Genomic DNA, 118,567 nt, shown 5'->3' with positions numbered 1-118,567 from the left:
TTTAATTATTATAGAAAACTACTGTTTTATTTAGTAAAAAAAAAAAAAATCTGACAAGCTTGGAAGAAAAATGAACTGGTTTTGTGGCAGACGGCTACACATAGAAATCTTGTGTGACAGCAGCAGGACTGACTCTGGTTGACTCCCCTGAAGAAAGGACTCTATAGAATGAGTGTATTTGCAGAGAATCTGTGAATAGAGGGATGGACATCTGCTGAGTAAATCCTCTGTTGTCAGGCTATAGAGTTTTTAAAACACGAGGCAAATTTCACCTGATTTCCTGAAAGGTGAAAAATATTGAGATCCTCTAACTTCTGTTGCCTAAAGCACAGTGGCATTCAGTAATTCCCTATTAGGCGTGGGATGGTCCATTTTAAAACTCACAGCCACAGTATGAGCACTACTAGAAAAAACTGCTTCTCTATTAAATTCAAATGCTGATACCACAATGCTCTCTAAGTTTTTTTCTTCTGACTCTGGTTGGCATGTAAATGACATAATTTGCTCTATTAGTTGCAGGATTAGAAGGCAATTTGAAAGTCCTTTAGCTGATGTTTCAATTAATATATTTTCCAAGTGCACTTATTTCATGCTCTAGAATTTAATGTTCATGCCATTATAGTTGTTATTATACAGACCACACTAAATCAGGTCCAGGTTGTGTGTGGTGCTGGATGGTGTTAGTGGTGTGTTTGGTGAGCACTCTTTGCTGTCACCTAATGATGCCACAGGTATTGTGATGCCACATCTACTGCTGAGATGTTCACACCGTGGCGTATCTGACACAGCCTGAGACTATACCCTTGGCAGCGGGAGAAGGTGGCCCTGAGCAGTAAAGCACTTAGGAGTAAATGCCTGAATAAATCCCTTCCTCCTGCTTTTTCTTTCTCCTGCAGTAATCTCTTTTGAAGAGAAGTAATGGGTCTGATTCTGTCCTCCCACAGGTTTTTTACTTTGTATCCTTTCAGAAGTGTCATCTCATGTGAAGGAGAAGTGTGTGGTGTGTGCTCTTTTCCGGTGCCTGACAGCCCTGGTCACACTGACAATAAACTACAACAAATACTATATTTTCCCTAAGCTTTACTTATCACATATTTTAACTACTGATCAAAGAATTTACCTGTTCTAGGCTTAGTGTAGTTTCTGGTTTTGTTTTTGCTTTTATTTTCCCAGGAGAACATCAGATTCTTCTCCTGATTTCTTCAGCTTCTTTTTCAAAATGTTCAAAAATTAGGGCTGAACCTTGCAAGGTGCTGCATGTGCATTGGAAAATACCTGACCCAGTGTTATCTGTGGTCTTTGAGCATGGGAACACCTCTGGCTGCAGCATCAGCGGTGGAGGGGGAGAGCTGCCTCCAGCAACTGGTACAAGAGCCAGGTACTTCTCAAATGGTGATAAAACTGTCAAAAGAAACAAGGCTTGCCTGGGCTTCGGGAAGCTTGTTCTTGGCTCTCCGCGTGCATGGACTGTCATTCCTCATCCCATATCCATGGCGTGAGTAGCCCAGAGCATAGCCAGAGTGCTGTGGGAGTCAGTTCCAGATGGGTTTGTGCAGCCTATTACATGGTGTACACTCATTTTCACTGTCTCTCTGTGCTTGGAAAGAGAGCAGCATTCCTGGCTCTTTTTCCTAGTTTCACAGCCGTATATTCATACATATTTTTACCCTGGCTGGTGTGATCACAAAGGAAATAGTGCAGTAGTCCCTCAAATTGAAGGAAAAGAGCAAATCAAAGCACATCAGTCACCTGAGCCAGAGTCCCAGCTACCAGAGGGTTGGGAAAAATGCCATGCATGTGATTTTGCTGCATGTTAAAATAAAGGGAAGGGAAACAAAAAAATATATCACCATGTCCTTTAAAAATCTGTACCTACAGAGTTGAAGCAACCACAAGTGATGCTGTACAGATGGTTTTACTCTTGCCAGGGAGAAGTGCAGTGAGGCCAGAGTCTTTTAATCTGTCATATATATAACTCAAGATTTACAGTTAGAATCAGACTTGAAAATGTAAATGGCTTTTCAATTGCAGAGTCTGATCCGTCACAAAGGCTTTCATTCAAAGCTTTGTCTGGGTAGAACAACAGCTGTTCTGCCTGTGGTTTTTCTTGTTTTATTTTATTTTTAGAATTTTGTCATATGTAAGATGCCACAAGATAGACACAGACTGGGAGACCTCGTGGTGATGTCTGAAATAAATAAAGTGCTCTCCTTCTACACAGAGAGAGTTAATTCAGCTAGTGAAGAGTCCTGACCAGGACTTTTGACCACCCTCCCACTCCTAACATGGCTAATCTGGATAAAATGGTATGCAGAGATCCAATCTGCCTTTGAAATTAGTTTTTTTCCATGAAATCACCAGCTGGTGACTGATGAGAGTCCCCAGCTTTTGCATCTTAAAGTTAAAAACTGGGGAAAATCAGTGGTTGGTCATTTAAAAATGCTACCTTCAAAGCAAATTCAAGGGTATTTGGAATTGAAGTGTCTCTGGTGTTCAAATTCAACAACTGTCTGTTTATAAAAACTAAGGTACCTCCTTTTTGTATCCTCTTTTTCAGCATGTGTACATTTCTGCACCTTTTGTTCATTAAAGTTTGTTTATCAAAGATCCATGTTTGACTTCATAAAGTGCACCTGTTCAAATGTCAATACCAATGAGAATTTAGTATAGAAACAGGAGCTGCGAGTCCAAATACTGCTGTGGACGTATTTTCCAGACAGTGTTTTGTTGCTTGGAGACCTACTGTATGTTCTTGCTTTTGTTCTCTCTTCCAAAGTTGAGTTTCGTATTTCTAATACAGACGGAAAACTAGAAAATATTCTGTGTTTCAAAACTTGTGTAGGAGGAAAAGGACATGTAGGAAAAACCAACCAACCACCAAAACAAAAGCCTCGACCCAGCTCCCAGAAGACCTGGAGTCACCAGGAATTTTTGTTTGTGCTGGGAAAGTATTACATGACTTCAGGCACCAACTGAATGATATGCCTCTCTTGCAAGGCAGGGATGTGTTCTCTTCACAGCCAAGAATGGGAATTACGAGAACTATGACATTGCCCAGTTGTATGTTTCTGAGAAGAGACCTCCTCTGTGGTTGATCTTACTAGAAACCACAATGAGGACATCAGTGTTCATTATCGTCCTCAATCATTCTCCATATTTTTCTCTTCTACTCCCTGAGCTGTCCCTTTCTCTTTTCCTCTGTTTCCCTTCTGTCATCAGCTCTTCTCTCTTTACCTTTTCTCTTTCTTATCTCCTACAGTTTCTTTGAAACACAGCAGGAAACACGGTTGCCCCAGCCTGTCAGAAGATGGACCAGTGACGAGGCTGTGCCTGTAGTTAAGTTTGCTTCTACAAGTAGATAGCATGAAGCTGTCTGTTCAGATATCAGTTTGTGCTGTTATCACAGGCAATAATCCAGGAACATTATTTGCCTGCTACAGTGAGATACTGCAATGCCAAGGATGCTTTGTCTGATTTCCACTTCCAGGCTTTTATTTTGACATAAAAAACCAAAATGGACAAAAATACATTGTTGCCATTCAGAAAAATAATTCATCATCCGTTTGATATGAGTGCGGGTAATAGAGATGGAATTAAAGAAATGTCATCTTTGCAATATGCCCAGACTTTTGAATGAGAGGGATTCCTGAACAAAATTCTTCCAAAGTCATATTTCAGACTTGCAGCTTCTATCAGCTGGACCTCTTGCAGGGCTGGCAGGAGCATGACTGCAAATACAGGGAGTTTGGAAGCAATCCTTAGAGCCTGGAATCACACTGATGCCTGAGCTGTGCATTTGTGCCTTGGCAGGACAGATAGAAAAAGTAGAAGTCACATGCTAATCTCTGAATTGGAGATTTTAATCTCTTGAAGATCAAGAACCTAAGTATAACCTGAACTTAGATTCTGCTCTGGTGCAAACCCAGAATAAGTGTGCTTAAGCTCAGATATACAGAGTGATTTTTCAAATGCCTTATAAAATGTGTTACTGCCTTATAAAAAGCCAAGCACTTGTAACCTACTCTAATTTAGTGGGAAACCACTCTTTATACCCATTTTGTTGCTCTCTTTCCTCTTGCAACACTAACAAAAAAGAGTATGGAAACTTCCACCATTCAGCAAGATGCCCAGAGTGTCCTCAGATAATCCCTTGTGGGCCTGGGCGGTGGGATCAGAGCCAGGCTCTGTCATCAGGGCTCCCCAGCTGGTCAGAGGGATGTGTTTGTTCCCAACCATCCCTTACTGTGTCTCAAGATGAATGGCTCCACACTGACCACTACAATTACTTGACACTCCCAGGAGAGATGCTATTTAAGCTAAAGGACAGCACTGGAAACAGAACAAATGTGTCTAAATGGGACATAATTGCATTCACACTGGTTATTAAAAGAAGATTCCTAATAAAGTTTTTGAAGAGCAGCCAAAATGATTTAAGGAACAAAGCAACCCCTAATTATTTTTGAAGTGTAAGCTGGTATGTTTTCAGGAAGATTTGTTGAAGTTGAGCTGCAGAGGAGTCAAAGGTCTCAGCAGTCCTTAACCTTCTTGTTTCTGATCAAGGGGGTCTCCTGGTAATTTAGTGTCAGGTGTTAACTGTTACCCACACAGGACATTGCTCTACTCTGCTGCTGTTCCTCTGCTGTGATCACACTGAGCTCTGCTCTACAAAACAGCAGCAGAAATGTCTGCCTTCCGTATGCAGGGTGATGGGGGAAGGACACCATTCTGTTTAATTCAGCACTGAAAAGCTCACTCCCCTCCTTGAGGTGTATAAAAAATAATTTGCTCTATGCCAATTTTGGTTTCACTGGAAAAAGTCACTTCTAAAAATCACCTCCCCAATAAACAAAAATCTCCAAAACAAGACATCAAAATGAATCATATTCTTGAAAATCTCCTTTTTCTTCCAGTCACAAAATGGGGCTGGCAATACTAACATGCCTCTGGGAAGTTCTCTGGGTAAGAAAATCCTCATGGCATGCAAGATCTTCTCCAAAAAGAGCATTATTTGCCTAGTAATTTGCTTTTATTGTTTTGGTCTAAAAAAAACCCAAAACATCTCCACACAAACTTTGTAGCAGTACACTGAGTTTATTTTGAAAAAGAAATCAAAGAATGTTTTTTTCATCTCTGAGCCAGATGGGAAGAAAAAACAAACGTATTCCACCATATGAAAGAAAACAGATGAGAACTTTCAAAAAAGTTTTTAGCCAGTTTTTGGTTTTTTTTTTTTTTCACTAGACAGCATGAAAAAAATGAGGTGGAGATGGTGAATGAACAAATAGGCTCTGGTTTTAGGAAGGCCTGGTTTCTGGGGAGCAAGGGTTTTGTCTGTAAAGCAGTGTATCATCGCATTTATAGATGCCAAGGCTATCTCTGAGTGTAGGTAACACTGGGAACTTCCTCCTCCTGCTCCTGCCCAAGCCCTGGAGAGATCGGAGTGTCCCAGCTGGGGGAGTGCCAGGCATGGGCAGCTGTCCCACTGCTCGACTCTCACGTGTGAGCCCTGACACCTGCACAGGGCAGCACAGAGACCGCTCCAGGGACAGCCAGGTGGTCATGGAGGAACCTACATCTCTGGGGTGCACAGACACCAGCAGAAGTGAGGGAGGAAAAAAAAAGTCAGTCTGGAGGCTGGGGCTGGAGACTTTTTGTTCCCTTTGGATGCTACAGATGTGTGAGCTGCTGTGCTCTTAGGCAAGGGGGCTGCACTGGGGAAAAGTGGTTGTGTTTTCTCACGTGAGAGTGGACTCGGCCACCTTTCCCCTACTCCCTGCAGAGCAGTTTCTTCCCACAGGCAGTGGCTGCTCTCTGACCAGCTCCTCGCCTTGCCAGTGATCAGACACCAGTTCCTGCTACTTGCTAAAAGCAGAGTAGCTACTGCCAGGAACAGAAAATTAAAAGAGGAGGTCAGCCATCTGAGAGAGAGAGGAATAGCAAGACCAGATTGGCCATTATAAACAGACAATTTAAGCCATCATAATGGCTAATGTGAGGACTGATGATACTCAATTCAGGCTGTCCTTCACTGGGGGGCCCATCTGAGGTGCTTGGTGTGCTAGGACAGTAAGCAGCAAAGGGCTTCAGCCCTTCTTAAAGGTCTTGTTCAGATCAGACCTTTGAACCCATGTTCCTAGCCCCTATGTGCTGCAAGAACAAGGCACTAAAATTGCAATTATGGGATAAGATAGCCCCGGTCAGGCTTAGAACTAGGATGGTGTAAGTGAAAAGCAAAGCTTTAATGGAAAAAAACTTCATCAGTTTGATTTTTAATACATACGAATGTTCTGGCTCCACATCTCTCTGATCTCCACATCCCTCTTTGTTACACACACATGCACAAAGTGAACAACATTCATCTCCATGTCTCCGCTTAGTGATTCCTTTATTAGAACATTTGCAAGTATTAATTATAGACAACAAAGGAAATGAGAGTTGAGATTTATGAGCTCTAATCAGCTGAAGGCATTTCCAAATAAATTAATGAAACGAGTCAGAAATGACATTAAGAAATCCAGAACTGAATGTAAATCACAGTGACTTTGTACCTTCTCTGCCTTTCCCTCTTTTTCTTCCAACAGTCCCAGTGCTTGCCAGGGTATACGGACTTGAATTTAATTTTATGTAAAACAAGAAGGGTGATGGCAATGTGTGCTCAGTATTACAAGTTACAATACTCATGCATAAGAAGGAAAGCCAAAACTCAAGCTGGGACAAAATAATTTGCTATCACTTAAAACTTTCCATACAACCCACATTATTACTCAAAGCATACAGAAAGATTTGACGGGGATGTTTTCCCATTAAAGAGTGGCAGGTCTGATTTTCATGACAACATCTTGGCCCATTCTGGTGACCTGCTTGCATTCCTACCAATCTGTCCTTTCTGTGACAGGTTCCTGAGCTGTCTTAACACTCTCTTGTCCTAACACTCAGTGATTTCAATCCTTGTTGCCATTGGACACCTCTGTTTCCTTCCTGCAGGAATACTAGGTCAAAAGGCTGGTCTGTCTCAGCACGCCTGGCTGCTCAGGCCATATTTTAAGGATGACTGGGCACGTCAGGCACGCAACTGCAGCATCCCTCTTCATCCAGTTTTGTATAACAGCTGCAGTGTGTGGTTCAAGTGTGTGAACAGAAGGTATGAGCCCAGTCACATTTCATTTCTCAGTGTCCTCAGCTTGTCATTCCTCTGACTGTAGGACACTAGATAACTCTTGGATAATCTGATCTCATGTATTTACCATCACTGCTGGTGCTGAAGGAAGAGAAGGATGAAATCTGGGCAAGGAAGCAATACAGCTTGAGCCTAAACAGAGGTTTCTCATTCACTTCTTTTGGTGACAGAAGTCTGTGGCATCAATAAAAAGCATGAAGAACGCAATTTTATGTGGCAGATGCTCAAAACTTATAAATAAGCCAACATTCAAAACAAAGGTAGCAGTGCTTCCACTTCAGTGTGGCTCTGCAAGGCTCCACTCACCAGGGTCTGTGAGGCTCTCTGGGCATGCAAAATACTAGTTTTGTACCTCATTATCCAAAAATAGCAGTTTAACATTATCTCCACAGACATTGTGTAAATATAAACACTACAGCATGTGTTTACAAGGCAACTCCTTGGTACAGCATGACAGTGCATGGCAGAATCAAGTTGTATTCAAAACCTTATGAAAAAGCCAAAAGAAAAGTCTTATGAAATCCAGACTGTCTGAAGACAATCCCTGCCTCCATGATGGTGACACATGGTTTCTGCAGCTGCAATACACAGACCTTTCACTTTTAATTAAGCAGATGCAATTTTCAGGTTGTTCCTGTCTCATATCTAATTTGTACCCACAAGGCAGATTCCCAAATGTAACATTTTGTGTATTTTGAAAGAAAATTATAATTGAAATTTAAAACACTGGAGGGAGTTTGAGATGTAGAGAAAAAAACGCCTTTAACTGGTTGATCTTAGGAGCAATATTTGAAAATCTTAAGCACAAAATCTTGTCTCTTTCCAACAGAGCTGGAATATTTCAACAAATTTATCTGCATTCAGCCAAGGTAAATGGCAAGTCATGAGGCAATGGAAAAACAGTTCTCCTTCCCAAGAAGCAAAAACAACTTCCTTCATTGTAGAGCATGTGGCGATGAAAAGAGTACAAAAACTGGAAACAAATACCAAGATTTCTGCTAATGAATTAACCCGCTAATTTTTAAAATTCCTGATAAGCAACACTGCTGCCTAGACAACGGCTCATGGGACTGTGGAGGAAACTGGCTGGGTAATGATATCATCTCTTTCTGCTTTGCAGCATATTTTATTTTCTACTTTGTTTGGGAGAGAAGTACTGGTCCAAGAAAACAGAGAGATTGATTTTCAAAGCAGTTTGGAGAAGTGCAAGTTTATTAGACTTTTCTGAGTACGGCATGTTTTTCTCACCAAATCTTGAAATCTGTCTTAAACATATTTCAGTGTGTGCAGCTTCTTTGTTTCTCTTTTCATAAAGTCTCTCACCTGGGCTTGACCTGCAGTATGTGTGGCACCTTTTCGGGTGGATTTCCTTACGAGAAGGGGGAAGGAATGAAAACATTTCAAAATCATTCCTTAAAATTGGAGATTTACTTCCATTTCTCAGGCATTTTCTCCTGAGTGGAAGGAATGTAGGATGGCAGGATAGCAGGCAGGCAAGCAGGCAGGCTGGAAAGAAGGAAGGCAGGCAAGCCGAAAAGGACAGAAGGAAGGAAGGAAGGAAGGAAGGAAGGACGGAAGGAAGGAAGGAAGGAAGGAAAGAAGGAAGGAAGGAAGGAAGGAAGGAAGGAAGGAAGGAAGGAAGGAAGGAAGGAAGGAAGGAAGGAAGGGAAGGAAAAGCTTTTATTAAAATTGTCTTTCCATAGTATCCCAACGAAACACTGGCTGTGATCAGAGCTATAATGAGTATCTAGTCCTTAGTCAACTTAATTGTTACACATGCAGACTAGACTGCATACAGTAAGGAAAACACTATCTAAAATCTGCTTTAAAAGTTATTTAACCAGAACAAATCATCTGGGAAAGTAAAAATATTTCTAACTGGAAAAATATTTCTCTATAGCTGAGCTAGGCCTCACAGCAAACCTTAATGAATTATTAGTACCTTTATTGTTTTCTTTGGCCCCTGTGCACTATATTTGTAAAAAAAGTCAGTAAAAAAGAGAACAATTGTAAAAAGCAAATATTTTGTACAAAAATACAAAGTTTTAAAAGCTCTTAAAAGTATATTCCATATTATTGATAAGAGTTGGACTATATATATATATATTTATATAAAATCTATATATTTGTGTATCTGTATAATTTTCCTACATTTGGGATTTTAGCAAATGAAGCAACTGTTCACACAGTTGCTTTATATGTTTTTCTATATGAGTGACCAACAGTCTTACTCAGATTGATAGAATGTCTTTTCTCAGAAGACACAAGTTGCTTATGGATGTGGTTACTGGCTGGGAAGAAAATCTAAAACAGAATTAGTCCAACACTATTTCCTGATGCTGTGGGTCAAAAGGCCTTAAATAATTACAGGATGCTGGAGAAGAGTTACTGCTGAATTCCTTGATGCTTTTAAATCAGTTTTCAGTGCTTGCTTTTTTCTTTTTTCATATTTTTTTTTCGATTTTGGAAGTCAGTGTTGCTCTCTCCCAGGATTTTCTTCTTCTTCATGTAAGTTTCCTTAATATGAAGGTATCTGTAAAGTCACAGCCTATTATACTCCAAGTATTTGCCCTACAGTATGAGAAAAAAAAAGAAAAACAAAGAGAAAAAAATCCTGTAAAAAGCCTGTGAAGATTAAACAAATTTCCAAAAAGAAAACTTACAGAGATCAAGGTATGTTAAAAATCTGAGCAGACTCATATTCAGATCCTGTAGGTCCTGGAGGATAAATATTTGTAAACCTTGAAGTTTTCTTAAAATAACAAATGTATGTAGGAAAACCAAGGTAAATTATATTGTTACTTACACACGGTCCTTCAATCTGGACCTCCAAACAGAGTTATACACACAAAGCTTGTTCAGCAGTTTGTTTTGTCTTAGGGGGCTATGGATGGGATGTAATTTTGGCTCTAGCTGACATTTATGTCTGCCTTCACTGAAATTCAGCTGACAAGCTTCCAACTGGAGCAGCCAGGCACCCTTGGCAAAGCAATGTTTAAACAGGTTGTATGGAGGAGATAACGTTTCAGGCAGAGCCCCACCATGAACACAAACAGCAGCTTTGACCACGTTCTGTGATGATGGGGCAGGGCTCTATGCAGCCATGGGAACCACCTGCCCTCTGCTCCTGCAGAAATGCCTGTGTCAACAGAAAGATGCCCTGTGGCAAACACCTGGCTGACTGCTGGGCCACATGGGCACTTTATGAGTCCTTCACTCCAGCTGCAACAGAGGAGATGCTTATGGCCTGTGGACCCAGCTTCTCAGTCCCATGGGACATCTCCTGGCAGCAATGGGAATTTTAAGATCTCCTTAGCAGTCACCAAGTGCCTCCTATTGCACAAACTTTCAAAACAGAGTCTTTTTGGTTTCTGAAGGCTGGTGCCTGAGCCACCCTAAGGCCACCTTTACTTTGTTGTGTGGCCACTGAGCCTATAAAAACAGCTTCCAGTGTGGGTAGGATCTGGAGCATGTGCCAAATCATGCCCAAAATTTTAGGCATGTGTAAGGCCTACAGGAGATGGTCAAGATGCTGAGCATGCCATGGCTATAGCCAGTTTTGAGGCTGCTTTTTCCAAGTGCAATAAATCCAGCACTTGCATCTGGATCTGACTAGAAGTGCTTCACATGTGATTCCCCCTCTTCCTCAACAAGGCACTGCTGTAGCATTTAGCCAAGATCTCACCTCTAGCTGTAGCACATTTACTATGGGCAAGATGAAATAATCCGACCAAGGGCCTTGCTTACCTTTGTCCATGTCTTTTTCACATATGAAATTGTTAATATCTTCACAGTAGAAGTCATTCCAGAGCCCAGCATAGATCAACCCGGCGCAATCTTCCCCTGGCCCGTGCCCATGATTCCAGTTATCAGGCTGCCCGATTTTCCAGTTTCTTTCCACCAAAAAGCAAGAGATATGATTGCACAACACAGCACACATGGCAGGTTTTCACCACAAGAAATTAACAAAAACATCATGAGATCTGTTCTGAACGGGAAATTCACATTGAAACAAACAATACATGACTCTTGCTGAAAATGGAAAACAGATGTATTACAGAGAAGGGAATCTATTTGGCCTCAGGCTGCCAAGACTCAGAGACCTAAATTTAGACCAATGAACTTTATTTTAGTTTCTGACTGTACATCCACACACAGTGGGAGTGCTCCATGCTCCATGTGGATTGCTCCAAGCCTGCAAAACCTGCACACTGCATTCCTGGTGGCAGATGGGACTGAGAAGAGCCCATGGGCTCAAAGGTACTGCCAAGATGGCAACAGCCTGCCCTTGCTCACTGCAAAGGCACTCAGCCCTCTGACTGTACAAAGGTGGGCATCTTGGGAGGAACAGCAAAGATGCACGTGTTTTAGGGACATAGGCTCAGATGGGAAGGGAATTCTACTGACTTACAAGGAATGCACAGAGTATATTTACAGGCATCTTTTGAGAACATTAGCTTTGATGGCGAAATTGAATGCAGCAAGTAAGAAATCTTACAGCAAGTGTTTCCTCATCCTGTTTTTGTTTAACGAGTGAGAAATGCTTCCAAACTCAGGACTTAAAAGCTCAGTTTTCCTGAAGAAACAGGTTGTTGAGGGGAGCTTGTGATTGCTGGCTGACACAGTCCATGCTCAGCTAAAAAACATGCCTGCCTGACACAGAGTGTCCAACCAGGCACCTGGGAGGACACACAGCTTTCCAGAAGTAATGAAATGCTCCAAAAATCTGTAACTAACAGCTCTGAGGTTACAACAGAGCACCTAAAACCACAGTGTAGTGGAAATCTACTAAAAGCAGTGGCTGAAGTGGGAATCCATCACAGTGCTGCCATAAAGAGGAAGAAAGATGAAAACGGGAAAGGAGGAAAAGAGGAAAATATCACGGCTCATTTGAAATGAATCTGACTTTTTCCATGTTTTTCATCTAAATGAACACCAATGAGATCACAGCTAATCATTTCATAACATCTGACTGACTGTGTAGCCTGTTTTTCTAAAGCACAGCATGCTCAGATCTATAAACTCTTTAGTCTACTCCTCAGTATTAAAAATTTGGGTGGTTGCAATCTGTTCCATTTAGAACAAATTAGGTGTAGCCCTAGGATTCCTGGAGAGCTGCCAATTCAGTTTTCAGCTGGCCAAAGCATAGACGCCCTCATTTCATGCATTTTCCTTATGTTTAATGCTTTCCACTTGGATTTGGGCTCTATCTAAAGACTGGTCATTTTTTATCAGAACGAGTACTCTATTTATAGCCAGTTGTAATGCAAATAAGGAAAATTCAAACCAAAACAGTAAAACTGTCTGTGCTTTCCATCTCAACTTCGTAATAAAAGTCAGGAGCAAACGTTTTGGCAAGAAACACTGCGCTGCGTAGTTATGTGATTCTTTCATTCAACATTCAGTTTTCTTCCTGGCAAGGAAAGGAATCCTTGTGCATGGAGTAGGGAGAGAGAGAAAAAGCCCAGCACCCCCAGTAACAAATTAAATTATTGGCATCTACAACCATCTGGATCCATTGGATAGTTTCAAGATGGTGCTTTTAGAAGTGTTAGCAAGAGTGGTAGCACTGCTTTTTGTTTACGTACGTGTAAACCGGTAAGGATCCATCCAGCCATCTCCATTCATTTTCCTTCTCTGAATCTGTTAGTCCAATCCAGAAGCTGCCTTTCCCAAAAATCTGCCTTTTTATCCATTGCTGTGAAAGAAAGATCTTAGTCCGTAACAAGGATGACAGTCTTTGGAGCCAATAAACTACACTGGTTTCATAAGCCTCTTGTTACCAGAATAAAGAGGGCCAGAGAAATTTTTCTAAGCTGAAGGTATGTTTCAGGAGTTGGCCTTGGGATGCGTTGCCCAGACTAGAATCCCTTGAAGTGTTTGCAATGAGGTAGAGAGAGCTAGGCATGAAAATCAGGTTGACATGAAGTCACAGCTAATGTCTTATAGATACAAATCGAAAAAAACCCAAATAGTAAGCAGTTGTATCTTGACATCCCCACTGCCATGTTGAATAGTATTAAAAATAAAGTTAGATTTATAGTCAGATTAAAAATACTTTTGGGTCACACTAGTCCTGGGCTGCATGTGTCAAATCAGATAATTTAAAATTAAATTATATTCACTGCTGTAAAAGATACTGATAATATACAAGGCATAATGGATTCCATCTTTAAAGGTTCAAAACTCCTACAATTCTTAGCAGCTTTTCTGACTGCTCTGTCCTCACCACCTTCAGCATCAGCTCTGCTCACACTGCCCTTCTGCAGATGGAGAAGCTGCTGATCAGGCAGAGGGTGGACAAAATTCTGAGTCAATCAGTGTGTTTACTTCTACTATATGAAGTCATGATGCTCTCAGCTTCCCACTATCTTGTGGTTTCTACATGTTAAACAACTTCAAACTCCCTCCTTGAAAACCAGAAAGAGAAGGCAATTACCTGCTCCTCTTTGTTGTTGATGATAACCAATTGCGATTCTTTCTCTTCACAGAATAACTTTGCCTCTTCAAAAATTTCTCTTTCAACTGAAAAGTAGTAGCACTTTTCTGTATAGTTCTTCCAATGGGGAGAACAACCTGTGGTGTGAATTTTTGGTGTTAAGCCCATTCTTGGTAACTCAGCAGAGCAGTAATAGGGTCAGTAATAAATGGAGGAACCCATACCCATCTACAGCATGCAGTATGTTCATGGCTTACCATTAGCCTCGGGTACGGATGTAGGTTCACTCTGTAGTGCCATTGGCATCCCTGGACCTGGTGGCCCTGGCGGGCCAGGTGGGCCCTTTGGACCGGGCAGCCCAGGGACTCCAGGTAGTCCAGTTAGTCCTCGTGGTCCTGGTAACCCTGGCTGTCCCACAGTTCCTTGCAGGCCTTGAAGTCCTGGTGGGCCTTGAGGTCCTGGTGGACCATCCTTGCCTGGAGGCCCTGGTGGCCCTGGGTCTCCACTTGGTCCAGGCAGACCCGTCTTGCCAGGAGAACCTCTCTGACCTTTGGAGCCAGGCGATCCTCTTGAACCTTTCCCTCCTTTTTCTCCTGGTGGCCCGGCTGGCCCAGGTGGGCCCTTCTCACCTGCAGGTCCCGGGGGTCCAGGCTCTCCTTTCTCTCCTTTCTGTCCTTTTAGGCCAGTGGGGCCAAGAGGACCTTGAGGGCCTCTGTCACCTTTAGGTCCCCTTGGACCAGGAGGGCCTGAAACAATGTAAGCATGCAAAGTGGGGATATGCACAGAAAACAAAACAAAAAGCCCACATGGGGTGGGATTGTTCAATACATCTCAGACCAACACCACTGGATATTTAACAACACAGAAACTGGGTTAACAGCTGTTTTCACCAGTGCTTGTAACAGTGCAGCTGCTTTCCAGGCCCTATATACTGTTGTTCATTCCTTGACCTCCACAAAATACAGGATACAGAAAATACTCTGATCCACCCAGCCATGTGAACTGGACAGTGGCACTGTGCCCCAGGTGACCAGCCAAGGTGCCAGTCCCTAAAAGACTCTGTGCACTAGTCTATACTAGTTTATGCACTAGTCCTGTGTGTTGGTGGTCCTGTTTCCTCACTCTGCCACGCTCCCTTCTCCTTCTAGTCTCACCTCTCTGCTCTTAGACCCAGCACTTTTTCTCCTGATCCTCTTTGTTGGTCTTTCAATAATGGGGGGTCAAAAAGAGACAAAATGATGGATAGTGAGCAACAGGCCAACTGTGGGAAAGGCCAGAAATTGCAAATTGGCCAGCTCTAACAAGACAGGGAACAATAACCCATGACAGGAAATGGCAATACTGTGACAGCAATAAACAACAAAACAATTTGGGATTCTGTTCATGGATGAGCAAAACCCTCGTCAATACCTTCCCACCCCCGGCACCAATGTACATAATTCAAACTCCTCCAGAGATAGACTTCCAAGCTGGAATCATTTAGGCCTGGTTGAAATGAGAACAGTTAAGGTTATGGACATATAATCTTGGCTTTAATGCAGCCTTAGTTTATTTGGAGCAATGGATTTATATTTGTGATTGGAGTTTTAGACGGGTTCACATCAGATTGAAAATATGAGTGTTCTTTTCATTTGGGATAATATTTGGCTGTGAGAAACCTCCTAAACCTGATGCTATTTATTTCTGGAGAAAATGAAATATCTCAGGATTAAAAACTAAGCAAAGTAGGATGTTTTCTGGCAGACTAACAACTGGCTTAAAGTGAAATAGCAACTTGGTTTTCAGTAAGGGTGGACCTTTCTGGGAATAGTCCAACATATATTTTTTAGCCATTTCCTCCTTACTGGGGATTGGTTTCTTGAGGTTCCACACCTTCACTCGCTTATTTTAGAAAACTAAATCAAAAGCAGATCCTGTCAGTCAGTCAGACAGAATAAAATTTTGCTAAGTCAGAACCTTCTTTCATAACATCCCCATTTTAGCTATGTAAAAAAGGCATAGAAAAATTAGTAAGGAAAATTCAAGCTACATGTACATTTCCAAAGTTTAGGATTAGATAATGGAAAACCCCAGGACTCTGGACCAGCATGCACTAACTTCCACAGAACTAAAGAACTAATGCAAGCAGGAATTCAGCACACACACATCATTAGGGAAGCTGCATACCTTGTAGGATAGTGAAGTTCTTGATGAGCTGGCCATGTTTGGAATCCACCAGCTTCATTTCTTCCATGATTACTGACAAATTGGCAACTTCAACATCTAACCTTGACCTTATCAAATCCTGTTGCACCTTGAGAGATGTAGAGTCTATGCGAATATTGGCTAGCGTGCTGTTCATAAAAATCAGCTCATCTGAGTGTTTACTTAAGGTGTCTGTACAAGTTGTCCTGACCTCATTGAGATTGCTTGTCAGCGTCCGTAGGTGATGAGCAGTGTAGCTGATGTTGCTGATGATATTGACTATATCAGTTTCAAAGACCTGGAATCTTTCTTCTAGATGGCTGAATTTGGCAGCAGTTCTGTTTTCATATCCTTTATGCTGTTCCTGGAGATCCTTTAGACTTTGTTCGTTGGCTTGGGCAACTGTGGTGATGTTCTCCATCTGCCCACTGAAGGAGCTGAGCTGATTGTTCATGTCTTCAAGTGTGTCATTGTTGGCTTTTGCCATTGCTGAGTTGTTGGCAGCCAAAGACTGTAAATTTTGTACTTTCTCCTTTAGCCAGTCGGTGTCCTTCCGGGCCTGAAGGACAACCTGCTGCAGATTTTGAAAGTCACTCTTGATTCTCGATATAGCCAAGCTTGTGTCTTCCATTGACTTTTGTAGGACACTGATAAGATTTCTTTGCTGTATTTGAGTCAGGTTTAAGTTGTTCAGGTTCATGATGACCACATTGTGAGAATGCACTTGGCTTTGCAGATTTGTTTGTATATTACTTGTGTCTTGTTGAAGATCATTGATATAGCCAGTATATGCTTGAAGAGTCTTATTGACACTGACGATCATGAAAGAGTTACTATCTAAGGCACTTTTCATTTGGTTCTGTCTATCATCTAATATATTTCCAGACTCTTGCAGCTTCTCCAGTGTATCTTTGTTTCTGGTAGTTTTCTCTGCAATGTCATGAAGCTGCTGACGAAGAGCCAGAATGTCAGATCTGAAGCTGGACAGTTCAGTGTTAGTATTCAAGGCTTTTTGTCCAGCCTGGTCATCTGTTGTACAGGAAAAAAAACAAACCAGAAAGGCTTTAGGGTTTTTTTTAAAACACAGTATAAACCAGCACAGAGTATTTTAAGAACAGTCAGGTTGTCAAACTGTTCAACAGAATTTCTATGCTATCTTTTCCAGAAAAGAGAAACCACTGAGCAAAGTTCTACCTCTAAACAGAGAAAAAAAAAGCAGAGAGGAATTGATGAAGACCTTGTGTCTTGATGAAGAGAACAAAACGGTGATTCTGTCATCACAAATGGGAAAAACCACAGTTAGAGCATATGCAGTCAAGTAACACTGTGTTCTGAATGAAAACTGAATGGGAAACAGAATTCAAAACATTAAACAGGTATCAGCAAGTGTAGATTTTAAAGTTACAACTGGATTTTGCTGAAAGCTCAGAAGTTTTTTTTATCTGTTCATGTTTTCTTCCTTCTTTTCACTGCAGGTACAATACCTTCATTGTGATTTAGTACATGTAACTCCAATTTTTTAAATCTTGGGTTTAGTTTTACGTAAGTTTTAAAACAATCTGAGTTAGAGACAAAAGCTTTGCCAGCAGGCTACTTCAGATATATCAGGATAAGATATATTTCTGGTTTTCTCTCTAATACATTACTATTGCTTTTAATGACATTTATTTTTCCATTATTGTTTCCTCATGTTCTGAGTTTGAGGAAGACAAAACCTTTAATCTTTGAGAAACATCTCTGCTTGTGCTTACATTGCCCTATGGAATACTTCTGGAAGCTTGTCTGAGTATGATAAAGCATTTGAGATTGCACAGCCTATCATCCAGGACAGAGAAGGCAAGGAAATAAGCAGTCAACACTTGCTTTCAGGGAAGACTCCCTTGCTTGACCTCAATCACTTCACTAGCCTGCTCACAGTCCATTTATTTTTGTCCTCATCTAAGTGTAGCTATATTTATGAATTACACAGTCTGAAGTCCATAATTTCAGATTATGCTAAGAGAGAGCAGTATGGTTTTTATAAATTACAGTGAATACAGCTGTGTATGGAGCTTTGTTTGGCGTGATTGAATGAGTCACGATGGCAAATGTCAAATGATGGCTTGTGAGACTTCAGCCTGAAGTGTTTATGGAGTCTTTTGTGGACGGACATCTTCCTGAGCACAGTTCCTCTCCCTGCTGCTTGTCTCACTCCCAGATCTTCTCAGCTCTGACTCTATGTTTACCTCTTGGCTATAGCTCAAATTCTACTGTGTTCCTCACACAGCTCTGACAACTGCCAGGTCCACATACAGCTAATCCCTGAAGGCCTGTCTTCCATTCACCACACGCCGTTATCCTTCTGGCCCTACAGCTGTTCTCTTACCTTTGTGTCCCCTACTCAAACTGCCCCAGAACTTTCCTAACTGCCTCCATGGCAAAGCCACTTAAATGGGAACTGATGATCCTGAGCATCTCGCTGAGCATCCATCCAGCAAGTGTGTAAAAATGTGTGGTCATGAATGAAGCAAAGGTGCTCCAAGTTGTGAAAATTTAATCAGCTTGATATAATAACCCACATAGAAGCCAAGTGTAACACTTCTGTAGATGTGCCAGTAAGAGAACATCACACTGAATTACCCCATGTCTTTGAACTAAATGCAATGTGCAAATACTTTGGAAGCCAGCTTCTTTTTGGGGGAAAAAAGTTGTAAAAATTTATAATCAAGCTGTAAGCACGTAAGTTTTCCTAGAAACGCACGTCTCAATATATGGTTTATGAAACTAGACAAAATTTATTTCAAGAATCACATGCATGTATGTGTATATTAATACTTCTACAATAAAAACTGTATGTCTGTGGCCAGGAAGAAAGGTAAAAATGTACACTTAGAGAGTAGAATCGTTATCCATGATTTTTTTTTACATCTTCCTGCAAATTGAAAACTTTGATAGCACTTGGGAAATCCAAACACATAACAATCTTATGTCCTGTATTCCCTTACGTCCTGTATTCCCTGAGATGACCAAGAAACATTTTGTGGAAGTAATCCACTCCCCTCAGACATAAGAATTTTGAATAGCTGATTATTTGTGTACCTTGTAAAATGGCCTTCAGTTTTGAATCTTAATTGCTAAAACACCATCAAGATGACTGGGTGACAGATTCTCATTTTATGTAGAATCCCTTGTGCTGTGGAACAGCTTCTGCTATGTTTTCTATCTCTACTTCAGAGAAGGTTCTCTCCTGAGGACAACATTTAAGTGTCTGTTTATTTAAGTAGAAATGCTTTCAGAGTGAGTTCAGTGGAAATTGTAAATTTTGAAGTATTCTTAAAATGCTCTCCTAAGTAGAGCTGATCTGAACTCATTTTAAGGACTTTACCAAGTATTTGAGAAACTGGAATGGAAGTGCTGTATCTTGTCATGGGCAGATATTTTTCAGACACATTTCCTGCCTCCATCTGCCAGGAGAACACCCCAGATCCATAACACAAAGGGGCTTTGCTTGTGTGTAGATTACCTAATTTCTTCAGATCACTCTCCACTTCTGTGAGCTTTTCTGTGTATCTTCTGTGGGACGTTTCCAGGCCACCTGTCACATTGTCCATTTTTTCTACAACTAGGGGAAAGAGAACAGTATGTTATGGAAAGAAGAAAAGGGAAATGATTTTAAAAGTCTAGTAAACACTAAAGCATACAAAACCTCACACCACTACCATCAAACAGTAAAAAAAGAAAACACCTTAAAATTGCCTTGCTTGTCATTACACTCTGCTGCTGCTCTGTGAAATGTTGGAAGGATGAGCTCCTACCTGCTGGTGGACCCAGAACTCTTCCACTTCTTCAGTCTGCCAGCAGTCCCTAGACATTTTCTTTTGCCCATGAGCAATCTCTCTCCTGAATGAGGAAATCCCTCTTTGTGGGTTTTCCTCATGAACAAAGTCCTTTTCTTTTAACAGTATTTCCACGCTTCAAGCACAGTGCTGTGGCAAAGGCAACCTGATTGTTAAAGGCTCAGACATGTGAAAAGAAGACTTCCTTTAATTTTGTTATGAGCCATTTCTCCTTAAAAAGAACTTCTTTTTCTTGTGCCTTTTCATCATTAAAAGTTGCCACCTGGATAGCAAACTTAGGACTGAGATAGTGAGATAGTAACTACTAAACGTTTTGGGGGGTTTAAACATATTGATAATGGTACAGATCACTCAAAACAGTCTTGAAACGATTCTGAAAGGATGGTCATTCAGGAAGCGCAGATTTATGACTGATCTGCAATTTATTTTTAATGCCTGAGTACTTGTCGCTGAGACATTCAATTATATGATGAAATTAATATGGGAATGGAAAAAGCAGAGCAACAAATAAACAGCCCGGGGTGGCTTCCAGTGGCAAAAATGTGAAATGCTTGCAAGGTTAGAGGTGAAAGCCTACAGCTTTCACACCAAACCTTGTCTAATAGCCTTTTGTCTTCAAGCCACAACCAGGGGTAGAAATTGCTTCTCATCATGAGATTATTTAGTCCTTTTGCTACACTGGGAGCAGAATGGGTCTGTAACAACCCTGGGAGAGGCTACATGATTTATTGAGCCAGCTCCCTCTTTCAAACAGTAGAAATAGCGTTTCCCATGTTTTGCAACATGTTTTGTAAACCTGTGTGGGGTAGGGGGTTCCACTCTTTCTGTCTGTGAAATGATCTGCAGCTTGGAAAGAGTCTCATAGAAGTTGTTGCTACGTAAAGATTTGGGTTTTCACAAGAAGTGAAATTTAAGGATCTTTTGTGGCTCATAAGCAACCACATGAATCCCAGACCTTTACAGTGTAGTCCATCAGGTGCTTCTTCTTTATTAACTTTTACCTTTGTTTTTCTGATTCTGGGTACCACAGTTACACAGAAGGCTTTTACTGCTTCCCAAAAACCAACAGGAGAAAAAACAGACCAAGACTATCTGATGCAATGGCACTAAGGTGAATGAAGTTATAACTGGAGAAAAGTCTCAGGGTCTTCAGAGAGACCAGACATCCTTTGGTGAATTACCTGCCTGCTCCATTCTAGGCTGCTAAAAAGGCAGTAAAACAGAGACTTTACTGTGTGTGCAAAGTCAGAGTGTGGCTTTCTGTAGTTGAGATGATGACAGATCGCTTGCTAAACACCAGACCCAGGCTACAATAATGGCTTTGTTTTTTCAGAGGGACAGTTGCTCAATACCTTCTGCTTTAGAAAGAATTCTTCTCCCCATTATAGCACTAATTTTTCTCTGGTTCTTCTGCCCATTAAAGTTGTCAAAAGGCTGTATGCCATTTTTCCTAAATAAAACCAGAGTTGATTCTCTGTTTGTCCTACCCAGCTGTATTCCAGGCTGGAGCCCCAATCAGCAAAGGTCCTTCAGCTACTTCTGACACTCCGCTGATGCATGTATACACCAATGTATCACATGCAGTGAGCGTGAGGACCATACTTGGCTTTTCCTTCTGGCTCTTGGCAGCTCCTTGTTCAGTCTGTGGTGTTCTCCTTTGGCTACAGATAGTCAGTGTGAAGGGCATGGCTCACTCTGGGCATTTAGAGGGACCTGATGAAATCATCTGCATTTAAAAAAGCAGGCCTAATTCAAGTGTTTCTGCTGAACCTGTGCCTTGACTAGCAATGTCACATCACCTACGGCTCTTGTTAATTCAGATTTAGTGTAATACTCAACTGTTTTCCCCAGTTATGCAACACACTTGGAGTCAGCAAATAAATATATATTATCAGTAATTAAATGAAAAACGTAATTTCTTCTTTTTGCTGTCCAAATGAATACCAGTTTGTACTTCAGATCTGAAGTCTGTAAAACTCAGATTTTATACTATCACATAACAAGTATGTTTTCATACACTGAAAATGTATGAATGAAATCTAACACTGGAAACTTGGGTTAAAATATCACCCTGAAGAGTCCAAAGCAAATGAAAACAGTAGTAATCCTATCAATAAGTAGTTGTCTGGCAGTTAGATGAGACTGAACAGTAGTAATTATACAACAGCATATGGTATTTTCATTGCTCAAAGTGAAAAAAAACCCAAACCACCCAACTCCAGCATCAGAAACAGAAGAGGTCTCTGCAAACGTGACTGCAGTGTTAGCTCAAGGCCTAAGCTGCCATCCCATAGATACAAACCAATGCATGTATTTGCTTTATACGGGGGTGGGATCTTAGCCTCCATGGTCAAACAAATCATGGGTCTGGGGAACTTGATCCCCTGCCCAAACTCCTTCCCAAAGCAAGTTGTAGCTTATTTGCTTTTCTTGCTACTGCCCTGCAAGTGGAAAGGATGAACTTGGGAGAGAATGAGTAGAGAGAGGCCAATGTTGGGTTTTGCTGCTCTTGATGTCAAAATAGGTCGTATGGACCGATGTCCTGTTACTGGGAATGCCTTTCCTTCCCTGATAGCAGCTCCCACCACCATCTCTGGATGGAGCCTTCAGTGGTAGGTGAGCACGTGGAACACTCTCAGAAGTGAAAGTCAGCATCTAGTGAGTGCCCCAGGCTCGAATAGCCACTTTCCACCTTCTCCAGAAAAAGGCAAAGCAGGCAGAGCATCTGTACTATCCCTCACAAACGGCCACTCTGCTGCTCCCAACAATCTGCCTGCTCTTAAAAAGGCAAAGTTGAGTATGTCCTAAACTTGTTTTTGGTTAGCTTCACCTTAATTCACAGCTTGGTCTCTCTGCATTGTCATCTCAATTTCTGACAAGGTCACAGTGGAAAATGTGGTGAAGATCCTCTAAAGGAAGCCAAAATTTCAAGAAGTTGCTGACCAGAACAGTGAGGACTGTCTGCATCTAAGCCACTACGACAAAATGTGCCATCTCACCAGGATGTGCTGGCCCCAGGTAATGGCAGGCAAACTATGTCTGGGAGACAGATAAAAGAAGTAGATTAAAGTCATGGTGGGCATCACTCAAGAAACTTAAAAACAAGGACTAGAGAATAAAAACTACCAGAAATTCAAGCTGCAAGCACTCCCTTACTGGAACAGGAAGATCATTCATCTTCAGTAGACTAATCTGAGACTGGTTGGTGCCAGAAAAATTATAACTTTGTATTTTTCATTTAGTTTAATAAAGTATGTGCAAAAAATTACAGATTTCTTTATTAATGTTTTAAACAATAATTTGTCTTTTGAAAGCAGAAGAATAGTAAACCTGCCTTGTTATTCCTTCATGTTTTGTTTCCTTGTTATTCATTCATGTTTTGGTTTCAGGTTTCTCCAACATATTATGTAATTTTTACCACTAGTTTGCAGGTTTGTTCTGTGTTGACTTTGCCTCCCATTGAGTTACTTTTTTGCTTGCCATATTTAATCCAGTGATTAGTAGTTTTAATGTTTTAAATCACAAAGGATATCTAAATGCAGTGTAGGAAATGAAAGTTTTAAAAGTAGTTTTGGGCTTTATAAACATTAAGTGTGGAGGCAAATTTAATGGAAACTTAGCTAGGAGACTAAAAGAATCCCTGATGCCAGCAGAATTCCTTCTTTCAGTGTAATATTGCAGTAAAATAGACAAGCCAAACTCTGATGTAGAGAGGAGAGTTCAAGAACTCTATCCTTTTAGTCTGAGTTTTGTTCCTTCTATAAGGCCTAATTTCTTCTTAACAATCAAAAATATTGCAGTAATTCATTTGAATGTATACAGTCAGCTGGGGTTTTACCTATCTTATGTTTTACCTGCAAATTAGCACGTAGGCACCGTGAAGACAAAGCCCTTAAACTGCAGGTACAAAGTGCAAAATTAATGCCTGACATATGACCATTTGTTCCTTGGTGTTACAGAAGGAATACCTTGAATTCAACAAGACCAACAAGACTTTTGTCTCTTTGCCTCTTTCCCTTAGCATTCAAATGTTGCAGTCACCAAGATGGTGAGCAGTGGAGCAGTGGTCACCAAAATGTCTTAGGGTCTGTGAGCAAGATATGCATTATCCACCTTCCTACAATCCTTTTAACATTTATTTGTGGAAGAGAGATTATTTTGTCCTTCCCCTGGATAGCTGTGATTTGGTACTGCTAAGACAGAAAGACTCATCCCTGGTGAGTGACTGCTCATTCACAGAAAGTTTAGAAATGAGTGAAGCAAAGATTGAGCATCAAGAAGAGAGCAAAGCCTGGGGAAAAGATGGTGCTAGGGGCCCCCATGGAGAAAGAAGCTTGAAAACTAGATTGAAATGAGGAAGACAAACTCCTTCTCCCAAAGTCTTGGACAGTTTCCTTATTGCTACTGCTTCCTCCACACATGCAATCATTTGCCAAAGCAAAATAAAGAGCAGTAGTCCCTCCAACTTGATACGCTGATTCTGATGCTGAGTGAGGTCTGACTCTTCTGGTAAGCCCCAGAACTGACAGTCTTATTTAAAACTCTTGAGGGAAATTCTGCTAAATCCCAGTCATTTAGTGGCTGAGTTAAGTCTGGAAAGATCCCATTCTCATCTGATGTAAGCAGATCTCTGCAGCTTTATGTCTACAAAAGGCCTCCACTAATCCATATGACCAAATGATCTATTTATAGATCAAGAACAAATTTTTGAATCCTGGAAGATTTTTTGTCCCTCAAAACCTGACTTCCAGAGACCAGTTACTTCAGGAGATGTATTCACAAAGATTTACTGCATTTTTTTACATTTGATGTTAATTTGCCACATTCTGTCTGCTTTATCATGAAACAGGATTATCTAAGTCTCTCTATCTGTTCCTCACATCGTCTCTTCTCTCTGGGTAAATCTTCCATCTAAACCAAATAGTTTTAATTCTCTCCCACTCAAAACTGTGCCAAATCCTCTTAAATAATTATTTATCCTTTCTATTTCTACAATTTCCTTTTCTTTCCCTGGCAAAGGACCAGAGGTGATGTCAGCTCTGCAATGAGTGCAGCTGTTGGCGGCACAGGACGCACTGCATGCTAATCACATGAATATTTACCCAGCTCCTTGGAGGGGTTTTGAAGCTACTCTCAGAGCCATACTCAGACAGGTAGTTTAGAGTTAGTTTGGTTTTCTCTGCAGCAAGCTGTGATGTCCTGTCATAATGCTCACAATGATGTTGTTCACTTTCTTTCTCTTACCAGAAATCCACACCTTATTTATTTAACTTATTATAGCTGCACAATAAGCAGGTATTTACATAAGAGCATTTCTAAAAATGCCTAAGTGGCTACATTTAATTAGTGATAAGAATTTATGGGAATTTTAAGCCATGTTTCCCAATGTGCCCAACCAATGACTTGCATAAATGAAATTCTCTCTCCATTACTGGGTTGCTTAACTACCAGAATCTTTGAAATTACTGTTAAAAACATCTAAGTGTCTTTGTTCATCACAATTATTTTGGATAGGCAATACATTGGGACATCCTGGTTAAATTTTTCTTCTTCCAGATATTTAAAATTAATATTGATACTACAGTTTGTTCCCGTGCTAAGTATTCTATTAGTAAGATATTCCTGTCTGCTGCACATGTTACACAGCTTTGAGTCTTCCAGTACTCCTTCTTGGTGGAGGAATGATCATTTTGTTTTAACTTTTCTTTCAAATGTCTAATGTAGTTTCAAAATTTCATAGTAATTTGAAAGTGAAATTCTAAGGTTGCAGTTTGTTGTTATGTATGTACAAAAAGCCAACATTGCCCAAGTACTGATATTTAGGCTAAAATATGACAAATTGCCTGGCTAGCTAGTAAGCAACAATACGCTTGGATGCTTGTCTGAAAGTGAAATGCTGGTCTCAATGCATACATACCTTTGTATCCCAGAATGGCTACTGTGATTGTTAACAGGGCACATAAAATATATAGTAAGATGATGGAGAACTTCAGTGCCCAGTTATTTTTACACTTGGTACATTGGCTCCCCTCCTGAATACCTGCAAAAGAAGATTTAAAGTAATTTAAAACAATGGCAAAGAACACATTGCTGGGTTTAGCTCCCCATTTCCTTTCCTCTGTTTTCTAAAGAGCAAATTATTTATGTAAGCAGATGATGTTTACATATGGGGTGCCTATTTGCCTAAGCTGCCAGGACAAACTTCAAGGTGGTTAAAACATCAGCTCAGTGAAACAATCACTTTGGGATTTTAGCATGTGTAAGAGAAGTAGGTTCTGCTTCACTGGAAAACCTCTGGCTTTCCTGAGAGATGGCTATTTTCTGATTGTGCTAACAAGACTATGGTGAGCTTTGGAAATAAAACCTTTATTAGCATCTCCTCTGTCAGGCATCACACTGCAGAAGCTCTTTCTTAGCATTTGGTATCTCTGTGGGGGCAATAGGACACAATAAATGCTCTGGCAGAAGGAAAACACAGAAATAAAATAGCACTGTGTAAACCTGGTAGGAGTACTAGTTCTGCTTTGTAGCAATTACCGCAGATAGTTACCATGCAAACACTTTCTTTCCATAATGAGAGAGACTTTTTGCATATTTTTGGGGGATGTTGGAGAACACTATTTCCACAGAAAAGAAGGGGTGCTTTACTGATAGAGCCATTGGTACATCCACAGAAAAAATGCTGGTGAATTTCTCTTTGTGGACAAGCTTGAGAAAAAGGGCCTCAAGCTGATGAGTGAAAACAGAGCTTTACTATTTTATATTTGAGCGTTTTTGCAGAATGGCTTGCTATCTTTGAGTCTATTAGGGAAGCAATTTTTCCTCTTTTGTGCTCCTTGGGAACAACTCAAGAGCATTGGAAGCATTGATTATTAATCAGAAGCACAAGTGTGTAAAAACCTGAAAACTGGGCCAATGTACTGGAACAAATGGGTGGGATTTGTCCGCCTTTCCAAGGTGCGTTAAGCAGGCCGGGATTAATGTAATTTTCTGTGTCTGTCAGAAAATGCATTTCTTTGATATTTCACTCTATTTGTGTACTATTAGGGGAGTCCCACAGGAAAGCTTTAAGATCTAATAAATTCTATGTACCAGATTACTTAACTAATCAAAACTTGCTCTGTAGCTTTTTATGAGCAACTTATATTTCCCCCAAGGCCTAATGCACAGATGATTTTACTTTTCCAAACTCATGACCTTCTGCAGAGTGGTTTTTTATTTCTCATTTTTTTAAGAGAAAAGCACGGGCCACTTCCCCTGGGTTAATGGAGAGTGGGTGACCAACATAATGAGTTAAGTCAACTGCATTTCTCTCTCCAGTGACATTTTCCAACGACTTCCTTTAAACCTAAGGTACTTGAAGGAGGAAGGATTACCATATTGGAGCAACTCAGGAAGAGGATTTATACATAGTTTATTTGACAAGGCATTTTCTTCAATTCCCTCTGCACATATACTTGCTGTGGCTAAGGCAGAAATGCGTCTTTTGCAGGTCTTTTCCACATCACATCATCACACATTTTTCCTAAACTCTTCAGGTATGACATCACATTCTGTTGCCATGTGATGAAAGTGATGTCACAGATCTGGGTTCCTCGGGGTTTAGGCATAAGACCAGTTGGGAACATCTGGTTCTTTTTTCAGGAACATTATGGGAAAATGAGACAAAGGCTTGTAAGCATAAACTCAAGAACAGAAATTCCAGAGGGTAAAGGCTTCTCTCCTGCCTGTGAGCTGGGAAGGGAGGGAGCTGGCGCAGAGACAGGCAGTTGCACAACCTATTTATTGGTGACTTGGATTTGGAAGGGTGGTAACTCCTGCACCACAAAAGAAAAGGTGAAGGGTCCATAATTCAGTAGTCAGGTTTGCTTATGGATCCTGATACGTGGGCTGACTTGCTTTCTTTGCAAGTGTCAAGGAGTTTGATGGTGAGGGAGCTCGAATTGCTGAAAAAGCAGGAAAGGGAAAGTGCAGTTTCTAAAGGTTTGCAATAGGTATTCAGAGACTGACATTATTTCACAGTGGGAACTTGGTGTTGTCTGGACCACCATTTTTCTGGTCTTTGCTGGTACTAATGAGCTCACTGAGCCCCTGTGTCCTAAATACGAGGTTCCTTCCCCGAAGGGTTTAAAATTCAGATTCCAATTTGGTTGTCTTTGAAAGTCCCACATATCCAAAAACAAGCTGGGGGGCGGGAAGGGCAAATCTCACATCACATTCACTTTCTAAATCGGCAGATAACAGAAAGCTTGATCCTCCTTATTTTAAAGTTAATTGAGGCAGGCCTAGATCCCTATCTGGGAAGAATGATGGACTGCAGACATACAAAACACAGAGAAAGGCAGAAGTAAAAACAAAGCCTTTGGCAGCAATTGCACTAAGTTAAGTTTCACTTGATAACTGTCTCATATTAAGATTACTCATTTTATGACATGACCTGCTTTCTGTCACTGTACTCTGGCTTCCTGGGTAGTGTAACGAGCTGAAACTTCACCGATGTCACTGGACGTACTACAGTTCAGCATCAAGCATCATGTATGTTCCAGTGCTTCATAGGGATCTAGTTTCACTTGTCTCAGCCCTCTCTACCTCTGGTTCAATAAAACAGCACTTCAGCTTTTCGGAACTTTTAGTTTCAGTGTATTTCAAACTGACATCAGAGCAGCACCCCAACAAAAGCCAGACCTTTCCATCCTGTAACAGTCCAGCACGGTTGGTATCAATAACACAGGCACATTATACTAAAACCATCATACAGGCTGGAGTGATTCCATTAACTGAGCTGGCCTGCAACTGTGTATTGCATTCCTTGCTGGGGCTTTCTGCCTGTCAGCCTAAAACTACATCTGATTGCCAATGAACCCCTGCTACCCTCATCTAACATGACCTGTGTCCAGGACTGGAGTGAAAAGCCAGGGAGCTCTAACAGGCTCCCTTGTTTTCTTTCACCTAGGATGCAGTAAAGTCTTTCAGAGCAATTAAATTTGCTCTTTATTGCAAATATGTAGTGCTTAAGTCTGCTGCTAGTAACACCTGATTTTGTAGTTTACTAAACATATAAAAACTACTACAAAATACCAAAGATATAGGTACCCCTTGAAGAAAAAATGTGGAAGCCTCAGTCTGATGTCCGAGCAGTTAAATAATACCAGGTTATATGCAAAGGCAAAAGGCAGGAATGCAACCCTCTCCACACAGGGACAAACTACAGCATAATCAGGGCTCCCCAACCTCCCCAGCACACACCCTGACTTCAACTTGCCACGTTGTTCTTCCCCACTACCTCACTTAAGGATCATGGCCAAAAAAGATTGTTCTGATACAGAAGATGCATTTAGTCCATGTTGTGAGGACACATTTTTATTGAAAGATTGTTCTGAAAAGATGTGACAGCCAAAACATTAAGCAACAACAAATGGAAGACAATTAAAAATGCTTGCTGTGATACACAAAACTCAGCAGGTTGGCATAAAATCATGAAGGTTTACCACAAAAGCTGAGAGTTGAGGCTAGCCTGAGCCCAGGCTCAGGCTTTAAATTTAAATTTAATTTATCCACTAGACTGCTTTCTGTCATGGCTTTCACAAAATGCAGGGTTCTTCCAGGAGATGTATCACATCTCATCTAGAAAGCTGCAGACTAAATGGACAGGGAAAGACTCTACACACCCAATATCATTGACAGAACAAATGTAAAGCCTCCAAAAGGCCATTCTCAGCTGAAGTCAGCTCTTCTCCATTTGTTAGTGATGCTCCTAGTGCAGCACACTCCTCTCTGTGTCCTGTACATGTGTTTTCAGTGTTGGTCTGCTCCCAGACATTTGTCACTGACTTCCAAACTCAGGGAGCCAGGGTGACTTCCGCATGACGTGCATTGCTCACTGCCGATTTGATCAATGTTTAATAATTATCAGATGGGACACAATGTGCCTCATTTCACTGGACACATGCTTTTTTCCATTCCTTTCCCTGACTTATTTTAATAAGAGCCCTGGTTTTTCTGCCTCACTGTTGGGAAGACATCTGGCCAAACAGACAGCAGCTTAGTACAAAGAGATCCTGCTGGCTCACATGCTTTGGGGACCCCCTTCTCTGCAAACCAAAATGGTCACAAAAAAATATGCAAGTGAGACATCCCCCTGTTACCAGGCTTTGTAGTATTTGTTTTTATAGCATTGCATTCCAGTGACTGAAGTCTTTGTTCTCATGCAGGGGGTATACATCTGCAGATTCCTTTTGGGCTCCGAGAAGAGGTTTTGCTGAACGAAGAGCTGGGCTTTTGGGTTTTTGTTTGTTTGGGGGATTTTTGTTGTTGTTGTTGTTTTGTTCCATGGTTTTAATGGGAGAAAAAAAATCTTTGCTCTTTGTAACCCCCTTACAAAATGCCTGACTCCTCAACTGTATTATGCTTCAGGAGCACATCTTTGAACACTGGAAAATGACATGCACACACATTTTTTTTCCTGAGTATTTCTTTTGGAAGTATTTGCCTCTGTGTTCTTTTCTTGGCTCTGGCTGCAGGATCATAGGTGGCCTCATAATATTTCTGCTAGCAAATCAATTTTGACAAAGATGCAACGTTTCCTTCATAATCCTGACAAGAAATGTACTGATAAGATAAAGAAATGCAGTTCAGGAAACGAAAATACATTAGTTTGGAGGGGTTTTCCCCAGGATAATTCACTGAAGAGAGATAACACCCCTTGAATTTCAGAAGGAAGACTGCAAGCCTAGTTTGCAGCCTTCAAATGATTGTTTTCTCAAAGCTAATGTTTTCAAAACAGCAGTAGACCTAATACCTATATTCAAATGCTATATAATACCTAATACCTATACCTGAGCAAACTATATACATCTAATTCAAGCCTCCTGCCCTGGAAGGTGCCCCTGTCCATGGCAGGGAGGCAGAAACTAGATGATCTTTGAGTTCCCTTCCAACACGAACCATTCTGTGATTCAATGTGTAACTAGGAGTCAAATACTGAGAGATAATTAACCATGCAGAGTTGCAACAAGCTCCCAGTGGTGTCTATCTCACTAGCAAAAGTAGGTGATCCCACAAGGAATCAATCTCTAGGTTTAAATTTCTAAATGCTTTGAAAAACCTGTCTCTAAGTGCTTAAATTCAGGCACCCAAGTGTAAAATGGTAGGTGTTTAGTAATATGCATGATTAGAAATTATGGAAGTAAGTTTGTCTCATAGGAGAGAGAGGATTTTAAAATTCAAGCATGTGTGTGTTTTCATATATACATACACAGAAACACACATTTGTGTTCAAATATATGGAAAAATATGTGTGTGTATGTTTTTTACAGAGAAGCTTTGGTAATGACAAAACCCCAGCATATTATATTAGCACAGTCTAAGAAAAAGCAGGCAACAGCATCTTTGACAACAATAACTTTGTATAGGTTTGCGATTACTGGATCCAGCCAGCCACAAAATCCACAGTGAGATTTTTGTCTTCTCCTTTGTATTGTGTCACAGGTTATTAACCTACCTCTCATGAAAACAATTCCCATGATCCTTCATGAATGGTTTTGTTGCAGCGGGCAAAACTGATGATTTGATGGTTCCATATGCTGGCCTACTTCAGAAAGCAATTGCTCTTTATAATGGTCACAAATGGCAAAAATTGAGAGTGGTTCATGCCTTTTTAAATTATTGTTTTGAGATAAAACTGATGTCTTCTAGTTTAGAGTCTATTCTCACACCGTTAAAGCTACAATTTGAACCACACGTAAATAGACGCCCTATGCATTTCCTATCTAATGTGTAAAGGTCCACACCTCCTCCCATTCCACAGTCTTTGCAAGCCCTGTCTCCACAGTGGCAATGGTCCTGCTCAGCCAAATAGCGCAGTGCTGGCTTGTGGGCAGGTGGATTGCAACAGCCTGCTTAACTTAATGATCAGATTTTTACAATGCCACTGGAAAAAATATTTAGCGCAAACATGCTGTCATTTGTTCTGGAATTTGCTAGTTTTGCTTCTGGTTTTGTAATCAAATAGGGATAAATACCAGCTATGCTTGCTTTGAAAAAGTTTCTGGTTATTTATTAGGAAGCAATTAAAGCAGCTAAACTTGAAATCTAAGCAGTGGGTATGTACTTGCCTAACTTGTGCCAGTTTTCCTATGCCAGGTGGAAAATCATGAAGCATGGCAGCAACACACAGGCTGAAACAGCCACTCTATATTTCAAGTAAACACTGCAAGACACAGAGCTTCTTTCTTCAAAAATTAATAAATAAATGGACCCAACTCAAACCACTCCATCTTCACAGGTTTCTATAGTGTTCAGCATAATCTGATTGCCCTACTACACAGCTGGCAGCTTGTGCAAATAACCTCTGGAAAGAAGAAAACACCTCAAAAGCCCAATCTGAGAATTTGTGCCTCACGATGCTGCACAACCCCTACCAGGGCCAGTGGTCCCAGTTCCTGTGATTTTATCCTGAACTTCACATTCAAGATTTCTAATTCAACCTGGTGCCCTTTTCTTTCCAAGTGCAAGGTTGGGGCAATCCTTGGTATCAATACAGGCTGGGGCATGAACAGATCAAGAGCACCTGTGCCAAGAAGGACTTGGGAGTGCTGGTGTACAAAAAGCTGGACATGGGCTGGCAATGTGCTCTTGCAGCCCAGAAAGCCGAACACATCCTGGGCTGCATCAAAAGCAGCGCGGCCAGCAGTGGAGGGAGGCAATTCTGCCCCTCTGTTCTGCTCTGGAGAGACCCCACCTGTGTACAGGTCTGGGGTCCCCAGCACAGGAAAGACATGGACCTGTTAGAGTGGATCCAGATGAGGGACATGAAGAAGATCAGAGGGGCTGGAACACCTCTCCTATGATGACAGGCTGAGAGAGTTGGGACTGTTCAACCTGGAGAAGAGAAGGCTTCAAAGGAACTTTACTGTGGCCTTTCAGTACTTGAAGGGGGCTGGTATGAAGAATGGAGACAAACTTTTTAGCAGGGCCTCTTGTGATAGGACAAGAGGAAATGGTCTTAAACCAAAAGAGGGTAGGTTCAGATTAGATATAAGAATGAAGATTTTTACAATTAGTGTGGTGAAATACTGGAACAGGTTGCTCAGAGAGGTGGTAGATGTCCCATCCCTGGAAACATTCAAGGCCAGGGTGAACAGGGCTCCGAGCAAACGGATCTTGATGAAGATGTCCCTGCTCATTGAAGAGCAATAGGACTAGATGACTAACTTTAAAGGTTCCTTCAAACCCAAGCTGTTCTATGATTCTTGCAGCTATGTAATTATGTGGGACTTTCAGCTTGCATTCTAGGAGAACAGCAGATTCCTAGACTCCTAAAAAATAGAAGTGGTGAGGAGTTGTTCCTTAAGGCTTAAGAAAATAGAGACTCCACCATTTACAGGACTTTCATAATCCCACCTCTACAGAGCAAGTCTCAACACTGAGGGGGCAATGCTGGGGCTGGGGCTGGCACGGCTCACCCTGTCCCTCATCCCCTGAAGTGGAAGGGGTGCACTTTGTCCCAAAAGCCCAGGGTATTTCAGTAAACATGAGGGGTTTCCTTCTCTGGGACACCTTGGGAAAACCCAGGCCTTGATGATCTGCACACTGCAGCCTGAAGCTCTGCACACAGGGACCGTCAAGCAAATTCTCCTCCACACACCAGACTGAGTCTGTTGGAGGCAGCGGCCACTTCCCATAAATCAGAATCCCACATCTGACATAATAAAGAGCCTCAGAGGGCCAACACTATTATCTCTGGAAAGCTTTCAGCCTAAGAAATACTTTATTCTATGTAATGTACACAAACCCTTTCATTAAATGAGGGGAGAACCCTCATCATCATCTCTCACTTATTTATATAACCCAGCCAGCATTTTCTCTCTGGCTTTGTTCTTCTTTGCAGCAGTCCAGAGAATCACAATGAATTGTCAGAAATCCTAATTATACACTTCAACAACCACCACCATTTAATTATATACTATTACCAAACAATGTCCTACTGTGATTAAACACTAAATATTTTAATTGAAAGGATACAAAAAGCCCAACCACAACACAGGCTAATCTGAACTGTATGTTAGGCAAATATTATGAACAGAGCTGAAGAACCAGTATGGTAAATTTTATGAAAAATCACGGATTTGCAACAGCTTAAAGTCCAGCCATAACAATGTGGTAAGAATATCACACCAGCGGAGGGTCCAGCATCCCATAGGCTATTAGAATTAAAGACAAACTCAAACCAGAACAAACCTCGGGAAGTGCTGGTGCTTTTAAATAACTGTCTGGAATAAGAGAGATGCATCTGTCCTCAGTTACTGAAAATCAAGCAAGGGATCACTCAGTGCATGTCTCTGCAACTCAACCCAAAAATCTAATTAGGCTGTTCAAAAGATGAGAGAAAAACTAGAACAGTTAAAAGAAGATAGAAATTACGTATGAATTAAAGACCTGTTCAATGACAGGTAAAACAGCCATGATACATGACAGCAAAGCACCTCTCTCAAACTCTGTCTCAATAAAGAAGAATTTAGACTGACTTGCAAGAAGAAATATAGCCAGATCTATTGGGAGATCAAAGCCAGATCTTTCGTTTGGGAAACAGCTTCTTTAGACAACCTGAAGATATTCCGTTCAATGATTTAAGCAAAACCAGAGGTAACAAAGCTTTAGCACAGTCATAGAAGGGATCTGTCCTTGAGAATTGTGCCAGATGGCAAAGTAATGCCATTTTTGTCAAAGTCCAGGCCTTCCATTCTGAAATAAATATGCTTCATAATGAAACATAGATCCTAATTAAGATTCTATAATTTGATGACTAATGTACATGATTTTTAATCTTAATTCAATTTACATTCAACTGAAAGGATGAAAAAAGGTAACATACCTAAAGTGTACATTTTCCGTAACATTCTCTAATTTTGTAACACAGTGTTTAGATGTTAGTGACCCTAGTAATGGTGTTAACTGGTAGGCAGAAGAAGTGGTTAACTCCATACTTGCGGCTTTTGAGATACATTTCTTGAAGAGGGCAACATGATCTCCTCCAGGGCTGTGAGTGTGGTAGGTGCCAATAGCCACGGCAGTGACACCTGTGCTGCAGGGCCACTCACCAAGGACATGACAAAGTCATCCAGAGCCCAGGTGCAAAAACGATGCTCTTCACAGGAAGCTTTCACTGTTGTTTTACCAGTTTCTGCAACTTTTACCATTAAGGGCAATGCTAAAAACATTGGACCACTGTTTATAGGACAAGAAACAATGGAAACTCCAGCTATGCACAACAAATCAACATTTCTGTATCCACTGATGTTGTCAGAAATGCTATTCCGGTTAACTACAGAGATTAAATTTTTTATGTGCCTTCACAAGTTAAATGGAAATATTTGGCAGCCATCTGTTCCATGTAAGTTTCTGTGCACACATGCACCCCTGACATGGCTGAGGCAGGTCATTCATTCAGGAGCAATGTAAAACACCATGTGTCACAGCAAAGTGTGCTTTTAAACTCTTGTAGCTCATACAAATCTAAACCAATTTTCACTCAGTAGTTAGAAGCACAATCAGCATGCCCTTCTCACCAGGATTTTTCATCTCATCTACTACCTAGTGGAGCAGAACAAAATAGAGTTTCAACCATATTTGATAACATAAAAACTGTATGTACCTTTTTTTGTTAGGGAAAAATACAGAGATATTTTTATGAGGTTTTCAGAAGGAAAAAATTGCCTGCTGACTATGAAAAAGTATACCCAACTTCATGCAGAAAATCAAACCTAGAGATGTATCTGGAACTACAAGTTTTGTTACATGTTCCAGGTGGAATGCTGCAATAAATCCTGGCATTAAAAGAATTGAAAAAAATTCATCAAGATTTGACACCTCAAATTAATGTATAGACCTTTATACACCCTTTTCTGGATTTAGTGGTAATGCTCCTGTTTCCTTCGTTATGAACCACTCTAATATAAAAATTACCCTTTCTCCAACTGAAAAGTCTCTCTGAGGATATTATTTGGAATTTAAAAGACTAATGTGCATAAAAAAAGAAGAGGTGAAAGTGTTTCTATCCATGCTGGGTACTTAGCAGGTACATAGATCTCTTATTTAGAAGGTGACCCTCTTATTTAGAAGGTGACCCCAAAAATGGAGAGGACCACAAGGAAGAATGCAGTAGGACCTCAAAAAAAAGTGAGTTCAGAAAACAATAGGTATAAAGAAGCCTGCTCTACTCTTTCAGTTATGCAAATTTCCACTTCTGATTAGTCTTTTCCCTGTGATATCAACAATGCTTGGCTGAGATACCAATACTGAACTGAGAAGAAAGGATCCCCATAGGCACTGCACTGAACATAGCTCATGGTCACAAATCCACTGGCTGTAAATTCATTCCTAATCTCCTGAGGCTACATGTTCAGCTACAGGAGAGAAATTATGTCTAGGTATAAATGCTGCTCCTCTGGAAGTGTGCTGCCTTACTCCCCTCAGTTGAATTGAGACTTGGCATTAAATCACCTCCACAGGAGAGGAGCTGTCAGGCCCTGGATTTATTTTTCACCTCACCGGCCTTCTAAAACCACTTTCTAAAGGTAGAGCTTTTTCCACAGAAATATTGCAGGCTTGGTGGCAGACAAAATAAATCCTGTTTCTATCCTCCAACCTAACCAACCTCCCCCTCTGCCTCCTTTTCCAGAATCTTACATTTTCAAAGTGGAAGTTTTCCTCTGTGAAGCTGGATCTGTAGGTTAAGGAAGGATTGCGACCCAATGCAGCTCCCATCTTTCAGTCTTCTCTGTTCTCCCCTTTTCCCCCCTCTCCTGTCTCCTTGTGTCCTGTAGCATCTCAGACTCCTGAGATCTCCCTAACCCTGGCTCATTCACATCTCACTAGCATCCAATTTCCTGCATAAAAGGAAGACTTAGGATGAATTCATCAGTCAACCAGAACATTTTTTTCAAACACTTGTGTCAATGTGTAATGACTGTGCAGTGTAAGGAGCAAACAGCCCTGATAAATGGATTTTTTCCACTTCATACCATCACAATTTCTGGGATTTTTCCTTGCTTAATATTCACCCTTACCGAGAGAGGAAATTTTTGTTCCGTAAATTACTACAAGAAGTTTCCTGTACAGAGGTCAGAGTGTGGTTGGTGAATGTAATTTGTGTTTTCCCTCCTAAGAAAACAATAAGCAAATTTGCACTATCTTGACAAATGCTGGGAAACGATGAATTAAATCTGCTTGTTACTAGTGAGGAGAAGCCATGCAAAAGGACATCCAGGGCACCACCGTTGCAAAGATAAGGAATTAGCCAATAATTAGACAACAAACATATTACCTGCCTACATAGCACCTACCCCGCTGCCTTCTTTATGTCAACGCAATCACTGTGTTAAGTAGGTGAAAACTCTACTGCAATCATGAAAATACAGAAGCTGACAAATCCATTAAACATGAAAACATTTACTACACTTTCAACAGAAACAACAACAACAATAGTAATAATACCTGCAAAAATAATTATTTTCTGAAACATATATTCCTTGCTATAATCCTTTTCTTGATAGCTTATGAAATCTTGGAAAACCAAGTCTTTGAAAAATACTTTTTAATGGAGCTTGGGAGTTTCAGCCTCTCTGTCTTCAGAGCAGTACAAGGGCAAGGCAGCTGCCGTGAGGTCAGGGATCCCACATCTGAGAACTGAGATCCCACATCTGCAAATGGAGGACTAAAAATCTCAGAATCATTTTGGTTGGAAAAGACCTACAAGTTCATTGAGTCCAGCCTTTGACCCATCTCCACTTTGTCAACTATACCACGGCACTGAGTGCCACATATAGGTGTTTCTTGAAGACTTCCAGGGATGGTGACTCCACCACCTCCCTTGGCAGTCCATTCCAATACTTGACAACCCTTTCAGTGAAGAAATTCCTCCTGATGTCCAGTCTGAACCTCCCCTGGCAGGGGACATAGCTTGAGGCCATGTTGTCTTGTCCAGTCACTGGTTGCCTGGGAGAAGAGGCAAACCCCCAGCTGGCTACACCCTCCTTTCAGGTGGTTACAGAGAGTGGTAAGGTCACCCTTGAGCCTGCTTTTCTCCAGGCTAAACAACTCCAGCTCCCTCAGCCATGCCTCATAGGACTTACAAGTCTTTTAAGTCTGATTTAAAGTCTGACTTAGGTCAAGACTTAAGTACGACTTACTAGTCTTTAGTCTGGTAAGACTCAAATCTTACCATGCATTTCAAGCTCATTGCTACAAGCTTTATCAGGGGATTGAGGCTGACAGTGAAAGGCTTAAACAGAACAAAATAATTTTCTTAACCAGAAGACTAAATAAAAAACGTAGAACTTTTCACTATAAAATCTATGTGCTTTAAGGGAGAGAAAATCCCAGGGCATTTTAATTAAGAGGCAGAAAGCATAATACAAATCTATAGTTACAAGTGGGAATTTGTAAATTTTAATTCAGACAAAAAATTGTAAAGGAGACCTTGTGGGTTTTTTTCCCCCCTAGTTGACACATAAATATGTTATTAAAAGTTCCTGTGAAAGGTACAACCCTATGCAATAAAAACCCCAAAAATTAGCTTGTGCTTCAGTGATAGCAATTCCAAAGTAACTGAAAATTTGGAGGACAGCTATTCAGGGAAGAGGGAAGAAGGAAACTAAATGAACTCAAAACAGTCAAGATGTCTAAACTCATTCTGAAAAATTATTCTGCCTGAAGTTAATGCCAAAGACTTTTGGACTGCAAACCTACATGTCTGCTTTAGAACTTTCTCACTGGTTTCCAATGTTCTTCTACACTTGTAACTTTATCACTCTTTTAACTTTTATAAGAATGTTGAAATTCTTAAACAATGGCTGTAATAATCAGTCTCCTTGTTTCAATATGATATACCACAAAAAATACAAGGAAAATGGTCCCTTTCTGTAAAAGGTGGAAAGAACTTAGAAAGCTAATAGAATTGACTGTATTTGTGTCAAACCTGAATTTGCCTTTTCATTCTTGTTTTTTTGCCGAACACTAAGATTTATTGCTCCTTGAAGAAAAGAAAAAAAATACTGAAACAAATGTGGGGTCAATATTTGACTTCAGGGTCAATATATCTTGCCTTTTCACTCTCAAAGAGGTCAATATCTGCTGTTATTTATGCCATACTCTGCAGCTGCTCTTTTGAACTCCAGCAGAGAAATACATCACACCCTTGACCCACAGCCTTTCCAGCTAAGTGTGGAGACACTGTAATTTATTTCTTCAAAGCAAGTGTCAAATGTTTTTAGCACTAAACTGCACTAAACACTCTTGTTCCTTATCACAATTTCAGTTACACAAGTGCAACCTCTCTCTCTGGCTTCCACAGACTTACATGCAATTTACATCAGTGCAGGTGTCTCACTCAGCCAGGGAGATGGAAAATGTTTTTTATTCCATGTCAAGCTAAAAGCATAAAACAGAAGAGCAGGTGAAGCTGCCACACTGGCAGCTCAGTGGAAACTTTATATTAAAAAAATTAACACACAGCACTGTAACCTGCTTAAGGAAAATCCAATAAAATACAAAATAACTCTTCCTTGTGTCTTTGGAATCCACAGGCACTTAGTCCCTGCAGTGCTCTAACGTTTATAACTAATAGGCTGAAAAATAATTTTCACGTATTAAGAGTAAAAATATTTTCTAAAAATCCTGTTTCTCGGCAATTTTATTTGACTGAGTACATTTATTTCTTGGCTAGTTCCTTGTATGGTAAGTTTCAGTCCAGTACAAATTTTTTCCATGGCTGAACTACATCCTCCTGAAAAGTAGTGCTGGAAATGTTGAAAACCATAAACTATAGCTAAAGGCACACATCACAAATAGGATCATGAAAAGCAGAGTTCTCAGTGTGAGCAGAACCTTCTTTTTCAATGTGTAGTTTGTTTGTTAAGCACACTTCATACCTCCTCATACTCTGAATCTTACTCCAGCCTCCAAAAGGAAGAAATGTTTGAACACATAAGCTGTAGCCTTTTCATGTAAGGGACTGAGTTTTCACTGCTTTTCATGTTCTTCTTGTTCCATGCTTCTTTCCACAAGAAAAGATGGCATCTTGTTTGCTCATTTGAACACTGCACCACTCTATTTAAATAGCTTAGACAAGACTTTCTTTAACACTGTGAAAACTAAGAGTTTAAAAAATATTTTTAAGGAGAATTAAGGTATTCAGTTTTTTCATATCCTACTATATGAATACTATTTTTTACTGGTGAGATAAATATCTGTAAATTTGTAGATGAACTGTGTTGCACAGTTTTGCACATGACCCTAAAATAGATTAAACTGCTTGATAAATGTCCTGGTAGTTCTTGTGCCAAAAGATGAGAGAGGATATGCCCAGCAAAAAGTGTTACACCCCTGTAGAAATTGGGAAGCATAATTTGTTATGCAGGTTCTTCTTTTTTCCACTTCTTGTTTTGCTGAGTGCTTTGTCAAAGAAATTTAAATCCACTTACAGAAATTTCCTCTAAGTGTTCTGCCAAGGTGCATGAGCAAACTCAGGTCAAAATTTTACTGTACATGGACAGAAGCCAGAGGACAGAAGAGCACTTAATTTTTAATCATTATTTCATTAGTTAGTAAACTGCTTAGCTGCTCCATAGTATTTTGGATTGTCTGAAAATGGCATACAGCTTTGTGTGAAATCCTTCTTTGGCCTCTCTCAGCCGCAGACACAAACCTTATAGGTTTCCCAAGGGAACACAAAACTTAGTGCATAACTAAACATAATGATGAGTTCAGGGCAGCCATTTAAGCAAGCTGAGTCACAGGATAAACTGGGACCACATACAAGAAAGTGAATATCAGGGTATCCAAGAGTATGGTGGAAACAAAATCACAAACCCTGTGTGCTGTGTGGGGAGAGCAGTGGCTCCAAAAAACGTAACGAGTGAGATGACAATGAAGGCTACCAAAGCATTCCCACCATGATGTTAGGGACAAAAAGGCAGAGCCAGCTTCTTGGCTTGCTGCAGTGAGCTGGCAGCTGGTCCAGCCTTGAGCACTGTAGCACTGATGAGAACTCAGCTCAACACAGGGACTAGAAAAGCCCAACTCGATGCTGTGGCTTCCAGCCTTCTTATGCTGGAGACAGTACTTGGAGGCTGGACAACCTTGGACCAGCTCTACAGCTCAGGGCCAGGCCAGTCATTCAAAGATCAAGAGAAAAGGTCTCCTGGAGCTGGTGACCAAGAGTAGCTCCTGATGGAGTCAGGAGTTTTGAGGGCCACTGGCTCCAAGGTAGCACATACAGGAGCGAGCTGCTATTGAGCTAATGACCCTAATGTCCCTAGTGGGGAGGCTGCAAGTCACACCAGGTGTTTCCACCACTATGAGTCTTACCAGGAGTCCGGGGTTTACAGTGACAGGCTTAAATTGAGCCAAATGCTTTTCATACTTGGAAGAAAACAGTAATTAAAAGAAAGCCAGAAGACTTGGCCGCAAACTCGGGTGCTTTAATGGAGCACTGTCACTAAAGGGCACTTTTATGAAGAGGTAGGAGTAACATACACTCCTGGCTACAAGTTGGAGGTAGAGACTCTTCTTGGAAAAAAAGCAAAAATTGAAGCAGTGGGGGTGATTACAAGTGGAACAAATTACCATCACAGGGGATTCCCTGTACTTTAATGCCTTTAGATCAAGCCCGACTCCTCATTTAAAAGATATGCTTTAGCCAAAAACAAAGTCATTGGACTTTGTACAGGAATAACTAGATAGAATTGCACAGCCTATCACACACAAGAGGTCAGAGCAGTTAAGTGCTTTGGCTCTAATCCCTACATGTGGAAATACATGTGTCTCTGCTCTGGCCTGCTGCACAGAAAATATATGTCTCATGGGGAAGTTCACAGTGATGACAAGATGCCTCACTACCCCTAGGGGGATGTGTCTTTCAGATCCAGCTGAGCTCAGAACTAAAACAGGGAGTGGGCAGATAACCCTCCCAGATGTTTCATGGCACTGGATGGAGACAGCAGATGATAAGGTTCAGTGTGTGCTGGAACACAAGAGGGTTTGGTTTTTTTCTTTTACAGCAGGTAATAAGTCTGTTCAAGAAACAAAATAAAGTGAATCCAAAGGAATAAAGGCTGGAGGTTAATTAAAAGCCTACTTCTATTAATACAGGGGGAGAAACTGCTCAGGGATAGTTCATTATGTTGAATCATGGCCCTCTAATACTGCCAGAAATTGCTAAGAGCTTTGGTGAGTTATCTTTGACCCGGTTTGTTAAACAAAACTGCTGTGTTGTTGCTTTTCCCAAGAGTGGGGACAGATATCCACCTTGGGAGGCAACAACCAAGTCAAGTATATGTCTCTTATGTAGGGATGAAAGGTCACATTTCTCATCTTGACCCCCTTTTTTTTTTTTTTTTTAAAGCTGGTTCTTCCAGTCTGCAGGACTTTCTTCAGAGCTGTCAGCCAAATTCTGGAGGAAAACTCTTTTTGCCAAAGTGCAACTTTTTCCTTGAAAAGTATAGCGAGTATGGAAAAGTACGAGGGAAGAACAATATTTCGGTCAATTAATACAGCTTGGGAAAACATAATCATACTAAATTTTTACTATTTTTACTAGTATGATTTACTATTTAAATCAATGAAAATTTGCTGGTAATGCTAGTGACTACTAAAAAAATCACAATATGGAAAGTAAGGATTTAGGATCAAGATATGAAACAGAAGCATTATCTAGAAAACCTAAAAGGGCTAATTTGGACAGGCTCGTAGAAGCTGTTTACTGAAGTACTACTTAAGATAAAGTTCACTTGACATTCACAGAAAACTTCTGAGATCCAGCTGGTCCCTGCAGTCCCTATCCTGAGCATCGTTTCTGTTGTATTTGCACCCTTACTTCTATAAATAAATTAAATACTGCATTTTGGGACAATTCAGCTGCAACCAAAAAAGGATAATGAATTATATAATAAATCAAACACTGGAAGACTGCTAGAAGTACTGGACAGCCATGCATGAAAGCTTAAGCATTAAAACCAGCTTTCTTGCAAACTTTCCTTTATCCAAATCTGCTGGGAAGGTTCCTGGAATTTGCAAGAGAACAGAGACAGAAATGGTGGGTTTTTGTCAGCTTTTCATGGCATAACGGGTAATCAACACATCAGCCTTTTACAGCCAAGAAAGCTGCCTCCCTCTGAGCTGTAACTTGAATCATTCCCCGTGTTAGTCACAGCTGGGGGCGGCTTGTGCTCTGCTTCCAGCCACTTCCAGACTGCTGCGCTGGGGGAAGTGGTAAGGGCGCTTTTGGGAATCTGCAGCGTGGCAGGGACCCCGTCATGGAAGGGGGACAGTCACTGCAGAGAACGTGTGGCCACCTTTACTTCAGGGCACTGCTTGAGGGATGTTCACACTCACGCTCAGTTTTTCTGCAGCCTGTAGGTGTGTTACTCTTTTAGCACCTTTTTCCAGCAGGCAGCAAACTGTGGAAGGCTGAGCACCCAGATATCCTATATTATCCAGTCTGACACTTATTAACCACTTATGCCACTGTAATACCGAGGGTGCTTCTTAAATGAACACTGTTGCATTTCAACAAGGATGCTTAATGTGTTGCAAAAAGGAAGACTGAGGGCCTGTGTCTTCTTAATTCATCTGAACAGTGCCTGGCAATCTTACAAAGTGAAAAAAACCCCATTGCCTCAAATTTTCATTAAGGCTCAGTGTTTAGATTCAGTGTCAGTTCTCATTGACTCATCCCATCTTCAACATAAGTTGCAGACTAATCTGTTTTACTTTCTTACACCAGTGAGGCCAAATTACCTTTGTACCTGCTCTGTTGGAGCCTCACAGAGTTAATGTCATCACACAGATAAAACTCAGCCCAAAATCTGGTGTGCTGACTGATGTCCGTTCCCTGGTTTTCCACCCTTTATCAAAAGAAAGAGAACAGCCCATCCTTCAGCTTTGTGTGAAAACTAGCAAAGACACAAGTTCCAAAATTTATATTTACTTAGCTTGAGACTCTATTGAATGTACATTTATTTTAACAGATTGAATTTTCTTAGCAGCTATTACAGACTGGAACTCAGCTCTAAAAGATTATTACCATGAATTAAGACAATTTTCTCTAGTGGAAATCCACCTCATAAATCAGGTCTGGTATTCATATGGCAGCACAGATGCACGAACTCAACTTGCAGCTGTAGGCACTCAGAAAGCAGCAGAATTTGTCCCTAAATCTGCAATTGTTTGATGAAAAAATGAACATATTTTGACTTTCAAGTGAACAGATCATTGGAAGATGTTTTCTAATACAGAATTTCAGGATATCTAGTATAAAACACCACTGCTCATGAAAACGAGCAGACAGTGGAAACTAAAGGGTTTTCCTAGTTCTGCCTGCATTGCAATTTTTCAAATATATGTTCTTCTGCCTCCAACATGCTGGTCAGCAGGACAAGCATTTCTTCAGTATTGACACACCATTCGGCTCTACATCGAATATGGAAAAGGGTTGGTTTTGTCCCACAGGAATGTAAAGCACTTCCAGGTCCAGGGGAGTTACTAAATAAACAGCCTACATTTCAAAATTACCTGGGAATTCCTGCTGAAATTGGGGCCATTCATCAAAGAGACAGTTTAACATTAAATACCTGGGTAGAAGGTTAACTGAAGTCGCTCATGGTTCACTCTTCTGAAATCTGGTCTATTATTACTATATAGTCAAGGTCCCTGTTTTGAAGACTCTAGACTAATCCCACTTATTTACTTATTTTTGTCATTCAAAAAGTGGCTGAGATCTTGATTTTGACTTACCAGACAGAATGAGACCAAAAGCTCTAAAAAAAGAAGCTTGTCCAAAATTTATATTTGGGATGAACATAGAACTCACAAGAAAAAAATTCTGTGATTCAGTGACCACAGAAAACAGAAGATTTTTCCCTGTAATTATGACATTTTTTCCCAACAGAAAATTCTTTATTCACAATAATTTTTCCTCAGATTTAAATTTTTAGCATAATCCAATTTTCAGCCCTAAAATATGCCACATAGGCCATTCTGTTAAGCTAGATGGTGAAATTTTTACTGTACTATTTTGTATTTACAGCTTTGCTCTCAAATACAGACTGCCAGTCATGCTGTCCACCTTAAATAGCACAGAAACAAAATTTGACTCCCATCAGGTAGTAGTTTGAAATATATGGTCCCTCCAGTGCAGAGATACACTGAGCAGAGTCCTAATTGCAGGTTTTCCACAGAATTTGCTGCTTTCCTGAGCAAGTTTTTTTATTTCTGAACCAAATTTTCAACTCTTATATCAATGTGAATCCAGGATAATTTCAGTGTAGTAACTCTAGATCTAAATGGGTACAAGTGAAAACAGAACAGCACTAGAATATAATACTGCAATTAAAATGTTACTTGTTGAAACAGATTGTAGAAGCCATGTCCAAAATCTTTGGTTTAGTTGCTTTAATATATTTTGTGGGATATTCAAAAGCACTTCAAAAAAGGGGTCATCAATTCAGAACAAGAACTGTATTAAAAATCAGCTTGTATCTTCACAGGACCCAATATCCCAATCTTTCTGTAGCCCTTCCTGGTTCCCTGTCAGGGCAGTGCTTCCAGGAACACCCTCAAAAACTCTGAAAACATGCAATATAAAGCCTGGGCTGTGGGGAATAATATCATTAGGAGAAATTGATGCAAAATAGAGTCATTTTGCAAATTTACCATGCTCAATTGGGATATCTCCTGTACATAAAATTCCTGCTTTATGAAAGTGGTATATGAGGAAAATCTAAAAGCTCATTTAACAGTTTCAGGAAGTGATCTGCATTCAGACCATCTCATAATTAATACTACATCATTTACCCAAGTCAGGTTGAAGAATAATGTGATTATGGCTCACATGCCTCCATCCTGACTTAGCTTCCCTGCTACTCCGGTCCCAGGCCTCTCTTCTAATTCAGCTAGTCAGCTTGGTAGATACCAGACACTTATGAACCAGACTGGGCTAAATTAGCCCTTTGAAACCAATTTGAATTTTAGCCAGATGAGGTAAAAACTGTGTGACTTGTGTTGTGCAATAACTCACTACTCAGTTATCTCCAGTCTTCTCCACACTTTCCTATCTCCCCCCTCACAAACACCCTGAGAACTTTGCAGGTCTCTGATGCTTTACCTGCCGTGCCTATCACACTCTGAAGTTCCCGTGCATGAACATGTACACAGCTAGATATTACACAGTTCCTGTTGGTATCCCACCTCCTCAGCAATTCCAGCTGTCCCTGTGAAAGCTTGTGGGATGTGAGGTTAAAATTTGGAGAAAGCCTTCCTTTAGGCACCTACAACAAACTGTTAATTTTCCATGATGTTTCAAAGGGGTGCATATCAACGATTCATTCCTTGCTGGTTTACAAATACATCTCAGATTAGTAACTCAGGCTGAAGCTGTCATTTAGTCATACAGGTTCTTTCTTTAGAAGTTTCTACAGTTAGCTTTCACCACACTTTTACTACTGAACTTTTGGACCCTAGGTTGGCCACCCCTAGACTCAGTGATTAAAATCCCTTTGCCACTGGATTCCTTACATGTTTTTCTGACCTCTTCCAGAGGAGCTCCAAGGCAGCTGCTACTTCTGTTTCCCCCAAGTGACTCCCTCATATTTCCTGCATCCATCTGCTATGCCCTGCTGCCCCATCTCCACAACACACACATGGGTCTGTCAGTAACTCCAGATGTCCTGTGGAGTCATCCTCCTCTAATGTCTTCTCACACCCTGGCCTTCCCCTCCCTCTTTTCACTTGCAAAACTTCTGATGCACAAGGGAATCTCTCCATCTCTCAACAGCCAAGCAGCACCTGGTCCTTGTGCAAAGAGCCCCAAACCTGCTCCATCACATTCTTCTCCCTCTGACTCCCCTGCAGAAGTCCCTGGTGGCCCCAAGATTCAGTGGCACATGAGTCTGCCACCTGGTTGCCTTCTGGGTCAGTTCACTGTCCTTAACCTGGAAGCAATTCTGGACAGGGACTGTACTGAGTAAGTTACTGTTTGAATGGTGTGACCTAAAGTGTATTATAAATGACTTGGGGAGTACAGTACTTATAGCCGCTTCGTCTGAAGTCTGGCACTGAGGGCTTTTGAAACACTCCAAAACAAAGTTTGCTAAAAACCCACCCCTCTAAACTTCCTCCTCTCTCAATCCCTGAAAAAGCAGGAGATACAGTTAATCCACTCATTTTCATGGCAATACCGGTTCAACAAAGGCTCAGAGGAGTATCTGCCTTCCCCACATAGCATCGTGTCATGTAAGGAGGCTGTGACAGAAACAGATGTTCACTGTATATCAAAAGGAGGTTACCACCATGCTGATACACTTGTTATCTGAAGGCTGCAGTTGTCAGAAGTTTTGTACAGACTGCAAGCCCACCTGGCTATTGAATGAGGACACATCAAAGAGGCACCAAACCAGAAACAGCCTGACTTGAAACCCGTATTCAGCACCACATTTGTGCAAATGGCAATATAATCTCCAAAAAGGTGCATGAGGATATGGAGAATATGTTTGTTCAGCATAAAATATCTGGCAATTGTGGTGGGTTCACCAGTCTGTGGGTCATGGCTGAAAACCCCACCAGAGGATACAAACTTTGGAAAATACAGAGGAGTCAGAACTACAAAGCAGCTCAATTGTGAGGTAATTGGTTTTGCTCATCAAGTACTGTCTTCTTTTAAAATATTGCCAACTAAATATAAAAGGCAAGAGCCCAGTCACGTAGGAGGGATAGGTGACTGTGTTTCAGCAAGCAGGGAAGGCAGTGTGGGTAACCACCAGAGCCTGACAGTAGGAAACCCTGTAACTGAGGAGAGAGTAAATGAGGAGAGAGTAAATGCAATAGCTAAGTCTGTAAGCAAAATTAGAGACGTGGTATAACTGTGTCTGGTGATGGTACTGGAATAGTTTATGCTGTTTCTGCATCCACTCATTGAGCAACTGAAATGCAAAAATGAATTGGACAGTACAGATGAAAGATGGATGATAAAAAAATTTCTTTAAAATGAGGGGTTAAAGAAAACATAATTTTACTGAGTTTATCAAAGATGAGGCTAAGCTGACTTACTCATTTTGTTTTGTTCATAAATGAACCCCCTTCTGACAATACATGGCTTTCAAATAGACAAAGACATGATAAAAGCCAATGTGGTAGACAGTGAAGTTAAACTTCTGGAAAGTATTCCAAGTAGACACAAGCTGATAATTCTTATAAGAGATGATGATTAACAATAGGAAACAGCAAAAAAGACAAACGGGATTTTCTGCTGCATGAAATGTTAAAATTAAGGCTGGGTGTCTTAATAAAATATGCCTTAGCTACAGGAAAAAAAAATATGGGCATTGTTCAGCAATTCTTCTCTCTTGTATTTTGTAAAAGGTCAGGCTTCATGATCATAATGGTGCCCTTTAATTGTAAAGTTATGAGCCTATGCATTTTTAAAGCATTCTACGCTCTTGAAAACCATTAATTGCACCAAACTATATGACTATAAAAAGGAGTTTTGATGGACAGGCTGAAGAGGGTATCTCACAACAGCCAGTAACCAGCTGCCTGTGCTTATGGAAACCAATTGAACGGCAAGGAGCAAACATGTAGCTGCCCCATGGATAATTGTCTGAGTACACAGAGGCTGCCCGAGCCATGCTGGGATCTTCCTCGGGTAGAAGATCAGAAAGGAAAATATTACTAATATGTCATGCTTATTCCCTTAATGCATTTGAAGAGATGTTTATCTGTTTATCAGTTTTCCTGTTGCACCAGGAAAGTCACCCCAGTCACCTCTTTCCTGCTTCTAGTACCTGTGCTTCACCTGGGACTTGTGTTTGGGAAGCCAGGTGTGTCAGGCCAGTCACATACAAACTGTGCCCGAAGACCTGCCTCTTTCCACCCTCAGACAAGGGGTGAGCTCCCACACAGGCATGTGCACCACCAGGGTGCACCTTCAGCTAGGGAGCTCATGTCACAGGAGGAACAAGTGCATTTCTGTTGGGAAACCTGGGACACAGCAGAAACTGAAGAGGCACCAGACACATATGGCAACTGATGAGCCCCAGTATGCTTTGGTGATTTCATTTCTCTCCCTCTCTGGCCCCTCAAGGAAGGGTGGGGAGAAACCTTTCTTCTTCTTTTGCTGTTTCAGGAAAAAAACAGGTATTGTGAGGCATAAGGGTGAGCCATTTAAGAGGAAACTCCAAAACAACATACAGAAAAACTGCTTTTAAAAAAAAATCCATCCATCCCCACAACCATTCCAACATGTTTCAAAGAAGTCACTGTGGATTAATGATGTCTGCAACCACTTTTCTTACTAAATAGTTCACTCTCTCCTTGAACACTGAAACAGCTTTCATCTCACCTTTCAGCTTGCTGTGAACTCTTGTAATTAAGGAAAGAATATTGACATGGTCTTTGGCTTTTTAAATAATGCCAAGAGATGCAGTTTCTTTATATCACTCCACTTGTGCACTATTAGCAAAACTCCAAACGTCCCTGAGAAGGAATGGATAACCTGACTGGGGAGACTGACAGATTTCCTTTGATGCCTCTCAAATGCACCATCCTACTGCTCGTGCATCACTGCTGATAACGTGAAACACAGGGCTGGGAGCCCCAAGTTAACACTGAGCCTGTCCCTGCACTCCCAGCACCACAGCATTACTGCACCTGTCCCACTGATTATGGGCACATCAGCTTAGCACCTTCATTTTGTGTCCTCCTGTCTGGTATGATGAAATACATCCTTCAACACTTAGGCACACTTTAAATTTAAAAAAAAAAAAAAAAAAAAAAAGGACTTATCCATATGCAAGTTTTGAGGAAGCTTTTAGAAAGGCACTGGCAAAATGTAAAACAGATTTTGAAATTATACAACATTCCTAATCCTGAAAAGTGAGGTGTCACTTTTGTCTTCAGATTTAAACTCAGAGAAGGCTTTGCCTACAGTTATCCCACTAGCTCTGACAAGAACTGGTTTAAAACAGCATTACCTTCATTAGATACAATTGAGTTCCTCCTCTGAATAAAAAAAAAAAAAGGTTTAACGATCTTCAAATATCAGGCTTTCTGTGGACCATAAGCCAAAATCTACTTGACTTTCCCCCTCAGCCTCCCTGTCTTGAAAAGCAAACTTCACATCTGCTTGTTATCAGTAGTTATCTCACAGCATGCCTCTGAATCATTTAGAAAACTCAAAGCACATGTTTATTCCTGCTGAGGAACCAGTCATTATGATGCTATTTACAGGCCCTTGGTGACCCATGCTCACTACATGGTGTACAAAACTGCCAAAGATTTTTTCTCAGGGGTTCTCACTGCTGCTAGGTTTAATTACTTACCATCAGCTTTCAGCCAGGAGGCTGCACTCCCTCCTTTCAAGCTGCATTGAGGCATGCTTGTGTGAGGACATGTGGGAAAGCTAAGATAAATCAATTAGACATATGAAGCATGTCGCATGTGACTTAAAGCACGTTAAATCCTCATGTGGTTACTCTTATTCAGAAGAATAAAAAGGCTTTCGCTTTCCTGTGCAGACAACTTCAAAGCTGCACCACTTTACAATTGTAGTGTGTTGTTAAAAGCAATGAGGGGCTAGGAAAAGATGCCAACAGTCTTGGGCAAATGTATTTAAATCTGAAAATGAAAACACTGATTGCTCAGTAATGTGGAAGGGTGATATGTCCTTCTGAGACCAAATGTGCTTCTCCCAAGACATTGTGCATGCAAACCCCTCCAGAGCCTTTCTGCTTAGACAGCCAGGAAAACCTTACATTTGTCTTAGCACAAGGATGAATAATTGTGTCACTACAAGATACTCAAAATGAGCCTACTTTTTTTGTGGGACATGAAGGTTCATGCAAGTCTGCGCTTCCCCTGACTGTACAGAGTCAGCAGTTTTGCTCAATATTTTCAATATTCAAGAAAACCATTTAAAGGTTTGATCCCACTGCTAGTGTCTAGTTTGCAAGTGCTCCTTACTAAATCAAAGGGAAAATTCACAACATCAAACTCAGACCTTTGGCACTCCGGAACAAAAGGCTAAGAATATTGGTTCCTCCTTGTGCAAAGTGCAGAAATCTCTTCATACAATTCTTCTTAACCCTCTTGAAAATCTGTGCAGGGCTATCCCCACATGTCATTTTTCATGATTTTGAATCAAAACAGAGCCCTATGTTTTTTGCTTTTCATTGAGTAATTTCAGCAGTGAGCCATATTTTTTTTTTTTGCCCAGAAGTGTTTCAACAAGTTAAAAAAGTTCTTTCTAAAGCCTTAGCAGCATTTCAAGAAACAGGAGAATCCCAAAACCACCTCCTCATCTCATTTTGCTAGAGAATCTTTTGAAAAGGTAACAATATCAGACAGGGATGTTTCACCTTTCACTGCTTTCAGAGAATGTCTTCTTCACAGAGAAGTGACCTACAATGCCAAGCTCCAAGTGTTATATGTGAGAACCCATCTGAGGCTACTTGCTGTAGCATATCTGTGTGATGTACCATGTACAGACAGAGCCATCTACTATAAATTCTGTGCAGAAGTTGTGAGGTGTCTGTCATCTTCTTAATTAAAATAAACCCAAAAACAATACTAAAAAAACCCAACCCCAAACAAAAATACTTCAGCAGACCAAGAACAGCTGAATGTCTCCAGTATTTCCATTCCTGCATGTGGGTTAAGTATCTGCAGCTGACAACTTCAACCACACGTTCTGCAGGCTGCCTTGTTCCTCGCTGTTGGGGGGATGTTTATATACCCACTCACATGTGTTGTGTTCTTTAATAACATAATACACAGAACTGGGAAAATTTAAAGAGAAAGCACTTGGCTACACCTAGGTCCAAACCAAAGCTATGTCTAACATAACTATGCCTCAATTCCTTGTGTTCCTGTCACCAAACTAGCATAAAATTTGACTACACTTACAATTTCTGACTTTATCTTGAGAAAACCATGGAAACTTGGGGTTGGATAAAAAAAAAAAAAAGCTTCAACTGCAGTGCAATGTGACACTGCAAAAAAAAAAAATCTAGAGGCAGTAAGTGTATACAAAATATCTATTCTGTCCTGTAAATAGATATTAAAAGCTTAGTTAACATTCCACAGTGGTTTGACAGAATAGACTTTGAAGAAATCAAATTAGAAACGAAAAATACGTATGCCATTTATTTTGCACATGCTAGTGCCATAGGTACGGTTCAGTAAGTGTGAGGAGCCTGCTACATTACTCACAGGCAAAACGTGTATTTCAAATCTGCCTTCATTTAAGCAGTGCAGTTCAGTTTCCTCTATTTCTCCAGTTTCTGGCTCACATTTGGACTCTTTTTGCTGAAGCATAGCTTGAGTTGGGATTCAACTCCAGATGTGTACATCACTGATACACAGGAGGGAAAGACAGTGATGCACTGGAAAGGCTTGTTTCTGCTGCTGTTAAAGGCTGCCATTCTCTTCTCATGCAAGAAGCTCATGATTTTGAGGGGACACTAACCTCCTGGTTAGGTCCCCACACAGTATTTGCTTTGCTGAAGGCTTTAGAACCTTTTGTTCAGGCCCAAGTCCTGGCATAGTTAGCCAAAGCTTTCCACTTCCATTCCATCTTTCTTCAAGATGTAATTACTGCAATGCACTCTGGCTTGGAGCTACCCTTGAAGATCAGTCAGAGGCAACAGCTGCCACACACTGTGGCTTCCCACTTGCTAGGAATTGCTCACCACAGGCGACATGTCACAACAACTCTTTCAACACACTGTACAGATTTGCATTTCTCATGTTCGAAGTTGCATTCATCAAGATTAGCAGAGACATGGGGAAGCTGGCACCGCTGTGCTGGCTTGCTTGGGCTGGAAAACCAAGGGCTTGGCTCACACAAAGATTAGGCACTTTTGGGTCTAGGGTATTTCCAAGCCTTTTAAAGATGGATCTCACTGCTTTTGTCTTGTCCTTTGCTGGTTCTTTACTCCAGGATCATCTTGGTGTCGCCTCCAGCACTGACTTCATCAGCAGGCTCCTCTGGTGCCCCTCTGCCTTCCCCCGTGTCCCTTGCAGCATCCCTGCCACACAAGGATGAAATACAAGCTAATGCCCCTGCAGAGCTGGCTATCTGTGCTGTGCTCTGCTTGCTGCTGTGTCTCGTTGGACTGGGCAGGAGCCAGCAATCTGTAACTCAGCCTGTGTGTACGGCGCTCACCTTGGGAAATTGGGATACGACTCAGAGGAGGCACGGGGCTGAGCAGTGTTTCAGGTATTCAGTTACCCCCTCAAAAGGTGGGATGTGGTTATCTGTAAGGTTTTGTGCCAGAACCAGAGAGCCAAACCTGAGCCACAGCTTCTCAGGGCTGTACTCTAACCTCTAGTTCACCTAACTGCAGGTCCTAATAGTAAACACCACAATGGAAAGTCTGGTATAGCTACGCAGGGATAGGGTCATTCAGACTACAAACCAACCTCTTTTGCATAAGAATGCAACCATAACTGTTTGAATTTAGCTAGCCCTTGTTTTGCTCTGGATGCAGCCTGTTTATACTGCTTAATTGTAGTCATTCCTGTGGCTTTGTTTGTTTGTTTACAACAGTACTCCAAAGTTTGGGAAAATGTTGCAAAAGTTTTAAATAGCAAACATGGCAGTCATTCTTTAACCTAATGTTTATCGTTTATAGGAGGGCTTCAACATGCATTATAATATTGCAAAACCCCAGCATGTCTTTGCATAGTTTGTCAGTATAAATCTGGGGACAATTTATGCAGTGCTGAGAAACAGCTACTTTTGGTACAGCTGTAAATTTTTGCAGACACACAAGATAAATCACCTACTCAAAGATGATGGAAACACTACCAAGAGTTTCAAACAAGTTCACAATTAATTAATATCTACCATCATCAAAAACCTGTAAAAGCAATTCTGAAAAAAAAAAAAAAAAAAGGATGTGGTACCACCCTCCTGTTGTCCCCACATAGTATTTGCATCAGTGAAGGATTTACAGCAGCATTGCTTAGTTCCTCCTTTTTCCCCGACGCAAATGGGTTTTCTGAAGATTTCCCGAGCTAAGTCATATGCTGTATTTCTCATGCTTTAGTATATATATTCCAAAAGTGTCCCTTTTCCCAGGATTTGTCAGTCTTACCAATACATCAAGCTAAAGAAACTCAACCTTCTCGTAGTCTGGTTGGAGCAAGACCTGTTCACCTGAAGAAGCAAAGATCTGGCATCTAATTTAGCAAGAATCAATGGGACAGTTTAGGAACAGGGAGTTTGAGGAGCCCTATGATAGTTAGGACCTCCAGTCCAGCAGAATTTGAAGAGGGTATTTTGCTTCTACATTCACTAGGTACATACACCTGAAAATTTTGCTTCTAATGCATGGCCTTAAAACCTACAATTCTCGTACCATGAGACTGGAACAGTTCTTGAAGTGGGACATCTTTCTTCTATCAGCAGGTAAGTGCTCTGAGACATACCAAACCACATAACCTCCTTGTGGATTGTTTCAGGTGAGATGCTCTCTCCATACCCTTTGATCTCCTCTGGCCTAAATTCTATATTGACACTGTGCAGACAGCTTTTTGCTGTGACACTGATCTGTTAATGTGATATTAACTTATTGTGCACAGTATATTTTCTACAAGGCATGAACATTTAATTCATCTGTTCTCTGTTGCTTGAACCTGGAATTTTAACTCAGAATTGCACAGGGTTTTGCCTTGCCTCCTTTTGCCCTTTATTTTGTGGAACCTCAGTGTGTTGAGATCTGCAACTTCATGTTCTCCCTCAGTATCGACGATTTCACTGGCTTGTGGTGAAATATCCATCTTACACTTTCTTTCCTCTCTGTTCACATCTGGAGCGAGGCATGATGTCATCAGTATAGTATGTCATCTGTCTCATCTCCCCTGGTAAAAATGAGAAAATTTGCTTGATTTTCAAGCATTCATTCAAGAGTCTGAATGCAACATGAAGCTGCTCGGAGTGTCCTACCCACTCTGGCTGGTCTGATTAACCTGCACCATCACACAGCTCTCTGGGAGGATTTTAACAGCCATTGCCTTGTTCTCAGAAATAAAATAACTCAACTCATTCACAAATTCTTATTCCTCTCTGCCCTTCCCCTAGCCTCAAATCCCATTTCTGTTCCTTTAAAGGTGAATTATTTTTTTGTTTCCCTTTCATTCCAGCAGAAAGATGGCCTCTTTTCTGTTTCAATGGGACCCAGGCCTTCCTGCCGCAGCTGCTCCCTCCTGGCCAGCGGCCGACTGCCTCATCCGAGCTCAATCTTAATGTAGTTTATTTTTCTCTGTCTTAGTTGTTTCATTCTTTGCCTTTTCTTCGGGTTGGACCTCACTTAATCAATCTCAGTCTTAGCCCTTTTGCCTTTCAATTCAGCCTTTTTTGCTCTGCTGGGTTTGGGGTAAAGGAAACAAGGCTTCCTTAGAGTGATTTGCTTACTCTCTTTTTTCCTGATTTCCTTACCCTTCTCTTCCTCTGCCAGGGAGGTCAGAAGAGCTCTGACCTTGGGTAACAGTGCAAACTGGAACATTTGTGATTGCAAGAGAAACAATTCTTTAATTAATTAAACAATCCAGAAGTTGCAGAAGGAAGCCAGCAGGGCTCTCCTGCCTGCTGGGACCTGCTACACCATGTCTTGTGCTGCCTTCCAGGCTGAAGTACACGCTCACGGAATGAAGTCATGACTCTGATACATCCCTCCTTGTCAGTCAGCAGCAGTACAAGTCAAGCATCTTTATTTATGTTTGGTTTTACCTCTTAAAAAAATTAAAATTACCCCTTAAAACTCAAGTTGTGTTGTTGTGAACCCTTACTTTGCTTCATGTGGCTTTTGTTCATACAGCTGAAGAGTCACAAAGTTGATGAACTTGAAATATCCGAAGAATTCTGTAAGAAGTCATTATATGAAATCTTAACTGGAAAGAAGTAGTCCGTATGTTTGCTCCTACGGATGGCAGTAGGGCACGTACCATTGAGTCCTACGGAAACAGAATGCAGCCCTACAGTTTCCAACTGAAGTGTTTTGTAACTGTCTTGGCCTGAATGGGGTCTGAAAATTTATCCTATGCATAAAAGAAAGAAACTCTCTTTAGGAGGCTTTTTCATGTGTTTAACAGATGTTCACAGAGATTGAGCCACGCTTTCTAGGAGGGTTGGGGCTGCTGAACCACGTAAATGATATGGGAAAACACAGGACAGTGTCAAAACACCATTTGCTTTTAAGGTGGAGGGTTATCTCACCAGCTCTCAAGCATCTAAGACAACTTTTTCAGCAACGCCAGCTGACATAAAATTTAGGGCTGACCATTCTGATATAAAAACATAGTGACTGGAAATCATGAATAATCCATGAAGAAATCCATGTCCTTAACTCATAATCACATTTCTTTAGATCCTCAAGTTTGCCATGTGGTGTTCAGTAGTCTCCTTTTATGAGTAGCCACACTTCATCATGCCATCTGCAGAAGAAAATAACTGCATTTAACAGAAGCCTCTATTTAGAGCTGCAGGGGGAACTAATTAAAGGTAACTGAAACCACAGCTGCTAAAATAATTATATGGCATCTAAACTATTTTGGAAAGCCCTCATTGTTTCTCAGTGTGACAAAGCAGAGTAAGATGGGAAACCTACCATCACCTTAAAAAACATATTTGTGGTAAATGATGTACCTAGAACTCCATAGGATACTCCCTAACTCAGGCATGTGTAGCATCCATGCATGTTTTATGTATACACAAACACACACACACATTGTATATAAATTGACCTTTTTTTGTGCTCTTACTAGCTGCATATAGTCTTCAAGACTTAGGAGAAAGAGGTACTGGCGTTATAAAACTGCACTAAAGAGATGCCCACATTACTTTGCAAAGAAAAGCATTTTATAATCACACACAGAACGGATTTTTTGGAATTAAATACACTGGACATGATTCAACCAGTCTTCAGCGAAAAAAATTTCCTTCAACCATTTTCATGTAAGAAAAAAAAGACTTGAACTTCATATATATATATCTATAAAGAATGACAGTACTGAAGCTTGGAAAAAGAGTTTCAGATGAGGTTTGAATTATTCCAAACTCAGAGCTCAGTGGGGAGCTCAGATTTTACATTTGCACAGGGGTGCAGCTGTCAAAAAGAAGTAAAATCAATTGACAAAAAGCACCAGCAAACTAATCTGCTTGTGTCATTTGGAACTTATTCATAAGAAGTTCTTTAAAATTAAGAAGAGGACAGATGTGCATTTGAACTCCCTTCTACTTTAATTTGTTTCTGTCCAAATGATGTTCATCATCATGGTGTTTCAGCCTCTTTTTAAACTGATTAAAACAAGCCAGTCTGCAAAAGGCAGGCGTTATCACAGAGTGACTCAAAGCTGGACCTGGCTTTAATTTTACAAGCCCATTCTTCTAACACCCTTTCCAATGTTTATTACAGATCATACTAAATGTTTTGGAGCAACAGTGTTTCCCCAAAAAAGCCATGACAAAGTGCAAGAGTGCAGAGCACTCCCCTGATGGTGCACACACTCTCTAGCACTCCTAAAACCCAGCTCCTTTGGTCTTTCTAGAACAAAATCCCCATATCCATCTCCAGTTGTTGACTTGTACTTCAGTTTTGAGGAAAGAGATGGTCTACCATAAAGTTACTACAAAGTTTATCAACAATAAGCTCAGTTTGCTGATAGTCCTGCTCTTCTAAGCCCAGCCAACATGCAAATGAAGCATTCAGCTTCACAAAAGTGAAGTATTAGTAGTCTGTTATTAAAAAACCCCCAACAAAGTAATGATATCCTCGGTGACATCTTAGTGCAAATACTACTTGGAAATAAGCATGAATACCAGACATTAAATAATTTCCATACCTTGGAAACAACGTCCCCCTGGAGATGCAGAAAAGGAGATGAGGCCATCTTCTTTGGCAGGATATCAATTGACAGGGCAACAGCCACATTTACCATTTTAAACAGTATTTGGTCAGCGAACATTTATTTCTAAAAGACCAAAGTACAAATCTCCAACTCAGACATTACTTTTGTCATCGTATGTGGATGTGAAAGACGGAAATCTATTAAAAACATAGGCAGACTCCGAATGATTTAAAAAAAATTGCTTCCAAAAAATACTAGGCACTAAATAGATTCCAGGGATAATATATAACAAGATATTCCAGAGCATCCAACAAATGGTTATGTCTTGAGTGAACTAGAAAAAGCCCCTAATGAACAATGACAGGCAAATGGTGAAGAAATATGCAAAGAATGAAGCTGATTTTTTTGCCATAACAGACATTGCATAGGCCAGTGGGTAAACCCTCAGAAGGCCTGACTGAAAGCATTCCCTCCTTCAAGCCTGCTGAAGGAAGGGGATTGAACTTAGGAACATGCTCAGCATGAAAGCAGGAATTTCAGTTAGTCAGGGGCTGCAGTGACTCTTAAGTGCCTTAAGAAACGTTACATGGCTTAAGGAAAGATTGAGACCCAGGTGTGACAATTTTCACAAAGTCATTTGCCTCATTAATTTTTTCATAAAATGTTTAATTTAATTTTTCCCATTGCCCTCTTGTACCTCACCAGTTTTCCTTCACATGCTGAAGGAAAAACAGCCCAGGAGCCAGGATGTTGTCCTGGGATGGACAATGTCCTTTCATTGGCTTTTACTGGGGCTCAGAGCAAGTCATGCAGGCACAGGCTACTACGGGCACTATACTATCTAAAGATGCAGATGCAAACCCCCTGTGACTTTAGGAAGTGCCTTAGCAACTAAACCTTGTTGAAATCAAAGAGGGACTAAAGGGCAAACAAAAACCACCACCCCGTGACTTTGAAAGAAAGCATGAATTAAAACCCCAAAATTTCTTCAGGGTCCTGTAGTCAAATAGTCTGTCAGAGCAAAATGTATTCTGTACATTTTCTTTATTTTTCCCCAAAGTTCTCTCTTGTTGCTACTCTAATGGACCCTGTGTGAAAGCAGGAAGCACACAGGCCTAAAAGAGGTATATTGAAACTATGGATAGACTGCATGAGGCTGCTCTCAATTACAGCTGAGCTGGAAGGAGCACAAATGAAAACCAGACTGACAGTCTGGCTATTTTATATCTCAATGAGACCTGAAAATTTAGATAGTTTCAAGAATATCACATATGAAGTTTGATCAATAAACGGCTCAGAGACTGAACGGTCTCACTTGTAGTCATCTTCATTTTGACCTGATTGAAAACATCCTTCTCTGTCTTGGATGGTATGTGGGTCACATCAGTGGAAGGATATTAAGTTCACCCTGCTGGTGCCCTTTCACATCTGATGTGTTAAGAATGACCCTGACATGCCAGAAGTGTTGACTGACAGTCTCTTTCACACAGATGCTGGAGAGATTATGTAAATCATGGTGTTTATGAGCTGCTACACAAGACCCGAGCCAAGTTTGGTAGAAACCACCCCTACATTTTGCTGGCTCATGAGCCCACCCAGAGTAGCTGAAAACCTCAGACAGTGGTTCCTTCCTTATGGAATGAGAAAATGCCACACTGAATTGAGAAACTAAGATTGACTTGGACTTCTGTGCCAAGATCTTTATGTTTATTTCAATTGCTTTTTTAATGGAACAGCAGATAGTTTCCATTTTCCTTGAGGCCTTTTGCAAACAGAAGAAAGGGTCTGAAGAGTGAGTTACAGCCTGTGCCAGCAGCGAAGATTAAGGCTGTCAAGATACTATGATAAAAATTATGTTATTTTACACTAGGATTTGGGATTGAAAGTAATAAAAGAAGGCCCTTACAAAGAAACTTGGATGCTATCCTCATTTTCCTTGCTACACACTGTTCATAGCTGCCCCTCTTTGTACTACGATAATGATCAGAATAGAGAAGCTTTTGGGTTTAGTTTGGAAATCAAGCAAATATCGAAAAAATACCAAGACGATGCAGTTGAATGCATTCTCTAAGTTGCTAAATGTGGAGAAAAAATTCCAGTAAGCTGATAGCACTGAAATGAATGCATACCACTTGTGCTGAGGTAAGGACTGGCACCACTCAGAAAATGTCTGGCAGAGGACACACGTTTATTGTACAAAATATCCAATCACTCAGCTCTGCGCTCTCTCCATCTCATCTCATCTCATCTCATCTCATCTCATCTCATCTCATCTCATCTCATCTCATCTCATCTCATCCATCTTTTCTTGTATTTTAGCTAGAGCCACACCAATGCTGATCAGTGTAAAGTCTCACTTCAAGTGATAGAGTGATAGCAAACAGTCCTATTTATGTGTCACTACGTGAGACATGGAAATATCTGGGCATTCTCCATGCTACATTGGCCATGCCCACAGGCTAATGGACAAACAAACTGAGGCACTGAAACAGACTCTGGCCTCAACCAAACTCAAACCCTCTGAATTACAGTAGGCAAGAATGATGCTTCTAAACGTTTATCTACATGACAAAACAATATCTGAAGTCTTTAGAAAATTGTCTACAAACAAAAAGATATTTTCCTGTTGAATATCAAACCATGAGGCTGGGATCCTGCATGTGTGGGCAAATGATTAAAACAATCAAAAGAACAGAACAATTTAATTATGCAGTCAATCATACAGCTGTTTGAGTAACCAATGCATTCAGAGCGAAATATTTCTGTATAAGGAGTAAAAATATTGCCAGTATTTCTGAGTAAAGAATCTTTAACAACTAACTTAACCTGTAAATCAATTCCATTAAAAGAGTGACTTGGATAAGTTTGGAAGTCAAAGAAAGTAAAAGACGCACGCAGAAGTTTGGCATTTAAGCAGACTCATAAATGGAAGACACGTGGCCTTAGATGAAAACAAACTCCCTTAATGTGCTGGTTTTCTGAAGAGAAAATAGCTGCAAATATTTGAGATGTTTTCAGGACAGGCTGCTATGGTTAGGGTCTTCATTTTTGCAAAGTAAAAAAAAAGCAAGATGTCTATAAACACAGCATTATGCAGATAAAGCAGATTTAGGAGTGAAAATTCCTCTTGCTATTGAAACTATTAGTGTCTTGCACACCAAGGAGAACATAATCTCAAAAAAGCATAAACTCCCTGCAATGGAAAAGGCATAAAAGAGCTGGCAGGATGTTCCAGGCTTATTTGCCCCCCTGGGCTCCACACCCCACACCCTCACCCATGGGCCAGAAGCACCAATAAGCCAAACCCTGGGCCCCTCATGATGGCATCACCTCACACCCAGCCTGCACTGATGGCTTCCGGGCTGGCAACTCCCAGCCCCTGCTCTGTAGCCATGGGCTTGCTGGAGGGCACAGAATCCGTCCATACTTCCTGCACGTGTGCTGAGCCTCACGGGCACAAGGAAGATGGGTCTCACCCAGCCAGATGAGAAATAGGACTAGAGAATCTTGAGAACTTGGCCCTTCCCAGCTTAAATAAGAGGGCTAATAAAGAAAGCAACAGTGACTCTAATGTACGGTAATAATTAAAACATATCTGAATGGTGGCAAACGAAAAGGGTTGTTGAAGATTAAAGAAGAAGTAAAATTATAATTGTAAGTAGCTGAGCTTCCGCTTCGTACAAAAACAAGAGAGACGCTATGAGGGATGCCATATTGCACTTGGCTCCTGTCCTAAAACAATTCCACATTATAAATATTTGACACAGCACTTAAGACTATTGCCTCCACAGGATTTAATGCAGTATAATGTAACACATCTGTTAGCTACCCACATGGCATGAAAAGAGCGAATGGGGAAAATAGGAACAAAAAGTTCAAAAACATATTGTATACTATTACTTCTGTGTTGGTGTTGATCATGCTGCATTCATTACCTATTGAACTAGGATGACAAAAAATGTTTCACAACACCTGAACAGCATGATCTTGTCCACTGTTTTTTTGATCTGTGAGACTACATCAACCCTGTTCCTGCCTTTACTTTCTGTACTCCTGGTAAGTACCATGAGAAGTCATGTCTTGCATGGATACTGCATCTAATGTGAAAAATTAGAGTACCTGTATGAAAGTGCAGCAGCATAAGACACGTAAGGTCAAGTAACTTGGGGAAATGCACCTGCTTTTATATCTTCAATTTAAGTATTAAAAATCTATTGTCATCAGTTTACATTAGCTGAAAAATTGTAAATTGAAGAGATAAGTGTTAGCCAAGTTAATAAACTTTTTTGTCAACCACATTGCAGCTAAGTGACACTTTCTTGCTCTACTTTCAAGAGTTGCAAGATTGCCATACTTTGACAGTTATCTCCTGTGTGAGTTCCTCTGCTCAGCATCCTTCCTTCTTACATCCTACCCTTCTTAAGGGTATCTTCCTCAGGAGAAACTCACAGAGTATCCTTCTTAAATTGTAAGTCCTGTAGTCAAAGAAAAATGTTAAAAGCCACAGGTCATATTAACAAGTAAACAAACTAATGTGCAGAGAACACATAAGGGTTGACACACACTTTCATCACCGCAGGTCTGTCAGTCTGCTGATAACAAACTCCACATCAGCTTTTTGTTCTCCTTATAGCAGCTTAGATTGGTTTTGGAGTGACCACTCACTGGAACAGATTGCCTAGAAAGGTTATGGAGTCTCCCTGACTGGAGATATTCAAAAATCATCTGGATGGTTTCCTGTGCCATGTGCTCTAGGATGACCCTGCTTGAGCAAGGAGGTTGGACCAGATGTGGTCCTTTCCAACCCTACCCATTCTGTGATTCTGTGAAAAGAAAGCTACACTGAAAAAGTAATTACAGAACAAACCTTTGGTTTTCTCGTGGTTCCACAATAAAAGTGCCAATCTCTGCTCTGTTCCCAAACTTAACAGTTAAAAAACAAAACAAAACAACAAAGTAAACAAAACAAAACAAAGCAAGCAAATGAAAAACCCAATAAACCAAAAATCCCCCCAAAGAAATTCTTACTGTGGGACAGAGTCTAAAATCTTTCCAGGAGATGGAGTCTGTCTTCATTCACGTTTTACTTTCATCAAAGCATTTTCATGTGGTGGTAGACCCAACCAGGATTTTCAAAGCTGCAGACCAGCTTAGATGCCCTTCGTGCATTTGAAAAGGTCAGTGATGAGCTCCAGAGAGACCATGCACAACCTGGGCACTGCTTTATGTGCCTGTGCTCCAGCACTACCTGCTTGGGGGAGCCAGAAAGCAGGAGGTGGCCAGGAGACACAGCTCAGCCAGGAGCTACAACTGGGCCAGGCTCCCAGATGCCACCAACACTGACTGACCTCTTTCTGAGGGTTCTGAGAACTCCTAATGGGTGCACTTCGGTAAGCTCAGTATCTCTGTGACCATCTTTCCCCACGTCTGAACCACAACATTTTGTTTTCTCTGAAAGCTGCTGCTGAAGCAAACATTAGGATTTTTTGGGAAATTGCTTTAGCATTTGTCAGAATATCAAAATGAGTAAATCATTTAGCAGAGAAAAACAGATCTAGGCACAGTTTTGCATACCATTATCTTGACTCCTCTACTGTATAACTTTTTATAACTACGCCTCATCTGGGAAAAGTCACAAATCTGTTGTTTGTGGGAAGCTAGATAATTAGACACTCTAAATGACAACTTACAAACTATAGCTAAAAGCTAACCAGACTGGTAAACAGGAAGTGAAAGACTGACTTTTGCTTCTTTACCCAGAGATTAACACAGATGAAATAAATGCTTAATTCAGCCCTTCTCTAGCAGCAGTTCATGAACCAGGGGAGGTTTGTGAAACCACACAGCTTGCTTGTGGAGCCATGTTAAAGCGTAACATTTCCCAGTTTTGTTTGCCTGCAATAGTCATCCCTCCCGAAACTTGGTATGTACTGGTTCATTCATCCACAGCCTGGAGATCCATAGGTTTCAGTCAGGTCTAATGACCAGAAATGTAGCCAGTTTTTCATAAACAATTTCCCACTCAAAAGCACAAGAGCCTGACTAGGCAGCCCCTTGAGCCAACAGCACACCTAAAAGAGCTAAGAAATCAATGTAACAGCATCCTGAATAAAGTATTAAGTTTTTTCCACTGGTAAATATTTACATTTTCCCTAACAAATAACCCATGCATATGTACTTGGTTATGGATGAATTTCTGATTTCACAAACACTGTGGGCAAACTCTGTGGTCAGAGGTTGCTAGGAGCATAAATGTGTATAGCTGTTCATCATCATGTCCTCCTGCCTCTGTAGAGGACATAATTAAGAGTATATCATTCACCTCTTTTGTTTGAATTATGGATGGACCTGGCTGAGAGCACCAGGAATGAACTCAAAACTTGGGTCATGAATGTGAATGATTGGAAGGATCTCAGCTAGTATATTTGATCTCCTGAGCTTGGAGGACAATTAGAGCAAAACTGAACAGCTGAAGTTTTTCTTTAATTAGTCTCCAGTCTGCAGTGTATGGAGGTTCAGAGCTTAAATAAATTCTTACATAACTCAAGGTCCTCTTTTCTTTTTCCATCAATATTACTATTTCCATTGAAAAATATTTAGGTTTTAGAAAGGAGGGAAATGTGATAGCCATTTATTGCCCCCACACCACTAAGAAATTCCATGCTTTTATGTGCAGGAAGCATTGTGTTGATGTTGGCTTCCCCATGAGTTAAAAATCTTGTTTAAATGTTGCAGAATCTAAATGCTCTTTGAGGTTTTTCTGTGTTGTTTTATGGAAAGGCTTCTGCCTGATTATTTACAGATGCTGTCTCTGAGAAAGCCAAAAATAGTTCTTTACTAATTCAAAATTTAAACTAGCATTTCTATTATTTTACTGTGTAACCAAGGAACTCTGCTCTGGGGTCCTCCTCTTCAAAGAGGAGAACGAGCCCTTCAGCTCGCTCTTGGCATCACAAGCAGTGACATTCCCCTTCAGCCAACAGCAGTGCCAGGCCTTGGCAGACTACAGGATCCTCTCCAGCAGAAGTGCAGCCTCCAAAGCATTTTGCAGCACAGACTCCCTAGGTTACATGACCATGAGGGACTCGCATTGTTTCCAAAGTTACTTCTCCCACAGTAGCACAGGGTGTTTAAAGCAATTTTAAGAATTACGACAGCCCTTCAAGCCATGCTGCTTTTCCATGGCCACCTTGGCTGAGCATCAGGAAGGGATTTTTTTCAACAGTTCATGAAGTGCTAAGATGTATCTTGAGCTTAACAATCAAGAAATGTCACTAAGACAGCTCAGCAAGTAAGCATTTTGTCAGATGAAACACTCCTTCAAAGTTTCTCTTCACTTCTCCAAGGCTAAGGAGAGTCGTGAACACCAATGAATAAGGGGAGTACCCTTGTTAAATAGAAGCTAAGGAGCTCAGATCTCATCCTTGCCAGTCTAAAGACAGATTTTACTCTTTACTCTCTCAGCAACCAGGGCCAGAAGAGTTGCACTTCCCTTGCTGCCTGAAACTATGGCTTTTCAATCCTAAATCCTGTATACACCTGGTTGGTGGGTGGATTCACTGATCTGGAGACCACGTGCTGGACTACTCCCATCCTATGGATATGGCAGTCCCAGCAATCCTGGAAAGGGACTGGGGGTCAGCACAAGCTAGCAATATGAGAGAGAGAGGTGGGTTACCAGACATTACTTCTGCCTCACCCAGAGCATGGTTCAAAATAGCCTTCCTGACCCACGTGAACTCCTCAGCTTCTCCAAATCCCTGAATCATGAGATGCGAAAGTGATGTACTAAAAACTCAGCATTGCAGTAAACAAGAAGATATGTTACTGTTTTCATTATGAAAGGTTCTGCATAAAATATTGTTGATAAAACATTTGCAAATGTAATTTTCTGCCTTTCAGCAGGTACTCATACCAGCTGAAAGCTGCTCCTAACTCCGTTTGCACAAACACTTGCCTACTACAATGTGGCTTTGAAACAAAACAGGAGCTGTTTGTGAACAACTACTTGTCTCAACCCACAAGTAAAGTACCACACAGATACAGGACAAATCTGTGGGGTTACATGGTAGATTTGTCTTCTAACAGACTGGCCTTCAATCTGGATATCTCTCAAACACAGGGCTTGGGAGGCTTGTGTTTATTCCCCCATTCCCCATTTAACTTCTTATCTGAAAATAGCATAATGGATTTTCTGAAAACAACAGCAAACACCCCTTGGGGGATTTCTTTACAGACTTCTCTAGCTGGTATAGCATTTGTAGTTGTTCTGCAGTTTCACTCAAAAAAAAAAAAAAAAGGCAAAAGAAGACTCGGCTGCACTTACTCCCTCCAGCTGAAAATTTCCTTCATCTCAGAGAGACGCAGCTACCAGAGATGACTGGAGAACTTGGTACGATGACAAATAAATTAGGTTCTTATTTACATGCAACAAAGCACTATCATTTACTTTGAACGGCAGAAACCTCTTGACCACAATTAGCATTTTAAGGTGTTAACTTTTTACAAACTATAGATTTCTCCCAGATCTGAAACCACTCGAGAACCAAGATTCCATAGTCAAATTTGATCTAAAATTGAGTTCTCATCTTTCTTTCTTGAAACACATTGGAGCTTGCATTCCTACTGGTTCTGGCTGGATGCAACTCATCTCTAGCACTGATGCAACTGGCATCTGCTCCTCCTAAATGTGGAATTCTTCCACAGGGAAGACCTGTATGATATGTTTAGTTATGCCAAGTTTCTTAGCCATAGCACAAGCTGGCCACATAGTTACTTGTCTTATCCTTTATACCTACATTTGGAAAGACAATGTACATGACAGATAATTTGCACTGTGAATTGGGTTTGCATGGCCTCGCTACTTTTTATCCAATAATTTTACATGCTCTAGAAATGTCTATACATTTTCCTAACAGTGCCATTTCCTACTATTACTGCAATTTAAGAATCTCCCACAGCAACACTAAACTTTTAGTTCTGGCACTTACCTCCTCAGTTATAAATCACTTGTTCAATGTGTTTTGCATTTTCTTTCCATGCTGGGATCATGGATCTGAGATACAGTCAGGTAAATTACCTGGGTGCCCCCCACCAGCCTTGCTTTGTCTCCAGCTCCCTTGCTTTCTCCTGATGACTGTGGTCTGCTGTTCTCAGAGGCAAAGAACCAACCACACAATCTGTAAATTGTGTTTTCTCCTCCTTACTTTTTCAGATGGAGATTATGTGAATTTTCCAGCACAACACAGGCACTTGCACTACAGCTGGAAGACCACCAGGACTTTCTTCCTGTCCTGTGTCAGAGCATAAATTAATTGCTAGTTGCTCTACCTGTTCCTCAGAAACACTGATCTGCCATGAACACAAGCAAATTTCTTGCCTTGGTTTCAGTCTCATCTCCTCTACCAAAAGGATGATGACGCACATTTCCCTTGTTGAAAAGATCAGTGATGACTGAGAAATGACCAGCAAATTCCTACTGTTGTTAAGGAAAAGATTTTCATAAAAACTCTTCATCTCTCCTCACCTTGTTGATGAATATACAGCTTATCCATGACATGATACACAAGAAACCAACATAATTGTGCTGAAGACAGTGTGATTTCTCTTTTTCTAATAAAAAAGAAGAGTGACTAGCAAAATTTTTCTTTGGCTTCAGATGTCTTTAATAAGTTAAATGGATGTACAAGATGTAACTGAGCATCTTCCTCTGCAAGTATGCGTGGTGAGGATGACATTTTCTGAAATATGGTTGGGTAAAGAAAATCACTTTTGAAATCCGGTTCTGACAGAAAAATTGCAGGATAATGACCTCTGATGAAACAATAATAACAATAATAGTAACAATAATCAGTATATTTCCCTAATCCTACCAGTATTATTTTCATCATCCTTGCATTCAGTACTGTGCCTGTCGGCCTTAATTCCCACAACATTTCACTGCGTTGGAACACATGAGGTATAAACTAAAGTCCACAGCTATTTCTTGCTTATTGTCCTGGTTTGGGATGGGGTAGAGTTAATTTTCTTCATAGTAGCTGATATGGGGCTATGGTTTAGATTTGTGCTGGAGACAGTGTTGATAACACAGGGACGTTTTCATTATTGCTGAACAGTGCTTATGCAGAGTCAAGGCCTCTTCTGCTCCTCACACCACCCCACCAGTGAGTAGGCTGGGGGTGCACCAGGAGCTGGGAGGGGACACAACCAGGAGAGCTGACCCCAGCTGACCACTGGAATATGCCATAACATATGGCATCATGCTCAGCATATAGAGCTGGGGGAAGACGGGGGCATTTAGAGTGATTGCGTTTGTCTTCCCAAGTCACCGTTACATGTGATGGAGGCCAGCTTTTCTGGACATGGTTGAACACCTGCCTGACCAGGGGAAATAAGTGATCTCCCAGATATTTCACAGAATATTCTGAGTTGGAAGGATTTTCTCTCCCTGCCTTTCAACTCACACATTTATAGGTTTCCAGGTGCTAAGAGGAAATCCGTCCAAAATTAAGTACTTGAGCACAGTTACCTTGGCAAGACTCGCACCTAGCTAGAGCCTAAAACTGATCCCTTATTAGAGCACCTCAGTGGACTGAATTTATTAGCAATCTGAGCCTGAGTGCAAGCCACACACTAGATGCAAGTCAGTCAGAAAATGGGCTTGGTAGGGTTGGGGATTACCCAGCCTGCCTTGGACTCTGCTGCAGAAATGGAGCATTTCTACCCTGGATGCTGATGGTATTGTTTACTGTGTGTTCATGTGTCCCTGCACTGCACCACAGTCACACAAGCAGACTTGTGAGTGCAGTGTCAGCCACCTGCACGATGAGGGGTTCCTGCTGGGGTCTGCTTATAGTGGTTTGTCTGGCTCCTATTGTTCTGTTACACAGGCTCAGAGGATTCCCCAGGACTTCACATCCATTCCTGTGACAAAGCAGAAGCACCACCCTGAAATATTTTCTGTCTTCTCTTATTTTGGGCATGTGCTCACTACAAACTACAAAAATCTCCTGTTCTTCTGTGCCCGACCACATTTTATTTGTCTTTAGTCAGCTTCTGTATAACCTCAGCATTTCTCTCTCATACCTGGAGAACGTTAAGCCAGAATTAATGACACATGGCTAACAGGCATCATGGCTAATATGTCATCAAGGTTATATCTCCCAAAGCAGCAGTCTCTGCTGAGCATCATCCCTTGCCTTCGTGACTCTGCTGTACTCTCCATGTAGTTTACTAATTCAGATTATGTGTAACATCTTTTGTTATTTAACACTAATAGGATTCAGTTGAACAATGCTTAATTACATCCAGGTCTCCTTCAATGCATGGCTTGTTTCCACTGTCAGTGATTTAATAAGCACTGAGACATACCATAAAATGGAGAATGAGTAATGCACACAGAGGTGATTATTATGCTGTGGTGCTCATGATAATAGCTGGAACAGATCACTGGATTAATGAAGCTATATGGACTTTGGGATAGCCCCTGCAAAACATTTTCAAGAACCCAGAGTTTCTCAGTGCCCAGGTTAACATACCCATCCAGGTTGCTTTATCCTTCTTTCCAAATGACTGTTTCCTTTACACCATTTACTGCATCCTGAGGAAGATTATTTAATCTCATCATGGATTTATCCTCATGAAAACTGGGGAAGACTGAAAGAAGTCTGCAGCTCACAGCCATTCTTAAGTAATAGTTAATGGTGGATCCAGGACATCAAATTCTCTTTTATCAATACCTACTTAGTTTGGTTAGCCATGACAGAAGTCATAAACAGGCATAAAAAGCATGATACCTTTTAGACTGGTGAGATGGATCAAGTGAAAATTCCCCAGTTTGACTGAGCTGGGGTCAAATGTGGGGGGCAGCCGCAAAAGCATGGCTTCAAGGCCCCTGCTGTTGAACCCAGGCATGGGAGGTGGTCAGTCTGCTGCCCACCCTGTCACCATGTTGTCCTGAGCAGAAGACGGTGGACCATAAGTCATGATGCTGGATGTATACACTGTGCAAGTCTCTGAAGTGCTATGACCACCCCAAAAATGCTCTGGATAGAAAAGGAAACGGTACATGCCACCCACGCAAACCCGTGAGGTGTCAACAAGGGTTTAATTTACACAGAATTGGCCCATGGGCTACATAACTCAGTATCACCCCCCTGCATGCACAGCCAAGGACAGCTTCGCTTCATTAGTGCTCAGCAGTGAGCACACCCCAAACTCTACAAACCTTCCTCACAATTCAATCCCTGATCCCCTTGGTGATTCCCTAGCTCCTCTAAGTCATCCAAAAGGCTTTGGAGAGGAACACAGCAGGTCAGCCAGACTCCTTCCATACTTTACCAGGAAACACATCCTGTTTACATTACATGTTTTGGGAGCTGGGGCGCACAACACCTCATCCAGAACACTGCAGCTCATCGACGATTTGCAGCCAATTCCTGGACCATTCTGTAATGTGCCCAAGGAGCCCTCGATAATGAAAGTGAATGCAGTCAGCAGCCACCTGAAAACACCCAGCAGGTGTTTTTATGTATTAACCTGCTGAATAACTGTATAAAAAATCCTGCATCATACAGAAGCATGAACTGTCCAGTGTGCTTTCTTACACCCCTCCACATCACATTCAACCTACCTCAGACAAAAAAAAACCCAACCCAAACTAGGCAGAGCTGATGGACTCAGCTGCCTGAATAATCCAAGGGAAAAGCTTCATCAGATTCAGTGGGCACCCTGCCTTTCTCCACAGTGACAGGACAAAGATTTAATTGCTTATCACGGATTTCTGTCAGAAAGATCCGAGAAGATCTCACTTGCTCCTTCAGTTTGCTTACTTCTGCTGAAAACAGTCTAATTACATGAGACTTGGTAAACATCCTACAGTAATAAAAAAATGGCCCGTGCCATCATTTCAGATAACAAACAGAATAAGTTAAATATCAGAAAACATGCTAACTTTACAGTTATTTTTCATCAAAAATATGTTTTCAGCAGATTCCATCTTCCTTGCCTTCAGAGTGTTTCAGGAAGAAACAGTATCCCTCTGTTCTGGACAGGTCACACTCCTGTTTTGTCATAGCTGTGAGCACTGGTTCCACCCCTGGAATTTATACAACCTGAACTGGTTTGTTTATATTTGCTTATAAGGAGCCAGGTTAACGCTCACAAATGCTGATGTGGAAGCACAGTGATACCACAGAAGCCTCAAACTTGCTTAACTCTTGCCACAGACATGTTGAAATAGCTGTAATACCTTCCATGATGCTGCTGCAGCAAGGAGTCTGTCAACAAGTCCTTTTTCAGCACAGAACACTCCAAGCAAATACAGCCCTGATCTGTGTGGGACACTGAACAGTTTTACAGCCACAACCACATCACTTGATGCTAAACCTCTGCTGCACTGAGCAGAAGAAATGGGAGTGTCACATCCCTCCCCGTCCTCCATCTCTGCGTCCTATTCTGCAAGTTTTAGAGAGGTTTTTGTTCTCTAAAGCATAATTTGGATGCATCTAGAAACCATAATTTGAGCTCTACTACATATTCTCTTGGTGATTTCTTAAAATGTATTCATTAAATTCACATTGTATTCTGATACTCAAAGTGGAAAAAAAAAAGTAACTGGAAATCTGTTAGTAAAATGTCCCTGTGTTAGTTCCAGATTAGGATGTTTAAATGAGATAAAGAAGATCGACACATAAAGACCCTCCTTGGTCTGTACCAAAAGACCTAGAGGTGTTAAGATGAAACAACTCAAACAAGTAAAAAAAAGTGTTTATGAATTTGCTTGGAGCACAGTTCAACCTCATGTTTACTAGCTGGTTACAAACAGGGCTAGAAGCCCTTGCCTGTTTTCAGTAATTTTTGTGGAAGGCAATATAGATGAAAATATGCTTTTATATGACAGCTAAGAGATGAACTAATTTATTTATTGCTCATAAAGACTTGAGGACTTAGTAACCCAGTAGGGAGGGCTCTCCTGGAATCATGGATGCTCCTAAAATGGTACTACTGTCTATGATTTTTACACTTTGAATCTTAAGCCTAGAAGCCAACAGATGTGTGAATTCCTGCTGTCACATCCTTCCCTTGGCTTGCAGGTTATTACCCACTCTTTGCTCATCTCACCTGCTGAGACCACAAGATCTTGCACGATTCTTAGTATGAATTTTTTGTTGATGAATTTCAGATGCTATGAAATAAGCATCATGAGTAACAGCAACAGCCCATCATTTAGACACTGGAAAGGGAACAGCTGTTCACTGCAAGCATGAAACATTTTAGTCAGATCTTCTCAGATTTTCAGATACTAAATACAGAATTTCTGGAGGGGCAGTCTGCAATGTATTTTTGAGCAGGGTACTGCTGATGAAACCACAGTGAAGAATGTGACAAATTTTTTTTGGAAATTAAACCCGATGGAAGTTTTTACTAGAATAATGTGTCTATGGAAGAAGGCAGTTCCATTTGAAAGATTTAATATTTACAAACACTTTCAGATTTTTCTTTAAGGGAAACTAAAATAAGCTGTGGATAATATTTAGATCATGGACAAAGCATAATGAACAAGCATCAAAACATTCTGCAAAACTGAAAAATTGCACTACTCAATTGAAATTTGTTTACTTTGAGGCAACAAAAAGGAAACACTGGGCAGTATTCCTAAATAAACCACTGCGATACCCCATGCATTTCCAGCTTGGAAGCCCAGCCTCCTAGTGAAAAATGAGACAAATTTATCTAATCTGTTCATCCCATGAAATAAAGAAGCAAGATTTTAAATCACACCAGAATAAAGTAGAATAGCTCAGTCACTCAGGAATTCTGAAGCTGCTCTTCAGCTGAAGACCTCAAAATAAAGCTGTATAAGCTTTTCCAAGATGATCATTTCTACAACAGTCCCTTGGAGGGGGAAGGTGGGTGGAAATCACACGGTGCCTTTATTCAGACCAACAAAACAAAAACTTGAAATGCCAGCGTTTTTTTCTGGGACAAAAGAGTCAAAAGTTTTTGACGAGCTCTACTATTAGAGCAATACATCAGCATTGCACTAATTCTGAAGAGAGGTATTTCCATATGAAAACAAACTTACATACTTGGAATGCAACACCAAATACAGCCCTGTGCAATGCAGCCCTATTTGCAGTATGTAATCCCACATACGAAATCTAAATGAAAGAAGCATTTGATGCTTTGAAACTTCCATATCACAAATAGATGGGCCATGAATCATGGTGAAAACAGACAGAAAAAATACCTTCTCTCCCCAGTCTTTCACTTAATTCCTGAATTCATTGCTAAAAGTGATTACCAACCAGTCAGCCTCACCTCCACGGCTGGTAAGGTCATGGAACTGGTAATCCTGGAAGTTATGTTGAAACATATGGAAGAGAGGGAGGTGATTAGAGACAACCAGCATGTCTTCACCAGGGGCAAATCATGCCTGAGTAATCCAGTGGCCTTCTATGATGGAATGACTGCATCAGTGGTCCCTCACCAGAGGGAAGGGATGCCATCCAGAGGGACCTGGACAAAGTCTAAGGAGTGGACCTACATGAACTTCATGAAGTTCAGTAAGATCAAGTGCAAGGTCCTGCATGTAGGTCTGGGCAATCCCCAGTATCAGACTGGGAGGTGAATGGGTATGAGAGAAGCCCTGCAGAGAAGGATTTGGGGATACCAGTGCATGAAAAATTGGGTATGAGCCAGCATGAACCACACCCTGGGCTGCATCAAAGAAACATGGCCAGCAGGTTGAGGGGGGATCATTCTCCCAACTACTCCTCTCTCGTGAAACCCCATCTGGAATACTGTTCATACAGTTCTGTATGTCCACCCAGTTTCCACAGTACAAAAAGACATGGAGCAGGTCCAGAGTAGGGCTAAAAAAGTGGTCAGAGGACTGGAGCACCTCTCCTATGAAGACAGGCTGAGAGAGCTGGAGTTGGTCAGCCTGGAAAAAAGACTCCAAGGACACCTTATAGAAGCATTCCAATACCTACAGAGGGCTTATAATAAGGACAGAGAGAGGCGTTTTAGCAGGGCCTATAGTGATAGGACAAGGGAAAACAGTTTTAAACTGACAGAGGGTAGATTTAGATTGGACACCAGGGAGAAATTTTTTATGATGAGGGTGGTGAGACACTGGGACAAGTTTCTCAGAGAAGTTGTAGATTTCTCATTATGGGACATGGTAAAAGTTAGGTTGGATGGGGCTTTGAGCAATCTGATCTAGTGAAAGATGTCCCTGCCCAGGGCATTGGAGTTGAATTAGATGACCTTTAATGTACCTTCCAACCCAAACCAATCTTTGATTCCGTGTTTCCGTGATTTTAGACATGCAAAAAGGAACCCAAGCACTGAGAGAGTGAGGACCCAGTGAGGTTTTCACTACTTGGATGTTTTGTGCCATCATGGCTGCAGATTTAGCTTTTGGGTGCAAACTTCCTTCAAACCTTCAATTACTGTCCATTTAAAGCTTTCCTCCTGTATTTGATTGGTCAGTCAAGAAGAATATCTGATTTTCTCAGCTTTACAGGGAGCCACAGGACTGTTTTAGTCAGGCTTTGGAAAAACAAGATTCAAGCATGTAATGAACAAAGATGAGGGTTACTGCACAGATGACAGGAATAATGCACATCAACATCTGGGTGAGGCAGGTGGTATGTAAGAAGGAAGAACATGACGGTTTATTATTTAAATGTGAAAATTGCATTTTGAGAAAGTATTTTCAAAGTAGTAGCTAATCTGAAGTGAAGACCTCTGAATCTGCTTGCTTTCTCTAGAATGTCATAAATATATGTGTTTTGTTTACAGATAGACTGAGAGCATACAGACCCTCCAAAACAAGACCTGAGCTGCCTGATGGGTCTCTGATGAAGACATCAGCCTATATGCCTGTATTTGTGAAGCCCTGATGTGAAGAAAAGGAAAAACACAAATCTCCTAGGAGAAGCTGTGGTAAACTAAAATAATTTATCAGCAGTTGCCTCTGAAAAGCTTACGCATTTACAAGCACAATTTTCCCATTTGTTACAGTACTCTCTACCACACTTCACTGATCCCAAGTTATGCTGGAATGGCTTGATTGTAAAAAACCTGTGGTGTTTATGAGAAGAACTTGGTAGAGGATTCACCATTTTAGTTGCATGTTATGAATAGAGGCTGTTGAGGACCCCAGTTTGTAGGCATGCATGAACATGGATGTGTATTCCCACAGGTATGGTGCGGCAATGGCATCCACAGAGCAGTGGGCATGAGGGGCTCTCTGCTACATAGGCAGCAAGATGAGCAGTTTACATGGAATCTTCTTTGCCCCTTCTCACCAACCACTTGCAGTTCTTTCTCTGGGGTCCTGAATTTAGGCCAAAACAAATGGGGAGAAAAAAAGTAATCCACATTTTGGGATGGGGGATGAGGGAGATAAAATTTCCCTAGACATTTTTTCTTTTCATTGGCAGGCACTGACATTGCTCACAGGTTTGGTATGTCAGACATGGTCCCAGCAGAGACCGCCCAGCACAGAGGCTGCAGGTGAGGCAGCTTTTTCAGCCAGGGCAGTTACCACTACAAACATGTTTCTCTTTTGCAATCTGTTTGGTACTTGCTTCTCCTCATCTCACCAGACACAGACAACATTATAAAACAAACAAACAAACAAAATAATATTATTAATATATTTTCCCAACCCAGTGATTTATTGTGACCAAAGGCCAGTGACAAAGATCCTACTTGGCCAGTCCTGTCTTTGTAGTTTCTTTAACTGCAGTATCACTAGAGGAAAGTACATCACACTTCCTATGTTCTTGACTTCTTACATAATAGAGGAAAACAAGCTCAGGCTCAAAATAACCCAAGAACCCCATACCAAGGAAAAAAAAACCCAACAGAAAAATTAACATTCCACATGTTTCAAGAATGTAAACAATGTCATCACACAGACATGCAGAAAACTGGTGTTACTCAAACCAGGCGCTGCCAATTCTCCATCTAATGAGTTGTTGAATCCTGAGACAAGCAGAAACCGCTCGTGAGAGCTTAGTGAACAACAGCATTTGTTTTCCCTTCTGATTTCTCCTTATTAAAAGCTACAGGGAAATCACTGGGCTAGAAAGACTACCTCAATTACTCTTAATTGCTGTCCATTCTGATTAGCCCAGGCCACGGTGAACCCGCAACAACCAGCACAGGATACAAAGCAGGTGCTCTGTCTGTTCCCAGTCCCTCCCTCAGCCTGCAGTGGAAATGCCATTGAAGGAATGGGTATGAGCTCACCATCTACAGAGGCTGCTGATACCCATGACCGCATTTTGTGTTAAAAGAAAGGCTTGGCCTTCCTATTTTGGTCAACTGTCCTTTTTTTTTTGTGTGTGTCTGTGTTTTGGGCAGTGTTCCAAGTAATCTCATGAATGAAGCCCCACCTTGCAGAGCAAGAGGGGTGCTTCTGCTTGGACGAGAAGGTGAACATGGCTGTGGCAGCTCATCTACGGAGCAGGGACATGTGTATGGCCCAGTGGGCCAGATACATAAAGCAGCAAGAAACCCTTTTCCAGAATCAAGAGGGGGACAGAAGACTGCCTCAAGGGAGCTGAGTGAACATTGAAACTTTTTTGAACAAAACAGAGGAAGTAAGATATTGCTTATTCCTGGTTCTTGCTGTTGCTCCTTTGGCATACATCTGCGAGACATTTGGGGCATAACGACAAGTAACTAACAGTGTTCCTTGACACATAAAAATAGTTGGAAAACAGAGGTGCAAGGTGGTAAACTCTGAGTTTTTAGTCTGCTTCTTACAAGGTTTCCCCATTAAAAGATAAGAAAATGTGAGAAACATACATACTGAGATAATATATATTAGCCAATATAGAGGAGATGGATATGGTTTCAGAACATAAATTATCATATATTAAGTTTAACTATTAGCTGTTTTATCACCCAGTCATCTAGGACCACATTCAACATCTCTATTATTCACTAAAAATTAGTAATACAGCAATGAGGATGTTGGAATGTCCATCCCAAATCAGCTTGCAGTAAAGACCAACTTACTAATTAAGAAAAAGGAAACAGAGCCCCTTAAAACTATCAATTAGTGAGGAGACCAAGTACTGAACAAAATGGTTTTTTTATAAATCCCATAACAACCTGATGCAAAACTACATGGCAGGACTAACTTTACTACTGCAAAACTTTAAAACCTTCACAGTGAGATGCAATAATTCTCTGATGCTATCCAGGTGTTAACAAACTCTTGCTTATGTTCCTCTGACAAGTGTTAAAGGACTACATGGCACATGCAGCTACAGAGGAATCTATTCTTGCTCACTGAGATCCTGGCTCTAATTCACCAAATACAATGAAAATGAATGAGGGATCTTACTGTGATTTAAAGCAACATACTTATTTAGGCCTTTCAGCTGGCTGCACAAGTATTGTTCAACTCTCTAGCTTCTAACAGTGGGATGACACAAACCTACCCAAATCATTTCACAATTCAACACTGTCAGGGACAACACTGCTTTAATCAGCGGAGCTGTAGCTATTTGGAACAGAATTGTCAGTGACCTAAGAATGTAACTCCTGAGAGATAGTCACAAAATTCTCCACTCTCTTCAGACTTCTAAAAGACATTTAAAATTATTATGAGAAAATTAAGTTAGAGATAGCTTCCATGAATTTCAAAAAGAGCCTGAAGCAAGAAATCCCAGAAAAAACCCCACAATGTTTTGCCTACTGTACTACAGCTGAAATGCATAATCAGAATTTTAAGGCCTGGGAAATCAGAATGGATAATCCCAAATCCTCGTAACAAACCATAAGATTAAGAGAATAATGGTCTGCTGTGGGTATCTCATCTACACCAGGCAGAGCTGCAGACAAACTACAGATCATCCTCCTCCCAGCTCTGTCTTTTACCTAAGCTTTCCCCATGACACTGTTCAAATACTTCAAATAAGCCACTTTCACTTAAATGTCTAATTTACTGGAAATCTGCTGGCAACATCCTATGAGGTGTCTGAAAAACAAGCAAAGTAATCTGCAAAACTTTAAAACGAACACAGTTTTAAATGGGGATGTTTGCTGACTGCTTTTTCCTCTCTCTTAGGAGTGGCCAGCTCTGGCAGCAAAATGCTTTAAAAAACATACAGCCCGTGCTAGAAAAAGATCAAAAGCGGATCAGATGTCAGTGCCAGCTCATGTCAGTCTTGCAAGAAAGAGGAAAAAACAAAGTGAGCAGATGAGTTTTTCTTGCCATGCATCACTCTGTGCCTCCCATCTGCACGCAAGGGCTCCTGGGCACAGTGGAGCATCTCTGCCAGGGGACCTGGACCCACAGTGCAAGTGGGATCGTGCTGTCCAGCACTACCCCACCCCTCTCCCCAAAAGAACTCATCAGCCTTTATTCTGGCAGCACCAGGCTTTTCCCACCTGTGCTCCTCCTCATTGGGCTGGCAGTCCTGGAGAAGGCAAAGAAGCCTGGGTGCTGGTTTGAGGTGACATCGAACAGTGACAGGGTTCAGGGTGAGGGCAGCCCACCTCACAGGCAGGCAGTGGATGCACACGCAGGGCCTGGCTGTCTCTGGGAGTGGGAGGCGAAACACCTTGGATTTGTGAGCAGTGGAGGGTCATGGCACAGCTCTCCTTCCCTGCCCTCACTACACTATGTCCCATTTTATCTACTTGCATTTGCAAGACTATGCAGACTGTGCTGGGCTAAAAATGTGCAGATAATGCTCTATTTTTTTTAAAAACATGAAGCCTTTTAAACATTGTGGAAGTGGACATGAAAGAAGAGTCCCCACCCAAGAGTCTTAAATGCCATACCCATTTTCAATGGGGTTTTCCTAAAGGGCTGTGTTGGGACCCATACAAAAAGCAGTGAGTTGAGTTTATAGCTTTGTATATCCCTTCTAGACAGGCACACAACGGCAGCTGACCGGGGAGCATCCCCTTCACGCTCGCCCACTGCCTCTCTGTTCTGTTCTCCGATGCCTGGGGGTGAAGGTGGTGAGCACCCACTGATTTCGGGGCAGGATTAACCCGAAAATCAGCCAGCCCTCCGCCAGGATTTCGGAGGCTCGCTGTGCTGACGTGAGGCGAGCGGCAGCAGTCCATGCCCTGCTGACTCAGCTGGCCAGGCTGGTTGGTGGGCGAGATTGGGTTACATGGCAGAAATCATAACAAAGGCAGGAAACAGATCAGCACTCCCTGGGTTTAACCCTCTCTGGGGACCCTGCCGGTTTCCAGACTGCAGATGGTTTTAACCCTCTCCTGAAACATGCCTGTGTGGCATGCTCTGCTCTGGTGAAGTCAAGCCTGGTACATAAAAAAGAAAGCAAATCAAGCCAGCAGAGGAATGGCCCCAACAGGCACCAGTCAAGAGAGGTCCAAAGGGACACGGCTTTTTATGAATGGGCACAGAAATATGAACCCTGCTGAGCAGCAGTCAAATAAGAGTAACCAGACTGCAACGACTGAGTCCCTTGGCTGAGTTTTGGGATGACCCCCTCGCCGTTGTTCCCTGCCAGCTCTGTGTGGCTTTGCCTCCCCACAGCAGCAGGGCGTGTGTGCCACCCTGAGCCTGGCTCTCCTGTTTTTGCTCTCAGCGCTGGGCTTCCAGCATGGGACAAGAGGAAAACCCCATCTGACTTCATGCAGCTTTAGTAACTCCAGTGCCAAAAAACCAGTTGTGCCCTCAACTGCTAAGTTTTGGTGGCTGAGTTGATGCAATGTGTCCATCAGAGAGAGGATGTCTTTCATAAAACCAGTCAACTCTGCAGGACTGTACTTTGTTTAAAAAAGCTCAAAGGAAATTATATGAACACATTACTGATTCTCTCAAGTACTGATTTGATTTCAGGTGGTGTTTTTCCACTTCGTGCCAGGATGCTTTAGGAACAAGTCCTACCTGTGATGTGAAGTGTTGCTCAGCGTGGGGGAGCAGGGGAACAAGATATACGATCTCCAAACTGAAGGTCTTTGGAGAAAAAGGACATTTCTCATGAGATCATAATGAGCCCAGCACTACCTTTGGTCCCCTCTGGGAACTCTGATGTTCTGGAAACAGCAATCTTGAATGGTCACCTGGAGGCTACGAATCCTTTTCATATACAAATCTGATAGCAAAAGGACAGAAAAGTGCCTGCCAAAACCCCCTTGCTGGGAATTTGCCTGAGTGAAGGTTGCAGGACTAAGGTGATATCATGGCTTCCTTCCAGCGGGATGGCAAAGGGGGTAATAGTTCTATTACATGTCCTCCTGCAAAGCTCCCATAACTGGTGGAATATGGAAGAGCTTCTTAATTTAGTTTCCCCTGTATTAAAAGCTTATGAAAACTATTAAAAAAAAAAAAAAAAAAAAAGACATAGGAGTAGAGTGTTATAAAAACCTAAACAAACCTCAAAACGCCCACCCTGGAAATGTCTCCCATTCACAGCTTCACCAAGTATTTTCTTTCAACTTACCACAAGTCTTCCCAGAAGAACAACTGAAAAGACATTAGACATTATTTATTTTTAAAATATTGTTTTAGAAACCTCCCAGAAGGGAGGAAAATAAAATAAATTATTGTAGTGCCACATCAGCACAATCACCAGGCTCAAAATGAAGAAGGCTACAGTGATCTAAGTATTCCTTTGACGTAAGATGCTCTTTAATTTCATAGTCAGCTGTTCTGCTTCCTTTTACAAAGACACTTCCACCTAATGTCTTCTAAGTCACCTTGAACACCCACTGGACATATACATATTCTTGGTAGCTCTTTTGCTTATTTTCCGGGTTTGTTTTGGTAATCTGGTTTCATGCATGGGAAAGTTCATTCTCTGTAGTAAATGAAAGGCTTTCATAAGGGGTCTTCTTTCCATTGAAGACATGATTAGAGGCCAAATTCTATTCAAACCAAGTGTAATAAAAAGGGCTTGTTGTGAAGAACACAGCTCTATTTCTTTTTATTAAAGCACAGAACTACTCACAGTAACCTTTTGCAAGACAACTGAGAATAAAAACAGCTTCACCATGCTGTATTTCACACAGCAGCTTGCCAAGAATACGAGTTTCTCAGAGGTCAGAGCTGCAGCAGATGTGGCTGTTGCTGCAGAGGTGGGCCCCAGCCAGCACCCTCTCGTCCTGTGGGTCAGCATGCATGGTGGTAACATGCTGGGCAAAGGGGTTCAAACTCACGCTGTGTCTTCATCTGCTCCTGGCCCAGAGTCAAGGCCTGTTGAAGCAAGAGGCGAGCTGTGAAGTTTACAGGGTTTATGGGGTGCCAATTGCCCTCTGACAAGGGCAGGCATTTCCTGCAGCTACCAAATTTCCCTTCTGTATCCTCTCGGTGGGCTCAGTACTGAGATGAGCTTTTTACCTTCTGGTGGACTACTTCGGAGCTAACCCAAGTGGGCAGGGGAAATAATGGACAGACTTACAGCTAAACATGAAAAGGACAGAGCCACCTCTGCCTTGCTCCCATTACCTCTTAAAAAGCAAAAGCAGACCATGACACCACAAACCAGCATCTCCACAGAGCCTGCAGTTTTTTGAACCTTGATGAACTTGAGCTGTGAACACCACACAAAGCACAGAGATCTTTCACAGATGTGGCTTCATGTGCTGCTTTGGACCTTGCAGAAAGGATGGTTCTGATCTGAGACCAGCAGAGATGGAGCAAAGGAAGGTTGAATGACAGGTCTCTGAAAAATGATCTTTGGTTCTCTTTGATGAGGCAAGAGAAAGCCAATGAAGACATGTTTACTCCTTCTTCCTCTTCCAGTATTTCAGCTGATCCACACCCTCACACATACCAAACTCATTACTTTGAGCCCCCCAAATTTTCTCCTAATTTTAGCTAACCTTGATTAACTATTTAAACAGGTATCAGTATTAAAATTGTCAATATTCTGGGAAGTTTTTTCAGCTCCTTTGTAATGAGCAGAAGAGCGTGGTGCTGGTTTGTTTGCCTCCCCTTAAAACCAAGATATGCTGCTGCTTTCTGCAAGGCACTTGGAGTAAAGAAATTTTGTGTAACACTGAAATCTGCATATGGTCATTTTTATAAATTTGCAGAAGAGGTTAAACATGTAGTATCATTAAACAAGAAGAAACCTGCTTTCTTAAGGAGGCAAGTTATTTTTTTGAGGCAGCCAGAAGACTTGTGACTGGGGCCTTGGAATACAGTGAGCACAAGAACCACCTCTCAGATTTTTGGCTTTCCAGAGCTAGGAAACAATGTTTGGAGCACAAATTTCCAGATGGAATCAACATGCAATGTAGTCCCACAGATCTGTTTTTGAAGTTGTGCTGTTAGGTAGTCCTATACACTAAGCCAAATCCAGTTGGGAGGTATTCCCACAAAGCACATAGGTTTAAACATAAACATCTGTGCATATAAGCAGGGATGTGTAGTAACTTCTGGGGACAAGTGAATTTAGCTGTGCACAGATGCTGTGCTGAAACCTGGACAGTGTGTGTTTGGATTAATCTGGCTTCAGACTGTGCAAAGTCTTAATTAAGGACAAGATTTCTCCCAGTCCAAACTTGAGACTTACAGGTCAGATTTAAAATGAAATCACCAATTATGTGAGGCATTATACACCAGATTTCCACCTGAAGCAATTAACTTCTAGAGACAAAGGAAGAAGGAAGAAAAATATCCTTTGGCTCTATGTATTATTATTTCTTGTAACCAGACTGTCCTCTGTCATATGATAAAGCAGAAATATATGTAAGGAATCTTTCAGTCAACAGTTGTCACTACATACACAGATGGTCTGAAATCATACCTTAACTCACAAACAAAACATAAAAGGCAAGGTTTTCTTCTGCATTGAGTACTACCAAATATAGGGTATATGGACCATAACAAGCCTGGCAAGTAAAAGCTTCCATATCCATTCCTGGACTAATTCAAAATATAAAATTTGGTAGAATTTTTCATCTTCCATCTGAAAATCAGTAAGCATTTTCCAAATATTTAAAATTTCAGGTTTTGAAAAATATGCAGTGAAGCCCTGTTAAGCAGACCCTTGTGCCCAGATGTCCTTAAAGGAAAATAATTCTGGTCTGCATCTTTGTGGCATTATGAAACCAGAGAAGACACAAAGTTTTGCTACGCTAGGCCTGAATGTCTGCACACCACTTTAAATACAAAATCTCCTTACAAGCCTCAGCTGGGCTGAAGAGAAGTGGATCCTTGGGTCTCGCACTCCATCTACTACAGAAACTTCAGCTGCCTCCATTAAGAGTCACAAGCCGAATCACAAAAACACATTCACGTTTTATTTATTTAAGGCATCAATCTCTCTCTCTGGCTGAGTGGGTGGATTTTCCAGATGCTTTCCTGACTGAGCTGAAAAGTATCTGCAGGACACAAACCTCTCCATACACCCATTGCGCAACTCCTGTCCGTGCCGGCTCCGGGCGCTGAGCAAGGCTCCTTCCCGCGCACGCCTCTCTCCCGACCTCTCTCTGCTTTCCAGAGTCTCAGCCCACTCACTTAAACCAGGCTGGAACGGGACAAGTGGAAATTTCTTGGCTCTTGGCTGCTTCACCTAAGGTTTACCCATATACAAAAGACTAATTGAGACTGGGTAAAATTTTAATCCAGGCTTTATTTTGGCTAATATTTTGTAGAGCAGCACGGTGGAGTTTGAATTGATTTTGACTTGGCAAAGCAACACACTGTTTCCTTGTTAGTGTTTGTAACAGGACAAATCAGCCTAAAACACTTACCCCATTCTTCATTTGTGCTATCCCTTACACCGTTCTCTCTCACAGGCTTCTTTAGCCTTTTATAGGCTTTCCCCAGCTTTTTAATGGGACATAATACAGAGATCTGGAACTGACAATATTATCTATGTAGTAACTCAAAATGATCAGCATGGTGATGCTCTTGCTCAGCATGGAAGTCTTTTCCTTGCTATTGCCATTTTAAGGACAGGTGTCTTTAAAGAGGCAGTTGCCTCAGATCCCTAAAGGTAGCTCATATGACTCCTACCCTAAGTCCTATATTCAGATTTCATATGGAAGTCAATCTTCAGACAGAAAATTTTCTCTCTGAAAATTATCAAGAAATGAGTCAAGTACAACAATATGATGATGTTGCACTCAGAATGTTATTTTGCCAAGACACTGGCCAGGCTCAGGGCTGCTGAGTGTGATGGTGGAGGACAGCAGAGACATTTAGGTCTGGTCCAGGGGTCTAGGGGGTCTAGGTCCAGGTCCCACATTCAGGTCTGGGTGAAACTTATGTTTCACATCATCCTTGCAGTGGCTTCCCCTGGGAGCATGGGAAACCAGGCACCAACCACACATGGAGCTACAGTATGGGTTGAGGAAATGCCTAAGAAATAAAAAGAATCCAGAATATCAAAGTAAGCAGCACATGACAGGTATGTGTTTAAATTTGTGTGTGTTGTTAGGTTCATCCAACAAAACACTCAAGGGAATACGGCCCCCCCCTTTCTCATGGTAAGACCAATGTCCCTGTGTTGCTTTCTGATGGGAAATCATTATGAAGAAGGTACAGAAAAACCAAAGATCAATTGGACACATTGAGCACTTGCAAGCATAGAGTTAACAGCATGCAGTAAAGAGCATAGTATAGTAGCAGCTGGCGACAAATGCAGACTGGTATTTGGAATAAAGCTTAAGAGGAGCTCAGGAGTAATGCTGGTGCATTCTACAATCCCATGGCAGTGCTGGGAGAGTCCACTAATGGGTATTTTCAACTATTTTTTCCTTCCATCTCATGATGTCTTCATATCTGAAGTTTTCATTTTTTTCCCCTGTGTTTTGCCACAGTTTTCCTGTGTTACTCCTTTGCACGAAAACATACTGATACCAAGTGCTGAAAACACAGTGCTCAGTTTTTTTCCAAGACAGTAATTTCACAGGTAATTTTGCTATGAAGTTGAAGAGCCCACAGTGCAGCTTAGGTGTTCTGGCAGCAAGCTGATGTTACCAAACATCATTATTTGTCTAGCTAGTTTACAGGGAAATAAAAACAAAATCCCCAGGTGTCGCTTGCAGTGTAGCCAATGTTTTTCATTCCATTCGTAAATACAACGTACTGTTCAGCCCACACACCTATTTTATAGCTCTAATGAAAAAGACAGAGCAAAATTCACACATCAGGGTGACCACACTGCCTTTCAATTCACCCCTGTAAAAGACAGATTGATCAAACAGGTATTGCTCCAAGCATGTGACTGCAATATATGAAGAAGCATGTCAAGAATTTTAATTGTACTAAATAGGAAAAAACCCATAACTAAGAGAAAATAGATTGCCTCCATAACAACACACAGCTGGAATGACTTTAGTCCCCACGGCACTGCTAAGAGGCCTCTTTACGGGCTTGGATTAGAAGTGCCTTTAAGCCAGGCACAGCAGGACAGGTTGGAGAGGGGCAGCCTCAAACCCACAGACCTGAATGTCTCAGCTCCTAAGTTAGCACAGGACACACAGACCCGATAACTTTTTGGATCTTGCTGTTACTGCCTGACACTGATGGATCTCTCAGGGTCCACCAACTATTCTCCATCTTTATGAAGATAGGCAGTTTCAAATTTGTTGTTTGTATATTCCATTTATCCCACATGACATTACATTGCAAAAGGCCAAAGGTACTGACAGAGAAGGGACATGCTGATGGCACAGGGGCACCTTGACAGGCCCTGAGCACGTTCCTCTGCAATGGCAATACTGCACACATGTCAGCATTCTTTATTTATTTATTCAGACTTCAGTTCCCTGCCAACTGCTCCAGTACTGGGAGCACATACTGGAAAAGAAAAGAAAGACAAAGGAACTGTACATAGGTGGTCCCTCCCCATGCAGCCCCTGATTCTGGGATTGAAGCCCCGACACAAACTCAGGACCTCTGAGGGTGCTGGATTCTCTCAGCTGCTCAGGGCTCACCCCAGGAGAGGGCAGGCTCGGCTCCCTTCCACTGTACTGGCCATGGCAATTAGAAGGGTCACTCCAAATGGAATTTCTTGGCCTAAAATGAACAGCCACACAGGCACCACCATTCAGCGGGGATTTCATACCCCAGGACGCATGCAGGCAAAATCCTCATCTGTCACACATGGCCAGATCAGTGAACTGGAAGCAACGTGCCTGACTTTGCTCTGGCTCTGTGATTATGAGTGACTTTTTATTGAGCCATATGATTACACACTGCAGGCATACATGTGAAAGAACGCCCAGGGAGGTATGTGGTTGTGGCACCTGAAATCCCTCACTGGTCATTTACAAACCATAAAGAAAAGTTGACAAATTCCTAAAGCTTAGAATTTTTTTTTTTCCAAAGCGGCTTAAGGTTTGTGTATATCTATAGCACACCTGGCTGATGCCAGACATTTTTTTGGTGCTTCCTATTAGAGTTGTGAACAATAGCCTGGATTTATCCAGAGACAAGGACTAAAATTATTCTGTCTGTGCAGTGTTAATGAATAAATGCTACTCTTGAACTATCGCAAAATTCTGAGCCATGACTTTTCATCATATCTGAACAATTATTCATAGGCACAAAATCCCCTGTACTTTTTAAAAAAACCCTTTTCTGAAAAAGCTTTGTATCTTAAAGTTTTCATTTTTGCTGTAACCTATTCACATGGCTTTTATCAGTTGTACACTCCTGAAACTCCCTAAGTTGTATTTTATCGAAGGTGAAGTAATTATATATAGCTTCTTACTGTATAAAAGGCTATGAACAGTGCATGGTGAGAAAACAGTTAAATGGATCTAGTTCAGCTGCTCCCAAGCCACTCATCAGGGAAAAAAATTTTACAAATGCGTTTTTAAACCATTTTTTTTCCCCCTCATCTTTTTTTAGTGCATGGCAGGATGATTCATCCATTCCTGGTCCAGAAATTCCTAGACTTGATTCTTACACCTGGAATCATGCTTAGGAGCTAGATTGTTGTAACTGCACGGAAGGGGTATCCTGACCCAGTCATATCTTATATACCCTACAAAAGATACCTAAAGAAGTACCTGCCTTCATTGAGGGGGGCCCCTGCTAATTTTTATCCCTCTTTCCGCTTCAGCTCTTGACCTCAGGGGTGTGGAGAAGGCTGGAGGAACAGTGCCTTGGTGTGCACTGGACCTCCCTGGGGACACGGGAGACTGTCTCCTACCAACAGCTCAGCAGGGAAGAGGGGAGGTGAAGGTGAGGAGTATCCTGACTCACTGTCTAGAGCATGGAGGGGACCAAGATGGGTGTTTCTAAGGAGAAAAGGCTCACAGTCTGCAATTCTGGCTGTGTTTGCCAAGGGCAAAGGGTAATTATCTTACACAAGCTGTTTAGTCTTCCACTTATCTACAGTGTACTGGTCCTGTCTTCTGATACCTTGGGAAGCTTCTCTTCATCAGCAGGACTTTCAGCTCATTTCTTTGAAGTCTGTTTTCTAAAATACCACAAGTGTGCTTCGCAACAGTTCAAAGACCATCTCCTCTGCATTCAGCAATTCCATATTTACTGTAGCTTCGAATTATGCAATCAGTAATTTCATGGTGAAATTTCTACTTAAAAGACTCTATTTATTAAAGTGCAGATCTTAAGTTCTTAAACATTAACATAAAGAAACAAAATGCGCAATGAATTCTACATCTATTACCTCAGAATGCCATGAGTTAGGAAGATCAGATCTTCTACCTTGGAGTCCATTTGTTACCTTCAATTCCCTTGCCTGTGGAGATACCTGGAGCCTGAATCTCAGAAGAAAGAGTCAAATCCTGCCAGAAAGAGATCTCATCCTTCTGTCTACCATCTAGAAACTAGTCTGAGCTCTCATGCCTGAGATTTAGCATCCCCAAAGTGTATCATATTGGAAAGGAAGTTTTGCCCTTTCCTCATTCATTCTTTCCCAAAGTGAGTTGTGCATGGGGTGGTGCAAACCAGCGACATTGATTGATGAAAGAGTTAACACTGATGGCAATCTGGTAGAGGAAAACCAGTGGAGAGGCTTAGCTTGCCATCTGGAGCAGATAACTTTAAAACAGCCTGAGAAATGGGGCTGAAGATGAAGTAACTGGGAAAAGAAACACGCTTCCTCACTTTTTCAGTGCAGCAATCTGGAGGCACTGCAGCTGAGCAACTTCTGGCAGCATCCCTGCACATCTGTAGCATCCATTGAAAAGAAGTAAACAGCATCAGTGAGCTGGAAAAACTGTTTTCCTCATTCTCACTGACCCCTTGCAGCAGATCTGTCCCAAGCTCAAAGGAGAAAAAATCTGATGTGTATTTTCCTAGGAGTTGTCATTGTTCTTTAATATGTTAGTGTCTTATGCTTAGTATGTTTGGCTTAATATGACCGGTTAATGTTCTATTGACTAAAAAATACAGCAGCTTGACAAATTTCCAGAAATTAACTTATTTGAAAAGGAAGGACAGAATGATTCAGAAAAAGGGGAAGTGGTGTAAGACAGTGCATATTCAGTCCTCTTTTCAAAAACTTCTTCCCCAAAATGAGAATCGTTGGAGAATGTCTCTCTCCCTCCCTCCTTCTGCTGATCTCTTCCTTCCTTGAACCAAACTACAGGCTCCAGCAACAAAGCAGCTAATAATAAACTCCTCAGCTGAACTCTAGGAAAGCAGCTTGGTCAAGGTTTTGCCTGCCAAATGCTGACCAACACATGTTCCCAGCTGCCAGCAGTGACTGACTGCTAGCCACAATTTTTACAAACCAGTTATACTTTAGCCTTCTGCCCCTCAGAGCACATTGTGCTCCAAACAAGACCTCCAAGTGATGGAGTCAAAGGTACTTGACTCATGGTCCTCCATGTCTCATGTCCATGGAGCATACAGGGACTTCTCCAGTCACAATATATTAACACAACTGCTCTTGCACTATGACTCCTGAAACAAAAACCCCACTGCTGTTTTTATCCCATCCCACACCAGCAGGCTGTACAGGAGCAGCACTGGCATTTCTACAGTGCCAGCCAGCAGGACTTCTTTCAAAACGACCTTTTATCAAGGTTTGTGTAATAAAACTTGGCTCTTGCCTTGGGATTCCTCCCTGCCTTCTTTTACCATCAAGAACACAGGGCCAAGAGGGAACACCAACTGAGACAGCACATGTAACATTTCCTACTGGTCAGGCAGGAGCTTGATCTACTCAGATGCATTTTGGCCCAAAGAGCCAAGAGTGCTTCACTTGAAATGCTGACCCAGCTGTCCACTGAGTTTGGAGTCTTTAAAAGACGTGCATGTCACCTTTCTGTCTGGAGGAGCCCAGTGCCAGGTGAGGAAGCTGCCAGCACTGCTGAAGGCACAAGGCTCCCGCTCCCTCCAGAGGCCTCTCAGAGGCTGCCTGGAAATGCAGCAGAGACTACAGAGGTGGAAATACACTGAGTCAGGTTTTCTGAAGAAGGGGAAATAAACCCTTTAGGGGACACAAAAGCATGAGCATCTGCAGTCAAACAGCATGTATGCTGGTGCAGGGATGTATGAAAACCAGGTCAGCTGAGATCCTCCCTGAGCTCCATGATGCTGGGAAAGATGAGGAGAGTATGGGAGGAAGTTTGGGCTCCAAAATAGTGTGGACAAAGAAGGCTGCTTGGATTGGGACACTATTGAATTACAGCTCTCACCAGTGCCAATGCTATGGCTTCATTCATGATCCTATTCTCCCTTTAGTCAAGCAAGGCTCTTCATCTGTACTGCAGATATTTGGGATACCTCCCTGACCACAGAAATGCTTTCCTGAGGCATAAGGCAGTTATGGTTGGTTCCTAAGGGTGGAACGACCCTGACTCCTCCTCTTGCGGTGAAATCTCCTCCTACCATTTCCCGGCTGCCAGTCCTCTCTTCCCTCCATGCTGCCCCGCCAAGCCCAACAGCACAAGCATTTCTGGAAATGGTCTTGCATTTCTAAGGGTGGAAATAACTCACCTTGGCAGCATCACAATACCCATGAGAAAGAAATTAATGAGAGCAAGTTAGTATGCAAAAATCCCATCATGTCACAACAGCGCACTTACTATTGGGATAGTAAGGATAATGGAGTACCCACTGCTCGGTAAAATTCTCTGCAGTTCACTGCAAGAGAGTGCTGACCAGGGATAGCCAGGTAGAGGATAACACAAAGGGAACCTATTTTTATAGCTGTTAATGAATACCAATATTTTTTACTCATTTGGAGGTGACAGAAATGAACAGATAGCATTTCTTCCTATTTCTCAAGATTTGTTTTGCTTTTTTGCTATTCCAGGGCTTAATCCAGAACAACAACAACAACAACAACAGCAAAAGTAGGAAAAAACCCTGTGTGCAGCCTTATGGAGGACTTTCCAAGCCACAGATGCTGGCTCTGTGGTTGGCTGATCTATCCAAAATAAAGCTCAGCAGCAGGGAGCAGTGGAGTAGTTCAGGGGGTAGAAAAGGTCATGCGAATGTGATCCCCACCTCCCAAACTCCTCATCTTACGCTGCCTCCCCCTGCTACTTTTGGGATGGAAGGAATTTTTGACTTATTTTTCATTTTTATTTTCAGCCTGCCTTTCCTATCCACTTGCCAGCTGGGGTCACTGAAAGTGACTCTTGTTGCAGCCACTTTCCCAGGACAGAAAAAATGAGGTGAACCATTATTCTGATGACTTATAGGTGAAAAGGCACCAGCAGCTTTGATGATGAGCCCCTTTGGCTCCAACATCGAGCTGGCACTGTGGGAGCTCAGAGGCCACCATGTCACCTTCCCCTTGCCATGGGGACAGGCATTCCCCTGCCCTGGGTGAAATTGTTGACTGCAGAGACTGAAACGTTTTCAGAAAAAAATCACAAGAGCCTTGAAAATAGGGGCCTCGAAGGCTGCTGACCCCTGTGCACAGATGTGTGGCACTGCCCACCTCACAGGAGAAGACCATTTTGGGTGAACAAACATAAAAAAAAAAGAGGAAAGTGGAAAAAGGGAGGAAAGTGGAAAAAGGGAGGAAAGTGGAAAAAGGAAAGAAAGTGACCAACCTAATTTTAATAATTTTTGACATTAGAATGCATTCATACCGTATCCTTTTCCTTTTCCTTTGAGAGAAGTGCACAGCCTATGTCCTGGCTCAGCTGACAGTACAGTTTCTGCAAGTCTACAGGAGATCCCATGAAACCACTCTGGGGAACACCTACAAACCCTGCTGCACATCTGTCTGGGGGCTGAAGCAATGCCCAGCTGGGAAGAGGACATGTAAGAGGCATGGCCCATTTTTTATTACAGCCTGCACATTCATTTCTCTTCAAGTGTGGGCTTCAATTTCATAATGAAAGAACTATTTTGGAAGCCTTATGTTTGCCAAGAAAATAAACCAAGTCTAAACATCACACCTTCCTCTGGGAGGACATTGAATGTGGATGATGGGACTGTACCTGTATGTTTTGATGCTGCCAGCAAGAAGGTTTTTCATGGCAAGTGTTTGACTTACCCTAAGCACTATGCAAAAGCAAGCTGAAGACTGCTAGCACTTACCAAACCTCTTGTAGCCGAAGGACTGCACCTCCTCCTCCTCTGCAAAGTCGTCTGGAGAAAGAAACACACAGCAGCAGATTATTACTACTACCACTGGAAAAAAAATGGGAAGAAGTTTTTACAGGTGCATGTTCATGAATTCGTGTAAGTTTAATTGATTTGTTAGGCATGCTACTGCTCTTCCCCTGTGCTGCTCCTATCCCACCTCTGTCTCCAAGTGCAGAAGGCAGTTCAGAGCCTTTCCCCCGAACAGAATCCCCCGCAGAACTCTGGATTACAAACTGTGCAGATTTATCACCTGGCAGCCATCCTGAGGCCTGCTTGGCCAGCTAAGTACAGACCAGGGCTGATATGTCCCTCATCACAATGACAGCCACAACTGTCACCAATGTGCCACTTGGTCAGGCTTGTCTGGACCACAGTAGTCAGAGGGGATGGCTGTCCGTCCATCCATCCATCCATCCATCCATCCATCCATCCATCCATCCATCCATCCATCCACCACCTCCCATGCAGCTTGGCCTGAAAATGTCAGATCCGATAAAAAATGGGAAACAGAACTGATAAACTCAAACAGATAAGAAAAATAAAAACCAAGATGGTGAAGACTGTGAAGGCTCTAGAGGAGTGGCTGAGGTCACTTGGTTTGTTTCAGCCTGGAGGAGAGGGGAGGGGAGACCTCAGGATAGTCTACAACTTCCTTGTGAGAGGAAGTAGAGAGGCAAACATGGATCTCTTCTCTCTGGTGAGCAGTGACAGGACTTGAGGGAATGGAAGTTGTGTAAGGGGAGGTTTAGGTTGGCTATTAGGAAAATATCAGGCTCCCCAGGGAAGTGGTCACAGCACCAACCCTGCCTCAGTTCAAGAAGCATTAGGACAATGCTCTCAAATACATGGTGTGATTCTTGGGGCTGGCCTGTGCAGGGACAGGAGCTGTACTTGATGATCCTTGAGTGTCCCTTCCAACTCAGCATATTCTATCATTTGATGATTCCCTCATGCCTTTTGTTCTCATCTTTACAGTTAGCAAGTAGTAATATGCTAATAATCACAAGTTTATTTTGTCAGAAGCTGAATTTCTCTCCACTTCCTTCTGGCAGCAAAGGAAAAGGCTGGCATCAGCAAAAGAAATACACCCATGACTACTTTAGAAAAAAGGATATGTTTGTGTTCATGTGTTCAGCCTCCTTCCACCAAGACAACCCCTCATTCTGCTGAGTCAGGAAAGGCAAAAGCCCTGCCTCATCACCAGCACCAGCCTCTGCATCAACTGCTGGGAAGGCAGCACAGCCCAGGCTGTTCTTCTCCAAGTTCTGTATTTCCCAGAGGAAACATTTAATGACTGGTGGAGGAGAAGCAAGCTCAAAGCAGATAAACACGTGTGATGGAGTAAGAAGTCTGTGTTTAGTTAGACCTTTTTTGCCCACAGACTTACTGCATGATTGGGCTGCTCTGCATCACAAAACTGGGCTAACTGGTGCCACAGCTAACTTGGGCCAGCACAGAGCCTTGGGGGGATGAATTCAAAGGTAAAGATACAGTCTCCATCCAGGCTCAACAAAGCCTAAATGATTTGAGTGCATGTCTCCAGCAGGAAATCTGTCTTGTTCCTCCTTGTGACCTTCGAGGTGCCACGAACAGAAGTCTGGAGGAGACTTTGCCTGAAGCAGCAGCAGAGTCCATGAAATGCATAATTTTGCAGAACATCACCCTTTACTGAGGCAGAACTGTTGATTAAACAGCTAAAAACACTAGGTAAGACATTTTGCTTACTGCCAGCAGTGCTCCTGTCCGTATCTTTAGCTAGACCCCCAATTCAGATGTGCATTTAAGAAGTGGAAGAGCCAGTGGATGTTCCTTAGGCAAATAAACACATCCTGATTTTGAAAGCAGAAAGAAGCCTTTAAAAAAAACAACCAAACAAACCCTCGCAATTGTCCTGAATGCTATCTGAAGACAAGGCCCCCCAACTAAACAAGACAAATACCAATAAACCATAAACAGTCAACAACCAACTTCTCATCCCAACAGTGAGCTACTTAGGAAAAATCTTCCCTTCTTGCACAAAAGATAAAATGCTGCACAAAATAAGATAACAGCTCCAGAGCCCTTAGCTTCCTGCCCTCTCCTGCTATCAGGCTGCAACACAATTGCCTCCTTTGTTTCTCAGGAGTGTAACCTGGCTTATCCCATCCGTATCTGATGTATACAGACAGGCCACCTTTAAATCCTGCAGCTTCATCCCACACCATATCTCCAAGACCTTCCTCCCAGGCTGACAGCCCCTTCCCTAGTTGTCTTGTTTTTCACACTTAGACCAACAGCATTGGCTTTTACAACTTTAATCACATTTGTGTTTCTTTGGCCTTTTCTGTATTTGCAACATATTTTACATATTTCGATACACACATGTACTTTTAAATATATATATGCTTTTCAATATTTGTGATGCTGCATGGTATTCATGCCAGGGATTTTTTTTTTCCTTAAGCTTTGAATACTTATTCATTAGTTATTCAATATAATTATATTATATATAATTCTATATACTAATTATTCTTTATTCAATAAATATTCATTCACCTCCTACTTTTGAAGAGCACTCATAGTATTTGAAACAAGTGGAAATGAGCAAGGACAGCTATATCAAGTGGTGACCCATCTCCCCGCTCACAAAAATCTCAAACATCACATTAAATGTTTTTCAGTCTCTGTGAGCTGATCTTGCAAGGGGCAGTCAATGCAATTTTAAGGGAAGTCTATGAAAATTATTTAACAGGCAAAGCTCAGTGTTCTTTCAGTCACAACTGCAACTTTGCTGAGATCATGTGCAAATACAATATTTTACAATATTAATTGTAATGTTAGAAGTTTAAGGAAAATAAAGATGGAAGAAATTAATAAAGTAAGCTTAGACTAAATATTCAGAAATTACCAAATTCAGAAATTTCCAAATTCAGAAATTTGGAAAAACAGACTAAGATGGGTTGAAAGTCTGACCTCAAAAGAAGTCTGTGTTTGAAATATTAAAAATTAAGCCTATAAATTTAAGTCCTAAGGCAAAGCCCTGCACCCAGCCTGCTCGTCCCATGCCTGTTGGGTAGCATTGTCCTCACTGGAGGCAGCAGAAACTTGACCCTCAGCTCCCTGTTCCAGTGAAGGAAATGTTAAACTTTTGTCACAAGTTCTACAAAAATCTCAAAGCTTCCTGATAGCTTCAAATCACGAAAATACAGGAGAACTTAAGTTTTCATTGAAAAAGTAACAGCTTTTCTAGTGAAAACCATGAAAATGTGATCTGTTATGAATTACAGAGGTTAAGAAAATATACACCAAGTAGGAAAGAAAATACTAAGAACACCTCCAGTACATTTTAATGGCTTATGCTTTTAAAGGCAGTATCAGAAATCGGTGTGACAGAAATTCATGAGCTTTGAGCACCAGCAGCTGATCTTAGAAACAGAAATTCTGCATTTTCACATCAGTGGTGCCCATACTTGAGTGGGGCTGCAAGTGGTGTAGGAGGGGCTTGTCTGACATTGTGAAAGCCTTAAGTTAGAAATATTTCTCTTTAGTTTAAATCCAGTCCTTCTCAGTTGCAGAGGACTGGAATGAATGCAGTATTTCTGTTACATACACATATATTAATATGTAGGCAAGGCTTATTTTCATGGGTGAAAATTATGGAGGGCAGACTCCTCCTTGAAGCAGACAATCAAGCAGAATTTGTTGTTATGTCCTGGTCACAAGAATTAACTCTTTAGTACTGGGAAGACCAGCCCTAACTTAGTTATAAGATGCTCAAGTGAGTTCTCAGCTGTGAACCAAAAGATAGAGAATCCAGAATAAGAAAGATGAAGAAACATAAAAAGCTGGTCTCTTATTCCACTGACTTGTACAGAACTCTGGCAGCAGGAAGGTCCATAAAAAAGGTGAGCTTTGGGCAGAACAGAAACATGTGTGAGCAACCAATTGTATTTAACCATGTAGGGGAAGGGCCACTGGAGATCTCCTTTTTTATTGGGTTTACAAGAGTCTCTTTGGATGCTAGAACAGATTGTCATGGGGAGCTTACAGCAAACTGCTACAAATCACTGTCAGACTGTAGCTGAGCAGCAGCAGTAAGTCAAATGTTTTAGGGAGTCAGAGCAAAGCAAGAGTTCTGGTCTAAAAAAAAAAAAAGCCCAAAAAACCCCTTTGAGATATTTTGGCAATATCCATGCCCCGTTGAGTATCAATGCCAAATTCCACTTGCCCTCCAGTTATAAGCTATTACTGCAACACCTCTAATAAATACAATTGTAGAGTTAAATAAGTTACAGTACAATGCTTCAAGGGAGTGGGAATTATAAAAAGGCAGTTCAGCTGGGGATTAACGCAGCGAACAGAGGGAATTCATTTAATCTAAAACAAATTAGACTCTCATTTGATTAATTTGCTAGAGGCAAAGCAAATCTGTGGAGCAGAACTGTTTAATTTCTTGTTCTTAAATCTTAAATAAATTAATCATGGATCACTTATGAGTCATTCTGAGGTCAAGTAAGAAAAAGCTGGCCTGGAGCCAAAATAGATGCTAAATCTGCCCCTGAGACAATACAGGGCATAAAACCACGGCACCAGATCTGAGGAGCCTTTGGTGCAAGGTGATTTTAGGGAAGTTGTTTCCATTTTAGCCCCTTCCTTTCGCAGGTGTCATTGTTGGCATATGAAAGGTGTTACAGAAAGTACACCACTAATGTACGTGTCCAGCTGTCTCCTTTTAAGAGTACACCCTGCTCAGCCATTTAAACCTAATTAACTAACGAAGCAAACAAGACCTCAAAACCATCAGAGATGCTGGGTCATATGGTGGCTGTAGACATGTGGTATCCAATAATTTCTCGAACACTTGTGTGCTGCAAACATGAGTACAAAGTCCTTGTTTAAAGACTTTGTTCGAAGTCTTAAATAAAGAAAACACACCAATATTCTACACTGCATTTCAAAATCTGGGAAAATCTATTCCAGGAGAGAATGAGGCATCTGGGCTGAAAATTGTCATGCCAAGTTTCAGATTTTAGAAGTTCCTTTATAGCCCCCTGAAAACTTGAATTACAGTACATTAGAACTTACCCCTAAATACCAGGCTGGGAACTCAGGCTGTAAGATTAATTTGTAGTAAAAATGCCATCCAGTGTAAGAGTTTCATCTAAAATAAATGTCTCTCTCAAAGGGCTTTAATGGCTAGAGCCCTACCTTTCCTACTGACTTAATGGGAACTGTAGAGCTATATCCCAGTGCAACTCTGTAAAAATCAATCTAATATTATCAAGGAGAGATTTTTACTTGTACCATTTGGAAAGAAGCTGTGCCCATTAGATGAAAATCACAATATTCCTCTCTTTAACCCATGAGTCAGCATGGATGAAGAACTCTGCTCAGAACTGTGTAACAAGTGCATCTCCTTCATGAGAGACTGCTTGCAGTGTCAAAAAGCTGCTTCTGCCCACTCTCTTCATCTCAGCACTTTCACTGAAAGGCAAAACTCATCCACTAGTGAGGTTTCTGTAATATTAACAACTGTTCAGACAGATGAGAACAGCGACACCAATATCTTTCTCATATCACATTTCAAAAGCTTTTTGAGCTGCCACCAGATTTATATGCATTTCTGCTCACTACTAACTGGGTCTACATTCAAACTGCTGACCTAGAGGTGAAATGGAGCCAGCAGAAGCACAGCAAGCAGCTGTGGCCTTCAGATGTTGATGACTTCATCAGTCTAATTAGTTTCCACTGGTTTTCACAGTTTTTTTTCTGGACAGTCTCCTGCTTGTGCTAATGGGCTGCTCATTCCCCTCTCTCTTCACAGATGCTTTATTTCACTTGTCCTCTTATTTTGCCTTTTCTCCACTACTTTTTCCTTATAGGCCCTTTTCATAGTCAAGTCTTACTCTCTGCCTCTATTTTGATAAGCCCTCCCTTATAAAATCCCACCCCACACTTAAAGCACATCCTGATGGACAGGATCCCAAGCTGACATGTCAAACTAACAGTCACTGTTGTTTGCTGAGTGTGTTGTGTCCATATTAGCCACCCCTTCCTTTGTCTGGCTTGACAAGCAGCAAACTCCTCTGGACAGGGATTACACGGATTCTGCACTTGCAGAGTACCTGGTCTTTAAGGCAGCCATGGCAGAGGTTCAGCTGAGGCTGTCCTGGAAGAGAGCCCACCTCCCTGCATCCCAAAGCATCCTTTGTGATGTTGTTTGAGCTTGGATTCTGGCAACAAAACTGAGGCTTTTCCTCAGCTCTGTCCTATCCCAGACTGCTGATTTGGGAAATTTATCTGTTTAACTTAGTGACTCAAAGAGGCAATGTCCTAGATCAGAGATCCTCCCTTGGTACTATCCTGTGACTTGGCTGGTGTCTCTCATCACCTAACACATGCATAAAACAAGCAAAACAATAATCATGACAAATGGGTGCAGTTTAGTATCTTTTCATCTATTCCCCCACTGCTATGCCCAAAAAATGTGAGCACTTACATTAAGAACACACAAAAAAAGACAGAAGATTGTGAAATTTAGAGGTATAACAACAATCACTCTAGTTTTAGTTTTTAGGCACAAGGGGGTTTTGAATAGGGGTTAAATAGGGGGTTTTGAATGCAACTTGTTAGCCCATAAGTGCCACACAGCATCATTACCATACCGGGGTCAAGAGCAGCTGCGTGGTGTGGAGGATCGACCTTAGAAGTCAAAAGTTTAAATCATATCGTATTTCAAAATAATGATTTAAGAGCAAACAGATCTGTTCTCATTAGTGCACTGAAAAATCGTGCCTCCCTGTCCGTATGTCAGAGGAGGCAATCAACAGCAGTATTAAAATGGCATACACATTCCTAACAACACATGTCTCTATTACCTCCCATAATTCATTCACTTTGTTCCCCAGTGATGGCCCAGTCTGCACCTCAAATTTATGCACCAAAAGGGATTGCAGTTTTAGGTGGAAGTGGTCAAACTCCAAAGACAATTCATCTGAGGTTGCTCCCTCCCTCGCACAGACCACACTCACATTATGAAGAGGATCGGGTTCACTTTCCATGCCTTGTAAAAAGCGTCTTTATTTTGCTTTCAAAGGGGGAGGGCTGGAAGGAGAGATTCTCTGTTCTGACACACAGAACCTCAGGATAAGGAACGTTTTGTGAAGCTGAAGATAACTGGGCATGCATCCTTTGCAGTACTGAGCTGCTTTCATCCTTGACATTTCTCCCAGCTCCCTTTATTTTACTCTGTTTTATCTCTGCAAGGTCTGATCAGCTCTATCTCTCTGCAAGATTACCTTTCTCTCCTTATCCTAGCAGGCAGAAGTGTCTGAACCTCTGGGCACAACGGTGTTTCAGTGTAGATCTAAGTAAACTGTTTAGTGGTTGTGACAAAAAAGGGCTCTGTTCAGCCCTCAGCTGCAGCAAAATCAGTCTAAAATGAATCTACGTTATCCAAAGTAGGAGAAGAAAGAGCCACAGGAGATTTTAAACTACTCCCTTCCTCACAGGGATAGGCTTGCTCGTGCTATTCTTAGTCCTATTCCGTCCTAGGTGGCTGGAAAAGTAGAATTGAAGCAATGATGAACAATTACAAGTTCTTACTGAAAACGGTCCTGTCATAAATGGCTTATATGCTAATTCTGCTCAATATCCTTTGCAGTTGTATAGTAATATTTCTATCTGTGCAATAATAGGTTTCTCTTGTAATTTCATAGCTCTGTTTTCCTCTATATTGTTAATAAGAATATCCTTTGACACATGCTTGCATCTTTCTCATCCATGTATTTAAAATCCTCTGTGCTACCAACTAATTCAGGACACACACAGACTGTAAAGTAGCATTGCTCAGGATTTGTTCTGTGTTTTATCACACATTTATTATAACTGCTCATGCCTTTGAACTTCTGCTTTAGGGTCCTGTGACATGTCCAACACACACCACTCAGACCACCTGCATATGTTTCATGTTTATGTTACTATTCATATAAGCTCTGTTATATCTGGACTAAGGAAAGGTTACTGGATCACTCCACTTCTAATCCTTGATTTTCAGATGCTTTCTAACTTCTGCAAAATGCTCTGGACTGGATTTTTTTGAAATTCTTGGTTTGAAGTTTCTAACCAGGAAAGACCTATTTGCAGATGACTGTTCATTTGATTTTGTGCACACAAAGGAGAGAGAGACTTTCCTCCAGTGTTACAAAATTATAACTTTTATTCCTTTATTCTTTAAAATTAGTAGTGGCATCAAAACAAAGAGAAATACAAAACCTGTCAAGAAGGTAAACATCATATAAATAGATTATTTCAGACTTTTCAAGGTAGTCAAGAAAGAACAACTGAACTTGCATGCACAGTCAGCTTTTGTAAATGTAGGCATTACTTGCAAATTCCATCCAGGCTCTAAGTCCCACAGAAGAGACAATTTTATCAACACAGGCTGATATGTTAATTAATTGTCTGATAAAGTGTTCACTGTGTAAGGCAAACTTGGGGTAAGCTGAACTGGCATATCCTGTGAGAGCTCAGTGTACTCTTATCTACTGCGAACTGAGCATGGAGCACACTGAGCTGCCTTTGAGGTAAAGGAGCGATGCTGAGAAAGGCAGGCGTTCAGGCCAGGCTGCTCCTGAGGCACTGTGGGCTTCACTGGTTCCAGTGGAACACAACCAAGGACAAACCTGCTTCTCCCCATGCACTTTTTTTTAGCATATGAGAGGAACGGCACAAGACAGAATATTTGGTCACATTCCAGGCTCTTGAGCACATCCCAGTACTCACAGGATCCTAGATGATTTGTCCTCCAGCACCATGGCTGTACAAGTGGTACATAGCAAGGTGCTTGTGATGGCAGAGAGGGAGGAGGAGGTGGGGGAGGCAGAGGAATGGTGGAAAGAAACAGCTAAGCTACTTTGAGCATCATAATTAAGAGCTTCTCTGTCATCCTGGAGCAACACTCCCAAAATGACCACCTTGACTTTGCCATTGCCTGAGTTTGGGCATTAGTATTAACTGGTTATCCAAACAGTATCCATATTTCACAGGAAAATACTTATCACCATGACAGTAGTGATTACAGACAGAGTTTAAAGTAGTAATTACAAAATATATTGCAGATATATGGGAAGAAGTTCTCAGTTTTAACGATGCTTGTCCCTGTCTTAAATTAGGGCCAATGTTTTTGAACATGTGGTGGTGTTTGACTATGAGGAAGCTGTTTTCATTTGTTTCCCAGGCAACGAGTACTCCTTCACACCCCAATAAATAACTACAACTTAGAAGTATCATTTGATAAAGATAAATCTGACCCTAAAGCAGTCAGATCCCCATATAAGTCACATAAATTATTACTAAAAATAATCACAAAGTTTGTGAGCTCAGTGTTGTTTGCTGGAAATAAAACTGCCAGCATATTGAACATAAACTTCAATTTGTTTTACTGATTTAAAACATAACACATTACAAATACCAGCAATGGGAAATATAATTTATTCCTTACAGATATTTAGTGATGTAATTATTTAGATATTCCTCCATTCTCCAGAGACAGTAGATACAGAGACAGCTGCAATCAAGAGATCTTTTTGTTTTTATTGAGAAAAATGTGTAACTTGGTATACCAAGTTCTACAGTCCTACAATTATCACTACCATCAGGTTTAAAGAGAAAATATGAAAAGCCAAGTCCATACCCAGAAAAGGAAATCACCGAGTCAAAATTTGGTTTGGCTCTCTGACTTCCCTAACAGTGGCAAAGGCACTTGATGTGATGATTTGTTTGAAGCTTTTCTTTTGCTATTAGCACAGTCATTCAAATGTTCTTCTTTGCATGTTTTATTACTGATTTCTGTAACTCTCTGGGGGAAAGAAAGCTGGCTGTGATCACTCTTAGGGAAACCAAATGGTAAGAACTAGCATTCCCTCTTGATTGAGTGTGGGGCACCAGCAAGTGCTTCCAGGAGCAGGAATTATATCTTCCCTTTGAATGTCACTTCTCTGCTTTGCAAAGAGCAGTGGAGGCAGAATGGAAGGAGACACAGGCTGCATTATGTGTTATTCCCGTCCTTTGCATCCCACCTCTCCCCAGAACCCCAAAGAATGGAGTGCAAGGCCTTCAGTGATAACAGGCACAGGTTTGTACTACCAGATCCCCATTGTTTTGGTTTGTTCCTGCCCTTACACTTACACTGAGAATGACAAGCTGATGACAAAATTTTTGGCATGAGCAGCCTATAAATAAAGAACATTGTAAATACATTATTTCTAATATGTTGCATGGCCCTGGAGAGACACCATGCCACAGTGTCAGAAGTAACTTAAATAGTGTATGTGGGCTTGCAAAATAAATGCCCCCCAAAAGTTTTTCCTCCCTTCAGGCAGCTACTCTGGCAAGTGAATAAATAATCACATCATTTGGTGTCCTAGACTCTGGAAACTCAGTGTAACTATCATGATGTTTACTGGCCTCCTGGCATCTGGAATAAAACTCTGCAATCCAAGAACAGGCACACTGGTGCCCAAAAGAATTTTCATATATGTACGTCTTTTCCTTAAGCTTATTTTTGCCTCTGAAGAAAAACTGGATTCAACTCTCACAAAGTCCCAACTAACTCTTAAACTTTCCATAATGTCCTTTGATGTTTTCATTGTAAGTATTCCCCAGTGAGTAAAGCCTCTGCCTTTTGCTGTAAGGCTATCAATTTTCATAAACAGAAGGCTTTCTTGCACCCCACCCCCCCCATACATCTTTACTAGGTTACAGTGTAGCAATTTGGAAATCTGCTTCCTTATTTCATTTTAAAGTATGTAATACCTCTCAGTCACAGCTATGTAGGATGGGGTCAAGTGTTTCACTCATTTAACACAAAAAGAGAAGGAAGGGAGGGAAAAAAAAAACAAAAAGGAAAAGAAACATAGTTTCAGTTTGAACAGATGCAAAGCAAAGACCAAAAATTTTCCAGTCGGTGGATGTAGAGGAGAAATATGCCAAATACATTTCACAAGCCAGTTAAGCCTCTACTGGCACCTAATCACTGCCAGATGTTTAGAAGCAACACCAAGAACATCGCAAAACGCTGGCAAAAAATAAACAAATAAACCAGAGAGAAACGCAAGTCTTCTCGGAGCACCGGCGAGGGAGAAGATAAAAGTTGGGTGTCGAGAGAAACCGTACTGGGGAGAGCACACATGCCGGGACACACTCACACACACGCCGGGACACACTCACACACACGCCGAGACACACTCACACACATGCCGGGACACACTCACACGCTCAGACAGGGACAGCCCCCTCCCGGTCCGGGACTGACCGACGCACGCCGAGCCGCGGCGGCGGCGTAGACCCCGCAGACCGGGGTCGCGGTGAGAGCCCCGCTCTGCCTCTCCCGGCACCGGCTGCCCGTGCCCTGCCCGCAGCCGGCGTGCCCTGCCCGCCACCTGCCCGCACCTTGCCGGGTACGGCTCACCCCGCGGGCACCCTCCGCACAGACCGCCCTGCCCGCACTGTGCCCTTGCTGAAGACTGTCCACACGCGGGCACGCTGCCCGCCGCCTGCCCGCTGCCCGCACACCGTTCCCGCACGCTGCCCATGCCGCCCTGCCCTGCCCGGTGCCCGCGGCACACGTGTGCGGGCGGCGGAGCGGGCGCCCCGCTCCCGTCCGTACCTTTCATCTTGGCGCCGGGGCGGGTCACATAGGACGGACGGGGCGCGGCGGGGCTGCCGCCGGGAGCGGCGGGCGGCGGAGCGCTCCCTGCCTACTGCCGGGCCATGCCCCCGCCGCGGGCCCTGCTGCGCAGCCCCGGCCGCTGCCGCTCGCCCTCGCTCCTCGGCCGCCGGCGGCACCCAGCTCTCGCCGCCAGCCCCGCGGAGCCCGACCCGGCCCCGCGGAGCCGCGGCTCGGCCCCGCCTCCCTCCCTCCGCCCCGGGGAAGGGGCCGCGGCCGGGGCCGGCCGGCGGGGGCGGGCTCGGGGTCCCGCCGGCGGATGGGGCTGGGGGCGTCGCACCCCGTCCCGCCGCGCCCCGCGGGACCGCGGGGTTCCCGGGTTGCGGGGCCGTGGGCAGCTGGGGCTGTCCGTGGGGAGCAGCCCGGGACGGGACATACAGGGCATCCCTCAGTGACCGGGGGAGCTCGAGTGGAACGTGGTGTTCCCGGGAGGAGAACGGTCCCGTCCCTGCGCTCCCCACGTCCATGGCAGGCAGCCGGGGGTTTCCTCGTGAGTGTAACCTCTCCAGGCTCCCCACACCAGCGTGCCTCACACGCGACACGTCGACCGAGGGATCCTGGAGCGGGGGTGAATAGCTGCCGGCTGGGAGGAGGCTGCAGGATGTACGAAATTCACCCTGGCGCTGAACGAAGGGCCACGAGTAGTCCTGTTGGATTCAGTGGGACTGCGTGCACTACAGGCACTGGAGAGTGTGTGTAAATATTTGTGGGATTAGGGATATACAGGCCAGTCATCTTTTATTTTTCTAGTTCTGCATGTTGCCAGGAATAAGGGATCATTTACAGGCTCCTCCTTTCATGAAAAGCATGGTTTGATTTTCTGCAAAGCTACGAATTTTTAGGCAATTGAAGACAGTGGTAAATGTTTATGATCCAGCTTTGAGTATTGACATCAGTGCTGATGAGGCAGGGCAGGTGCAATCAATGTGCACCAGTTTGTTCTGGGGATGAACAAAATAGTGGAGGCACCAGAGAGTCCTTCCTGATGCAGTGAGAAGATGCACGTGATTTTGCCTTTGCAGTTAGAGGTATCACAGCCTGTTGAATGTAGAGATGCCCAAAATAATTATTATAGTACATGGTCTTTTCAGAGGTTCTATAGCTGCAATAGGGATCATAGTGTACCAGAAAGGTCATGGCTCAGGGTCACAGCATTAATTTAACACCAAGTCAAAAAGCATTGGAAACCTATCAAGTATGATCTCATATCAGCAAGGAATGGAGGCTTAAATCCACTGAAAGTAGTCATTCTAGAGCAAAAAAGAAAGAACAGATTCAGAAATCTGAATTCCTTCAGTAGGTCTTATTACCTGAGTTGACATCAGCTTGAGCATGCTTTGCTGATTTGGAGGCAGTACCTTTAGTTTGGGATTGATGAAAATATTGGAATACCAGCTGCAGTAGCCATTTGCTGCTTTAAAGCAGGGCTCAGATATCAAAGAGACTTGACTTAGCTTTTAGTTTACACTCTAGCAGTTGACTGCAATATTATGAGTAAAACACTTAAATCTGAATACAGTCATCAGGTAATTATGGGTGCCCTGTAGTGTTCTGTTGGATTAGGACCACAGTGTTTATGAGACAGGCTCATCCTTAGTTGGTGGTGTAAATCTCCTAAATTAATTTACAATTTTTCTTTTGAAGAATCAGTAAAATTCAGTTTTCAAAACTAAAAGCTATCAAGACTCCGATCCAGAGCCCATGAGTATGTTTCCAAAAAGAAATCTTTCTTTCACTTCTCATGGATTGGACAAAAGCAAAAATGAAGCCCCATTTCTCCATAGGAGGGTACTTCTGTTTGAAAACACAGTGCAGAAGGAATGCTGTAAAAAAAGATGAGGAGAGAAGAATATTGCTTTAAACCTGTGTCATCAGGGGATGTCCAAGGAGCAGGACTGTGCAGGAATTTAGAAAATTACTCAAAAGCAGTAAATGGAAACACTTTTCTAGTTTTTCATATAGTAACCTTAGTGAACTGAAGGGTAGCAACCAAAATTGCAGAGACTGATGAGTGAATTGCTGCATCTGCAGAAAATATGTTCCTTACTAATTGAAAGAAAATGATTGGTATTTTGAATTCATATAGAGCTTATGATTGATTCAGTAGGCCTGGGATCTACCTTCATTCTTGTGACTTGAAAGTATTTATTAATTTGTGAGCACAGTGGGATGCTTCATATTTCTAGAGTAAGCTTCTATATAGGCTTTTAATCATGGAAGTTGTATTCCACACTGGATTTCTTACACGTATGTTAGGAATGTGTAAGAAAGTATATGTAAAAATATGTTAATTTAAATGGCTGATGAGCTTCTGCTAATACTGCTATAAAAATCTAGTGGTAGTAAAGAAATACAGGAAATTCATGAACTGTTTCATATGTCAAATCTTTCCTCTAAACCCAAGTATTTTATGTTTTCGTTTCTGAAGTGAGCATTCCTTCTTCCTTCCCACAGATCCATGTCTGTCCACCAGAGGAAGGTGTAGGTATTAGACACCATCACCACCCTTAGCAATCCTGGGATTAATGAGGGGGAAGACAGATTGTTGATGGTTCATGGAGATGGGGTAATTGATCAAGCACACTTAACGAATATCAGTGGATAATTGATATTATGGAATATGTAAATTATTGTATATGTTCAGCTGAATAGATACATATTTAGGGTGCAGTACACTACATAACACAGGGTTGTATTGTGCTGGGAAACATAATACTGTGTTGCCCAGTCACAGGCCTTCACAAACTTTAACTTTTATACACTCTTTCATATTTTTCAAGTTTCATTTAAAGCTATGGTGAAATTTGCCAAATATAGTTATATTGCCTTTCTGGTGAAAACCACTGATGTTCTCAGAAAAAGTTTCAAGTGTATTTTCGTATTCTCTTATTTTTAGGAAACTTTAGACCACATTCTAGGGAAACTAATTTCACAAAATACTTCATTTTAGGGGCTTCTTTGTTACCCTAGTTCAGGACATAAATTATGAGGCCTGTTTTTTCATCCAACAATAGTAATGTGACAGCAGTTTACTACCATGACGGGCTGCCTGTCACAAAGTGATCCCATGTTGCAGCCAGATTCAGACTCAGAGAAGGACTAAAGGATCTAAACAAATCATCCTCCTTTAGAAATGTTTACGTATTGCCTTAATATGGCTTGTTTATATGGAACTATCACAATTTATTCATCAAATGCTCTAATAAGGTACCCAAGTGAGTGCTTTGCAGTTGCTGTGGCACAGTGTGACTTTAAGCACTTACCAACCACATATGAATTGTTTATTTTTCCTTGCTACAGTCTCCTCTTGAATATCAAGGATATTTGTTTATAATGGGTCTCACTCACTTTTACTCTGCAAGATGTGTTCAAATTCAGCAGCAATCCAAGAGAGAAAGATGTCAGTGTTTAATCTCTCTGTATGCACTTTAGAATAAATTGGGCATGCTGTGCTAAAGTGATTTAAACCACAGGTAATGTGCTCAGTTCCTGTTCGTTTTGATTCCACTTCACAATGGACAATTACCTTCACCTGGCTAATTCCCAGGGCCTAACCTACAAAATTGGTGCTCTTTGGCAAGTCTTGGAGATACTGGAAGCCTTGGTCCATGCACATGGAGGTATGTGTGACATTCTCTTTTGATCGGCAGCCTTCTCACAGCCTGAACCCACATACAATAGAAAGGGCAGAAATTAAATTAAAAAATGTCTGAAAAAGAATTGCATGCATCATTGAGGAGAACTGCATGTGACACGGGAACCATATGTGGAAGATCATTTGTCTGAAGTAAGTACCATTTGGGTACAATACAAAATGTGCATTTGAAAAATAAGACTTGAGTATTATAACATATTTTAATGATAAATCTTCTTCTGCGCAAGCATTTCATATTGTTGTTAATGACCATTTTGGAACTGTGCCCAGAGTGAAGACATTATCCTTGGATCTGGGTAATGAGTTTGTAAATGATCCTGAACAAATGGTGAAATTATTTGCTAATAATTTTGTTAAATCTGCAGATGAGCCTTTTCCTAATCTGGGTAATTAGCATCATAATTTGAAAATATTTAGTTATCTAGACTTGTCCCTGGCAAGTGAGGTTGGTTCTTGTTTTTCCTTTCCTATTTTTTGATTAACTGTGAGACTGAGGGAGATTCGGAAAGCAGCAAAACACCTGGTTGTCTTTTCAGTATGCCAGAATTACTCAGAGATACAGACTTGTTCTAGCCATGGTTTAGATGTTAATGCAGAGGCTCATGTGCTAGTTCTCTTGTCTTTCAGTTGCTGTGACCTTTTTAGAAACTGACTTTTTTGGAAGGAAAAAAGGAAGACAGGTCTAGAATAGGGTGGATAGTCACATTGCACTAAATTTAAAGAAAAGCAAAATGCTGGAATGCAAGTAGAAGTACAGCTATTACGATTATCTGTGGATGAGATTGAGGGACTACTCTTTCATATTTTCGATATTTGATAAAACACATCATTGCAGTGTTTTTTCATATTTTGAATGAAGAGGGACTGTTTGCAGTTCAGAAAGTTCGTGAAATTTTATTCTGGCAATTCACAGACCCATTTCCTTGCACAGTTTTTTGTCCAAATTTCCTAAAACAATTGTAGATGTTGTATCTGCTGAATATCCAAACCAATGAAATGTTTGACATTTGCACTCCAAAATTTCCATAATGAAAAGTAATTACCTTACTGCTAGAGTGCTTAAATGTTGAAGACAGTAAAACCAAGACCAAATAATTAGTGCTAATTTTATTAGGACCTTTGCAGAAGCAGATTTTTATACATTACTTATGATTTTGTTTGCTCATAGTATGTGTTTCTTTCAACACACGGAAAAATAATTCTGATTGCGTCAGGAATAGATTCTTGTTGCCTGAGGTCTAACCAGGTCAACTCTTCAGCTGGAGTTTATCAAAATGATACTGGCCAGAGTTTGATTTATGTTGATAGAAAGCAGCAAAGATCTCTCCATGTTCTTGAGACCGTCCAAATGCCAATGATGTTCAGCGTATGGCTATCTTCAGTGGGAGCAAGCCAGCAGGAACCCAGAATTGGGCTGTGTCAGCCTAGAGAAGCATCATTCTGCTGTCATTACATGCCACACATCTGGGGTTCAGCTGGGTGTGTTCTGCATGCTCCAGTCTGGCTGTGCAGCTTCTCCCAGAGGTAAAGTGGTGCACAGAGCTGTCTCTGTAAGGGCATCTGGCACTAGAGGGAGTGGAAGCCAGTGTAAACTACTTACAGACACCAACAGAGCTTGGTTCAGCTGTGTCCACTCACTGAACTTGCTGGTTATGTCAGTAGAGACTCACATGGTAAGTCCAAATACATGATACAGTTATAAAATCATAGAATAGCCTGGGTTGGAAGGAACTTCCAAAGATCATCTACTTCTATCCCCCTTGCTGTGGACAAGGACACCTTCCACTAGATCAGGTTGCTCAGAGCTCTAAACAACATGGCCTTAAACACTTCCAGGGATGGGGCATCCACAGTTTCTCTGGGAAATCTGTTCCAGTGCCTCACCACCCTCACAGTAAAAAATAATTTCCTAATATCTAATCTAAATCTATTGTCTTTCTGTTTGAACCCATTCCTCCTTGTCCTGTCACTGCGTGCTCCCGTGAAAAGTCCCTCTCCATCTTTCTTGTAGGGTTTCTTCAGGTACTGGAATACCATATGTGGTCTTCTTGACCTCTTGCCTGGCAGTGCAGACCTCAGAGACTGAGTGTGGCTTGTATATTGCTTGGTCACAGGAGAGGAGCACAGCAAGGAAAGCACATAAAAATACAGTGAATCCTCCCTATATTAAGTTAACATTATTGCAATGTATTTTGGCTCCTCAGCCTGTGAGTTCCACCCATTAGGATTCCCTGAAGTTTCAACAAGTGGGTGTAAGTAGGTCCAGGGGAATATTAAATTACAGCTCTTCAGCTCTGACTTTGGCCCAGAAAGTACAGAAAGAAGCCCTTTGAAAATCAGGGAACATCATGACTGCAATTGTAAAGTATTTTGGTCACTATGTAGAACACGTCTGTAAATTATGTAAATTAATGTTTATGGAGAATGTTGAGCCTTTGAAGTTTTACTTGTTGGGACATACTGACAATAAAAGATGGCCACTCTGATTAGTACTTTTAGTAGCATTTACCAGGTTTACATTGACCTTTCTTTTTACAGTAAATGGACTTCAAAAGGAACAAATGTACCAGAAGATAGGTAGTGAAAAAATAGCTCCTCATATATTGCTTCTGAGACCATATTATCAACAGTTGCTTCTGATGCAGTGCTTCTGTCTTCTTTCAGGTAGATTACAGAGCATGAGATACTCACTGGAAATATTAATGAAGATTTTGGAGAGATACCATGGCTTTTTCATTTTGTCAGACACACACAAATAGTTGTGGTCAAAGAACATTACTGAGGTGGTGAGATCAAGCACTCACAAGATAGGAGATGCCAGGAGAAAGATTTCCCGTAGGACCTCAATTTACCTGCTGATTTGGAATTATTGACAAGACATATATTCCTACTGACAAAAGGTATCAATATGGATACTAGTTTATAATGGTGCATTAATTTTTTTCTCCAGTAATTCCATTTATTTGGTACAGAGAAGGGGCTGAACTCAGGGAGCACCCATTCAATATTTTATCTTTTCTTCATTGCTCCAATAAGTCCCATTCACTCAACATTCATGCTCTTCTCTAAAGATAAAATTATTGATTTCCTCTATTCCTGTCATCAGGGTAGCATTTCACAAATGTTAATTAAACTTAGCAAGCAGTAAGGAGTATTACTACCTCCATTTCATAGGACTGAGCCACAGTAAAGCTTTTCTCCTCTAAGAAGTGAATCACTTGAAGTGCAATAATTTCTCAAGGTACCCAATGTTATAGTCAATGTTTACACTACACACCTGAGGACACCTTCCAGTTTCTACTTCACAAGCCTGGTTAAAAGTCCTAGTGACAGCCCCACAAGGCTCAGCTACACACAATGCTGCCTCTGACCTTTCTCTCCCTGCTTTCTGTGTGTGTGAAACCTGCAAAGAGCAACCTGGCAGGCTCTGAGTGAAACTCCATGTGTGGATGATTGAGACATGAAGCTACAGGCATGCTCAGTGTTTACAAGCTGGAAGGCTACATCCCATTGACTTCCATGTCAGGGGACAGTGCTCAGTCCTTCTGCAAATGAAGCCATACAGTTCCTATCAGGATTGTTGAGAAAAACATGGGTAGTGACAGACTAGGATGAGCTGGATGTTGCTGAGTGGCTGGGATGGGTCAAGGCCAGCTGGTGGCAGCTTGGCTCCCACCCAGTTGCTCACTCAGATGTTCTTTTAATGTTCTTTGACCACTTTCCTCCAGAGAGACAGGGGAGAGAGTTGGAAAGCCAAAACTGAGACAAACTCATGGGTCAAGATGAAGGCGGTTTAATAAGTGAATGGGGAAAAAAAAGATCCCAAGTGATGCAAAGGCAATCACTCATCACCTCCCACCAGCAGACCGATGCCCAGCCAGTCTTCAAGCAGCAGTTAAGCACAAAAAGTCCCTGTTTTATTGATGAGCATGATGTATATGGTGTGAAATATCCCTGAGCAGTTTGGGTCAGCTGTCCTCTCCCAGCTTCTTGCATACTCCCAGCCTACTCATGGGGCAGCAGAGTTAGAAACAGAGAAGGCCTTGGTGCTGTGTAAGCACTGCTCAGCAACAGCAGAAACAGCACTGTTTTGGTCACAAATCTAAACCACAGCACCATGCAGGCTACTTGAAGAAAATCACTTCCATCCCAGTATAGTTGCTCCCATCCCTGGCAGAGTCAGTCTTGTTCTCTAGCTTCAGCTTTGAAAATCAGAAATTTCTGTTTCCCCTGCCTCTTCTCTGACCTTTAGAATAAGTGAGGCAGAACTCTTAAAAGACCTCAAGTTTTCTTCACTGTGCAAATCTGTGGTTGACATCTTGCTTCTATGCTGTGTAGACTTCCACTGGGAAAGAGAAAATGTTATTCCAGGCACAAAGATCACCTATCCACCAGATTTCAGGATTGTGATGCAAAGCCTGGGAAATGAGAGTTTTTAAAGGAAAACATCTACAGGCTTTTGATATAGGCAACAATATATACATTTTCCCCTCGGTTCTTTCTTGGAAATGACTGAAAATTTTCCAAAAAAATTATCAAAAGAAGTCCAAGCGAAATCAGCCAGAGGCATCCAGCCAGCAGGAGAAATTACAGCTAGAATGACTGAATTTTGGCAAGGCTATAAGGTCCTTATAATGGAAAGTATTGGGTAACTTTAAGGAAAGGCCAAAACCAGTTCGGGAATGAAGAAAGAATGACCATGGTGGCCAGTGATTTTAATCTTCCATCTATCATGCAACCCTGTAAAGGGAAGAAGGGAAGACATAACTCAAAATGTGTTTGGAGGTATCTGTGGAGAGGACACAGGGGAACAAGCTGATTTTGATCTTTCTTCTGTCACTCCAGGCTGTCAGGTCTTTTGAAAGCTCTACAAAGCTTTCTCCCACAATAGAAAAGTCCATTTTCTTTACTTGAGATATTTGTGAGGAATGAAACACATGCATCCATACCTCTCTCAGATCCACATAAAATTAGCTATAAGCCCAGGTGAGCAATAAGTTACAGCCTTCAGCTTCCAGGCTCAGCATCTGCCACATAGACCTCCCCAGGCAGAGTAGAGACCATCCTTTTCTCTACTTGAAAGATGACTACTCAGCATGCAGATGGCTTCCAGAGTCTTGTGTAAAACCTATTCCAAGCATTTCAGTCTAAAGCTCAGCAAGTAAGTGCTGTTATTAGCCCATTTCAGTGCAGGTGTGTCTTGGGATGACTTTGTAATGTGTATCCCCATGGCTGCCCCATGCCCAGAAATTAATTTTGTGCCTTTCTGTGCCTTTAAAATGAGCCTGAGAGGGGGGAGGAAAACCTGAGAAAAACTTCTTCAAAGCAGTTTGCAGCTTGTTCAAGGTCGCATAAAGATAGAGCCCTTTTTTTTTCAACTGCTTCAGCAGAGCGAGAGTGGGGAAGGCACCCTGCTTGCTTTCGGCCAGTTTTTCAGCTCGTTTTTCTTTCTCCGGAGAGAGATGGAGAGTTGAACTTTTGTTTGTCCTGGGACTTTGTTTTTTCCTCTTTTCCTCTGCTGGACTGTTTCAACATCAGAATACATTGGGAGGAATTTCCACTGAGGCCTTGGCCCTGGAGATGGGCCCACCACCCTGCCCCAGCTCCAAGGAGGGACAGAGAGAGATCTGCGGAAGGACTCTGAATTTTCCGCCAGGTTTCTCTCAGCAGAGTGAGAGGTTTTATTATTCAGCATCATTATCCTTTTCCTGTGTGTTTGTTAAATAAATAGTTTTTATCTCTTTCACTTTCCTTCGAGGAAAAATTTTTTTTTTCCCCAAAACTGGTGGAGGAGGGATGGTTGTAACCTGTCTGCTCTCAGAGGATATATTTCTAAATTTGGCCAAACCGGCACAAGGTGCTAGAGCAGAGTATTGAGATTGAAAAAAACTCACTCCTGCTCTAGCACAAGCACATCTGCTGTGGCTGACAGAGCTCAGTGAGGTCAGCAGCTCTGCCTCCCAAAAAGGGAACAGCACAAAGATCAGGAGCAAAGCTCCATGTTATTCACCAGCTTTGTTGTTCCTGCAGGGACAGTTGGGATGGAGAGGAAAGAGTTCTGTCACACATTTATAAAATAACCCTTTGAAGTGCAGAATTTTCATGCTGTCATTTGTAATGCTGTTTTCTTCATGGAAAAAGACCAGGCATGCCTGTTGACAGAACAATTTTTGGTCAAAATCTGTCAAAATCAGCATGAACTGCAGAACAACTATATAGATACACCTGTTTGTTCAAATTTTTCCCTTATGACCTGGAGATCTCTGGGATTTCTTGGGCAATTGATCACTGCAATGGCAGGGAGAACTGTGAAGCATGGAGCAGCAGTAGACACTGAGTTCAGTCCACATGCCACATGTAATACAAGCAAAAAACATTTCCGTGGGGAAGGAGAATGAAACAAGGCACCAGAAATACCACCTGACCATTGCTCCTGGGAGATGTTTATAGGTTTAAGTAGGGAAGAGTTTGCTTCTTCTGTTACCATGTATTTTTCTGAGTTTAGGAGTGTTACTGGTTTTGCTTTGTATTAGATTTCAGAAAATGTACTTCAAAATTGGTAACAGGCAGCTGGTCTGCTCATAATGTTCCTTCCCCCCTTCCCCCCGAGATACTTGCCTGTGTAATAAAGTTCCATTTTTTAATTTATTAAATGAACATAGTCAAGGTTCTCGCAAAGAAATGAATATCCAAATATATGCAGAAGTATCAGAGAACAAAACCCACTTGGATAGCAAAATTATGACACAGAGTCATTTATGTTGGAGGGAACCACAGGAGGTCTCTGGTCCAGCCTCCTTTTCCAAGTAGGGTCAGCAGTGAGACCAGACCAGGTCAGATTTTCCTATTTAGGTCTTGAAAGCTCCAAAGGCAGAGACTGCACAGCCTCTCTGGGCGGCCTGCAACCCTGCCTGCATGTGACTCAGGCTGAGGGCTCAGGCTGAAAATCTTTCTTCTTATGCCTTGTCTGCACCTCTCTTGTTTCAACTCATGCTTGTTATCTCTCGTCCTCCCAATGCAGAGCACTGTGTAGAGCCCAGCTCCATCTTCTCCCTAACCTCCCAGCAGGAAGCTGCTGTCCCCTGCTGGGGTGCACCTCTGGCTCATGTTCGGCTCACTGTCCTCCACAGCCCCACAGCCCCCATAGCCCTTCCTGTGGAGGTGCTCCCCCTGCTCCCAGTCCCCAGCCTGTCCTATTCCAGTAAGTTGGTCCATTCCAGGAGCAGAAAATTGCACTTGGTCTTCAATTTCAAAACATTTCTGTTGGCGCAGTCCTCCAGCCTGCCTAGATCCCACGACTGCTTCCAAGCACAGTGAATACACTCCCCAGTTTGGTTTCATCAGCAAACTTAATGAAAGTGCACCCCATCCCCTCCTTCAGGTCAGGAATAAAGGTGTAAGATGGGACAGATCTTGCTTGTAACTAGTCTCCAGACAAGGTGGCAGGAATCATTAGCCACTATCCTTTGAACCTTTTTCAAACCCTTGGACAAACCCTATCTACTACCATGGACATAGATTTAGTTCCTAGAGTCAAGGAACCTCTGACTCAGTTCTTTCTCCTTTTTCTTTAGTTTCCCTCTCCCTGACCATTACTTCTAGGCATAAATGTCTTAGACATCTTGTTGGTGAAGACCAAGGCAAAGAAGCCATTGCTCAGCCTTGCAGCTGCTGGTGCTGCTACATTCAGCCATGGGTCCAGCTTGGAGTGTACGAGGTGCTCCTGACAGTGGTCTCCTTCCCCTTGACCTTTCCAGACAAGTCCTAAGAAGAACCTGCTGGAGATATGCCCAGGTTAATGTACATTAGGTGTGGGGTGTTTGTGGCAAACAGGGATGCTTTGAGGCAGTTTATCTTGGCCCAGCTCATAGGAGCAGTAGTGTATGTTGTATTAAAGGCAGGACATCTGCCATGGGGCCACTTTCTGTCCACCCCTGCAAGCCTCCATCAACCCAGCCAAACAGCCTAACTTCATGTTATTGTCTTTTATTTTACATATTGATAATATTTGTGTTTGCAATTAAAGAAAGCTGGAACTTGTAAGCCATTTTCCTGTTCTGTTGGCCCAGATGCTACTTCTTTCACAGAACTAAAACACAGAGTGCAAAATTTTGCTGGTGGTTGATGTGGCCCCTCAGTCTCACAGGAAAAGGGAGGGAAAAGTTTTGAGTCATTCAGCAATAACCACAGGGAAATATAGTCCCATCCACATTCATTTCCAGAGAGGAATTTGAGGTTTGGATGATACAGAAGAGGAATTACTGTGGGGAAAGGACTTCCCAGGCTTTGCTGGTAGAAGGACCTTCCAAAGTGCAGAGGATTTTTATAGCCTCTGTAATTCTTCTAACTCTGTGTTTCTCATTTTATGAGTGTGAGCTGTCTCCATTTCCCTGCCCTTTCCCTTTAGGCTCATTCGTCTTTGTGTAACCCTGATTCAGCAGCAGCTCGGTGCCTCGTGGGATGAGGGTGAGAACTGGCTGTGTTTGCTGGCTACAGGAACAAGCATTACCTTGCCTGAGAGGGACTGAGCTGCTGCCAGCAAACAGACTCAGCTAGCAGAGCCTTGGCCATAATTGTAGCCACCTCTCATTTCCCCCTCCTGCAGGGAATGAGCTCCTTGTGACTAAGAGTGTTTTCTGGTAACTCTTCAAGACCTTTTTGCAGCCTTGGGGTGAAGAAAAGGGATGTGAAAGTGCAGCCTCCAATTTCAGAAAAAGTGTTCAACATAGAATCATAGAATCACAGCATGGTCTGGGTTGGAAGGGACCTTAAAGATCATCCAGTTCCAACCCTCTGCCATGGGACACCTTCCACTAGACCAGGTTTCTCAAAACCCCATCCAACCTGGCCTTAAACACTTCAGGGATGGGGCATCCACAGCTTCCCTGGGCAAGCTGTTCCAGTGCCTCACCACCCTCACAGTAAAGAATTTATTCCCAGTATTTAACCTAAACCTACCCTCTGTCAGTTTAAAACCATTCCCCTCTGTCCTATCACTACACGTGCACATAAAAAGTCCCTCTCCATCTCTCCTGTAGCCCCATTTAGGCACTGGAAGGCTGCTATAAGGTCTTCCCAGAGCCTTCTCTTCTCCAGGCTGAACAGCCCCAACTCAGCCTGTCTTCACAGGAGAGCTGCTCCAGCTCTGTGATCTTCTTCACCACCCTCCTCTAGTGGTTGTGATGAATTACTGGAGCTCAGCTAAATCACAAACATGACTTTTACATAAGTTATTTGGGAAAATATGGAGCCTATAACCCTCATTCTTCTCGAAATGTATTCCAGTCCCAATTCAACTTTGAATCCATGAAATATGAAAATCCTCTGCACTGATAGGAGGTACAATACATAGTCCTGTGTTACATGGCATGGCCATGATCCAGCTTCTTTCACCCAGTTAGAAGCAGACTGCCCTCCATTTGCTGCACTTTGGAGCTTCTTTGCTGACTTTGGTAATTGCCCCAGAAAAACAATTGCTTTAAGAGGTGATAATGCAGGAGATGAATTCATCCACTGAGATAGCTGTGTGGGCATCTGATCACCAGACAAGAAATCTTGAAATGGATTTCTTTTATGGTGGGGTTGAAATGTGAAGAATGAAACCTTGGACATGATCTGCTCTGCTAACTAAAGTAGGCTGCAGCATTTTATACCAGTGGAAGCTTTTTTCGGGGTGGTGGCAGTTCTTGTAATGGGTTGCTCTTGCCAAAATATTGAATTTTAAGAGTCTTGTGAAACAAGACTGCAACTAATAACTGCAAAGAATGAAGGAGAAAGCTGAAAGTTTATAACCTGTATGTGTCCAGGTGGGCCCTATCGAGTGGATTGTTTTGTGACATTTTAAACCCAGGGAATTGGTGGAATCAGCATCCCTGAAGGTAGTTAAAAGATGTGTAGATGTGGCTCCTGGGGACATGGTTTAGTGGAAGACTTGGCAGTGCTAGGTTGATGGTTGGACTCGATGATCTTGGAGGTCTTTTCCAACCTAAATGATTCTTTAAAAAAGTGAATTCTAAATTCTACATTAAAGTCTCTGTTGCCAGTTTTATGGCAAGTTCATGCTGGTCAGGCAAAACACTGTTACAAATGATATATTCAGGTGTGTTCACTCAGTTGTAGACCCTTCTATTACCAAATATTGCAGGTGAAGAGCCTCGTGCACGGTCCGATGCTCTCAGCCTTCTGCAGGAATTAATTGGTCACGCAGACAACACTTTCGTTAATGTTTTTTCTTGGCAAGGGTGAGCTGAAATGGTTTGTATATAATTACACAGCTTTACTTGGACTTGTGCTTCCTGGTTGTGCTGAAGGGCAGCATTTTTGGCTAATAAGAAATCTATATATAATCTTACACTGTACATGGTGATGATATATGAATTGATATTGGAACAATAACTGAATTCCTTCATGGTTTATTAATACCACTCTAAACAGTTTTGACTAAATGCTCACTTGGGCTCATGCTGTTATATAACATGTGGCACTTTTTGAAAAGAGGAATTTTCTTCTATCTTGTTTGTGTAAATATCAGTTGTGATCAAAAGATGGAATTTATGTGTTCAGGAAATTTTGCTGTTGAAAATTTGTTTTTATTCTGAATTAAAGGAAAAATGACATTTGAACCCATTTTCCCTACACTCTATGGTGTAAAATGTTTTTTAAAAAATACTATCTACTTAGAAGACTGTAAATTATGGGTTGGAGTTTGAAATTCTGGGTTAAAATATTTTTAATGTTTGCTGTGCTTATTGGTTTACATTTTTACATTTTGATATTACTTTATGCCACTTTTATTGCTTTAAAATCAGTTTATGACTTCAGAGCAACTATATTTTCTTATATTATTTTAAATAATCATTAAATTTGGCTTCTGTTTATTACACATTAAAGCATTTAATCTTCTCAGTGTAGCTGTCTCTGATTTCTGTTGTGTTGAAAGACTTTATCAGACTCTTTAGTTCCAAAACAAACAGGAAATACTTGGATGGGAGTGACATACCAGATCTTTGCAAAAAACGAGACACTGTGATCAAGGAAAGAGGTTTCATTTGGTGATAGAAAGCAGCACACAGTAATGATTTTAAAAGATAGTAAAACCCAGTAAGGAAATAAAATATTTCAGCTGTGATGATAGTTTTTATTGCATTGTGCTATGTTGTCATCTGCTAACTGTAGTATTGTATAACATGCCATAAGTTATAAAATTTATTTTAAAATTAATACAAGACAAATAGAAACATAATTTCAGAATGCTGAAATGAAGTTTCATAATGTATGCTGAAATTTATTTTCTTGAAATACTGCTTTTCTTGAAACATTTGTGCTGAAAGACTTTGGGGGTGGAGTTGATTTTTATCAACATATTTTAAAATGTTTCAGTTTTGATGAAAAGAGCACTACTGCATTGGCAAATATTTTGATGAAAAAGTCAGCCTGTGTTTTAGGTACTGTTCTAAGACAGGATGGCAGTTTATTAAAACCTGCATAGGAAGGAAATGAACATATTGCCAGGACATGTGCAGACATGGATGTAGATATTGCTGCTTGTTTCCTGAGGGATGGACTGAACTGCCATTAACCTTACTGGGAAAGATGCTCTTTACTTTTCATCTCTTACAGGAGTGGCTATTGTTTAGTTCTTTAAAAGCTATTAAATATCTGCTTGAACTTCAGCTGATCGTTGAATATGCTCTTTTTGGAGTAGTCTTACTGCTTTTGCTCTTTCTGATGGTGCCAGCTCTAGAGAGCCCGGTAAGGAGGCATCTTTGCAGACATCCTTTGCTTTCAGCTTTCACATTCAACAGCTTGGAAGACATGAAGGCATCGTTGAAAACTTGGCCTTTCTGAAATCAATGGGATATGTGCCATTGGCTTCAGCAGAGTCAGGATTTCACTGTGTGTTGAGAAGATTACCTTTTTTTTTGTATTTTATTGGCAGAAAGGAAAGCCGGGCAAATCCAATACAGTTAAACAAACATCTGATGGGTTTGGATGTGTAACTACTATTTTATGCTATTAGAGGCAAATTGTGCTGGAACCTGCCCGTGCTCACTGCAAGCAGGCGGCAGAGCAATCGCTGATTCGTAACAACACACTAAGTTCTTTGAAAGCCAGAAATTCCCATACATCTGTAAGAAATAATGTTGCAACACTACCAGTGATCTATCAAAAATC

At 41.7% G+C, this 118,567-nt stretch overlaps 1 protein-coding gene across 1 annotated transcript; it reads right to left on the bottom strand.

Annotated features, from left to right (window-relative positions):
- Window positions 1–9,636: 9,636 nt before the first annotated feature.
- Window positions 9,637–102,826, bottom strand: COLEC12 (collectin subfamily member 12). The gene is made up of 10 exons (XM_048289560.1): window positions 102,679–102,826; window positions 90,984–91,034; window positions 25,554–25,676; window positions 19,303–19,401; window positions 15,783–16,829; window positions 13,874–14,362; window positions 13,617–13,753; window positions 12,766–12,875; window positions 10,925–11,070; window positions 9,637–9,748 (listed from the first exon to the last, which is right to left on the bottom strand). Exons 1-10 carry the CDS (start codon window positions 102,683–102,685, stop codon window positions 9,729–9,731), a joined length of 2,229 nt encoding a protein of 742 aa, XP_048145517.1. The 5' UTR covers window positions 102,686–102,826; the 3' UTR covers window positions 9,637–9,728.
- Window positions 102,827–118,567: the final 15,741 nt, after the last annotated feature.

The sequence above is a fragment of the Corvus hawaiiensis genome, chromosome 30 (assembly GCF_020740725.1).
Source record: "Corvus hawaiiensis isolate bCorHaw1 chromosome 30, bCorHaw1.pri.cur, whole genome shotgun sequence".
Classification (NCBI taxonomy): Eukaryota; Metazoa; Chordata; class Aves; order Passeriformes; family Corvidae; genus Corvus; species Corvus hawaiiensis.
Note: the sequence above shows the minus strand (reverse complement) of the source record. Positions and strands in the feature narration are given on the sequence as shown.

Coding starts and splice junctions, on each gene's coding strand:
- COLEC12 (XM_048289560.1), bottom strand. Junction 12,876..13,616: donor TCAACAACAAAGAGGAGCAG/GTAATTGCCTTC, acceptor TTTCTTTCACAG/CAATGGATAAAAAGGCAGAT. Junction 11,071..12,765: donor GGATCCTTACCGGTTTACAC/GTACGTAAACAA, acceptor TTTGGTGGAAAG/AAACTGGAAAATCGGGCAGC.